Genomic DNA, 144,179 nt, shown 5'->3' with positions numbered 1-144,179 from the left:
GCACTTAGACCAAGAGCGTTTGAGAACTGCAGGTGCCCATTCGATTCTAACAGGTGAAAGGTTGTCAGTGGGGATGAGGCGACGAGATAGCACTTTGTGCGAGTTTGTGTTGCTATTAATTTAAACAGCGATCTTGGGCAGATTGATGGTCTGAAATCTCGGAGGGAAACAAAACCAACTCAGTCTGAGAGGAAAAAAGGAGGAAGAGAAAGAAATGGTTTTGGTATCTTTTCTTGTCCACCTTACCCTTCGTTCAGCCTGGTCCGATAGGGATACCGTCGGCCTCTTTGTCTTAATAACTGCATACGGGAGAATGAGGAATCAGAAATTTCACCAAAGCCTAGCTTCATTATTAACGTTCAAGATTTGTCAAATGAGGAAATAAGCTGTCGACAACAAAGCCGCCAGCCTCATAAATTCAAGTGTTCAAGAGTCTTTTTGAGTGTACGTGGAAAATGAATCAAATTTTGAAGATAACTTTAGCTTCCTCTTGGTTCGTGAGTTTTCTGAAGCTTGTAGGATTGAAAATCTGGCATCATCATTATACTCCAGCCTCTATAGTTTTAATAGTCAACATATTTGTTTTTGATTCCCTATTGGCGCTGCTGTGGGCTAAATTTTGAAAGGATTGTGACCAAAACAGTTGGTGACAAAGATAGACTCAAGATAGAAAACAGGGAAACTGCTTCTGGCCACGTGTCCTATATACTTGCTCTAACTAGTGTTTAATAAGACTACTCACATTTTTTTTTTCCTCACATGATAAGAACATTCAGTTTAGACTGTTCTCTTTGGTTTATTAGTAATGGAACCTGTTCTAGGTAATTTAAACAAAGATTAGAAGGTTAAAGCAGATGAAATTATTATTATTTTTTTACAAAATGCATTTGCTTTCCAAATTCTACTCTTGATCTGAAGATTTGGTAAGATCAGGAGTCCCAAATGATTGAGCTTTGACTGCTCTAGGAAGGTATTTGCCTATTTCAGACAGGATTCCACCTCACATTTCCAGTCCCTTCTGATTTTTCAGGAACAGGCAGAGGACTAGGTTTAGGGGTGCTGGTAGGAGGAGAGGGATCCCAAAATTGGACACGAGGTTCAAGTGAAACTGTGATTACGTTTTCCCAGAGGATGCATAAGCCTAGAAAAAATGTACTCTGAAGAGGGGTTAAGTTTGGGATTCATAAGATTTAGAAAAAGGATGTATTTTGCCTAAATCTAGAATTTGTGTGCCAAACATTTAAGTTACAATGAAGACATGAATGCAGCTTAAAAAGTGGTTGGCAGGATGGTTCCAAGGTAAAGGTTATTGGAACATTTCAACCGCTGGCCTGATGAAGAGATATATTTTTCCCCTTGGGAGCAGTTTCTGTGTCTTATGATGGTGTCGACTTTCTGGTTCAGGGTTGTAAGAGGTACGTGCTAGTCAAACAACCACCTGCTTGGAGTAATTGCTTCAAAGAACAAATGGAAAAAGGACTTTCAAGAAGGGCAATGCAGGAATGACTTGAGTTGTGAGGTAGGAGGCCTTTCGATTCTCCAGAAAAGAACTGTTGTGGGAATGACAATAAGTAATTGTTCAGTTACCACCTCAGGTTGCTGGAAACCTCTCAGGCTAGAGGCATTGAGGGGGAAATGGCACCTTGCCACCTTTTGCGTGTGGTCTCTGAATCGTCTTGTCAGGAAAACTCTCCTGAGGTGGTCTGCATTGGATTTCTGATGGTTTCTTCTCTTGTAGTTGCTTCTCCTTCATTTCTGTCAGCATCTGTATGGGGGAGAGGAGACAGAGGGACAAGGTATTCTCTCCCCTAGCAGTCGCATGCCCCTTCTTTTTAGGACCTTTTATATTTTGTCCTGAAAAATGGGTGAGGGAGGAATTTTCCAGTAAAAGTAGAAGGGGGGAGAGTATCTGGAGGATCACATGGCCGAGAAACAGGTGAGTTCCAAATACTGTTAGTAATGTGGAATGCACTGGAAAGCTCCCGTGGAGATTTATTAATGCCCTCAAATTGTTGCGGGTGAACTGGCAACTGTAGGATTTAGAGGCTCACCCCCCCACCTTTTGTAATTCAAATGCCTCTAGTACACTGCAATAGATGGCTAATATGAACGGGTTCAAGGTATCATCCCTTGGTAGGACCATAAGGAAACTGATTACAAAAGGCAGACTCTCAACTGCGTTATTGCCTTCCATTCTGCCTTTTCTCTACTTTGTGCCACGGTTTAAGAACACCTGAAAAAAAAAAATCCCACCTCAGTTTATGTAGCTTCTGTGTATGATACGAGCATTCTGTTTCATGGTTGTGAATATTCCGTTGTTGTCATCACGGGAACTTCATTAGTGAAAAAACGATTTGTAGGTATGTTTAGACGTATGCTCATATGTTTGTACAATATAAAACCTAAGTAAACTGATACTCTACCAGAATTGACAGTAGTTTATGGTTGCTCTTTGGATAAACCCTATCAAGTTTTAAGAGGAGTCATTTTAGAAATCAGAAGTATAATCTCTACCTTTCTGAAGGCCATTTAAGAGATATGACATCGGAGAGGACAAAGGGCTGGTGTAACCCTGAAAACCCTTTGTGATTTGGGAAAATGTCAGTCCTTTGGTCTCAGCAGATTCCTGGTAGGGCAAAATATATATTTTACTTAGAAGTTATATCTATTCACATTAATCAAGAAAACCATCTCCAGTCTCCTCAATTAAAGCTATTTGTCTTTGAGGGTACTGTACTTTTGTGGTTCTTAGGAACATGATGGCCCAGTACCAGGACCATGGGAGGTACCCAGTGTGTATGTGTTGAATGAAAGGAGAGTTGCTGATAGTTCTAGCTTCCTGATTGTGCTTTGCTTTGGCTAATAGTTTTGCTCCTATTCGTCCACCAACTGAGGAGAAAGTGTGATCCCAGAAACTGTGGATAATTGGATAATCCATACGTGGGTGAGCAAGAGTTAACTATATGTGCCAATGAACAGTGGTTGGGGTACAATGAATGTGGGGCATTGTGCACCGAAACAGGAACAGGATGTCTCTCTACCTGACCAAGGAAATGCCAACCTGTAAAAATTAGAATAAAAATATTTACCTTTCGGAGCACTGAGACCCGGCTCAATCATTTTTGTAAAGCATTTCACATCGTGCCAAAAGAAAAAGAAAAGTATTTAATAAAATGAAGAAGATTCTTTTTTTTTCAGGTGCTTCTTCTCTGAGATCAATTTGATTGCCATTCTGAAAATGTTTATTTGAGCCTTTCACGCTCGGGTCAAATAGTCATGTTTCTAAAAGTAGGGATCCACGTGCGTGATGATAATAGCACTGTAGCTCTTGAAAAGACAGCTTAACTAATATTTCTGTTTGTTATTTATTTTTAAAAATAATAACATGGTCCTTGGTACACCAAGCTCTTGCCAAGGTTAGGCGCATCTTCTCAGTAGGCTTCCCAAGACAAAGTTGCCTTTGTGTAATTAACTGGGAGGATTTGGTGGCACAGGAAACTCAATGGGGCGCTGCAACTTATTATTAACAGGAAATTCAATGGCCTGATGTGTGTATACTGTACCCGCTGATATCTATGATATATTTCTCCATGCAGATGATCTCATTATTGTAGACTTTCCCAGGGAGGAATGTGGGGGTTGGGAATTTTCCTTGGAGTTCAGTTAGATTCTAAAAGACAAAAGCTGCAGCATACTGACGCGGAGAACTCACCTCTGCGGACTAGTTTGTTCTGAGGGTAATCAGCAAAATTTGGTCACACGGGGAAAGAAAGAAAAGGTGGCTAGCCAGAGTGAAAATGACAGTTTGGGGAAAAGGGATAACAGTTGCGCTAAATTCAAACTCCTTGGCAGAGTGGCTCAGAGTATGGACTGCCTTGATTCACATCCTGGCCATGCCATTTAGGAGCCAGGGGACTTTAGGCAGTTACCTAAAAAACAAAACAAAAACAAAACCAGAAAAACTCTCTCCGTGACTCAGTTTTCCCAGCTGTAAAATGCCCACCTTACAGGGCTGTTGCAAGGAATAACTAGATTACTGTGTGAGCAGAGATTGGCATGGCGCTGGGCATGAAGTCAGTATAATATGGCACATAGTCAAGGTGATGGGCACATGTACCATGTTTTGATGTATTTCTGTGTTTGAGTTCTTACCTCACCACCCTCCTTCATATAAGAGTTTTCTTTCACGACCTCTTCTGCTGGTTGGAATCCAGGACTCTTTTCTTAACTTCACTATTTGGCTTTGACCAAGTGGCCGTTGCCATTGCACACAGGCACTATTTTGCTGAGTTACTTTTGGTTTTTGTATCTTAGTTGTATGGAGAAAAATGTTACTTGGAATCACCAAGGTACACTTTTTTCCTCTCTCTAGGTAAACAAAAGATGTTGATTAGAGACAAAAGGAATGATAACTGTTGTATCTGTTGGTGAGACACCGCCAAGTGGCCTGCTGAAGACTTGAGTATAGATTGTCAGAATTGGTGGGGTGCCTGACTGGCTCAGTTGGTAGAGCATATGACCCTCCATCTTGGGGTTGGAGGTTCAAGTCCCCACACTGGGTGTACAGGTTACCTAAAAAAATTAAACCTCTAAAAAAAAATTCCCAGGAAGGGCTAACACAAAATGGAAATATTCTGTGAAAAGAACCCTAAATACATCAAACTTAAATAGTTCCTATTATGACTTTTGTTGGTTAGTATTAGCTAGTCATAATCATAATGTATAATATATGGACCTTTCTTAGAACTGCCACAGTGCCTTACCTGTGTATTTCTTTTTTTTTTTTTTAAAGATTTTTATTTATTTGACAGAGAGAGACACAGCGAGAGAGGGAACACAAGCAGGAGGTGTGGGAGGGGGAGAAGCAGGCTCCTGCAGAGCAGGGAGCCCGATGCGGGGCTCGATCCCAGGACCCTGGGAACATGACCTGAGCTGAAAGCAGCCGCTTAACCGACTGAGCCACCCAGGCACCCCGTACCTGTGTATTTCTCATGGCATTTTATATCACTTCTTACTTTTGTACATTCACTGTTTTCCCTACCGAACACAAACTAAGTTCTTTGGAGATAGGATTTGTATCTGAATAATACTTGTATTCCTCAGTGTCTCTAGTTTATAGTTGAGTGCCTGATAAATAAGAATTTCTTAGCCCAGGAACGCCGGGTGACTCAGTCGGTTAAGCACCTGCCTTGGGCTCAGGTCATGATCCCAGGGTCCTGGGTTCGATCCCAGCATCGGGCTCCCTGTTCGGTGGGGAGTCTGCTTCTCCCGCTCCCACTGCTTCCTGCTCCCCCTGCTTCTGCGCTCTCTCTGACAAATACAATCTTAAAAAAAAAAAAAAAAAAAAGAATGTCTTAGCCCAGATACATTGCCATCTAAAATCATGGCATTTTGCATTCCATGGGTATGTATACTTTTTTTTTTTATTTTTTAAGTAAGCTCTACCCCCAACGTGGGGCTTGAACTCAGGACCTTGAGATCAAGAGTTACACACTCTACGGACCGAGCCAGCCAGTCACCCTGATTACACATTTTTATTTGCATGACTTCTTTTTCTCCCCACAAGCATTTTACCCCAAATTGTTAAGTAGGGGAAATATGATGGAGCTGCAGCAAACTCAGGCAGGGCTGAGCCAGAACAGAAGCCCTATCCACAGTCCAGCCTCTGAAAGCAGGGCAGGGCGGGGGAGGCCAGGGTAGAGAGGGGGTGAAATTTTACGGTGTACCCATTGCATTGTCTAAAAGTTTATTCCTCTTTTTTCTGCTCTTTAATATCCTTTAAAAAGCTCAGACCTGTTACTAGGTAACTATGAGAAGGTGAAGAAATGCATTTTCTCAAGATTAGGAGGATTTATTAGATAATTTATTAGGAAAAAGAACATTTTCCCAAAATTAGGGGACATGAACAGAGAGATCCAAGAGAGGAAATAATGTCAGGTGAACACATAGATCGGTGAGCCGCAGTGGTGTGGTTTTGTCCGTGGGCTGGCGCTGTACTCTTGGCCAAGGAAAAGTGTTGAGGAAGGAGGACAGATGATCAAGAAGTGTTGAGAGAATTGCTTCTAGTGAAATCCTATTTGCAGAGCAAAGGGAATCCAGTAACAAGTTAGCTCTTCCCACTTGCTGCAAACAATAGTTTGGCTCAGGCACCTCCTCTGCTCTTTGCCCTTCATTGTGGGTTCCAGGATCCACCTCAGATTATATGTAGATTTGCCAGTGAGTAAACAGAATCTACCAGCTCGGATTTGTGCTCTGTTTTTGCAATCGCTCCGCTGTCCACAGAGACAGCACTCCCAGCCTGGGAAGGCAGGGATCTTGGAATATCCTCCCAGCACCCTTCCCAGAGTGGAACCTAGGAGGAGTCACTCCCCAGTAGTATCTGTAGGAGGCACACAGACCCTGAAATTAGTGGTAACACCCATGTTCTCACATGTCCTAGTAATTTGTCTCGGGTCTTGCCCTTTCTCCACTGACTAGAGATAGTCCATGAACTAGTCACTAGAACTGCAGAAACTGCTTTTCTGTTCTTGCTTTCGCCTTTGCCCTCACCCCTACACTGCTTTTGACACGGTATCTAGAAGGATTATATATTTTTTTAAGATTTTATTTATTTGAGAGACAGCGAGAGTGTGCATGCCCGTGAGTGCAGGGGGAGGAGCAGAGGGAGAGGGAGAGAGAGAATCTCAAGTCGACTCTGTGCTGAGTGCAGATCCCACTGCAGGACTCGATCTTACGACCCTGAGATCATGACCAAAATCAAGAGACAGCGCCTAACTGACCGAGCCACCCAGGCGCCCCTAGAAGGATTATTTTATTTTATTCTTATTATTTTTTAAGATTTTATTTATTAGAGAGCGTGAGAGAGAGAGATCACGAGCAGGGGGATGGGGTGGAGGGAGAAGCAGACAACCTGCTGAGCAGAGATCCCGATGTGGACTCCATCCCAGGACCCTGAGATCATGCCCTGAGCCGAATTAACCGATTGAGCCACCCAGGCGCCCTAGAAGGGTTATTTTAAAACAGAAGTCAGATCATGTCAGTCCCCTGCTGAGATGCCCTTCTCCATCACACTTAAAGCCAGTGAGGCACTATATTTCTAGTCCCATTACCTCTTTAACTTCACCTCCTTTCACTTGTTCCCTTACTCACTCTGCTGTAGCCACTGTTTCATGCCTCAGGGCTTTTGCATGAGCTGTTCCCTCTCTTTGAACCATTTTCCCCAAATACCTGCATGGCTCACCTTTTCACCTCTTTCAAGTCTTTGTTCTTCCTCCCTTTATCAAAAACAGTACTTCCTCCTTCCTGTTGGCACTCTCTATCTTCCTTCCTTGCTCTGTTTTTCTTTTTGGTACTTAGCATGCTGTGTAATGATGTAGTTCATTGTCTCTTCCCACTAGAGTGTATGCTTCATTTATTGATGTATCCCAAATACCTTAGGGTGGAGTCTGCCACAAAGTAGGTACTCAGTAAATATTTGTTGAATAAATGAATAAAACACACAGGCTTTTACACAGTACAAGTATGATTGAAAGTGTAGTATAATTTGAGTGTCCTACTCAAAATACAACCACAGACACATCTTTCTGAATAAGCATGATTTTTCTCCCAGACCTCCCCTGTGAAGCTGCCATATTTTCTCTGGTTTCTCTGGTTTCCTTATTTTCTGTGCCACCGGGAGCGCTTGATGGAGGCTGATGACTAAGTAAAGAGCAAGGCAGGGCTGAGTGTCGGGGATGGCGCAATCATTTCAGCACTGTGCTATTTCCAAATCAAAGCCTCGTCTTTGGCAATCTTTTTGTGATTTCCATCTAATTCTTACAGCCCTGATTTGAACCAGTCTTGTGAATTGCATGCCCTACAGATAATTACACTTGTCTAACTCATGTTACTCTACGGTTTATTACTTTTTCTATTGTCATTTAATTATAATTAATGATTGTTCTGAAAGTAACTGTCAAGTGTGTTTTGTTTTTTTTAAAGTATCTCTTTTGAGCTTTGAGATTTTGCCAAATGCCTATTGCTGTTACAGTACTCCATCTCAATTTTTCTTGATTGTAGAGCTCACTGAGGTATTTTGCCTTGACATGGCATGTGATGAGAGTGGTAGTGTCATTGTCCGTGTCTTTAATATTTCCCCATCATGTTTGCGCAAAACCTCTGTCTTACCTTGTACTGAGTGGCATAACAACTCCCCGATACGTTGTTCCTCATTGTCTCCCTTTGCACAGTTAACGTGGTTTGGCAAAACTACATTTCGTGGGCCTTGGTGGCACACCTCTCTGTGTGTCCACCTGTCTTTTTTTAGAGCCATAACACGGCACCGGAAGGAGCTTTTCCAATGGCTGGTAGAATCCTGTGGCTCCTAAGCTTGGAAACACTAGAACTGGTCTTTGAGGTGGGTATATACTCCATCAGCAAGGTTCTTTGCATTAAAAAACAACAACAACAACAGGCGATAGTACATAAATTCTGCTGCAGGTACGTGAAGATCCTGGATTTAATTATGTCTGACTTTTGTTGATTGTGGCTTGTGGCCGAGTTAGAATTACTTGGATTTTTTTCACTTCCAAGTTGATTTGGAAGCTGTCATCACAACTGATAGTCACTGGAAAGTTTGCTGAGGAATTAAATTAAATATTACCTAATAAACAGCTAATAATGATAGTACTTCCTGCAAATCATTTTATTACTATATGTACAGAATGGGACATTAAAAATGAACAGCACATAAATGTTAAATTAGACTTATCTTTAATGATATAATGTAGATGATGCTGATGTCATTATTTATGAGTTAGAAAAATTTATCAAAATACTGACCTAGTCAATAGGTACACTTGAAGAAAAAGATGAATATGAACTAAACTGGTTTAAACCAGACATTGAAAGACCTATTTTTCTTAGGTAGACACAGACTCAGCTGTTACTTATCAAGTCGCTGCTGTGTGCCAGTCACTGGGTACCACGTATGCAGGGGAGGAATAAAGTTCTCTGCCTCATGGGGCTTTCTTTGGGTGTGGACGTGGGATTCAGTACTACGAAGGAACCACTGGGAACTAGATGATAGTAGGTGGGACTCTCCTAGCTGGGTGGTCCAAGAAGGCTCCTCCAGGGAGGTGGATGCTGAGGTTTCTGATGGATAGGAGGATCCTTGGATGGATTTATGAAGGTACTGAGGCTGGGAAAAGCTTGACACATTGGGGGTCATAAAAGGCTGATGTTGCTGCAGGGCTGGAGTGAAGGGCAGAAGAGGGCTGTGAGGTAGGATTTGGGGGTTACTGAGACCTAGAGTATGTAGGCTTTTCAAGACCGTGGGAAAGAGTTTGCATTTTGTTTCTCTTGAGCCTAACGGAAAGCCATGAAAGGGGGTTTGCTAGTTACAATCTAAGTGACAGCTGGGTGGAGACTGGATTGGAGGGAGGTTGTCCCGTCCGACAAGGCAAGAAAGGCTGGCAGTAGAGATGGACAGAAGCGGGTTGACTGCATGAGATTCTTCTGCGTCTCCTCCTGCCTTTTTTACAATGTCTGTTCAGCAATGGCAGGAGTTTTACCAGCTGGAGGACATAGCAAGATTTGGTGATGGCCTGGATGTAGGGGTGAGGGAGGGAGTGAGGATTCTGGCTTGAGTTACCGGGTGCTGTGGGGGAGACTGAAGGAGAGCAAGTTTTAAGGGGGGCAGAGGGAATCAAACACTCTGGTTTGGGCATGTTTACTGAGATTCCTGTTAAACTTGCCAGGGAGATGTTTAGTTTCCCTTCGTATCCAGCGCCATCGGCAAAACAGGAGGCACCTCTTCTAGCTCTTTTGTATTTTAGTATTTCTCTCTTTCTCACTATGGCCAGATTTGCAGATACAGGTTAGGTATGTGACCTTTATTTATATATCTCAAATGACAAAGTAATATTCTAACACTAAGTATCTACTGTGAATGGGAAACTGATGGTGGTGTTGGTGGGTTAACATTAAAAAATCTTGGGACTCCTGGCTGGCTCAGTGGGTAGAGCAGGTGACTCTTGATCTCAGGGATGTGAGTTCGAGCCCCATGTTGGGTGTAGAGATTACTTTAAAATCTTAAAAAAAAATTCGGAAATCTTAAGTATAGTTTCAGCCATCAAAGATCTCTTCTAATTCAAATTAATCCTGTTTATATTTAGTATTTCGATATTGAATGTTTGACATTTACATTATACAGTTAATATATGTTAATGTTTGATAAATATATATGCCAAGATAATTGAATATTTAATATAGAAAACTTCTTTAATTCACATTATGTCCCAATCATTATTAAATAACATTTAATATTGAAAACTAAGTGTAAATCGTGGATGAACAAAGATTCATCCCATATTACAAAAGATAAAAATATTACAGGATGAAACTGGATTTCCTTGTGAGTTACAATCACCTTAGGGGCATGGAAATTCATGCTGTAAATGTTGACACTTAAAAATGGATTCATTAAAAAAAATAGATCCATTTAGAACATGCACATATATTTCTTGTCTCTTCCTTACCTAACGTTACAAAGTGCAAATATGCACTTCTCCATATTATGTGAGTGGAAACTGGAAGCCAGTGTAGACACACTGAAGATCAAGGTGGGGGGGAAGGGAGTTGAATTAGAAGAGCAGTCATTCTGGCATTGAATCACAGGAGGAAAACTGCTAGGTTAGATGGCTTGCCCACATGTTGCAAAGTTCTTACAGACTTGATTCTTGGTTCCTAAATCCCATTTGGGATAGAGAATATTGCTGGCATATAGGGTGGTTCGAGACCAGTTCTTCTCTGCTGGGGAAGACTGTCCTCCAGGGGACTTTTGGCAGTGTCTGGATACATTATTGGTTGCCACCATTGGGGAGGGGTGGGGTGCTACCAGCATTTATGGGCAGAGGCCGGGGATGCTGCTAAACAACTTGCAATGCACAGGACAGTGCCTCACAACAAACAATTACTGGTCCCCAAATGTCAATAGTGCCAAGGTTGGGAAATGCTATCCTAGACAAGTCTTTGCTCGCCACAACCACTGTAGTCCCATACAACTTGAACAGAGTGTTTTTTCCTTTAGTTAGTTTGTTTGTTTTGAGAGAGAACACCTGCAAACAGATCGGGGTGGGGCAGAGGGAGATGGAGAGAATATTAAGCAGGCTCCATGCCCAGCGGGACTCAATTTCAGACCCTGAGATGATCTGAGCGGAAATCAAGAGTTGGCCACTTAACCGACTGAGCCACCCAGGCGCCCCTGTTTCTTCCTTCAGTTTTTAACACCCATCCCCTTTCTGAAGATTCAGGGTCAGGGAAGGGATTTGCGGGGAGAAGGTCAGGACAAAGTTGAACTGAACTCTGTTCTTAGGATGCAAGTGTTTGCCAGCACCCTAATTAACACTTTGGAAAAATCCCCAATTAATGGTTTTTCTCTTTGCTATGGGTTCAGTGCTTAATGTTAGTCACTGCAGTCCTTTCCCAGGTTCTGAGAATTTTTCCTTAGGTCCTACTAATGTCACTAAAATACCTACTTTTGTTAGGGGTTTTTTTTTTTAATTTAAAAAAAAATTTTTTTTTTTTTAGAGGTGTGTTGGCATTTATAAATTTCTAACAGAGCCAGGCTTTGAGAAAGTTTGTTAGAATCTTTTCAGACCTAAAGATGCTTTCAGTTGAAAGCTCTAGGTTAAGTAGAATGAAAGTGTCCTATGTTGTTATCAAGTCTGGATCTTAAATTCATTTAAAATGGAAAATCCTTATACAATGCTTTTAAACTCCATGGAGAGAGAAGATCTCTGTTAACACGTGCTGGTATATAGGCACACTGTCAACAGCTTTGGAAAGACAACAAACATTAAAAGATGGCTAGAAATGAACTCCATGTACTAGGCTGACATTTTCCTGTGAAGAAACATTTTTGTCAATAGATGATGCCCTGTAGATTTGGGGAAGAAAGATAAATGCGTTTATGTTTGCAGTTGTTCCTAACTGAGGGAAACTTCGTTCACCTAGATACCATGAGAAATTAATTACAATCGTGGAACACCCTTTGTATTATGCCAGGTCAGGTCATTTAGGGCAATTCCTGGAATTTCTAGTTAACAGCTCTTTGAATGTCAGTTAGATACAAGACCCTAGATACCATTATCTCTACACACCCATACATTATTGGTCCACATGAGTGAATTCATTCAAATTCTGGGGAACTTCTTTAGGAACAGCTGGTTTTACAATTTACTACCCTCAGGCTTCTAGATGTAGGTAATTTAACTGCGCCCCAGCCCTCTTGTCCCTTCATACTTTGGACGTTTGAGTTCTTTTTTTTTGTTGTTAAGTATGCTCCATGTCCAATGTGGGGCTCAAACTCATGACCCTGAGATCGAGAGTCACATGCTCTACTGACGGAGCCAGCCAGGTGTCCCTTGAGTTCTGTTTTTTCTCAGTCTTCATCTTTCTGTTTTGGAGAGGCATATGGAACGCTAATACCCAATGCTTGATTAGTTTAGTTGCTCCTCATGATATTTTATATATACATGTATATGTATATTATATATACATATTATGTACACATATTACATATACATACATTGTATATACATATATGTATATACGTATATATATATACATGCGTATACATGTATATACATATGTATGATATATGTATATATAAAAGTCATACTATCTTTATGTTGGACAATTTAATCTAAGATGCTCTGTGGCTTTTCCCAAGTCTTGAATAATGCTTTTCAGTTTGCTTACAAAACTATTCTTGAAAATTCAATGTGTTTTGTTGGCCTTTTTGGTGGTAACAACTCCAGCCATTTATTCACCCGAGTGCATGTAGGTTTTATACTAGGCATTGGAGATGAGAAATGGGTAAGAAATATTCTGAATTCTTAAGGAGCTCACAGACAAGGTGAGACATATAAACCAACAAAAAAGTTCTTTTGTTCTTTCTAGAATAGAGAGGTGCTTATTTCTCCATTGATTTGCTGAAAACTATTTTGTGCCTACATTTATCTTCTAGAAATAAGAAAAGATCTGTTTTCAAGGAGCTTATGGTCTGGTACAGACAGTTGGACACTTTAAAAGTGAAATATTCTAGATATTACTGGAATCAATAGCATTGGTTTCACCTGAAGAGGCATAGCGGGGAAAGGGAGATGTTTAGGGAGCTCCTCATAAAAATAAGACCTTTAATATATTTAACATTTACATATGATGTCTTAAGTGCCTGGTCCTATTCTAAGCACTTTACAGAGGAACTCATTTAATCTGCATAAAAACACTATGAGGTACATACACTTATTATCCCCATTTCACAGAGCAGAACACTGAAGTACACGGAGGTTATGTGACTTACCTAAGGTTACATAGCTTAGTAAAGACAGAGCCAGAGTTTGAAACCTGGCAGCTTGGCTCCAGAATTAGAGGTCATTCTTGAATGAGTCTTGATAGAGACTCAGAGATATGGGAACAGGTAGGCAGTTGCCATTTAGGGGGAGTCCCTGAGCCCAGAGAGAGAGATGAGGCAGAGTGGGAAGAAACCAGGTTACAAGGACTTTGTGTCATGGGCAAAACATGTACTTTACTGTATAGAAAGGGAAAACAAAAAAACAGAAACTTTAAAAAAGGAAGAAAGGAAGAAAAATCACCTGAGTGCTTCAATTTATCTGTTTTTCTTTAAGTTCTTTTGTAATGCGTTTGCCTTTTTCCACATAGTTGTCTTAGACCAGCCCACAGTTCTGTATACGACGGTCCCTCACTTTAACTCAATTAACCCCCACACCATCGCTGTGGTACTCACAGTCCCCGTTTTACAGAGCTGGCACCGAGGCTCCTTGAAGAAACTGCTGAGTTCACGTGGAAGCCACAGTTTAATCCAGGCATTGTAAATTAACATTCTCAACTGCTTTCTCGTTTCACACCTGCCTCCCCAGACAAAGTGGAACATGAAAAAGAAAAGGATGGACGTGTATCCAAACAGTGCAGATAGCTCACATGTTTTGTGTCATCTTGTTTTTCCAAATCAGCGGTGACAGCAGGATTAGCAGACTGACCCTAAGGAATGTTCATATACGACACTCGCCTTCACTCAACGGTGCCATGTTTGTGGGATTTCTGCTCTGTATATTGACTTCAGGACATGTGCGCGCCCGAGTGTGGCTTCCGAGCCAGGGTCTTGGATTGTACCCGTCTTGCTAACAATGGCTTTGGCGGGTCAGTGATTATCAGAGCAGAAATTGTTACTGCTCCAACAATCTCTAAATTCAGGATTTGCATGTTTGCCCGGCACAAACAAGCCTGGTTGACAGGAGAGAAAAAGAAATCCAAGTCTAAGCTTGTTTCAGTCTCAATGGCAAAAGAAAGAGCTTTTTATACTGTTTCGTACACAATCTTAATACTCACCAGGGTTGGGCCCCTGTGCAGGGGCATGCGATCTTTTGCTACTGGTTTGGAACTTCAGAGCCTGCACGCTTCAGGAAATAAATTACTCTCCAAATCTGCTCTTCCCTTAAGTGGTAATGTCCTGCTTGTTACATGACAAGCATTTACTGGAGCAGCTACGAGGAACTGGTCATTCTGCTAAATTCTGGGGCGCTGTAGATGGACAGGACACTCTTCGTTCCCTCAAGCTGCTCACACTCCGGTGGGGATAACTGACCTGTACCAACTTACTGTCCTATAACAAGGCACATGATCTGCACAGGGAGCCTGGAGGAAGGGGCGATCAGAGAGGAGAGCCGGTCTTTTAGCTGGAATTTTTGTTGTTGTTGTTTGGAGATAATTCACTTACCACGAATTTCTCCATTTTGAAGTGTAAAATTCGGTGGTTTTTAGTATATTCACAAAGTTGTGCAACCATTACCACTGTCTTAATTCCAGAACATTTTCATTACCCCAAAAAGAAACCCCATGTCTGTTAAGCAGTTCCTCCCCATTTCCCTCTCCCATACCCTCTGGCAACCACTAACCCACTTTCTGTCTCTATGGATTTGTTTATTCTGGACATTTCTTATAAACAGACTCATACAATATGTGGCCTTTGTATCTGGCTTTCACTTAGCATATATGTTGTCAAGGTTTATCCATGTTGTAGTATATATCTGCTCTGCATTCCTGTTTATGGCTGGGCGCCTGGGTGGCTCAGATGGTTAGGCGTCTGCCTTCGGCTCAGGTCATGATCCCAGGGTCCTGGGATCGAGTCCGGCATCAGGCTCCCTGCTCCTTGGGAGCCTGCTTCTCCCTCTGCTTCTCTCTCTCTCTCTCCCTCTCTCTCTCCCTCTGTCTCTCATGAATAAATAAATAAAATCTAAAAAAAAAATATATTGTATGGCCATACCACATTTTATTTATATGTTCATCAGTTGGTGGACATTTGGTTTCAGCTGAATTTTGAATAAATAGAAAGGTTTTTTCGAAGCATGGAAGGGAGGGTGGATTTTTGGGTGGATAAAACCCATCATTTTAATGAATGCATATATATGTAGTACAGTACTTGCTGAATGCTGGGCACCTTTTGAGCCCTTTACAAATATTAACTTTTTGAGTTCTTGTTACAACCCAGTGAGGTGGCATATGAGAAACAAAGATGCACAATTTACCTGTTACCAGCCAGTCAGTGGAGATCCAAATCCAGGCATTCTGGCTCCAGAGTTCGTCGCTCAACCACCACCCAACTTGCCACAAAGGCGGGGTCATGGGGCCAGGCAAGCCCAGTCTGTGGAACTGTCTGGGTGGCGTTAAAGAGCAAGGGGGTGCGGGGGAGAGTGTTAGATGAGGCCAGAGACTGGGCATCCTCCGTTCAGCAGTTGTCCTTGTGAAACACTCATCTGACCTGTCATTCTCCAGTTTAAAAACTGCTCCTCATTCTCCCTGTTTTTTTTTTTTTTAAGACTTTATTTTTTTGAGTGGGGGAGAGGGAGAGAGAGAAGCAGACTCCACTGAGTGAGGAGCTCCCATGTGGGGCTCAGTCTCACGACCCTGAGATCATGACCTGAGTCAGAACCAAGAGTCAGACACTTAATCAGTTGAGCCACCCAGGTGGCCCTCCTTCTCCGTCTTTCTATGTTAGTTTCCTAATACCAACCGTTTCCTACTACCCTTCCAATTTTTCTCATATCCATATTTCACCTATATCATCCCATACCCATATTCACCTATATCATCATTTAATTAGTTAATATTTTTCTTTAAGTCAGCTCACTTTTGTTTTGCTTAAATACATTTATTTATTATTTTTTAAAAAAGCTTTATTTGAGAAGGAGAGGTGCAAGACAGCACAAGCTGGGGGCTACCGTGGGGGAAGGGGCAGAGGAGAGGGACAGGCAGACTCCTTGCTGAGTAGGGAGCCTGATGCAATGCAGGGCTCTATCCCAGGACCCCGGGATCATGACCTGAGCCGAAGGCAGATGCTTAACCCACTGAGCCACCCAGGCATCCTGAATACCTTTATTTAAAGTGGAACTTTATCTCACTACCTTAAGAGAAAACCCAGTACTTTTCTAATGTGCATTCAAGTAAACCAAACTATTAAAATGAAATGCCTGTACTCATTAGCATCCAAAGTAACTTACACACTAGCATGTGTGTCATATTTATTGAGATATTGGGGTTTGCAGGATGAGGTTCAAACGTACTGGACCTTCGAAACTCCGTTTCAGTCTACACTCCAGTTCCATATCTAGCATTGGTACCCCCTGTGGCTGTCACATCAAACATGCTTCCCTCCTGCCTGGACTCATCATGCTTTTTCATTATAATATGTTGTTCCTGGGGCACCTGGCTGGCACAGTCGGTGAAGCAAGCAGTGCTTTTTTGACATGTGAGTTATATCCGTTGTTATTTTGCTTCTTTCCTGCTTAAATAATTAGGGGTCTTAAGTACAAATTAAATGACCTCAAGTTAACAAAAAGAGAATGCCATTGACTTGATTGAGTTGTAATTGAAAATGGTTTTGGCTGCTTTTATTTAGCTTTCAGCAAACACAAACTTTTCCATGAGTGGTCATGGAATCATCTAGCATGTTTTCAGTTGGACAGGACCACAGGGGCTTTCTGGTTCAACATTCCATCCAATGCAGAAATACTTCTGCAGCATTAGTGATAATCATGATCTGATAAATATGAGCATCCAGAGCTTCCCATGGGCCAGACACTCATTACAGTTCTCTGAGGTTGCTGTTATTAATATCTCTGTTTGGCAGGTGAGCAAATTGATTGAGAGAGGTTAAGCAACTTGCTGTAAAACACACAGGTAATTATAGCAAAACAGATCTAGACACAGTCTTCTTGACTCCAAACTTGGAGGGTTTTGTTGCTGTGTTACTTCACTGCTTCCATCTTGGCCTTGAATTCCTACAATGATCATTGCATCATCATTTCCATGAGACACTCCAGGCTGGGAATGGAAAACCCTACTGAGAAGTTCTTTCTTATATTTAGGTGGAATCTTCTTTCTCTTAACTTTCATCTATGGGACCTGGTTTTACTCTCAAGAGTAATACCACCTAAGATCCCCCTTTCCAGTGAAAGCCATATATCCAGAAATGAAAGGTGAGGGGTTACATTAGTTCCAGAATGAAGCAAGGGATCTGATGATCTCTTGGTATACAACATACTACCCCATATCTTAGTAAGTCAAATAACCACCAACGAGTACCTGTCATCTCTCATGATTGGGCATGATTTGGGCAGGGCTCAGCTGGAAGATTCTTCTGATATACATGCATCAACAGGGATCTGTTGGTAGTATTCAATTTGTGTCTAGTGTGGTCCTAGAATCCAAGATGGCTTCACTCATGCCTGGCATCTTGGCAGGCACAGTCTCAAGCCTCTCTATCAGGTCTCTCCTACAAGGTAGTTGGACTTTTTTTACATGTCAGCTAAGCATATCCAGGATGAGTGTTCAAGAGAGGATATCACAGCTGCCAGTCTCTTCAGGCCTGAGCTTGGAAGCTGGAACAATTGTCACTTTCAGGTCAGAGCAGGCACAGAGCCCACCCAAGTTCAAGTGGAAGGACAAAAACCTCACCTCTCAATGGGAGGAGTGTGTCAAAGTTTCAGAGCCATTTTTAATTGGCCATACTGAGGATCAGCTGAACTTAATCCTCATTTTCCTGGGTTGGAGGTGGTACTGCCTATTTAGGTTTGAAAGTCCCCCTCCTGAAGTTACTGTTTTGTCTCTTTTGGGGCATTTGAACTTTAGGGACTTCTTTTTCTTTCTTTCTTTACTTTTTTGTTGTTGTTGTTAAAAGATTATTTATTTATTTATTTGCGCGAAAGAGGGAGAGAGAGGGAACAAGCAGGCAGGGGGGAGGAGAGGGAGGAACAGAGGGAGAGGGAAAAACAGACTCCCTACTGAGCAGGGAGCCCGATGCAGGGCTTGATCCCAGGACCCTGTGATCATGACCTCAGCCGAAGGCAGCAGCTCAACCAGCTGAGCCACCTGGGTGCCCCAGGGACTTCTTTTTCTAATAATTACTTTAGTTATAGAGCACAGTCTTTATCAGTACTAATTGCTGAACTTAAAAGATGGTGAGCCCATTGGTACTACATTTCTATAAAGATAGATCCTCCTTCAGGCCATCAGACAAAGGACTTTCTGATATAATTCATTTGCAGTTTAAACACCTGTGAGTAGAGAACAGAAGGATGCTGGAGATTGGGTAGAAAAAGAATGAAGGAACCCTAAATCAAAAGAGTTTTTACAAATAGCTTAATTTATACTCTTATCCTATTACATCATTTTCTGTTTTTCATTCCTGCAGAGCATTTGTGATGTTTTGATTCTTTAAAACAACATTTTAAAGTTTTATGATTTTTGGTCAATGATATGTATATTTTGTTTTCTGTTGGAAACTGAGGAAAAATTAAATGGTTATAGCTCTACCTATACTAGCAGAAGGAATTAATTGAAATTATTTCTAATCTTTTGATCCTTGTCACACTACTCTGCTATGCAATAATACACTAAAGAATTTTCAGAAAGCAACTGTTGGGGACCTAGCATAACTCTCTGCCTTAAAAATACACCGTTTTTTTAGAGTTATGCTAGCAGCTGGTATGCTAAATTGATCAAAAGGTGCTGTTACAGAAAACAGAAAAATGCTCTATGCAGAAGTAAAACCAAGATACTTTGGATGAGGGATGTGAATTCATTGTTGCTAGGTGCCTTGTTCTTTATTGCTTGAGATCCTGAGGAAAATTTCGTATGGGGATTCAAAAGCTGAAATAACAGGTTTTTCCTGGACAAATGCTGTTTAATTTATTTTTTACTGACATAGTCATGACTGCAAAAATAGAAATGAACTTGAGCACACATGTTCGATGAGTCTTTACTTTGTTTTATTGAAGTATTTCAGACCTACTGAAAATTGCAGGGAGTGGTACACCAAACACCCCTGTGTCCACGTCTAACATAAGGAAGACACAGTAGAGAGACACCTGAAGCCCCGTGTGAACTTCACCTCAACCGTCTTCCTCTCTTCACACCTGTGGAGTCTACTCTAAATGCAGGATGACCATTTCCTGGCATGACTTCTTGTCTTTGCTATATATGATATATACATGTAAATAATACTTAGGCTTTTACATTCTTTTTTTTTTTTAAGATTTTATTTATTTATTTGACAGAGAGACAGCGAGAGAGAGGGAACACAAGCAGGGGGAGTGGGAGAGGGAGAAGCAGGCTTCCTGCTGAGCAGGGAGCCCAATGTGGAGCTCGATCCCAGGACCCTGGGATCATGACCCGAGCCTCATGACCCAAGCCGAAGTCAGATGCTTAATGACTGAGCCACCCAGGCGCCCCTTAGGCTTTTACATTCTTAATGGTTGGGAAAAAAAGATCAAAAGAAGACAGTCTTTTGTGACACTTGAAAATTATAGGAAATTCAAATTTTGGTGTCCATAAATAAAGTTTTATTGGCAAACAGCGTAAAGATGTATTGTCCATGGTTACTTTTGTGCAAAGTGGCAGATTTGAGTAGCTGGAACTGAAACTGTATGGCCTAGCATGGCTAAAATATTTACTATTTGGCCCTTTACAAAAAAAAAAAAATGTTTGCTGACCCCTCATCTACCATATTCACATACACAAACAGAGTAAATAATCTGGCTGGGGAAAGATTGGTATGTAGGTATAGGTGCCTTGGCCAGGAGCAGGCTCAAATGAACAAGAGGCTTTTTTTTTTTTTTTTAATAACCTAGAAATTTTTTCCTTTTATCTCAGGAGACCAGCAATGATTGACCTTTCCCCTCATCTCCCATCCCTGAAATATATATTACATATATATATATATATATATTTAATTATGTTCAGTTAGCCAGCATATCATTAGTTTTTGAATGATTATATCTTACTCCTCTGCTTTAAGATTTTCCCCTTGCTCTCACTTTTCCCACCCTCATGCATACAAAACCATCAAATTCCATTTGTCCTGTGACAGAAAGAACAGCCCCAAGGTTCGTCACCTCCCCCCTCCTGCAAGTTCTCAGCTTAGCAGTATGCTTTGCCTGTGTCTCTCATTAGGCACATTGCATTCTGTTGCACTTGTCTTCTGTCTCTTAGAATTCTGGCTTAGGCACACCAAGAGATCATGTCTACACTGGCTACAGATAGGCGAAAGTCATCAAAGAGGGAGGAAACAAATGCTCTTTTAAACAAACTATATAAAGAGTTGATGAGAATATTTCAGTTTCTTTTGCAGAAAGAGAAACGATAGTAATGGTACCTCTTCCTTGTTTATCTTTAATGATGGATCTTCCCCTTTCCCAAGTCAGAATTATGCAGATAATTGTCCCAACTGATTATTTCCTCTTCCAGTAACAGCTGAATAGTGCTCGATAGTGTAGTGGTGAGTTTCTGGGCTTTGAAGTGCAGTCTGTCTATTAGCTGAGAGGCCTTGGAGTTCTCTTAGCAATGGATTGGGGAATAGCCATCTGTGGTGAGTGTCAAAGATAGAATACAAAGAGTAATGATACTTCACTCTCAAGGTGCTTCTAAGTGAGTCAGTGAAATAAAAAATGAGTGATAGAAAATGAAAAATACTACAGGGTAAAAAAATCAAACTAGAGTGTCATGCAGGCTATTGGAGAGGTACAGAAAAGGTATTGGAAGGGAAAGGCAGGAGAGGTGATTTCCCTCTGGGGACAGTCTGAAGGGCTTCTCGAAGGAGGTGGCAGGAAAAGACAAGGATTTGGATCAGTGGAATTGAGAGCAAGAACATTCGAGGCCACTGGGACACGTGAGCAAAGGCACTGAGACAGAGATAATCAGGTGAAAAACAGAGAAGAGGAAATAGTTGAGTTTGCCCATGTATGAAGAGACATAAGGGAGAGATGAGAATGGAGAGGAGTATTAAGGTCTGGCTAGGCAAGGCCTTGAATGCCAAGGTGAGGAGTTTAGTTGCAATGACAGTGGGTACACTCCTTCCAGTAATACGTGTACCCATGTAATGATGGCTTTTGCGTCTGAGCTCTGTCCTCAGCTCTAGAAGACTGCCGTCCCACAAGGCCTTGACTTTTCCTATCTCGGTCCAATGTCACTCCCTGCAGATTTGCTATCTCAGTACAAAAAATGTGAAAGACTCTGGAACTTGCTGTTTTACAAAACATCTCCGAAAAGAACCAATCCGAGAAGCGTTGCGCAACGGCCCCCATCTCTCTGTTATCACTCTCAAATCAGGAGAAATATCTCTGACTATAGCAGAATAGGCTGTCTCTTGTGTTCCTTACTCTGCAACAGTTTTGGCTGAGAAAAGAGGCCAGAGTGGAAAGTTTCATATTTGAAGTGGGCGGACAGGGGAGGAGAGATTTTAAAAAATGATTTTCTAAAGTATTCCCTTAGATCAGTAGGGATATACATTTATCAGGGTTTCGGGCACATCTGAAGTGGCCTTCCATGGGTCCCTTTCCTGTAGTCAGGTACTATTTAAGGCTCTCATTTATGAAGATGGATCATTGAATAAAAAGATTATTTAATGCTTGTGTAATAAAGTGTGTCTCAAATTGTTCTCATTGAAGTTAAATTGAATAGGGAGGTTAGTAAACCAAACCGAAGTTCAGAATGCCATTTCATATTGACATGAAGCGGGGGCACCTGGGTGGCTCAGTCGGTTAAGCGTCTGACTCTTGATTTCAGCTCAGGTCATGATCTCAGGGTCCTGGGATTAACCCCGCATTGGGTTCTGTGCTCAGTGGAGAGTCTATCTGAGGTTCTCTCTCTCCCTCTGCCCCTCCCCTTGCTTGCACATGCGTGCACACGCACACCTGCGCTCGCTCGCTCTCTCTCTCTCTCAAATAAATAAACCTTAAAAAATGTATTGACATGAAGGGGCAGGGATTGTCTCGAGTGTGTGCAGTCTGAGTCCTACATCAGAGTCACTCTGGGTGTGAGCCTGGGGATCTGCATTTGGGCCACCATCTGAACTGAAAGATGATTTTTAAAAAATTTGTTATTGTAAAATAGACATCATGTAAAACTTACCATTTTCACTATCCATCTCTCCATCTATAACTTTTTCATTTTCACAAACTGAAACTCATTAACCCATAACTCCCCATTCTTCCTCCAGCGCCTGACAACCACCATTTTACTTTCTGTGTTTGTGAATTTTTTTTTTAAGATTTTATTTATTCATTCATGAGAGAGAGAGAGAGGCAGAGGGAGAAGCAGGCTCCCAAGGAGCAGGGAGCCCTACGCGGGACTCGATCCCAGGACCCTGGGATCATGACCTGAGCCACCCAGACGCCCTCTGTGTTTGTGAATTTGACTAGTGTAGATACTTCATAAAAATGGAATTGTATGGTATTTGTCTTTTTGTGACTGGTTTACTTCACTTTGCATGATGTCCTCAAGGTTCATTCATGTCGTAGCATGTGTCAGAATTTCATTCCTTTTTAGGACTGAATAATACTCTGTTGTAGGTATATACCACATTTAACTTATCTCCTTATCAGGGGATGTACACTTGGCTTGAGGAACTTTCTGGCTATTGTGATTAACACTGCTATGAATATTCGTGTGCAAATAACTCTTGAGTTCCTGCTTTCAGTTCCTTTGGGGTATATACCTAGGACTGGAATTGCTAGGTTATATAGTAATTCTTTATTTTATTTTATTTTTTATCTGACAGAGACACAGCGAGAGAGGGAACACAAGCAGGGGGAGTGGGAGAGGGAGAAGCAGGCTTCCCGTTGAGCAGGGAGCCCAATGTGGGGCTCGATCCCAGGACTCTGGGATCATGACCTGAGCCGAAGGCAGACGCTTAACGACTGAGCCACCCAGGCGCCCCGAGACGATTCTTTTATGTACCAAGTTTGGTAAGAAAATGTTAATTCACAAAGTTGTAAAAATTACCTCACGAATGCCAATGAACAGTCAGAAAAACTTGAAGGACACAATCCAGCTGTGCATTTTCAAGTAGTTATTTAAAAGTAAGTGTGATCCAGGTGGTGTAAGAGGAAAATAAACTCCTGATTGTGAAATGATCCCTCCCCTGTATTCCACATTGATGCTAGGTTTTGCAGACTCCCTACAATGGAAATCTCAGTCCAGGGAAGAGCCAAGAAAAAAGAGATTTTTCTGAACTATTCCCTTGGGCCAGTAGGGATACACATTTATCCTATGTATAGGGGAAAAAAGAGATGAAGTACTTGAGGAAAAACTGGACTTTTAAAGCAAAGGGCAACGATTCTGCATTTGAAATCTGAGTGGGAAATGGTGAAGTGAGGAGACATTATTAAGAACAAGTGTAGTACCACTTGGTTTATGAACAGGCACTTTTTTTGAGTTATAAAATGTATTTTTGGAAGTGATTCTCTCTGGGATTACCATAGCAAATCTCTCCTAGACATCCAATATATATATAAACTTTGAGAGATTCAGTTTCCATACACATTTACCTTATACCGAATTCCTGACAGTCCACGAACATTGTGTGCTCTTTCTGCCATATGTCTTCCAATGCAATGTGTCTCCTACCTAGAGAACCCCTCCGATGTCTCTCCTGGTGTCACAGGTAGAACCCATCACAGCTGAGATAATTGTGATATTGCCCCCACACATCTGCCACTCCTTGATTTTCTTGCCCAGATGCAATCGCCTTTTTTTTAAAATAGAGATGATAGTCATGTAATATAAAATTAACTATTTTAATGTGTACAATTCAGTGGCATTTTTCACAGTGTTAGGCAACCATCACTTCTATCTAGTTCCAAAACATTTTCATCACCCCAAAGGACCCCCATATCCATTTAAGAATTCACCACCATTCTAGCTTCCTCTTGCCCCGGCAACCACTAATCTGCCTTCTGCCTTTTTGGATTTAACCTATTCTGGATATTTCATATAAATGAAATATACAATCAGTGGTCTTTCGTGTCTTTTTTTCAGGTAGCATGATGTATTTGAGGGCTATCCATGTTATAACATGGATCGGTACTTCATGCCTTTTAAGGCTGAATAATATTCCATGGTATGGTTATACCACATTTTGTTTATCCATTTTTCCACTGATGGACATTTGGGTTGTTTCTACCCTCTGGGTTGTTGCTTTTTAAGGTAATCACAACTAAGCTCAATGGTAATTAACAAGTGAGGCAGTTCTTCAGTCTGGAAAACCAGGGCCCTTGTTCAGGAAAGAGGGACCTCTACTAGGACTCTTTAGTGACCCTAGATGAGAGGTAGCAAATGGGCAGTTCTCAGGCAAAGTGAGGGCTCCACGATGTTTTTGATTTTACATGTACTGTTGTCCTGCTCCGTCTTTAAAACTTGATTTTTTTTTTAATTGAGTAGGCGCCACCCCCAACATGGGACTTGAATTCACAACCCTGAGATCAAGAGTCACATGCGTTATTGACTGAGTCAGCCAGGCGACCCCTGTTTGTTTTGTTTTGTTTTTTAATTATCAATCTTTAAAACTTGAATCAGTAGTCCACATTTAAATGTAAAAGATTTCCCCTGCCTCCCTTTCCCTTCCTCTTTCTCTCTCTGTCTCTTCTCACACACACACCTGAATATTTGTCTTTATATATATATATATTTATTTATATATATTTATATTTATATATATTTATATTTATAAATATAAATATATATAAATAAATAAATATATATATATATAAGTAATCTCTACACCCAATGTGGGGTGCAGACTCACAACCCCAGATCAAGAGTTGCACGCTGAGCCAGCGAGCGCCCCCAAATGTGTCTTGTTACAAAACACAAAAACAAAACAAAGCTTTGTCGGTACCTGAGCTGTATCCACCTAGCAACCTCCAGCTAGAGTCAGATGCGGGCTTGTACTGGGAACGTCCTCTCTAATTTGTCACAGCCCTGGCCCTTCCTGAGGCCAACGGTCAGGACGTTTGAGTTACTGTGTTTTTCTAATAATGAAGTTAGAGGAATGTGAAAGATGGGCTCAGTCTCTATCAAAAAAATGAAATTCAGTTGAAAAGTAATGCAGGTGGCTGCTCCCCCCCCCCCGCCCCCTGCTTCTTGGCCCTGCAGGCACTTAGGATCATGTGTTCATCACCTTCCTAGGACCAGGATTTTTTTTTTTTTTTAAGATTTTATTTATTTATTTGACAGAGAGAGAGAACGAACAGAGGGAATGGCAGGCAGAGGGAGAAGCAGGCTCCCCACTGAGCAAGGAGCCCGATGCCGGGCTTGATCCCAGGACCCTGGGATCATGATGTGAGCCACAGGCAAACGCTTAACTGACTGAGCCACCCAGGCGTCCCCCTAGCACCAGGATTTTTAAAACCGATTTTATTGAGATATAATTCACGTTCCATACAATTCACACATTTGAAGTGTGCATTTCAGTGATTTTTAGCATATCACTTAAAACCACCACCGCGGTCACTTTATAACATTTAAACAAAATAGTCATTTAACATTAGTCATTTTATCACAATCAATTTAGAAACTTTTCATCATCCCCAAAAGAAACCCTTTGGCTATTACTCCTCTATCCCCCTTCCCCTTAGACCTAAGCAACCACAAATCAAATATCAGAATTTTTGATGGCATACCAAGAAGGGATTGGAAGGGAATACAACACCAAACACGTCAGCCAAAATTCCAACCCAGCTGCTATTGGAGTATGACAGTTGTTGGGAGTATGGCAATGTCCCTCTTCCATTGCCAACGAGGGGGGGGGGGGGAGAGAGAGAAAGAGAGAGAAAAAAGAGAAAGAGGGAGAGAGGGAGAGGGAGGGAGAGATTGAGATTATAGTGCTTTATTATTGCTTCTTCTTACTCCCCTGGAAGCCCTGGTTTCTGCCCTGCCCACTCTTTTTTATAAATTAATGATGCAATCTCCTCCCCTGGGCCAGTGCATACAGGATCTTTGTCTGGAGTCTTAATTGTAGCACAATAATTTATACCTGTAAGCAGCTCATCACTGTATTTTAAGACCAACGCAAGCCGCTGCCTCTGACCGACAGCCGAGAGAATAGACATGGTTGGAACAAAAATAATTTTGTCTTTTTGATCACAGTCTAACTACTGTCACACCTAAGAAGCTTCTAGGCTCTCATCACAGTCAGTGAATTTCAGGAACAAAATCATGTCCAAGGCTCCTAGTCTTTGTTCTGCTCCTCCCTTTGCCCCTTTCCCGCTGCTTGTCTCTCAATGCCCGAATCCTCCTCAGTCCCGGTTGAAGCCCCGCCTCCTCCACGAAGCCCTTTCCAACCCCCGCAGCGCAGGGAGAACCCTCCATTCGCAGTTCTTCAAGGACTTGGTGTATATCACACTTAGAATGGTAGTTCATGTCAGAGTAGAATTTCCCTTTGGTCCTATTCAGTCCAGACCCCTCATTTTATGGATGAGGACACTGATGCCCAAGGAAGTGGTGATATGTCCAAGATCACACCTTTATCTAAAATACTTGTTCGTTGCCTGTGCACAGCCATTCTGAAAGCACCCGCCCCCATCATCATGTATGGACCAGCAGCAGGCGTGTATGCACTGTATTCTGTAAGGAAACCCACAGAGCCCCCTTCAAAGGGACCTCAGATCTTCCAAGTTGGCAACGGAGAGGGTCACCAGTGAAGAGGTGTGCCTGGTCCTCCTTGCTGTGACTTTCATTTCCAAGGACCCCCTTCTTCTTGGCTCATCAATTACATTACCCCCACCTGGCTATTCTCAGGAGCACCCTTCTGACTTTAACACTTGAGTCTAGGCTGGATATAGGATGCTTGAGGGGGTAGAATGAACGCAGAAAGTTACCTGCAACTAGATATTCTGGTTAATAAGATAAGGCTTTTCCACTGTTGCTGGGAGTTGGGCCTCTGCTTCCCGTCTCCTTCCCTCTCATTTCCATGAAATAGGGGTTGCCATTAGTCCGGTTACCCAGGAGCACCCTCCCAGAGTCTGATTCTACACCCAAGAGAACACTCTCAATAGCAGTTTCTGTTCTTGGTGGTCAAAGTCTCATCTTCCAGATTCTTTTCTGATTTGAGGAGCCTCTTATGTTTCCGGGTGTGTAACATTAGGGATAATCACAGACTTTAGGGAAGATGCCCACCACCGCCACCACTCAACAAGATTCTTTACCCCAGACCTCAATAGGACAAACCTGTCAGATTACAACGTGGTTATCTCCACGTTCAGCATGTTCTGCAGAGGAGTGGGAAGTGGGGGATGGGCATTTATGACATCTCTGTAACATGTTAATTCTCTGAGTTGTGTACCCTCTCTTCTCTCTCTCTTTTTTTTTTTTAAAGATTTTATTTATTTATTTGACAGAGAGAGAGACACAGTGAGAGAGGGAACACAAGCAGGGGGAGTGGGAGAGGGAGACGCAGGCTCCCCACTGAGCAGGGAGCCCGATGTGGGCCTCGATCCCAAGACCCTGGGATCATGACCTGAGCCGAAGGCAGACGCTTAACGACTGAGCCACCCAGGCACCCCACCCTCTCTTCTCTTTCTTTCGGTTTTCTGTCCTGTGGCGTTTAGCACAGTGCTGGGCATTTTAGTGAACCCTTGTTGAACTGGGTGGATTTGACACATCAAGTATACTTTAGGGAAGGAGCTTGGGTTGGGGGGGCCAGGGATGTGAGTCGTGCGGGAAGAGATAAAGGGTGCCATCTTGCTTACCACCTTCCAGACTACCAAAGAATGCCTACTCCACTTTTGTTCCCCAGCATGTATTCATCTACTCATTCAGTAAATATTTCTAGAGTGCCCACTGTTTGTTATATTTGGTGCTGGGCGTCAGCAATGAATAAAAATAGCCTTGGTGTCTGCCCTAAAGAGCCATATTTTTTGCATAGTGGTTGATGGATGACCTGTCACGATCTCATTAGTAACAGTGGGAGCGTGCTTAATAAACCATGCTTGGTCATGTGCTGAGACACCTCTGTCTTCTGGAGATGCTTGGATTTGCTTTGATTTTGTTGGGAAGTATGGATGCGAAGATGGGTTTTGCCCCAGAAACCCCACCAATGTGTTTCCTCCTGTTAACCAAGACTGTCAGCATGAGGCAAGGAAATAATAGGCAGTTGTGTAATGTATGCACTTTTTCTTTACCCAAGACCTTTAAAGATCAGTTTATTAGAGCCTGATGAAACACTTAGATATATATATGGGGTAGTTTAGTTCCATCTTTACTTCTGCAATAAAAGTTGCAGTTCTTGATGATTGCAGACTTGCTCTGGAGCTCCGAAATGAAAAGGAAATGTAAGAATTAGGCTCCAAGGAACTTGATCTTATTTTCCCCTTTTCATTTTTATTTGGCACAAGAATTTCATTCCATACAATTTTTTTTCCTGTGCACAGTAAAGTTTTAAAATAAACGGCAGCAACTCTGTTTTCCTAGTTTAGCTAACATGGAAACACCTAATCCTCTTAGTTTTCTTGATTTTGCAAACAAGGATTTGTTGGGCTCAAATCTTTAAGTAGTCCGGTCACATGGACTAGGTATTCATTTAATGACCCCAAGTACAACCTGTTAGAAAAGCAAAGTCATGAATTAATAATGTTCCTCACAGTTATTTTCTCTGCCTTGTTTTTCAACCACAGGTTGTACAACTTGAAGGGAAGTAGTGAGTGCAAAGGTATTCACTTCATAAGTGGGGAATAGTCACTTCACAGGTAGCCAGCACTCCTTCCAGCTTTCTGACCTTTCCATTTTGAGCAGGCAGAAAACAAAACAAAACCAAACCCTACCAACCCCATGATCTATACCTGTGCTGTCCAACACAACAGCCACTGGCTCCTGGTGGCTACTGAAATGTGGCTAGTGTGACCAAGCTGAATTTTTTAATTAATTTAAATCTAAAAACAGAAGCAGTGTATTTTTTTTATTATTATTATTTGAGAGAGAGAAAGCGCGCGCATGCACTTAGTTATTTGAGAGAGAGATGCTTAATCGACTCAGTCACCCAGGCACTCCAGTGTCAAATATTTTTTTATTAAATGCAACTTTATTGGGAAGCTTGTGTATGTTTGGAGCAGCTTGGGTGTGTGAATCTACTTTTTTCAACTGTAAATTTTATGTAATAGAGATTATTTCTCATGATAATTTTGCATTCAAATTGGGATGTGCTATCCATGTAAAGTACACACCCAGATTTTGAAGACTTTGTTAAGAATGAATGTGAAATATCTCATTTAGTAATTAATAGCTATATTTTAAAGATTTTTTTTACTATTAAGTAATCTTTACACCCAAAGTGGGGCTTGAACTCACAACTCTGAGATCAAGAGTTGCATGCTCTACGGACTGAGCCAGCCAGTCTCCCCTTAATGATTTTTTATATTGATTACATGTTGAAATAATAATGTCTTGGATATGTTGGGTTAAAGAAAATATATTAAAATTAATGTTGCCTGGTTTTTGTACTTTTTAAATGTGGCTACCACAAAATTTAAAACATGTAAGTGTCTTGTACGATATTAATACAGAACAGCACTGGTCTGTTGGATTGGAACAAAAGGTTCCTTGCCATGGTCCACAGAGTTCTCACCTGTTTACTTTGTGAGAACATCACAATGAGCTCCATTAAAAACATGAACAACAAATTCTATGCCATAGCAAATCACAAAATATATTTAAAAGTTCAGTTTTTTTTTTTTTTTAAGCTTGCCAAACCCAGGTGGTCTTACTTTTTGATTGCAAAACTACACCACATATTTAATTCCACTTACCCCTGGGGGAAATCTCATCATCTAAACTTTGAAATTTTAAACAACGCAACAAGTTAAGAGAGCCATTCAACGGTATGGTTTAATCAGTCTCGTTATAGATAACTTTACAAAGCATTTAAATAATATGCTATAAGCACCATAGCAATTGTGGTTAAAAGCTCAGGTTTTGGAGTCAGGCAGATCTAAGCTTGAATTCTAGATCTGCATTATCTAGTTGTGTGACCTTGAACTAGTATTTTAAACGTTCTAAGCCTTGGTTTCCTCATCGATAAAATGGGACAGTAATGGTCCCTACATGATAGCGTTCAAGGTGCTTACCAAATGGTCAAGTTTATAAATCAGGATAGTGTTGTAAGTTTATGAGTTTATAAATCAGGAAAATAAATGTCACAGGTGTCCCAATGGAAGTTGGCAGAGAGTCTTGTGTGGCCGGGGCGGGAACGAGATGGTATCTGCTACCAGGGTGATGACTAGAAAAGACTGAAGTGACAAGTGATTTCTTGATAAATGAGCAGGTATTGAGAGTGGGGCATCCTGTTGGAGAAGAAACAGCTAGAGGGCCTGGGATAGACACACGAAACAGCCTGCAGCCAGAACAGTGTGTTCTGGAGATGTCAGCAGCTTATGCGGAATAGCTGGGTCACCTTACGGAAAGATAAAGTGGAGACGGGACATCAGTCTGGAGAAGGGACGGAGAACTGGTCCTGGACGACTCGGTGTGCTTTGCTGACTAGTTGGTATTAAGTGATTTAACCGGGTCCCAGTTTTGGCAAGATCACTGTGGCAACGAGGACTAGAGTTAGGGACGGAATCCTGTAAGGAAGTGACAGCGAGAGTCTGACTGAAGAACCTGAAGCAAGAGGTTGGCTTCGGGACAGAGAGGAAGGGCCAGATCTGGGAAGTCAGGGTCACTCTGCAGCGGAAGTTAACCAGACTTCTCGTGGTGATCATTTTGCCATATATACAAATATCAAATCATTATGCTGTACACCTTAAACTAATGTAGTGTTAAATGTCAACTAAATCTCAATTTAAAAACATTAGTAAGTTTCTTAAAAAAAAAAAAGGAAGAAGAAGAAGACATCGACAACGACACCGTGTCCGGGAGGGGCATGGGCTCAGAAGCCTTGGTGGTTGACTGGGAGAAGGCAGGAAGGGAACAGATGGTAAATGCCAGCCAGGATTCCTGCATGGTGACTTGGGGCAGGGGGGGCAGTGGTGATCCCCTTGCTAAAGTGGGCCCGGGGGAGGGGAAGCAGGCCTGGGGGATAGAGAGCGAGGTCCGAGTCGGCTGTGGTGAGGACAGTTGCTCTGTGGCCTGGGATTGGGGAGTGAGGCCAGGCCTGGGGCTTGGGCAGGACTGCAGTTTGCTTCCTTTTGTGCTTCTCCCTCTTGCAGGACTGTTGCCATTGATGCCACCACCAGCATCAGTGTCTGATGTGACCTGGACACGCGCAGAATGCTTTCAGGGTTCTCCTTTAAAGGACTTTCTGTCGGGGGTGCGGTGGGGCGCGCCTGGCTGGCTCAGTCAGTAGAGCATGTGACTCTTGATCTTAGGGTCGTGAGTTCAAGCCCCACATTCGGCATGGAACCTACAAATAAAAATAAATAAGGCACTTTCTGTCGGGGTTACGGGCTCTCTTCTGACAAGGGACAACTTAATCTCACTGTACACCTCCCCCATCATCTCACAAGCAGATAGTACCAACCAGGGGGAAGTCTTCCTCCAAGACACGAACAAACCAGCTCTGTGTGATGCTTTCTAAGTCTTCGTCTTCCCAAATGCCCCTCTGCAAAGCTAAACACTCTCCAGTGGCATCTTCTTGTATGTAGAATAAAACCCAAACTCATTACCATAGCCCCTAACCCCTCTGCCGTGGGACCCCTGGCCACCTCCCCAACCTCGGCTGCCTCAGCTCTGCCTCCATCACCAGATTCCAGCCACAGGCTCCTGTTTCTGGAATTACAAACAAAACAAAACAAACAAACAAATGTCCTTGTTGCTGCTACAGGACCTGTGCACTTATTTGTGCCTAGAATGTTCTTCCCTCAGATCTCCACTAGGCTCACCCCTTTTCTCTCTCCTTTTCTTCATTCAATTCTCAGGGCCACTAACTCGGAGTGGCCTTCTCGGACTCCTCCTCTCTGTCCAGTGACCTGCTCTATGGACTTCATGGCACTTCCGCTGCCCGAAGTGATCTTATTTGATTACTTACGTGACGTCATCTCTCCCCGGGAGTGTGGAAGTTCTTGGTTCCCGAGTGTCCCCGACGCCTAGCACCATGCTTTCACATAGCAGGCATTCATTAGATACTCCTTCTAAGAGCTTGAAATCTTGGCCAAACATCCCTGAGTTAAGGTGTTCCTCCTCCCCCTCCCCCCTTTTCAGCTAAGTTGTTTTGAAACAAACTCCAGGTTCTAGAGTGACTTTATCTTTTGTGGGAGGAAGGGGAGGCAGCTAACCCCCATCAGATTCCCAATAGGAAACAGATGGACACTCAACAGGATAACTGAGAAATTAATAAAGGGATTATCAGGGTTTAGGGAAACTGACAAGAGAAGTACTGCCAAGAGCCCAGAGGAAATAGTTCAGTGGACGAGGCCCTGCCCGTCAGGAGCCTTGGTAAGGGCCGTAGCCACCCTTTCGTCACCCACAAGGGAGAGAACTTAGAGGATAAATACTCTGACCTTGCTCTGCTCCCTCCCATCTTCTGCCTGGGCCTCCATTGGCTTAATTCAGTGGGGTTGCCGAGGGGAAGGGGGACTAGTCCACATGGATCAGCCTCCAGGGGTACAAAATGGCGGTTGGAAAAGGGTGCCAAGTATATGTGGAGGGGCAAGAACAGAAAATCATATAATGTCCATGCCATTTACTTTGTCCCTTAATCAAACACTATTTTATACCTTTACTTAATTATTTTATATACTTCCGCGATGCCACTGAGAGATAGGTATCGATTGGAGAACAGGGAACATGCTTACAACTCCTTCTAAGAACCTAGAGTGATGTGATGGGGATTATTCCTCAGTATGTGTGAACTTTGAGCGTAATTGAACGGTAGGTGAAAACGTGCTAAGTGAGTATGGTCTGAAACCCGAATATTTTGGGTAAATCTTAGGAACGACAACAGTTTAATCCTCCGGAACAGCGTTTCCATTGTACCCCACTGCTTGGTGCGCAAGAATGCTATGTGGTCATTTTTGTGTGTTGGTTTGCCTGTTTTAGTGCATCATTTATGGCTACAATCATACGACTCCGTTTGTTTCCCAGGTCAGAAAATTCTCTGTAGGGAAGGGGACAATTGATGAGTCTTCCAGAGCACTTCTTTATCTCAGCTTATTCTACTCTGGACTGATAATATTACTAAAGGGATAGTGATGCCATGTTGTCCTGCCAAGCAATATATTTTAGAAGCAAAAAAAAAAAAAAAAAGTTGTGTTGAAAAGGTAAAGTGAAGTTCTAACATAATCTATACCTTACCGTTTGTTGAGAGCTCATGATATAGACCACGAGTCCCAAAATAACACCAAAAAATAGTAGCAGCTACCTCTTTTGGGCACCTACTTCACATCAGGCCCTGGACTACTTGACATGACGTCCAACAGTCTCATGTAGTTGGTATAATTAATGCAGTTTTACATTTGAGATGGACTTAAAGTCATCAGCAAGAAAGGGAGATTCAGGAAGCCGAAGGCCGGGTACTTGCCTCATGCATAGACGCCCTCAGACTAAGACTGCTGGGATTGCCATTTAAAGCCTGTCGTGGAGTAAGGGTGGGACTGCAGAGCTGGTCAAAGGAGGACAGGACCGAGGGTGGTCATGAATCATTCTGCTTGGCCAGGCCATGGGAAGTAAGCCACTACAGGGAAGCATGAGAGAGAGACATGGCAGAGGCAAGCACAAGGCAGCTGACACCAGCAGGGAATGCCAGTAATGCAGCCCCCAGTTGGGAAGTCACTGGGGGATGCTCACAACCATGACTTCAAGTCCCTTCTCCATCCAACTTGGAGACCACCTGTCACTGTGCTTCTGGTCCTAAGGCTTCTACCATGTGACTGAGGTTCCTCATTTGGTATCCAAGAGGTTACCCTCTACTGTTCTGAGGAATTCTTGGAACCCTGAAACCAGGAACAGGATGTAGAGTTTAGGTTCCAAATGAGGAACCTCAGCTCATTTAATGTTGTGCAGTTTGATTACCTTTCACAACTAACAGAATGCATTAGGAACTTGGAGAAGGAAAATGAGGAAGGGAAAAGGACTCAGGCACCCAGATAAGTCACCTGGATCCTAAGATCTTTTCTTTTTAAGTGAAAGTAAACAAATTCAGAAAATATCCATGAAATGGAATTATTTGATTTTTACTACTAAATTAAGTTTAGTTGGAGAAAGATTTCCTAGTAGAGAGAGGCCTGTGATATTTGGTATGTTGGAGTTTAGACAGAATTTGCTAGTACTCCAAAAGTATTTCTGGCTTCAAAAAAAACATTATTTGATTTTGCATAAGATTTTCTGTATAGTGACGGTCAGTGTGAGAGAAAATGCTTTGTATTTCTGCTGGTCAGTAATTACCCAAAAGTCCACTTTCCCAACATAGGAACTCCAAGATCACTGCAGAATATGGCTCAAAGAAGGATCCCCAGGGGAAAAAAATGCTTCACAGGGTTTCCCCAGAGCTGCTCGTTAACGTGGATCTACCTACATGTGTGACGAACTGCTCTGATTGAAGAGCCTCCACAAAACGGGCCCAGTGAATTATTGAGTTCTTCCTGAAGTCAGATCTTAGTTTTCCTAATTACTTTTAAGTCATAAGCAGAATTTTACCTACATAGACAATCTCAACTAGCAGGAAAAAAAAAAAAGGAGGGTTTTTGTTCATTGATGGAGCTGCCTACTGTGTACCAGGCATTGTGCCAAGTACTTTGTGAACCTTCCCTCCCTCAATCCTCACGGCAAGTAGTGTCCTAGCACTGTGTCCAGATGGAGGAACTGAAGCTCAGAGAAGTTAAGATTCTTGTCCTCTTGATAGCCTAAGTAATATGGTAATTCTAGACCTGAAGGTGGAAGAGAAAATTCTAGAAAAGGCTAACAAAGCTAAGCTTTCAAGTATAAGAACAATGAAATTTAAGTAAGCACTAACACTAGGTGAGGCTATAGAAAGATAAAGCTCAGAAAACTGAAAATGGATAAAAGTAGGAAATGGAATCAGAGAGAGATCATTTATTCAACTATCTGTTCAGTGCCAGGGAGAAACTGAGTGTGTGTGTGTTGGTTTCTTTACCAGGGAATAACACAAAGGCACTACATCTGTCTCATCATGAGATTTCTGCAGAAGCAGGAGGAAACCCTCGAGTTTGAAAGTGTCTGTGATAAGGCAGAGATTTGGGGCTTTTGGTTTCTTGTCTGGCTGCATTCCTGTCTCTTTGTAACTATCAGGTTATCCCAGACATCTTGTTTGGAAGCGTGAGACACCATAGAGAGGACCAGGGAAGGGAACGCAGGATTTTTTTTTTTTTTTTTTAATTGGGACACCGGAGGAGAGAATAAATGGCAGAAGGGAACATCTTTATTTTTTCAAGGAATCTGACCCAGGTGCCTATTATACTGTCTGCATTTGTTTGGACTGATGCATGAGCTGTTTCTAGAACTATTTTTGTGTCACTATTAACTCAGTGATCTCTCTGAGGCTGTCGGCATGGTGGTTAGTCTGCAAAACTGCTGTTGGCCAAGGACCCTGGTGAGCAGGCGTTTCCCAGCTTGAGGAAGTCCCTGTGGCCAGTGTGAGACTGAGGTCACTAGCACGCGGAGGGTTGGAGTGGGGACTCAGAGATTGGCTAGCTGGAATTTAGCCTTTTTCCCAGAACTGAAACTGGTCCCAATCCATTTGTTGGCTCAGCACTCGAGGAAGGCTATTTCAGGAAGCAGAGCTAGAAGGAACTAAGAACACAGTCATGTGTGCATGAGTGACTCACTTAGGGTTTCTACTGCAGCATGTGACCTTCAGGCCACCGAATGTGTGGAGTGGGCTGAAAGTTAGTGATTCGTTGTGGGAGGGGTTAAGTCCTTTATCTGAGCAACTCCCTTCCATCTCCTGGAATGGCTTGAGTGACAGGTAGCATCCAGGATGAACTTGGGAGCCAGCCTGCCAGAGTCAGCTCTCTCAGTGCCACCAGCTCTGTGACCCTGAGAAAGTTATTTCATAGCATCCTTCCTCAGTGTTTTCATCTGTGAAATGGACATCATCATAATAAGACTTCACAGGATTGTGAATATCAGGTAAGGTAGCACATGCACAGTGCTTAGCACAGTGCCTGCCACATAGCAATTATAAGGGTTTAGCAAGAAAGAGAAACACAACCATCCATTGCTAACCTCAAACACAAATGGTTTCTCATGATGATGTTAATGTTACATTTATTTTGTATTGTACAGTTTGTGAAATGCTTTCATATATATTATGTCCATTGATCAGAGAGGATAGATCAGAGGATAGTAAAAATGTTTCACATTTATAAGTAATAGGCTGATGAGAGTATAATCTAGGAAAGATAAGGAGAAAGGAATGCATTCCACTGCCCGGTTCCACCCCAGGAGGAGTTTAGGAAAGATGGCCCCGCTGATGCTAAATGCAAGCTCTCTGGGCCTCCAAGGTAGGAGTTGGTTCCCCAAGGACCCTATCTAGAGGAGAACCTGGACCGCTGACCTGGGTGGGGGTCAAATGAGATGAACTACTGACAAACAGGCTCCAAGAAGCTCTACCCTTCCCACAGGGCCTGTTTGCCAAGAGGCGGCCACTAGGCACAGAGAGCATCTGAGAGGTCAAACCCTTTCCTTCCTGGAGCCAGGCCATGGAAGCTTGTTATGTGTGAGAAAAGGCACAGAGAAAACCATGAAGAAACCAGATTTTTCTCTTCGAGAGAGAAATTACACATGACCAAATGGCACCGTGCTCTTGGTCAGCAGAATAGCTTGACTCGTCCCCTCAGCGCTAAAACCAGGACAATCCCAGGCAAACCCGCAGGGGTTGGTCACCCTCGGCACACAGTAGGCCTGGATCAAAGTGGCCCCAGGGGAATTAAGGACAAAGCCATTACGCAAATTTCAGAGCCGGATACCTTGGTGAAACTTCTTTGTAGATAGCTCCTCAGGGGATACTTCCTTGTAGGTAGCTATGGTAATATTGTCCCTTTGGGAACGATAGTGTGTGTTGAGTGTTTCTGTGGGGCGAGTAACCTCCCCCCCGCTCCCCGCCCCAGGTCAGGGTTTCTCAACTCTTGGCACAGTTGATATTTGGGATTGTTGTGGGATGTTGTCCCTGTGTGTTGTAGGATGTTTAGCAGCATCCCTGGCCTCTACCCAGCACCTGCCACCAAAAGTGTCTTCAGGCTTTGCCAAATAACTTCTGGGGTGAGGACAGAATGGCTCCAGCTGAGAGCCATTGCTCCAAGGTCCATAACAGCTCCCGTGTACTAGGAAAACAACCACCTGATCGTCTTTGTAACCTGTCTCTTCATTTTTTGTTCTTTCCCTGCAGTTTTGCCCCTCCTAATATTTTGATAGCTGCCTCACTCTACTCGCCTCCTGTCGTCCACGATCATGGGTCATTCATAAGTTTATGAAACTCTAAAACATACCTACAGAACACAAGTTTGTCTAGCAGTCTGGAAGAAGTAATCTCGCTGAGACTTTTAGAATCTGTGGAAATTCTTTCTTGCCCTAACTTCATTTGTCTCAGTAGGGGGTCCTCCGAGGTTCACTGGAATCAAGCAAATGAAAGTCTTCAAGGCTTCTTAGAAAAACCATAATTCAATGCGTAATTCAATTCAACCATAATTCAAGCTCTCTTACTGGAGAGCTTGTTTCCTCTCACGATACTAGCTTTGCTCAGGCTGCTTCTGAAATAATGAAATTGTAATCTGCATAAAAACTCTAGAGGAGCTCCTTACTTTCTTGGAGAAGATTTTGAATTTTAAAAAGTCTAATGACCCCGAACACCTGCAGAGAGGCTGTGGAACCGAAGACCGTTTGTACCACCTAGATTCTTCCACCTGCTCAGTCAGCCCCTGTCCTTCTAACTACTTAGATGAAAAAATATTCTGAGCGTTGCTCTACAGTGGCTATATTACCTTTGTGGGAAAGGTCATCTGATCCACCTTTTGGCCTTTACAAGTGAATATTTAAATCAAAGATGTCTAATACTATTTATAAAGTTTTGCAGAAATGGAAATTTCAATTACCTTTATTAGTAAACTGTTCCAGTTTTTACTTACCCTCAAAGGCAAAGTTTCTTCCTTACCCATTGAAAACAGTTCCTCTTTATAATATTTATTTTATGAGAACAAAACAATCTAATTACAAAAACAACACGGGCCACTAGAGGAGAAGAACACAAAGGTGAAAATAAGAATCATTGGTAAACCCACAGCCCAGAGATAATGCAGATCATGTTTCTGGCATTAAGCATCTTTAAAAAATGCGTATAATGTGTGCTTATCGGATTAGCTTTTCTCCTTTTCAGTTCTCACTAGGGATAGAAAACACTTCCACAATTTTGTGGTGAATTTTAATATACTGTACTTTTAAATGCATAAATGAGTTTCATAGGAGAATTAAACTGACAAAGAATGCATTATGATGAAGACAGAACTTTTTCATTAGTAAGTTTTATTCAAGTAAATTAAACGTGAATATCAACTGCTCGTAGTTTCTTATCTGTCCTTCAGGAATTTATTCTATGCAAGTATGTACCATTTGTAGCTTCTACTCCCCTCTTTTTCCACAAAAAGTAGATTCTTGGGTGAATTGTTTTGAACTGTTTTTCTTCACTTGGCAATACATTTTGGAGACCTCTCAATCTCAGTGCATTGAGGGCTTCCACATTGATTAAAAAAAAAAAAATGGCCACATTGGGGGTACCTGGGTGGCTCGGTTGGGCGTCTGCCTTCGGCTCAGGTCATGATCCCAGGGTCCTGGGATTGAGCCCCCACATCGGGCTCCTTGCTCAGCGGGGATCTCCTTCTCCCTCTGCCTGCTGCTCCCCCTGCTTGTGCTCTCTCTCTCGATCACTCTCTCTCTCTCTCTCTCGAATAAATTAAAATATCTTAAAAAAAAGAGTATAAAAAAATAGCCACATTGTATTCCACTGTATGGACTTAACCTAATTTATTTAGCTAGTCTCCTGTTGATGAATATTTGGTTGTTTTCCAGTCTTTTGCTATTAAAAATGCTGAAATAAATTACCAGGTACACGTGTCATTTCATAAGCAAAAAATACATCTGTAGGTTAAATTCTCTGAAGTAGAATTGCTAGATTAATGAGTATATGCAATAGTGATTATAATAGATATAATGGATGTATAATAGATATAGTAATTATAATAGATATAGAATATAGGTAAGTGTCCTCTTTGGGGGTTGTACCAAGGTATACTCCTATTGGAAATGTGTGAGAATATCAGTTTCCCCACAGCCTTCCAATATATTATGTTAAAATGTTACTATCAAACTTTTGGATTTTTGCCAGTCTGATAGATGAGAAATACTTCAGTGTACCCTCAGTTTGCATTTTTTTCACAAAGTAAAGATTATTTGTACTCTGCCAACTATCTGATCATCTCCTCTGCCCATTTTTCTATTGCTTTATTGATCATTTTTTTCATTGATTTGTATGAGCATTTCACATATTACCAAAATGAGCTCTTTGTGCTGTGAGTTGTGGATATTTTCCTTTATCTTTTGATGTTGTTTGTGGTTTAAAAAATTTTTGTGTATAGTTGAATTTATCAGTCTTTCATGAAGGCTTTTGGTTTATGAGTCATAATAGATCTTTCTCATTTAAAGGTTATGAAAGATTTTCCCCATATTTCCTTGTAGAATTTTTGTGGTTTAGCTTTTCACATTTATATATTTGAGCCATTTGAAATTTATCCTGCTAAGAGATAGGAGGTAGAGATCCAACTTTGTTTTCTCTAAATGAAAATCTAGATGTCCCAGCAATATTTATTGAATAGTCCCAGTCACTATTGGCAGGAGATTCCTCTTTCACTGTCTCCTAAATTCTCGTATGTTCTTGGATATATATCTGGATTTTCTGTTCCATTCTGTTGCTCTGACTACATATGTGCCAGTATTTGAATTTTTATACAGGTCTCTGTTTTATCATTCTGTTTATCCCTCTATTAATTGGGAATTCTGTTTTTAAAGAAATAGTTTTAGCATTTACTCTTATTTGTGACTAGCCTGCCTTTAATTAAGGCCATTACCCACTCTCTGGCTTTTGCTACTCTCGTCATGTATTTTAATTCTCTTTATAGTGTTTAAAATTTATTAAATATTTGTTTATATTAAAACCCTTAAGACATGATTGTTTTATATGAATGATGTTTTTTAAAATTTACCATTTTTCTTGCTCGTCATTCTAGCCCGTATTCTCCGACTTTCCATCTTGGACCACTTTCCTTCTGTTAAAGGGCATCCTTTAGTGGCAGTCTCCTTGCGACGGACTCTATTCATTTGGCTGAATATGTCATTATTCATTTTTGAAAGATATTTTCAATGAAAATAGCATTCTTAATTTGTAGTTTTGGTTTGTTTTCCAGCACACTAAAGATTAACATTCTACTGTTTTCTGGCTTCCATTGTTGGTGCTAACAAGGCAGTTGTCAGTCTCAACTATTAACTCTTTGAAGGTAACTGCATTTTGTATAATAAGCATAGTTTACATTCTGTCTAATAACTTTCTTCTGAGTTTAGTTTTGTTTCCTGTATTTATGCGGGTTCTCACTCATGTTGTCTTGATGCACCTGTTTCTCTTTGATTGGATGCTGGATCTTATATTTGAAACTGTTGTTGTAGAAATAATTTGAGGTCCAGCATTTAGTTATGTTCCTTTTAGATCACACTCTTTATTAAGGCTTTATATTATGTTTCAATTTCTGATAGTGCTATTTACCCTTCTGTCAGAATTTTCCTGGTTATGAGCCTTAGGACCAACTTTTATCAACTCAGTTCCAAACCTCCCCTCCTTAAAAGAAACACTCTGTTAGGTGCACCCAGGTGGCTCAGTTGGTTAAGCATCCTACTCTTGCTCCCTCTGACCTACTCGGTTCAGGTCATGATCTCAGGGCTGTGAGATTGAGACCCGTGTTGGGCTCCTCGCTGGGTGTCGATCCTGCTTAAGAGTCTCTCTCCGCCCCTCCCCCTGCTTGCGTGTGCATGCCCACTCTCTCTCTCTCTCTCTCTCTCAAAAAAAAAAAAAAAAAAAAAAAAAAAGCCGCAACAGTCCATTATTATTTTCCTAAAGGGGAACATGCTAAGTGTATATACATCGATTCAAAATGGCATTTTCCAATGTTGCATATTCTCACCTAAGAATATGGTAGAGACAACACTTAAAACAATGTTGGCATTCTTGGGTATTTTATTCATGGACTTTAGAACGATTCTTTGAGATCATAACAGAAGTCAGTATAAAGGTTATGTTTTAATATATAAATAATCATTTTAGATTGCCTCATTTATAAAGCATGATAACTTCATAAATGATACTGTGATATTAGACTTGTGGCCTCTTGATTCTCTAGCATTAGCTTTTATTTTTTGTACCTCTCTTGTCCCGTACTGAGTTATGTGGGGCAACCAAAAACTTTGACCTTTGTCTTAATTCTGTTAGGCTAGCCTGCATTTCTTTGGTTTTGTTGGACACTGGATTGCAGTCCTTTCTTCAGATGTTTTTGCTGTGCTGTTCACAGTTGTATGTGTTACCCAACAAGCATGCTTACAGGCTTGGAGGCAGAGACCATGGAACACAGTGCTTAGGACAGCAGGATTTGGTGTCTCACGGAACTGGCCTCAAGTCGTGGCTGGGCCTCTTTATGAATTTGGGCTACATACTTAAGCTTTCAAAGACATAGTTTTCTCCTCTAGGAAATAGACACAATTTCATCAGAGAAATGGGGCGCCTGGGTGGCTCAGTCGGTTGGGCGGCTGCCTTCGGCTCAGGTCATGATCCCAGAGTCCTGGGATCGAGCCCCGCATCGGGCTCCATGCTCCGCGGGAGGCCTGCTTCTCCCTCTCCCACTCCCCCTACTCTCTCTCTCTGTCAAATAAATGGATAAAATCTTTAAAAAAGAAAAGAAATTGAATCTTCATCAAAGTATTGTGATCCTTAAATGAGAGAACTTACAGAACGGACAGTAACATATTCGGTGCTCGCTAAAGGTCAGCTCTGTTGCAACATTGTACAGATTGATTCTCCCAGAAGCGGCAGAGCTTTTTGTCTCTTTTCATGGTGCCACCAGTGAATAATAGAATAACTAAGCTGTATGGCCCTTACCAGGTAGGCACCATTCTTAGCGCTTTACCTCTGGGGTTTTTTTAAATTTGTTTGTTTGTTTGTTTTGGTTTTGGTTGTTGTTTGCCCTTTACCTCTGTTAACTCAGTTAATCCTTACAAGTCAGAAGGTGGATACTATGATTATCTCCATTGTGCAAGTGAAGAAACTGAGTTACAGAGAGGTTAAATGATTTACATACACTAGTAATTACGGCTAGGATTTGAACCAGGGCAGCCAAAGACTCTTAATGACGTTGGCCTCAGAACAGGCTTCATAGTGCAATTTCTGCCACGACGCAGAGCAAGAGCACCTAGTGGGTACCATTCCGAGGGTGAGCCCACAGTGAACCCGAAGGTCTAAGTGAATGGGTAGCAGCCTCTCCAGGTTCCTGTTTGCCCTTTCTTCCCCTTCCCTTCTCTCTCCTTCAGTGCTGTCCTTTTCATTCTACGTCTGTGTCATTTATCATCTATTTTTCCTTCCTCTTAACCCTGTGCCGTGGGCTTGCTCTGCAGACGGTGTGAGCTGGGGAGGGGGTTTAGGGGACCTAGCGCCTACTAAATCTCAGGCATTACATTGGGTGCCCTCATCTCCATGTTCTCACCCTCATTTTGCAGTTGAGAAAACTAAGGCTCAGAGAGTGTAAGTGGTAAGTTACCCACATTCACATCATTGGATTGTACCAGAATTCCTGTTTGAGCCCAGGTCTGTTTCTAGAACTTGTTCTCTTCACCAGGGCTGATAAATAGCTGTATGCACTGGTACAGCCATGCTGGTTGTTAAAATACTGAAATCTCTCTGTACCTCCTGGTGGACAGATGCTCTTCCAAGCCTCCCGCGTGAACTCCTACCCCCTCTCCCCGCAGCCTGGCCTCCCTGGACCTGCCCATAAGCCAGCAAGTAAGAGGTTAATGCCCACTCGAGCAGGGGCATCAGAGCCATGCTGCACCACCAAGCTGGTTGGTAGATGTGTGTGCCAGTGCCCTTGAGGTAGTCCTGCTCTGAACCACACTGCCGTGTAGTATCGGGTATCATGCTGAGTACTACTTAGCATCACTGGGGCAGCTCAGGATGAATGAGAAAATAACTTCACAGCTCATTAATGAAACTGCTATTTGGTATCCAATCAGAAATGCTGTGGAGGCTTAGCTGAATTCATTGCCTCCTTTGACAAAGTACAGAATGAGGAATGTTACGTCTGTGGACAGACAGATTTTGTGTTCTCACCAAGACTGAGGTTGCTAGAGGAAGTGTTTCCAGCCCCGTCTCCACTCCCAGTACCCAACCTACACAAGTCACTCATGCCAGGGCCAGCCTTCCTTCTAGGCATTCAGCCCCTGGGCCCCTTGCTTAGAAGCTCTTCTCTCCCGTATTCCCCAGCCTCTTTTGCCAGCTGAGAGGATCCTCAGGCCTCAGAGGCCCACAAGCCTGGTGTTACTCTTAGAATCATTTCCATTGCACTTGGGCAAAAAAGATTTTTTGGTTGAACTTTTGAACATCATTCCTAACCTTCTTTCTTTGGAAAAGGCGTTCTGTGTCTCAAAAAGCAACTTATAAATGAACTTTTCTGAAAAATAAGATAGGGATTTTTCTAGTATTCTAGAAGGAAACTAAGTATGGTAGATTTTACTCTTCCCCAAATGCTGTTGATTCCTTCTTGTTGTGTTGTGGTTGGTGATAAATCCACAGATATGTTACCTGTGCTGTTTATTTCTCCTGCTTTGAAGCCACACTTTTCCCAATCTTAAGAGATTCCCTGTATACTTGTTTGGAGAGTCTAAGTAGCAATAACATGTAGATCCCAAAATATCAGTGGCTTACTCAATAGAAGAACATTTCTTGTAGCCCTGGTGGTATGTGGGTTGGCAGGGTGGCTTACTTCCATGAACTCTTTGGAGATCCAGACCGAGAGTGGCTTTGCCTTTTCCAACACATGATGTCTAGAGTTGCTTGGGCCTTGTTATCCCTGCCTGCTAGAGGAGGAAGGAGCCTAGAAGAGAGTGTGTGGTCGATTTTAGGACCAGGCATCATGGTACACACAAATCATTTCCTCTCTATCCATTGGCTCGAGTCAAGTCAAATGGTCACACCCATCTGCAGTGTGAGAACCGTGGTCTGCTGTGGTCCATAGAAGGCAACAACCTCTATGCCTTGTACTTTTCACTTCCAAAGACATCAGGTAGTTCCAGTTGTAAATGTGCCCTCCAGAAGGATGTGCTTAGGGGACGTATCCCTGCGATGCCATCTCTCTTTTGTCAAATTTCAAGAAGTAGCCTTGGGATGGAGCTAGAGGTATAATGCTGAGTGAAGTAAGTCAGTGAGAGAAAGACAAATACCATATGGTGTCCCTCATTTGTGGAGTTTAAGAAACAAAACAGATGGACAAAGGAAAAAAGAGAGAAAGAGACAAACCAAGAAACAGACTGTAAACTCTAGAGAACAAACTGATGGTCACCCGAGGGGAGCTGGGTGGGGGGATGGGTGAAACAGGGGATGGGGGTTAAGGAGGGCCCTTGTCATGATGAGCACAGGGTAACGTATGGAATTGTTGAATCATTGTATTGTACACCTGAAACTAATACAATACTGTATGTTAACTCTACTGGAATTAAAATAAAAATACAAGTTTTAAAAAAAAGAAAAAAGAAGGAGACTTGCTAACAGAGCCATGATGGGAGGAGTGTTTGTTACCTCTCTGGATTAGGCAAGTTCAAAGAGTGGACCGGGGGGAAGGTTAGCATGGTGCTGAGTCCACCCAGGTTCTGCCTGCTGGATACCACCTTCTCTGGGTACCATCATGCGTGCCCTGGGAAGAGAGGCCTCTCTCTGGGCCCAGCTGAACACTGCCTGGCCATGTGACCTTGGGCAGGTCACCTGCCCAAATCTCAGTTTTCTTATCTGGATCAACTAGTAGATAGCTGGGGTATTTCACTGGTTTAAGATGGCATGATTCTAAGAATTTGGCCTCTGGAGATCCTACGGGATAATTACAGCAAGCCACAAAGTTTAGAGAGCATTTTACAGCTGGTATAGTCATTTAATCTTTAGAGAAAAAAAAAAAGGAAAACTCTGCAGATCATCAGAGTGTTCATTGTTTAAACGCTGTTTATGAAGCAAAAGGATTTAGAGTCAGCCTCATTGGGTGGTGAACAGCTCAGAGGTCAGCAACCACATAAAAATGAACTTTCGATTTTTAGGAAGGGCTAAAGAGGGGGGGCTCCGTGGGGCTCTGTGCTCAGCAGGGAGTCTGCTTGCGAATTCTCTCTCCCTCTCCCTCGGCCCCTCCCTGCTGCTTGCGTGCTCTCTCTCTCTCCCTCTCTCTTTCTCTCTCTCTCTCGCTAAAATAATAAATAAATAAATCTTTTTTTTTTTAGAAACAGGGAAGGGCTAAAGAATATAACACATGGACCCATTCACTCTGGATAATTTAAAACTGCCTGCTTATGCTGCCTTATCGTTGAACTTCACCTTCTTTGGAATATGGCATTTGGATCTTCACATGCACCAAATACGATTCTTATTCCTTGCAATGAATTCTTCATCAATCTTGCCTTGTCTAAGAATAATATTGCTTCTGAGCAGTCCTATATATTGAGCCAATACTATTCCATATGGAGAAACTATATCTGTGAAACCGGTTTTAGTTTCTAGGGAGTAGTCATAAGTAGAAAGGAGTTATTTTGTTGGCAAGTTATGTATCTGTGTATATGTTATCCAGTATATTGTAAGGAGCACTGTATTGTGCACGTAAAAACTTTATAGGCTTTGGCCTGGAAAGGGCCATGCCTGGCTGTTGAAAAAAATAAGAGCTCATTTGCTCAAAGCAATGGTCTAAGCATTGTGTTAGCATTCAGAATATTACCATTAGCTGATCTTCTGAATGTTATGCCATGTGGGATTTCATTGGCACAGGATGTAAGCTTCTGGGACTACACTTGGTAGGATTTGGGGCAAAGGAATGAAGAAAAAAGGGCCTTGGTTATAATAAAAGCTCTTGTACTATTACTTATCAAGATTTTTTTAAAAACTCTGAATCCCCAGTGTATCACATTGAATACATTGCCTCTTACACAATAGGCTAAATGAATTGCTGGAGAACTGGGTCAACAAACCTGCCCAATGAGGAGAATTGCTGGAACACTGTTTAAAATGAGAGATGTCCAGACCCTTCCTTTGGTGGTGCTGACACAGAAGGTCCAAAGCAAGGCCCAGGAATCTGGTTTGGACAAGCTCTCCAGGTGATGGGCAAGCTTGAGAAACTAGTGCAGTGGTCCCCAACCTTTCAGAAGAGGGCTCTATGAGGGGTACCATGGGGATAAGAAGTTCTCCCCGTATAAGACCCTGGGGCAGAAGAACTGGCTGAACACCTAACACAGTAATGGGTTGTAACAGGCCCTCCATCGATACGTGTTATCAATTGAAAATAAAGTTACTTTTGGGGAATGAGTATGTTCTCTCTCAACCTGAGGTGTACAGGGAGAGGCAAACCATGCTCAGAAGACTGCTGGGTAATGTGGAATTAGAGCTGGAGGAGAGGGATCTCAAATTTTATGGCACCCACCTCCCTGACCTGGGGCAGCCTCAGTCTGTTTCACAGTAGGCTCATGTTACCTTTCGAACTGGGAAGCTTCTGAAGTCCGGTGACTTTGGAAGTTCCTCTCTTGGGGCACCTGGGTGGCTCACTCGGTTAAGCATCTGCCTTCAGCTCAGGTTATGATCCCAGGGTCCTGGGATCGAGCCCTGCATCGGGCTCCCTGCTCAGCGAGGAGCCTGCTCCTCCCTCTCCCACTCCCCCTGCTTGTGCTCTCTCACACTGTCTAATAAATAAATAAATAAACTCTTTAAAAAACAAACAAAAAAGAAGTTCCTCTCTTGACCTGTGCTCCACTGGAGCAACTTTTATCTGTCCAGCGTTTTCTGGGCTTCCAACGGGGAACCACCCCTCCCTTTGATAGTCACAATTTTTCTTTAATTATATGAATCTTACAATCATGGAGCCAAGCAGACCAAGTGGTCTCCTTCTAGTTGACTGTGCATATCTTTCAATCTAGTGGGTTTTGAAGATTGTCTCTCAGGGGGCTTGTTCCTTTCATTGTAATCTGACGGTAGATTGTAAGACATAAAATTGATTTAATAATAGCTTTTAAAGTGAGAAAATAGGTACACTGGCTAGTTGAGAGATGCTAAAATGTAAAATTTGGTGTATTGTAGAATGGGAGAAAGGGGTTTCAAGCTATTGAGTGGACCATGCATTGTAGACCACTAATAAATGTTATTGACCCAATGGATGAATGGCAGAGATTTCCGGTCTCCTAGTGGAAGGATCTCTCATTGTAAGACAAAGGAATAATGCCAGAAAGACCAAGCTTTAAGTCTCAGCCTACCTCTGAGGAGACTTTTTTAAACAAGAGAATCTCTCTGAGCCTTTCCTGGTTAATTAAATCCTCAGACTGGTAAAAACAAAAAACAAACAAACAAAAACCCCTCTGTTTCCTTCACTGAAGTGGGCTTCACAGTTTCCACCTCACCTGGTTGTTGGGAGGATTAAAACCAGACATGTGGTCTGCTTTTTTTTTTTTTTTTAAGATTTTTATTTTTTTAACTAATCGCTACACCCAACATGGGGTTCAAACTGGGGTTCAAACCTACAACTCCGAGATCAAGGGTCTCGCTCTATTGACGGAGCCAGCCAGGCGCCCCAGACTTAATGCAGCGTCCAGCACATAGCCAGTGTTAAAAATATGGCAAGTGATGAAAGGGAACGGCATCAATTTTTGATTTGTTATGGTGGTCAGCAAAGAGGACATAGATCATTACAAGGCACAAAATATATTCAAACTTGAGATGGGCGAGGTGGGGGAGGGGTTGCCTGGACCACCCCGAGGCTACACTGGGAGCCGGGAGACCCAGGGCACCCAGGGCATGTGTCATTCCATCTGAGGAATTGCTCATATCATGAGCTCTGATTAGTTCTAAAAATTCAACCCAGCAAGTACACTTTGAGCTCTGTTGGTCAAACGAGGGTGGGAAGAGAGCTCAGGGCCACGTGAAATCTCACGCCTCTGGGACATTTGTGCCCTGGGAAAACGGAGACAGCCGTTTTCCACAGAATTTCCATGCCCTTTCATTTTAAAGTCTGACCTGAGTGAGCGCTTCATGCATTTTAGGGGTTTTCTGCACTTTTCGTGGAGGGGATTCAGAGTCTGCAGGTGATGTAGGTGAAACCTTCCACTGTCAGTGACTCTGGCCATGTTAGGAAATTCCTGGCAACTCTGAAAATTCTCAGTGGTTGGGTTGTGTTTTGACAACATCGTTTCAGCTGACTGGTCTGGTTTTTAACTGTTGTGCCTCTATGAGAGCCGGGGTAGAAAATGAGAACAGGGTACTGCCAAAGTTGAGTGCCTGGCCATGGGTGAGTGATTCACAGACCTACTTGCTAGTCCATCTAACATCTATCATAAATGTGTATGTGCTGCCGAAGCGAGGACCATCTATCATAAATGTGACCAGAAAGAAAGTAAACATTAAAAACTGCTTGAAGTAGGGGCGCCTGGGTGGCTCAGTCGGTTAAGTGTCTGCCTTCGGCTCAGGTCATGGTCCCAGGGTCCTGGGATCGAGCCCCGCATCGGGCTCCCTGCTCCGCGGGAAGCCTGCTTCTCCCTCTCCCGCTCCCCCTGCTTGTGTTCCCTCTCTCGCTGTGTCTCTCTCTGTCAAGTAAATAAATAAAATCTTAAAAAAACAAAAAAAACAACTGCTTGAAATACAGTTGGCCCTTGAACAAACGGGTTTGAACTGCATGGGTCCACTTATATGTTAATTTTTCCCCATAATAGTACAGTACTGTAAATTTCTCTAGCTTACTTGATTATAGGAATGTAATATACATAACATACAAAATATGTGTTAATTGACTCTATGTTATCGGTGAGTTTCAGTTCAACAGTAGGCTGTTAATAGTTAAGTTTGGGGGGATCAAAAGTTATACGTGGATTGTTGGCCTTGTAGGGGGTCAGCATCTCTAACTCTCTAACTCCCACATTGTTCGAGGGTCGTCTGTATATAGATTGAAGAAACACTGTGTTATCTATTTCATTTGTGGTTTGGTGTGCTTGAGAATTGGAGCTAGGGCATATTTTGTGCTGCTAGCAGGAATGAGGAATTGAGAAATCAGGACCAAGTGTTCTTTCTACCCAGTAATAAAGGGCCTGACTTAGCAAAACAAGAGAAATCCTGCTTTTGTGCCACCAAGAGTTTTCCTGATTTGGGTGGGACCTGAAGGATGGCAGAGAGGAGATTTCATGAAACCAAAAAAGAACTTTGCTGAATTAAGATTTTCTCTGCTCTTGTATTGGTCGCTTGCATGAGCAGAGTTAGAACCTATATTTTATATTTAAACAACTCCGTCTTCCTGGGCACTCTTGACACATTAAAAAAATTTTTTTTTAGATAAAATTTTCACTGTTCACTTCAGATTTTCTCACTTGACACTCTCCTACGCTTTGGGGCTTCAGTTTAACCTTTTCAACAGGTTAAAAGTTACATAAGAATAATAAAGTGAGGCAACAACTCAAAACTATAGAAAGAACATTGTCACAGGGCGGTATATGATGAACTGCCAAATAGACCTTTCCGGGCAGTAAGGTATTCGCAATTCGCAGGTGACAGAAGATCTTGTTTGTGTCTGCAGGTGAAGTGCTGGCCAACTTCTGGTTTTCTGTTGTGAAATTCTAGACTCATTCATTCATTCAGCAAATACACATTGAGCTACTAGGATGTCTCAGGTGCCGTGCTACATGCTAGGGATACAGAAGTGAGCAAACAGGGGTGCCTGGGTAGCTCAGTCTGTTGAGCGTCTGACTCTTGGTCTCTGCTCAGGTCGCGGGATCGAGCCCCAAGCCAGGCTCTGTCCTCAGTGGGAGTCTGCTTGAGGAGTGTCTCTCTCTGCCCCTCCTCCACTGCGCGTGAGCGTATGCGCACTCTCTCTCTGTCTCTCAAATAAATACATAAATCTTAAAAAAAAAAAAAAAAAAACGAACAGGCAAGGGTCCTGCCCTCATGGAGATTACATTCTGGTTGGAGACAGCCAGACAGTGAATAAATAAACCCATTTGTGGGTTTACTAATTTACTAATTTATGGGTTTATTTACTAATTTATGTAAATAAATTAGTATTTAATTGCAGATCATGATGAGCCCTAGGAGAGAAAGCTTACATCAGGAAGTAAGAGAGAATGGGGGGAGAGGGGAACAGTCAGTTTGGCGTGTTAGAAAAGGCTCCCCTGAGGAAGAAGCATTTGAACTGAGTTTACCCCAAGTAGGCAGTGGCAAGAATGGAGTTTACCCCAAGTACTTGTTGAAGTAAGACTACCGCTGGCCTGCATTAAGCAGCATCCTTTTATTTCCATAAATAATTAGTTTGGAGGATAGAGATAAAAGCTAAAACGCAGTTTATACTTGTTTTGCCTTCTGGACGTTAGGAAAAAGTCCATTTGTAATGAACATATGCTTCCGTGCACGCACAAACACACACACATTCTCCTGCTCACACCCCACCCACAGCTCTCCCATCCCACTTCATAGAGTAATTTTACAAAAGAATGTAGGAAAATCATCCCAGATCCCTAGCAGGTCTGCCTCAACGTTTCCCAGAAGCTCCTGGGGAGGCTTTCAGAGAGGTGAAACTTTTCTTTGAATGCTCTCTTCCTCAGTGTGACCATGACTTCCTGAGAAGTCCACTCTGCTCAGGTGACTGTCCCTGAGCTCTCATTAGCTGGAGTCTTCGCTAGTCCAAGTCGGACTTCATGCGTGACATCACAAGTTCACCCCGGCCCTTCGCCTTGCTGAACGCTGTTTCCTGGAGCTATATCAGGAAATAGTTGAGGTAATAATTACTTTTCAGCTCACACTGACATCACCGATTAGAGACAGGGTAATATGTGGCCTCAAGCAGGACCTGCACAATTAGACTGCCTGGGTTGGAGTCCCGGCTTTGCTGCTGCCTACCTATGTGGCCATGGACAGCTCACTTCTCTGCGGGAGTCTGAGACATTGCGCCTGACAACCTGCCGGGTCAGATGTGTTTTTGGAATCTGGAATATTTCAGATTTTAGAAAGATAATATGTTGCAGGTACTCTGCTTAATGCTACTAACCGGGTCTGGGGCAACATCCTATCATCAAACACATCACTGTTTCTCCAGCAAAGCCCGTGGATACTCAGACATATTGGAAGAAAGGAAGTCTATAGAGTCTTGGTTCGAGTCTGGAGAGTCTAGATTTGGCTGCTAGATGACTTCTAAAACATACTTGGTTTTCAGGGCTGTAGTGTCTTCCTTAACAGGTGATGTGTATGTCTTGGGAGGATTCAGTGGAAAGACATACGTGAAGTGCTGAGACCCCAGGCACTGAGCAGGTGTGGACTGTTACTATAAAGCCCACTTATTTGTGATTATAAAGCCATTGTAGACTGAGTAGAAATTCGACCTACATGTCATTTTCTTCTCTTCTCCCTCCCAACCAATGGGCCTTGACTGTGTGCGAGGCACAGTGCTAGGTGCCGCAGGAAGACAGGTGGCGAGCAGACAGGACCCCTGCCTTGCACTTCAGTCATGGCACCTGCGGCCACACACACTGCCTGCTCTTTGTCCTTTTTTTTTAATGATTGCTTTGTATATCCTACTTTTTCCTAGGTATTTTCCATGCTGGGCTATTTGAATTTTGTTAGAATCAAACCATCCCCCAGATATACTATTGTGCTTGGTACGTTGTCAAACTGCATTGTAAAAGGAGAGGGGACAGGAAATCATGACACGTGACCCATATAACTGGAAATGGTTCTCGGGCAGGAAATTAGAGTTGAGACAGTCACGAGAGGAAGTATAGTTCTGTTGAATGAGCACTGATGGCAGGACTGAGGGCAGTTGTTACTCAAGCACACTCCTGCTGAGCGTATTCCATGTGCCAGGCACTGTGCTGGGGCCTGAGATTATAGAAATGAATGTGGCAGGCTCTGTGAGTGCTTTAAGTGAGGTGTTGGCTGATGTTCACAGTTTCTGTGTGAGCCTGGAGAAACCAGCCAACCTCTCTGAGCCTATGTACTTACCTTCAGAACAAAGGCCAGAGGGGCACCTGGCTGGCTCAGTCGGTAGAGCGTGTGACTCTTGATCTTGGGGTTGTAAGTTCGAACCCCACATTGGGTTTAGAGATTACCTAAAAATAAGATCTTTAAAAAAAAAAAAAAAGGCTGGAGTAGGTTATAAGTTTTTTTAAAGGCCCATTTTACCTTCAGAAGTCTGTGGTCCTAAAGAATTACTGAACTGTCTTGCTGGTCAACCACTGTCTACCACTCTGGGATTCAAGTAAAGGCTAGGGACTTTTGTTGCAATAAGAGAGGCTTCATATTCAGGTAGACCTTAAGAAGGATTTGGTGTGTTGGAACATGTTTCATTCGGGTTTATTATCTCTGCAAGCAGGGATATTTCATTTCTCAAATAATGAGTATTGACTAGTTTTAGACTCTGTTTGAGGAGAGAAAGCCCTTTTTGTGGAGCTTATATTTCATTAGGGCACAGAGATAATAAAAAGTGATAAAAATGAATACATAATGTAATTTCAGATAATTATAAGTACAAAGAAAAAAATAAAGATAGAAAAAGAAGAGAGAGTGCAGGGTTGGTGCTTGGAGGGCTGTTTTCAAAGAGTAGTCAAGGAGGACTTCTTGGAGGAGGTGATATTAGAGCAGATGCCTGAATCTAGTCAGAGAGAAAGCCAGACACGGAAGGCTGGGAAAGGAAATTCCAGGCGGGGTTGACTATGAGTGCTAAGGCGGAGAGGCGAGAAAGAGTTGGCAAGTTGAAGGAACAGCCAGGAGGCTGGTGGTGTGCCTAGAGGGAGAAAGGGAGTGGGAAAGGGGCAGAAGGGAAATACACAGAGCCATGGAGGCTCCTGGAGGGGAGCCCTGGGAAGGACTTTGGATTTTATTCCAAGTGTAAGGTGAAGCCATTGGAAGGTTTTGAGAAGGGAAGTGACATGCAAGATTGCTCTACTAGAATATGGATTCAGCAGTCATTTATCAGGGGTTGGTGTAACCCTGGTGTAAGTTCATTTAGTCCAACCTGATATTACTACTGTATGTGGACTCAAATTTTTAACAGTTGAGGTAATAGCATCTGCATCCGTATCTTTTCTCTCTATATTCCTTTTACAAAAGGTCTTGTGTGAAGATGGATTGCTTTCTAAAGGAAAAACGTTGCCATTTTTGAGTTGATGCTTGTACTTTTATCTTTTATTATTTTTATTTTTTTTTTGAGAGAGAGAAAGTGGGGGAGGAGGGCCGGAAGGAGAGGGAGAGAGAATCTTAAGCAGGCTCCACTCTTCAGCGTGGAGCCTGGTGCAGGGCTCCATCTCCCAACCCTGAGATCATGACCTGAGCTGAAATCAAGAGTCAGACGCTTAGCTGACAGAGCCACCCAGGCGCCCCATCTTTTATCTTTTTCAGTGCAACTTTTGAAAAGTTAGGCTCTTCAGTTCTCCTTCCCTTCCTTCTTTCTTCCCTCCCTTCTTTCTTAGAAACAGATGCTTTAATATTTTCTAACACATCTAGATTCCCCGCATGCCCGTGTTAATAGAAGCCCGTGTTTGGGTAGGGCGGCTCGGCGGCGGTGTGGTTTTCTTTCGTTGTACAAAGATACCTCGGGAATATTGTACAAAGGTGGTGGAACTGAAATTTTTAGTTCTGTTTTCTTGACACCCATCTTGTTTTGGCTTCTGGTACACGGATTCCGTGTTGCAAAAGTGAAAGTATGTACTAGAGTATGTTAAAAGTTAAGCAACAATTTCAACTGCGACAAACCGTCTTTTGAACTTGGCAGCCTCAAACCATACGTATTTTGTGGTAACCTTGTTTTCTTCGGTATTTAACACTCGGCTGTGACGCAGGCCCGTGATGCCCCGTGGACACTCTGATGGTGGAAGCGGCCTCAAGTTCCCTTGAGAAATATCTGTGGCAGGCTGGGATTTGCTACCTAAGTTAGTAACTGTCCAGTTTGTGCTGAGATATATGTCAAAGCCACAAGAGGGCAGCTTGTGCAGTGAATCTGGGGGTAAAAAGTGCTGCTCTTCAGACAGGGCATAGCGAGGGGGAAGACTTCTGAATTGTTCAAAATGTTTCTTGCATAAGGAAGCTTTTTTTACATTATTCGCCACCTTTGTCCATTCAAAGAGGCGATGTTTTTGGAAGTTAAAAGATTGAAGGCAAGTTCTTTCACACAAATCTATTTTCTCCTCTTTGCACTAGGGCTCTGTTTCCCTTTAAATGCCCCTTTTTCCCAGGCTTCCAGCCCTCTGTCTTTACTGAAATATAATTTACATGTAATAAAATGCATGCATTTTTAGTGATACGTGGAACACATACAGCTGTGGATCCACTGCCCCAATTAAGATAAAGAAATGTCCATCTCTCTAGAAAGTTCCCTTGTGCCCCTTTGCAGTTAGTCTCCTTTTGCAGGTCCCACATCTCCTTGAGTCCTTAATCTTTGAAAAATGTTTACCTGAGACAAAGTGTTTTTATAAATTTAAAGTAATGGAGATGCACAAATATTCGGACTTATCTAAGAGGTTGTGTGAGAGTTCTTGGGAGACCAAGGGAATCAGGCAGCTCCTTTCCAAGGCAATTATATAAGTTTTTACTCTGCGGTTGTGGTGGTGGTTTTAACCTGGCTCATATTCACTGAGAGGGAGCACTGTCCTTAATTGCCCAGGCATTAATTATCCATTTGTTCTTTAAAGCTTATTTAGGCTTTCATAATAGCTAACATTTATTGCTCAAGAAATCCTACCTCTAAGGGAAGTACCATTATCACCCGTATTTACAGATGGGGAGACTGAGGTACAGTCACACCTCGCTTTGATGGCAAAAAAGAATGAGTGGAGTTAGTTTCCTGATGTGAAATTCAAAGTTTCTTAAGAAATGCATGATCTCATTGATCAAAGTAGTTCCTGGCTTAAAAAAAAAAAAAAACACCAAAAAAACCCCAGCAAAACCCAAAACAGCGCTTCTCTTTACAAACATAATGTCCCTGGGCAGTGTCACCAATGGCCACGGTTGAACACCATGATGATTCCAATTCTGCCTCCCTGACCTTGACCACCAAGTATCCCTGTGTCTGTTTTGCTGGTTCCTGCCCTGATGGGTCACCTTGCCTGAGCCTCTTCTGCATTGTGGTCAGAGTGATCTTTCCAACATGCAGTTCCAGTAATGTCACCTTCCTGATTAAAATTCTCCACTGGTTTACTGGGCAATAAAATGTGAGCTCTGGTTCCTGGCCCTGTTAGCTCTACGCCCTGCCACTCTCTGTGGTCCACCTTCAGTCCAACTAGTTGTCATTCTCCAACAATGCTGTGCTCTCCTGTCCCCACAACCCAGGGACTGGCTGTTCCTTCTGTCTGGAAAATGCCCTCTCCTCCTTCTCCATTATTCCTGTCTGCCATACCCTCAGAACTTGGCTCTTACCTTCCTCAATTAACCTTGACAGAGTTGGAATTGTCTTCTTCCCACTGACATACTGGGGGTCAAGACTGCAAATGAATTTGGGTGGGGGGCGGGGAGGACACTTCGTAACAGGCAGAAACACAAACTCTCAACCACTGTGGTCTCTCCTGGGTGTCTGATGCGCGTTTTGTAACAAGTTACTGAAGGCGAAGGCAGGAACCATCAGAGAGCACTTTGCTCACCAAGGCAGAATCGGGACGGACACATCGTGCACCTGCTCAGACACCTGATCTCCGCTACGATCACTTTGATCTTGGGACCATATTCGTGTTTCTTAAAACAACTGAACTTCAGTTAAAACACCAAGTAGAATTTAGGTGCTTTTCTGTTTGGAAATATATATCCTTTCATTCTGTGCACTCCCAAAACCGACATCTGGGCTGCAACCCTTTTCTTCACTCTGGGTTCAGTGGATGGTAGAGGTAAAAGCCACGTAATGACCTGGCACCGCCTCCGTTTGCTGTGAGCAAACAGCCGGGCCCTTTATTACCCTTGAAACCGGCACTCGTGATACAGATTGGACTCAGAGAGGCAAGTCAAACGCCAAGTTTCTGTGGGTCAAAGTTCCTTCAAACACTGTATGTTAATCAAAAGCTCAACCTTAGTTAATTAGGCCATTTTGTTGGGAAGAACTTTGGAACAAACAATTACTGAGTTGGACGGCAGGAGTTAGCAGAGCTCAGTCTTTCGTTTCTCGGCACACGGTTGTGGCCTCGTGGTCTTTCTTGGAGGGTGCGGGAGTGAGACTCCTGGTGGGTATTCTTCCTTCTTGGTGGAGTGGCGGCCTAAGAAATCGGCTCTACAGAGCCTAGCCAATCAAATGTATTACTTAAAGATGAAGCTGAATAGTTATAGAATATTCTAGGGCTTTCAAAGGTAAAGGGACATTTATTTATTTATTTATTTATTTTTAAAGATTTTGTTTATTTATTTGACAGAGAGAGACACAGCGAGAGAGGGAACACAAGCAGGGGGAGTGGGAGAGGGAGAGGCAGGCTTCCCGCCGAGCAGGGAGCCTGATGTGGGGCTCGATCCTAGGACCCTGGGATCATGACCTGAGCCGAAGGCAGACGCTTAAACGACTGAGCCGCCCAGGCGCCACCAGTAAAGGAACATTTAAAACACCAACAGCTCACAACACTTCCAAATTTTTTGAGTGTTTGGTGATGTACCCTAAAAGACCACAAGTGAATGTGCCTCTGCCGAAGGAAATTTCGATGACCGTCATGATTGTAGCTGTCCTTTCACCGAGTTTTCTCTTGTACGGGGCCCTAAAGACTTCCTATCTGTCATCTGTTGTCACAATGTCCTTAATAGGTGGGTAATATTAGGCCCATATTAGATGAGAAAAAGAAGGCTCAGAGAGGGTGAGTAAAATGCCTGGGCTCACCCAGCTAGCGGGCAGTAGATCTAAGTTTTGAGCACGTGGGCAAACCTTGGAGCTTCCCTTTCCTGTTACACCACCTCTACCAACATTTCCCCTTACTCATCAGAGTCAGATTTTCTTCCTTGAATGTCCTTTTAGTTAATAGGAACCTGAATAGCCCTGCAGAATTGGCAAAAGTACGAGTCCTTTTTTTCTCTGTGTATTTGGGCCGGTGGAAATTTCCTATATGGCCCGGTTGTGTGGCTTTCCTTGTACCATGCGCACACAAAGGGTGCATGATGGTAATTAAACCCCACATTTCTTCTTACCCCCCCTCCTCCATTACGCTTAGCAGCTGCTGGTTGCATACTCCTCGTTAGCTGTCTCTGGGTCAATAATGTTATCATTTCCATTTCCCAGCTCAGGTAACAGGCACTTGGGGAACACCTTGCATCAGGTCACCCAAAAGAGATCAGCCCTTCTGGGCTCACTGAGGAGGTTTGGTAAATCAGGCTGGCTTCATTTTTACCATGGCTCAACTGAACATAATCCAGGGGTGGAAACAAGTAGGTGAATATTACATAGTGACATTCAAATGCTAATCCTTTATTATTACTATTATTTTTTATTTTTATTTATTTATTTTTTTTAAAGATTTTATTTATTAATTTGACAGAGAGAGAGAGCGAGAGCAGGAACACAAGCAGGGGGAGTGGGAGAGGGAGAAGCAGGCCTCCCGCTGAGCAGGGAGCCCGAAGTGGGGCTTGATCCCAGGACCCTGGGACCATGACCTGAGCCGAAGGCAGACGCTTAACGACTGAGCCACCCAGGCGCCCTACTATTATTTTTTTAAACCAGCACATACTGTTTCTGCTTCTGGGTGTTTGCTTAGTGTAACTAGGCCAGAGTACTCTCTGAGGACTTCCACAATCACAAAGAATGACAGGAGCTACATTTGAATGACTGCTTAAACTCTTTTAATACTGATTTCTTCCTATAGTTTTTACTGCATTTCATCAACTCTAGAATGCATTTGTCCTCCACCATTTAACATGTCTGAAATTGGGATGCATCTTATGGAGACTTAGATTCAGTGACATACAGCACTCCTCTGAATAATCCCTGAACGACCAACATTATGTGTTCTCTACCTCCTATTTTTCACAGAATACAAGTTTTTTGTTTTCTGGTTTGCTTTTTTTTTGAGCTAGGGAATGAATATTTTCTTTCTTCCTTCCTTTCTTTATTTCTTTTGAGGATCTTATTTATTTATTTGAGAGACGGCACAAGTGGGGCGAGGGGCAGAGGGAGAAGCAGGCTCCCTGCTGAGCAGGGAGCCCAGTGTGGGACTCTATCCAGGGATTCCAGGATCATGACCTGAGCTGAAGGCAGACGCTTAACCTTAACCGACTAAGCCACCCAGGTGCCCCAGGAATGACTGTTTTCATGTTAAAGAGCAAATCATTAAGAACTTTGTATGTCTCAAAGAATTTATGATTCTAACCCTGAAAGAAGAACTAATTGCTTTGGTGACTTCATACAATGGTTTTGAGATTCATAGCCCTGGGACCTCATAAGCAGTGGTGCTGGACCTCAGGACAGCCCGTGTGAGATCCCGGAGCAGCATCCCAGGCAGCCAGTCCCCAAATCAGACATTCTTATCCAAAGCCAGGTTCCCCTCCAGCAATCAACATTGTAAGATTTGCAACTGATAACTTCTTGCTGTGCCCCCAGAATGATTTGTCAGCATCCATTTATCTGTGAATGAATCCAAATCCACGTTTGTGTCAAATGCATGGGAAAATACATCTTTCTAGAGTCAGTATCCTAGAAAGTGCAGGATTCCTTCAGCCACATGGATCTGGTTTATATAAGCTTTTTAAGATTTGCATAACCTCCATATTGTAGGGCCCCAGGAGTATGGATGGATCCAGGAAAATAGGAAAATAGGTTAATAAACATTTTCTGAGCACCTACTATGTGCCAGGGTCTGTGCTAGGTATTGGGTAATTAAGAGATTAAGACAGATTAGATTTCTCCTCCCAGGAAGCTGGTCTAGTAGTCAAGACAAACATTAAGTAAAAAAAGAGTAGGGGCGCCTGGGTGGCTCAGTTGGTTGAACATCCAACTCTTGATTTCGGCTCAGTTTGTGATCTCAGGGTTGTGGGGTCGAGCTCCTCGTCAGTCTCACACTCTGTGGGGAGTCTGCTTGGGATTCTCGCTCTCCCTCTGCCCCCAACCCCCCAATAAATAAATCAATCTTTTTTTTTCTTTTTTGTCATGAGTGGGCTGAAGAATTGTAAGGAGTTCAGGGAGTTTAAAACCAGAGGACCTAACTTAAGTAGAAGGTGTGACCACCAGGGAAGGTTCCTTGGAATCCAAGTGGTGTTTTGAGTCCCAAAGAAGAAAGAATGGCTTGCTAGGCAGAGGGAGCTTGGGGGCAGGTGGTAGTGACTGTACCAAATGAGAAACAACCTTTGTGAGGGTCTCAACTTAGGAGAGTGTCAGCTTCAAGGAGTAAGCGTGAACCTAACTGGGCAAGAGGGAGAGGGAGAGAAGGTTTCAGAGGAATAGATAGAAGGACTCAGTCAAGTTTGTGGAAGGATCTTTAAAGCTCCTTAGAGATTGATTTCAAACTGATCAGATTTTTTGTTTTTGTGGTTCAGACAAATTCTTCCTTCTCTGTCAGCATTATTTCCTAGAGCTGGATCCCATTTTCTTGCGAAGCCTTTGAATTCTCTCCAAATCCATGTTCTTAATTTCCCTTACCACCCTCCCACAGGAAGGTAATCAGGGAAGGGGGAACATAGGCATTGTATATGATTCCACCCACCCAAATGCCAGATTAAAACAAAAAAAAAGATAGCTTAAATAGAACAGAGTCCAGCATATTTGACCCTGCTTCCATTTTTGGACCATTATGAGATTCTCAGGTTTCAAGTCTTAGCGTTCTATGTTGACATTTCTATCACGAGTACTGCCGGGCAGAGGAACTTTAGTCAGTAAACTAAACTGGCAGGTTCAGAAATTCATACATGTACATGTGCAAACACACATGCATTCACACACAGAACCCCAGTTCCATTGAATTAGCCGTGTCAGGCTTGCTCATTTCTTAATCATGGGTGAATTTGATGTCATTTTTCGAGAGTTCTGTTTAGTGCAGGGGGTGACCAGAGCTAGACAGATCTTTTTTAACAGGCTTATAATCTTATTTGGAGATTTTTTTTTTTTTAACCTCAGTGTGAGATAAAATTGGTCTCTTTTCTCCATACAGAACTGGCCATGATTGATAATAAAGAAATCTGTGGGGCGCCTGGGTGGCTCAGTCGTTAGGCGTCTGCCTTCAGCTCAGGTCATGATCCCAGGGTCCTGGGATCGAGCCCCGCATCGGGCTCCCTGCTCAGCGGGAAGCCTGCTTCTCCCTCTGCCACTCCCCCTGCTTGTGTTCCCTCTCTTGCTGTGTCTCTCTCTGTCAAATAAATAAATAAAATCTTAAAAAAAAAATTGAACTTTTGGTGACTCTTTGGCCAGTCCTCTTAAAAAGCTAGCATCTAGATTATTACCTGATTTTTCTCAAGCCACAGGAAGTCTGTGCTCCCCCATCAAGATACGGGCATCAGAGGTTAGATGGTGGAGATCCCCAGGAAAGACAAAGGAGAAAAATATTATGGAGTTGCTGATGGAAACTTGACATGAAATAGTAAGATGTTTTGAGTACCGACCCTTTCCTACACATTGTAGCCTAGCGTCCCCTTCCAAGTAAGTTAATAAATTAAGAAGTGGATATTGTTTAACCTGCAAACCCCCCCCCCAAAAAAAAACCCCTGCAACTTGGAAAAGCAAGTTGCTTTTGAAAAGGAGAAGGTGGGTTGCGAAACACATTCTTTTCTGTGGTAACATGCTGTTCATGTTTCTGAATTGTAGCTCTCAGTCAGTAACAGATTTCTTAGCAACAGTTCTTCCAAAATCCCTGGAAATGATCTTTCCGTTATTATTATCATTTCCCAAGAAGGCAGACTGTAATTTCAATAGAACCTAGGTCATCCCCTAACTGTTGCACAGTTCATGTGGTCCATATGAAGGAAATTTGCTGGAAAACATACACACAAAGGTCAAGCAAAATGAGTTGGAAGAGATTATCGTTTGTTTAATCAGGTACTAATAGGCACCTGTCACAAAATGACCCCACACTGCTCAAGGCAGTCTCCAAAGGCAGGTTCTAAACACAACTTTTCTGCTTCCTCACCTGAAAATAGAAGGGTTGTTTTCCTCTTACATAATACTTCTTAATATTTGCTTTGTGCCATATAATTTACTACTACACAGAGAGGGGGAGAAAGGCCTGGAATTTAATTTGATTCAAATTGATAAACCTACAAAGTCCCCACCCCCCCCAGGAAAGATACTGGGGCAGGTGCATGAGGGATACACAGTTGCTCAGACGTGATCCTTGCTCCAGAAGAGCTTAAGAATGAAAGTTTAGAGGCACCTGGCTGGCTCAGAGGGTAGAACTTGCGACTCTAGTTCTCAGGGTCGTGAGTTCAAGCCCCGTATTGTGCGTGTAGAGCTTTCCCGGGGGAGGGGAGGGAATGAAAGTTTAATCGTTTAGTTAAGAAATATTAACAATAAAACGAGTGCATTAGAACAAGCAACATCATAACTCAGATATTTAATGGCATTTTTGAAAATGCAGTAGAAATTAGTGGATCTGTTTTCTCACCTATATCCAGATGTACCAGAGAGTAAACTCATCGCCCTTTCACAGGATCTCTTATTCTCCTTTTCTTTTGTTTGATCTCTGACCCAGCTCAACGTCAGTGCTAATTCAGGTACGAGGCCCGCTGGTGTTGAGAACTTATGCAGAAGTAATCCTGAAGTCCTTTCCAGTTTATAATTATCAATGTGTAATTACCATGATGATATAAACTGAAGAACTTTCCAAGACTTGGCATCAGAGTATTTGGGCCCAACTCAGACTTAGCCTCTTGTAGATACAGTCAGTCTGGGACTAACCAAGAAATACTGAGATTGGTTTCCTGAACCCAAACGAACATATGTTTGGAAAAACTGGTTTCCACAGGGAGTTTGTGATTAATCCCAAACTGGACGATTTCCCCTTTTAAAATTATTTCATTCATATGGACAAAAGTTTCATAGAGCCAGTGTTCCTTTGGCAACCTGCTCCTTGATGACTTGCTATTTGCAAAACAAGGTGACCCGTTTTCAAAACTGAAAAGGTAGAAAGGGGTTGTGGGCTGTGACTCAGGTTTGCCGACAAACGGAGGACTGTCTTCCTAAGGGGAAGATGTTTGTTCCCACCATGGACAAGGAAAAAGAAAACTGTGGGCATCAACAAGATGTGTGTGTCTTTTGGCAGAATAACAGGTCGATGGTGGCCTTACATTTTGTGGGAGGGCATTTGGTGCTCCGGAAAGCAAAGAGAAGGTCATGAGGCTGACATCTGTGGCCAATGACAGCATTGAACCCTTAGGCAAATTTCAAGGGCGACAAGGAAATATCAGCCCTGAAGTTTCCAAGAACGAGGTCTTCAGACCGGTCATTAGACATGCATCACAGTTATGTTGAGCTGGAGCATCATCGGGGGCTGTGTGTTGGTTCAGACAGGTTTCCCCCAGCTGTGTGCATAGCTGCCATGGCAAGGGCAGGTGAGAATGGAATATCTAATGGTCACTTCAGCCATACTGGGGGGGGCAGGGTGTGCCTGGGCCACCAAAAGATAACAGTAACGAAACAACTACATTGCTTTCATCAAGAATGGCAAAAATCCAGTGTCTGCAAAATAAGCGCGGTCCTTTTGAAACTAAGACCAAGATCAGCAAAATACAAGGGGCATCTCAAGCAAAGGATGGAGTGGTGGTTGAGAAGTCAGGCTGGCACGAAAGGGGGCTGGACACAGACCGGGTCTTCACATCTAGGGGTGTCAGTGGTACCTACTGATTTTTGTTCGTTTCCACATGTGCAGTCACCAAGGGATTCTTAAGGTCATAAGACATTGTACTTAGAAGGAACCCTAGAGGTGATGATGGGAATCATGATGACAGTGAACATTTCTTGAGTGCGCTTACATGTGCTCTAGGCATGAAAGAAGTCTTTTACTTAACTTGTCTCTTACTCGGATGGCCTCATTTCATTTCCATGAAAATCCCGTAAAGAAAGTGTTAGGATACCAGTTTGGCAAATGAGGAAACGGAGGTATGAAAGAGAATATGTAACTTGCACAAGATCACACAGGCATAGGGCTAAGCTGGCTCCCACACCGAGGTGGGGCTCGTGGCTCCTCAGAGGGCCGAGGGATCCTCAGAAAAAGGCAGGCTCGTTGCCCAGAGTTCATTGACTGGCCGGAGCCTGTAGGAGTTCGCTAACACATGCTTAAGTAGAAATGACAAGGGGATGCATTGAAAATGACAGATCCTACAGTTTGAAGTAGAAACTATGTAGAGTTTGCTATGCAAATGATAAAGTGTTCAGGTGGGTACTGTGCTGGCCTCCACTTACCCCTCACTAAGGAATTGGCTCCAACTCTTAACCAGTCAGTCAGATCTGGATCCCAGACTCTTTCCTGTGCCCCTTGAACTGTTTTTGCTCTGGGACATCTGCTGGTACTTCAGGTTTCAGTCATTTTGAGAACTTAAAAAAAAAAAAAAAAAAAAAAACCCACACCAACGACAGGGTGCCGTTCCCTGAGACTCTGATTCAGTTGGTTTGAGGAGGAGCCCAGCTATTATTTTTGAAAAATTTGCCATTGGCTCTCGTGTCTCTCCATTGCGGACGGAAACTGGTTTAGACGTTGCTTCTTAACCTGGCGAATGGTGGTATATTTCTTTTTTGGGAGAAAATATTCTGTGTCCTCCAGCGGCTGTTTTTGTTTTTGCTTTCGCTGTGGTCTGTGAAGATGGATGGGGCCTTAGGAATCCTTTGGTTCCTAGGAAGACTGCTGTCACTACGTGGTGCAGTCCTCGCTGAGAATGGATCCCCTTGTCCACACCACCCCGTTATGAGTCCTGTGGACCATGCCCGTACTTCCTCCCTACAACACTGCTCAGAGCATATGGCTTAACTTTACACCTAAAATCTTACAGACTGCAGCAGGCTTGATGCTGTTCATACCGTTTCAAGAGCAAGGGAACATTTTTGTCTTATGACAACTCTAGCCATCTCTAGGTGATAGTCATTTAAAATACATACCAACATACATATATACATATTTTAGTTCCATTTTATGTCTGGGGGAGATTCTCAAAAATCTCATCTGACCCTTAATGAGACACCAATAAGAATAGATTAAGAAGCTGGTCTGACTAGTACCTTGATTCTTTTTTTAAGAGAGAGGGAGAGTGCGCACGTGGGCATGCAAGTGGGGGTGGGAGGGTATGGGGCAAGGGAGAGAGAGAATCTTAGGCAGACTCCACGCCCAGTGTGGAGCCCAATGCAAGGCTCAATCCCACGACCCTGAGAGCATGACCTGAGTCGAAATCAATAGTCAGACACTTAACCCACTGAGCCACCCAGGCGCCCCAAGACCAGTACCTTGATTATAAAGTGAGGAAATCAAGTCTGGAGTTTGAGAGGAGGCCCATGGAAATAGCCAGGCCTAGAACTCAGGTCCCTTGATGCGAATGCTCTTTCCCCTGCATCCTGCTGCCTCACTTAAAACTTTCTTCTGTGGCCTTTCCTTTTCATTCCTCCTACCCCCTTTCTAGTTCTAGTCATAACTGTATTCCTGAACTACTGCAATAGCCAGGGAAGGATAAAAACCAACCTGGAGGGGCGCCTGGGGGGCTCAGTCGGTTAAGCGACTGCCTTCGGCTCAGGTCATGATCCTGGAGTCCCGGGATCGAGTCCCACCCACATAGGGCTCCCTGCTCAGCAGGGAGTCTGCTTCTCCCTCTGACCCTTCTCCCTATCATGTCATGTGCTCTCTCTCTCTTTCTCATTCTCGCTCTCGCAAATAAATAAATAAATAAAAAGACTTAAAAGGAAGAAATAAAATATCCAATATTAAAAAAAAAAAAAAACAACCTGGAAGAAACTGTAGCAAAATGCCAACCGTGGTTGAGTTTGGACAGTAGAGGTCTGATTTTCATTTTATACCTGCTTTTCTGTGCTTTATGCATTTTCTCTGATAAAAAGTATGACTTTCCTAAAGGAAACTCAAAACCATTAAGAGGAATAGCCTTCTTTCTGGTCTCTGAATGTATATATATATTCATCAGGCAACCCATTCTCTGGCGTGCTATTAGATTTGCCTTCCTAAGACATGTTTTTTTTTTTTTTTTTCCCTAGTCATTATCCTGCTTAAAGCTTCAGGGGCACCTATTGAGAAAAGTCCAAACTCCTGGAATCCAAAGGTCCCCTTGTCTAGCCCCACCCTCTACCTGTCCCCTTATCTCCCACCACACCCAACCCAATCCTCCCTTCCTGCCGGGTAGCATCCTCCCTGTCCGAGAGCCAGGAGAACTCTGTCCAGTTCCTCTACTCCGCTCTTCTGCTCCTGGAGCTCACACTCTGTCCTTTCCTGTTTACCTGTCCAAATCTATCTTTCTAGGCTCAGCTCTAAGTCCTTCCTCCTGAGCTCACCTTTGTCACCCTATCTGTATCAGGAGGGCACACAGATGTCATTATATATGACCAGGTGCAGGCTGTTGAAAATAGCCCGAGAGCCCATGTGTGCTCAGAGGGGAAGAGTTCTATGATCAGTTGTGGTTCCAGTCAGTGACACAAGAGGGGCAAGTGACAGAATGTATGTTACATAGTTTCCATCCAGACCTAGAACCTTTCTTTTAGATCTGTGATGTCCAGCAGAGTAGCCACTAGCCACACGTGGCTATTTAAATGTCGATTAATTAAAATGAAATAACAATTACAAGTTCACTTTCTTAGTCACATGACCCACATTTCAAGGGCTCAATAGCCACATGTGGCTACTGGCTGTCATAGTGAGCAGAGTTACGGAACAACGTAAGATGGAATATATGTGTTTGGTGTGTGCTTTGTTTTCTCAGTGAGGCCAGAAGCCTTTTATGGGCAGGATTCCTCTCTTTTTTGCATCCCTAGAGCACCTAGCCGGTGCTGGGCACATTGGAAGTATGTTGTAAGTATTTGTCGACTTGAATTTTTAGTACTGATTTGGCAATGTGCTGTAAAGTAGAACAGTAAAAAGAGAACTAATTTGGAAACCAGGAGTCTGTGGCCCCAGTTCCTCTGCCAATTAGTATGTGACTTGGAATATCTCATTTAACTGAAGTAGGTCCATGTCCTCAAGCGTAAACAGTTAAAGTGTAAGCTATACCAGCGGATTTTTCCAGGTTTGCAGTTTTGTGATACGTATGGAGTGTTCACTTTTATTTTTAAAAATTTTTTAAAAAGATTTATTTATTTCTTTGAGAGAGCAGGAGAGAGAGCACATGCGTGTGTGTGCACACATGTGTGCATGCGTGCAAGTCAGGGGATGTGCACAGGAAGAGAATCTTCATGCAGAACCCCCCCGCCCCGAGTTTGGAAAGTTGATGAGTCCCAGTTTCTGGCTGTGTCCTCCTTGACATTCAGCAGTTACGAGAATGAATTCTGGAGGCCCCTTGAAGGGGAGAGCTTCGAGAATCCTCCACCTCCTAAGCTTATCTAAGGAGAGAGGCCAGGCTTGCCTCTCAGTTTGTTCTGTTTCTCTTGCCCCTTGCCCTTTCAGCGAGCACTTGGGGGATCTAGATTGAGCAGATAAAGGGGCAAGCAAGGCTGGGCCAGGGTCTGAACTCAGGGAACAGCCCTGCCAGGTGGACCTGAGGCAAACTACAAAGCAGAGAGTATTAAAAGTAAAACAAGGACCCTTTTCCTTTGGATGTCCCTTGGGTTTCCCAAAACCTTCTTTCCACCTAGGCCTGTCCTCCTTGAGGTCTTCACCAAGTCTTGGTTTCTAAAATATACCTCTTCTTAATTATCCAGCACCCAGATTTGGGCATTTTTCCTTTCCTGATCTACCCATTTTTTTCTCCTCCCCTCTCCCATTCTCTCTTCTAGGCTCATTTTCAGAGTTCTTTCACCCTTCACAACTGTCCCCAGTATAATCCAGTTTACCTCACATCTAATAAAAATCCAAATTTACAAAACAAAAAAAGATTTGAAACGTAAATCTTCCCTTTGTTAAAGAAATTCCCCCCCATATGAAAGACTGGCATCTGTCTCCCTCCCTTTCTGTTTACCACTTTCTACATGACATTATAGCCTTTGGTGATAGGGACAGGGCCTCTAGTTGGCTGCAGGCAAATCCATTTTTTGTATTTGCAGATCCTGTGGCACCGTGAGTGCAAACCCTTGCCCCCATGCTGGATCATAAAAAAATTTACTTTCCCTCATTTGTTTACTGTTGAGCCTGAGCTCATTAAATATATGCAGTGGCCTGGGTCATGATCATACAAAAAAACAGGACCTTGGCTTGCTTACAACAATGGTTGCGTTTGCTTCGGTTGGTGCAGATTCATTTGGAGAAATTCCCAGTTTATACTCAAGGGTGAGTCTAGCTCAGCACCAAATCCCAGTGGCTTCCAATTAATAGTGATGAGCAGTGCCTGTGCACCATTGCTCCATTCTAGAATTCCAAGCCTGGAACAGTGCCGCTATCATGCCCAGGGGAGCGTCCATTAGAGAAGTTGGCTCTGGGCCAAAATGCTGATGGCCAGTTCTGGATAGAACTCCCTGCCACACAGCCTTGGGTTTCACCATTGCTCAGATAGCCGAACACACAACTGTGTGAGAGCTGAGAGAGAGGCGGTGGGGGTGGGGGTGGGGTGGGGGGGGAAGAAGCATCAGAGATTGAATTGTGAATATGCAGAAAAACCATCATCTTTGGGAATCTCCCCTAATTCAGAGTTCAGTCTAAGCCTCATAGTTACAAGCTGAGATTTTGGCAACGGAGGGGGTGGGTTCCAGTCCTGCCTTCCACCAGTAATTAGCTTTACTTGACTTTGGGTTTTTGTTTCCTCGTTGTAAAATAGGGATCGTAAGATAAACCTGCCACATAGGACTGGGGGGAGACTGAAGAGGTAGTACATGTTAAGAAGTTAGCACTGGGTCTTGTATACAGTGGATGCCTAATAAATGTTGGTATTAGTGTTTCAGCAGAGATGTGAAGGGTGTGGTCTCGTGCAGTGTTAATCAAACTTCTGGAGCTCAGTACATCTTAATAGGCAAAGAAAAATTTTTTTTTAAAGATTTTATTTATTTATTAGAGAGAGAGAATGAGAGATAGAGAGCACAAGAGGGAAGAGGGTCAGAGGGAGAAGCAGACTCCCCGCCAAGCAGGGAGCCCGATGTGGGACTCGATCCCGGGACTCCAGGATCATGACCTGAGCCGAAGGCAGTCGCTTAACCAACTGAGCCACCCAGGCACCCAATAGGCAAAGAAAATTTAAAAAAGTTCAATTAACTTCAGATAAGCTTCAGGTAAGCAATAAGTAATTTTTTAAGTATAAGTATGTCCCAAATGTTTCACGGGTACTTTTACCGGTGAAATAAGAAATTATCATTTCTTATTTATCTGAAACTCAAACTTAACTGGGTGTCCTTCATTTTTATTTGCTAAATCGGGGACAACCCTATCTTTGCATTTTTAAAAGTTACCGGGGGACCCAAAGTGCTATTGTTTATGTGGGTTGTACCTGTTGCTGTTGACCACGTTAGGAATTCAAACTGAGAAATTAAAAAAATATTCACTTAATTCCTTCAAAAATAACAATAGTGAACTTTTGTATTAAGAACATAAATAACACTTTTATGAAAAAACTGTACTTCCAAAAACAAGTAAATGGTAAGAAGAGTGCATTGTTGATGTTTTTGCAAATATCTCTCATGACTGGCTTGATAGAAATGAGCTATTTTTTTATATTTGATATATAACTTTTCACACTCTATAACATTAAAATCCACCCATTTATCTTGTACTTTGAATGGCTCTTTTACCCATGCATGATTTTGTAACATTGTGAATTGGTCATTTGGAAAATACTGGTTTACTGAGTTGTGAAGATCTTCTAAATATTGACACGTTTCGTTATATGATATTTTTAAAAAATCATCACATTTGTTAACATCACAACTAATCTCAGCTGAGAAGCCTTTAATTATTGGCACACTGTCCAGTGCGTGACAATTGCAGGTTCTCTGTAATTTTAACTTTTGACTTGAGAGTTTGAGGTTTATCACTGGAAACAGGTGCTGTCAGTTATGTTCTTTGAAGTAAGTGACAGGCACACTTCATTCCTTTTCCAGAAAATGTCTGCCAAATATCCGACTCTGAATAACCATGGTTTTGTCTATCAGTCATTCATTCAGGTAAAAATGGTGCTCTATGACAAAAACAGCTACAGTTCACTTTGTACCCCACAAAAGTGATTTTCCTTGACACTGTCATCATAATTCGGCGTGCAGCAAGAGAGCTTTATGCCTACTTCCCATTTCATCACACAGAAGATGACAGAGATACATACTTAGCAGTTAGGGTATAATAAAATCAATATTTTCTTGCATCATCAAGTATGTTCTTGAGGAAAATGGGCTCTAAAAGAAAACAAAACAAAGCAAAACAAAACAAACTTTTGAGTGCCTGGTAGTGAAAAAGGTACCTCTGCCTTATTCTATGCTGCTATGCCTACCACAGCCTTTACATCATTAGTGCACATGTCAACTCTGTGAAAAAGACAGAAATATTAGAATTATTATGAAAATAGTTATGACCTTATAGACTTCTTTATTTATTTATTTTAAGATTTGTTTCTTTTGTGTGTGGTGGGGAATGATCGGAGGGGCAGAGGGAGAGAGAATCCCAAGCAGACTCTGCACTGAGCACAGAGCCCTATGCGGGGCTCGATCCCACAACCCCGAGACCATGACCTGAGCCGAAACCAAGAGTTGGGCGTTCAACTTACTGCACCACCCAGGCGCCCCTGACCTTACAGATCTCTGCAAGAATCTTAGGGTCCTTCAGAGTGTCCGCGGACCTCAGTTTGAGAACTGCTAATCTAGTCCCAGTGAAAGACCGTGTTGGACAGAGAAGATTAATCATGTGTTCTTCTCACCTGTTCCAGCTCTTCTTTGGGCAACTTGGGAAAACATCAAGGGCTGTTGGGACACCTTGCTTGGGGTCTGAGTTTAGGCTGGGGTGGGTGATGAGCTGTTTCTGAGGCCACACTTGTAAGGTTCTTTGAAGCCCCCTTCTAGAGAACTGAAGAGGCATGGCTGATTCAGGGGGAGTGCCAAGGCCTTTGGCAACTTCTGGGAGTCTTGGCAGCTCCAAATACAATCTTCACCTTCTGCTGCTTCCTCCTCTGCTATCCCCTAGTGTCCAAGGGAACTCAAAATCCTTTCTAGAATCTGGAACCATCCTGCAGGACAAATACATGCTAGACTCAAGGATATCTAAGCTGGAAGGGGGCCTTTTGAACTGACAGATGCTTTGGAACAGTCCCAGGGTAATAGAGTAACACTTGCTAGCATTTGATTATTCTGCCCTATTGGAACTTTGCAGTTAAAAATTTCAGGGGTAGGGGCGCCTGGGTGGCTCAGTTGGTTAAGCGACTGCCTTCGGCTCGGGTCATGATCCTGGAGTCCCGGGATCGAGTCCCACATCGGGCTCCCTGCTCAGCGGGGAGTCTGCTTCTCCCTCTGACCCTCTTCCCTCTTGTGCTCTCTATCTCTCATTCTCTCTCTCTCAAATAAATAAATAAAATCTTAAAAAAAAAAAATTTCAGGGGTATACCTGCACACCGGCATAAACAATAGAGCACAAACTTGACTTAGAAGTATGTGGCTGGAAATGGGGAAATGCTATTATGAAGCATTTATATTGTGGAGAAGGCATGGTTCTTTCTCAGGAACACAGAATTTGGTTTCTGAGCAGCATGAAGTATAATATTTAAATACAGTGGTGCACCAAGTACTGTATCTATCCCACAGGGAATTTTAACCCAGCCTGCAGTGTCTAAAGTCAAATATCAAATTTGCAGCCACAGAAGAAATGAATATAAAAGGCCTCCTGAAGTGGGACAACCCGTACTGTCTATGTGGTTAAGTTGTGTGGTCAAATGACGGCCCCTATATTAGAGTTTGCCAATAGATTGCAAAGTGGACAGGACAGCCTGTCTTTGGCATAAGAAGAAAAGGTGGAGGGAGGAGGGTGGGGAGGCCAAGGCGGAGTAGAATAGAAGAACAGGGTCAAGCAGGTTCTGAACACAGAGTGGCAGAAAACACCAGCAAGATGGCCCTTGACTGGGGCAATAGTCACGTCCTTGGAGTGGGCAGGCTGCGGTGTGTTTGTGGCACTGGGACCGCCCAGGCTAGGAGTGAGGGTGGAGACCTGCTCTGATGTTCAGTTCCGTCATTAGCAGCTGCCTGCCCAGGGGCAATCTCTGAACCCGCCTCTTCCTGCCTGATGGCAGTAAATGAAGTGACATATATGTCAAGCTCCTGGTCACTGCAGACATTTAGTAAATGATGCTGGTCTCACAGCACAATTTGATGGTTAGCTTATATGTTATCTTGTCTCTATAACCCACTTTTCTTATCCTTATTTGGATACAGAAGAAAAATGTGCAAAGCAAGGACATGAAAACTCAGGTCTCTGCTTCTACCTGAAGTGTACCCCATTGAGGCCCTGCTTTAGATTCAGATACTATGTCTTCACATTTTTTTTCCCATCAAAATTCTAATGTGTTCCTTAACACTAAGCCCTGGACTCCATGCCTGGGCACAGAGGTGGGTGCTCTGGTGGTACAGAAAGCAGTTGACGTACACACACAGAGTGGGGTGCAGGGTGGCATGGGGTACGTGACCCAAAAGGAGCCCTACCTAGTAAGGAAGGTCTCCTAGGAAGTGAATAATTATTCCCCAGACTTACAGGTTTATCACTTTGGAGATTTGCCTGTTAACGTTTGCCTAAAGGAAGGCACGCAGGGATAGCAGTGGTCAGAAGTGGCTTATAGGGGTTCGATGAGATAGACCCTCAAAACAGAATAAGAGGTTGACCAGCCAAGAGGGAAGAAGGAAGGAGACGAGGAGATGAGGGATCCAAGGGGGAAGTGGGCAAGATGGGCAGGGAGAACCGGCCAGACCAGGTGGGGGCTCTGGGGCACTGAGGGGCATCTGCGGCTGGGGGTCGGCCCCATACCCGAGCAGTAGTAGGGAAACCTAGCCCTGTGAGGAAAGCCGAGCTGCGGGGTGCCGTCAGCAGTTGGCCTGAGACCAGCTGAATCTCTGCATCTCAGGGCTCTTGTCAGTAGAATCTGGATGATAAGAACATTTGACTTTCCTCCCTTGCTTGATGTGACACATAAAATAATGGAAGAAATCGGATGCGGAGAGTAATTGCTCTCCACCACATGCCCATCCTCTCTCTCAGAGGGGCAAGGCAGGGAGGGAAGGAGGGAGAAAAAGAAAGACAATGAGAACATAGCGAGAGAGAAGGAAAGGGAAGCTGAGGCCAGGATGCGACTTTACAAGGCAGGTAGCTGGTTGCGTTCAAGGGCAGGTGGATTCACGAAGAGGGGAAATGTGAAAACAAAAGGAGAGGACAGCTCAGGCTGAGGGCTGGGAGGCCCCTCAAGGTCGCCCCTGGGAGGCAGATAAACCACCATTTGGGACACCCACCCGAGGTAGCTTAGCCAGTTAGACCGAAGAGAAGTCGATTGCCCTTAGTCATGGTGCTAACCTGGGGCATCTGTAACATGAGGAAACTGAAAATAAAATGGGACCTATATACATAAGGTAGGGGGACCAAATAAATTGCAACAACCCTTATGATTGGAAAACCTTAAGTTTTGAAAATGTAAAGAACTGCTCTTTGCCATTGTCTAGGCTCTCAGATTGGGAGAGCTCTCAACTCTTAGGGATACATTTCCTGGTTCTAAATTTTCTTTTTTTATTAGCTGGATGAAGAAACAGGGTCAGAGAGGTTAAATGATTTGCTCAAGGTCACACAGCTGGTGTGTAGAAAAGCCACGATCTCAGGTCTGTGTTTGGTTTTTTTTCCTACCCCACTAGACATCCTAAAGGTATGAAATGCAAAACTTGGGAGTATTCCTAGAGACTGGGGTAGAGGGTAGGGATAAGAGAATGGCTTTTCTTATTTGCCTAACTTAGCTGTGTGTGATTTCAGAGCCAAAGTCAATTCTTTCTTCTCTAGACAGCCTTGGTCTCCTTTAAGCGAGCAGGCTTGACAGTTGCTAAATAATTCTACTTTCTCATTTCTCAGACTGTCCTACTCAGAGCTCCAAGAGCAGGTAGGTGTGTGCCGCCCACATGGGCTCCAGACTCCAGCAATCTCCGTATGTAGTTTTGGTAAAACCAGGCAGACGGTCCCCGAGCACCCTCTCTTTATCATGTTAACCCTGGTGGTACCAAGAGGCACCTGACATTCTGGGTATGCTAATAATTCAGTGCCAGCAAGTTTCTGTTATCCTCCAGTTGTAATTGTTAACTTGAATGGAATGCAAAACTTCTGGTTTGGAGCAGAGTTGGTTGTTAACTGTGAATTACTTGAGGAATATAGAAAACGGGGCGTACGTTTTGCTTATTGTGCAAGATGGTTTAGGAAAGCTTTTCCAAGTTGCATTTTCTCTAATAAATAGAAATAGGTGGTAAATGTGTAGTTGCTACTGTGTCTGTCTACAAGCTCAATGGTGAACTCTACCCTTTATTAGCTCTTGCCTTTGACACTTTTTCAGCTTAGCAAGCCAAGGCTTGCTTGGGGATTAGAACAATGACTTATCATAATGCTGCTTTAACACACACACACACACACACACACACACACACACACACACACACACACACACACACACACACACACACACACACCTTGTAATGCTTCTGGTGTCAAGGTTTATTTCTCAAATCCTGCTAGCTTTACCCCCCCACAAGTTAGGAATTTTTTTTCCCCCTTAAGGGGAAGTGTAGAAATAGAGCCTGCCTGTTCATTTGCATTATTGTACATCACACGGTATCTTTGCAACCATTATATTGTGTTCTCTCAATGGTGTTTGCTCTGAGGGTGGGACACAAGGCTGTTTAGTGTCTCGTAAAACATTTACCAAAAGCACTGAGCCATGGTTTTGAAGGGCATTCCGTTGCCAGAGTGTGGGAGGAGAGAAGCAGGGGAAAGAGAGCTCCAGGTGTTTGGCAGGTACTTGTTTCGTACTTTCATATTTAAAAATATTTAAAATTTCAGATTACACACATTTTGGGTCGCCTTTGGCCAAAGGGGCAGGAATGGGGAGGGGAGGAGAAGGGGGTAAAAATCATGTCTTTGCAAACTATTTTTCAGTGGCTCAGGGTCCCCGGATCATTGTAAGATTTACTTTCGGTCAAACATTGTTTTCAGTTTTGCTCCAGGGACTTGGGTGTCATGGAGAGCCAGGTGAAATCTTCCGGGGCTTGAGGTTTTCCAGTGCTCTGAATCAGATATTAGAATAGCATTTGCTTTAGCAAAGAATTGGGAACCAGGTGTGGTGTTTCTAGGAGGCGACCTGTAACCTTGTGACTTGCACTTTGGTGTGCCCTGTGACTCATGGCATTAACAGCTTTTGCTAAATGGTGGTTCTGGTTTCATGAAAATACTTTTAAGCTTTCTTTCCTCCCCAGCTTTTCTGTTGAATTTTGACAAGATACCAAAGTAAAGGTCAGCTTTAAAGACTGCTTCTTTTCCTCAAATCTGTGTTTTTAGAACACGGTCCCTAGGTATGACTATATTACTGTTTGTAGATCATTTTTGGAAAACTAATGACTAAATACTTCTTGGAAATCCTAAGTATTGATATGCTAGCTTTTTTTTTTTTGATAAAAAAAAAAAAGCGAGTACATATGATAAAACTAGAGCCTTAACCGAATATTTAACATTTGATCAGTTGTAATAATGGTTTCCTGGATACAGGTAACTGCATCCATGTTATTAGTGACTAAAACCCAAACAATAAATAGGAAAGATCTAGAAAAAGGTTAGCTCTGAAAGATCTCTGTAATGCCCAGTTCTTGAGGAAAGGAATCGCAGCATAATATATGCGATATAACAAACATGGGATCTTTGGCCCATTTACTCATGTAGTGGGAGACATTAAGTATGAAGACAGTGCTAAAGTGAAGAGCCCATTGATTATGAAAAAAAAATGTTTTTTTTTTTTTTGGACATTTTACACTGGCGGTAAGAAGCCGGCAGTCTTTCTTCAGACAAGTTCCCAGTCATTGCAAAATGGCTGGAAGAAATGATTGTTTCAAAATTAGAGGGAACTTCCTTCATGGGGAAAACTTCACTGTGGCTTTGTGTATTTAGGCAAATAGGACTAAATCTAACAGCCGTGGAGGTCACCCAAGGGATAGCAGATTTGATTATTTGTGTACATGTATCAGAAAATCGGGTTTAGTGGCGGGTTGTTTCACTGCCCTAATGGCTGAATGTTTATGTAACTTTTGGCAAGTGGTTTAACTTTTTCTTACCACTCTTAAGATTCTGAAACAGAGGGAAGAATATTCGCTCTCTACTTGTCTGCCCCATAGTTGTACTTAGATGCTTAAGAGTCTGTGAAACTTTCGACCGTCTGTGATGCCAGAAAAATCCAAATGGACCCTTACCAGTGAAGGAGCTCATCCATTAATTCCACTGTGTCTAAACTAGATTGGTGAAGTTTTATGTTTGAAATCTTATCAGATGAACCAAAAGACTCTGGGAAAAAGTCTAAAAATGTACCATTGCCAGATGCTTGTCATTCCTCATTTCCCTTTATTTCATTGGGAAAAAATCCGTTTTGGTGTAGTTCCTTTGTTTATTAGCTTTCTCAGGTTTTGAGTCCCAAAGACCTACATGGAACTCTTAAGAAACTGTGATCACCAAAGGCTACATTTGTGCCTCTTGCTAGGAGTTCTTATAGTTACATGATAGTTTGTTGATGGGTCAACTCATACATCAGATTAAGCCCTGAATAAATTGGCTCATATCTCTGTCATTATAAACTTGGCTGCTGTTATATGTAACATGATAATAGTGTTTCTGGATCAGGTTGGCTTTAAAAGGTATATCATTATGTTATCTCTCCACAAAGGGTGTTGTCATGCCGCCCTTCTATCCCTTGGCATGCAAGTTCTTGATTTGTGATATGTCGTGAAGGTGAACTCTTCAGGGACATTAACAGGCCCCAGATGAGGTGGCAGTTCGCAACCCTTAATAAAGCCCTAGGAGCCGGGGCTGTTTTGGCTTGCTTGGAGTTTCCATGTCACATGGAACTGTGCATGGGTGGCAACTACCTTTCCAGGTGATTTTGGGTGACTATACCAGAAAAGTCACATTCGTAGGAGTTGGGGGTCAGTCAGAACCAGGCAGGCAAGCTAGAGGAATCATCATAAAGATTTGAGCTATTTTGGGCTGGTTTTGTTTTGGTAACATGAAATGAAAACTAAATACGTATAGGTTAGTTGAGCAATGAGTAAAAATTCTTCACTTGTCCAGTAATTCAGTGTCTTTAAGCAAAAAACAGTCCCCACAGCGTTAAATTCATCAGGGCCTCACTCAGTGCCTGTTGACTCTTGATTTAGGCATCTTTTGATAAAATTCCTAGTTTCTCAGTGCACAGTAGTTCAGAACTCCAGCTTCTCTGTTGGCTAATGGTCATTCAGGCCTACATTCATTCATTCAGCTAATACTAAGGTCTTACTCTGGGCTTGTTTTTCATCTCTCAGTTTCTAAATGTCACTCCAGACCTCCTAAATTAGGTCCTATACTTCCCCTTTAAGAGAGTCATCACATTTATTTTATACTTGACTCCTCTGCTAAAATACAAGTCCCCTTAGGTCATGGATCATGAATGTCTTATTCACTACAGTTAGCTGCGGTGCTTAGTACATACTAGGCATTCAAGAAAATAGGTACCAACTGTACGAATAAATGCATGAAAGGAAGCAAATGAGAAGGATCGGGATCCTCAGAGACAGGCAGGTGACAGTAAGAAATAGCCCCAGATAACAGGGAAGGGACAAACACTACTGTCATCAGTACAGAAGCCATGGCTCCTGAAGTTATTACTCAGTCTCAGCCCACCTTGACCATGTAAGTTTCGAAGGATAACCTTGGTTCACCAAGAGGAATGTGCTCAGTTCGTGTCTGTTTAAAACGATAGCGAGGACTACAAATCATTTTATAAAGATTTTCATCCAAGAAAGTACTAGTTTTCTTGCTTAAGTGGATAAATTCAATTATTTGTAAAATTTCCTGTATGAGTAATTCCTTATTTCTACCATTACGAGGTACCAATGAATACATTTATCACCCACGTAAATGTAAAAAGAGCCTGGAAGAATGCACAACAGAGAAACTTCCCTGTGATAAGCTTAAATCCAATAAATGCTTTGAAAAAATATTATCTTAGGGGCACCTGGCTGGCTCGGTCAGTGGAGCATGCAACTCTTGATCTCGAAGTTATAGGTTTGAGCCCCATGTTGGGTGTAGAGATTACCTAAAAAAAAATAAAATCTTTGAGGCGTCTGCGTGGCTCAGTTGGTTAAGTGACCGCGTACGGCTCAGGTCTTGATCCCGGAGTCCCAGGATTGAGTCCCTCATTGGGCTCCCTGCTCAGCAGGGAGTCTGTTTCCTCCCTCTGATCCTACCCCCTCTTGTGCTCTTTCTCTCTCTCAAATAAATCTTTAAAAAAAATCTTTAAAAAATATTAGTTTAAACATTAATTATTGAGGTATAACAAAGGCAGTAAAATGCACAACGCTTACAGCTTGATGAGTTTTTACATATATATATGCACCTGTGTAGCCACCGTTCTGTTCAAGGTATGGAACATTTTCAGCGTCCCAGAAGGCTCCTTTGTGCTTCTCCTCGGTCAACCCCCGTGGCTCAAGATCACCATTATTTTAACTTATTTTACTGTAGATTAGCTTTGGCTGTTCCTGAACTTCATAAAAATGGGATCATATGTGCTCTTTTGTATCTGTCATCTTCCATTCAATATTATGCCTGGGGCATTCGTCCACATTGTTTCGCACAGCTGGGCTTTATTTCCTCATTGCTGCATAGTCTTCCGTCGTAAGAACGGACCACCATTTAATGCATTTGGGGGGAATTAAGAACGTGGCTATCTGGGCTGAAAATCATTCCGTGTGCCGGTGCTTTCCAGTGAAGGGATCTCAGAAAGGGTGGGGTGGAAACGTTATCACCTGAAAGGGGTGGAGAGAGAAAAGTCTGTTTCTGGGCACCTGGGTGGCTCATTCATTAACCATCTGCCTTCAGCTCAGGTCATGATCCCAGGGTCCTGGGATCGAGTCCCGCATCGGGTACCCTGCTCCGAGGGAAGCCTGCTTCTCCCTCTCCCACTCCCCCTGCTTGTGTTCCTGCTCTTGCTATCTCTCTCTCTGTCAAGTAAATAAATAAAATCTTAAAAAAAAAAAAAAAAAGTCTGTTTCCGGGAGTCTATTTACCAAGTCCTCTGCATGGGCTGTTTACCTAACTGACTCCATCACCCTGTTAGGCGACTGCCACTTTTGTACAGATGAGGAAACTGAGCTTGAGAAAAGTTTCATGACTTCACAGCTGGTCTGAATGAAATATGCACATTGTTGTTTACATCAGGGGGCAACCCTGTCCTGGCAGAGACCACACCAGATGTGCCACCTCGTTACTGACAACTCAGCTTTTATGCAATATCTCCTGTTGGAAAACTGGCCAGTGACCTGACTTCTCTTAGGTCATTTTCTCTCTTTCCCCCTCAAAGTTTGTTTCGTTTTGAAAAAAGACTCTTTGGGGTATTTTTCATTCTCACCTTTATTTATGAATACATTTTTTTGCTTATGAATGGTTTTTATCTTCAGATGCACATGGTGCATTCTAAAATCTGTATATACCAACTTTTGAGAGTTTTTTTTTTTAAGATTGGGTTTTAATATTTAGGCATAAAGAAATGTTCAATCACCGTAAGAAAGGTAGGTGAGCTTTAAGTCAGACTTGCTGAGAAATTTCCCGGGAGACAAAGTTCATGTCTTTCAAAATGGGGTTAGAAGTGTTTTACATTCTAACTCACACAGGGCTCCGCGTGCTGATCCCATGGGTGTCAAAAAGTCTCTGACTCAACTGAATATCTTGGAGATTATTTGAATAAAGTTTCTAAATTTCCTTCCTCCGTTTCCTATCCTACAAATATATGCATTCACAGGTACTCCATTCTTACTTTAAAAGTTACAGGGGACTTGCTCAGAATGTCCTTCACTTAGAATAGCAAAAGGAGGCAATATGCCCTTTACATTTTTTTTTTAGTTGTGGTTGAGAGCAGTTATGTTTTTAACTTCGCATTAATATGATAGGTGCTTCAGTGCAGTCAGGTAATCATTTTGGCAAGGCACCCTTGCCCAGGGGAAGACAAAGAAACACCCTGATAGTGTCTCAGTCAGAATTCTAAGTCACTTCTAGAAAGAGCAGTAGATGCCCAGATTCTTTGCTTTATTATTCTCACAGTTAATATATGGGATGCTTGAGAGCAGTCATCAGAGATTTGACTTGATTCTTTTTAGCTTTATGGACAGCCACAGGAAGAATATCTTCTACTTCTTAAAATACTTTCTCCATTTTTTTGGTTTACCTTTTTAAAAAAAATTCTGAGAGGTAAAATATACCCATTTTGTATGCGAGAAAGCTGCAGGAGAGAAGCTAAGGTCACACACCTGGTTAGTGAAAGAGCTGACATCCAGATTTTCTGTCTCCACTGTGTCTAGCTCTTGCCACCGGCCCACACTGCCAGTCACACAGCGTTTGGTGAGCTGTGTCAGCCATTAAAAAATGGCACTCCTTCCACAACACTCTGGTCTGTGATAGCTACTCAGATCATACCATCTGGCTGTGCACTTACTATGTGTCAAACATTGTACCAAGTACTTTATCTATATAAGCCCCAATCTTACAACAGCTCTGCTAGCTCAGAATCATTAACCCCTTTTACAGAGGGGGAAACTGAGGCACGGATGGCTCAAGGGCCTTGAACAAAGACACGTCATTTAGTAAATGCTGGAGTCTGCCTTCACACTCAGATCAGTTTGACCCCAAAGCACATTCAGTTTCTGCATGCCATCCTGCCTCCCTTCAGAACAAAAAGTCTTTGAATTATCTTCTGTTATAATTGAGGTGCAGGAGCCCTAAAACAAATTGTTGACGAGTCTTAACTCAACATATCCTCCTGACAAGTGGGCATTTTCTTCCTTTTTAAAAAAAAAACACTTTTTTTTTTTTAAAGATTTATTCATTTATTTGAGAGAGAGAGAGAGAGAGAGAACAGGGGGAGGGGCAGAGGGAGAAGTTGAGAGACTCTCAAGCAGACTGCATGCAGATCACAGAGCCCCAGTGCAGGGCTCCAGAGGGCTCGATCTCATGACCCTGAGATCATGATCTGAGCCAAAACCAAGAGCCACCCAGGCGCCCCTGGCATTTTCTTTAGAACTGAACAAAAACATGTCCTGGGTTGGACTCAGTTTAAAAGTTATTATTATTATTATTATTTTAACTCTTGGAGCTGTAGGAAAACCAGATTGCCATGGGGTCAAGTCGTGTGTGCAGAGGGTCCTATCCATCAGTGAGATTGTGGGACCTTTGAAGGGGGTGCTGGAGAAAGGGCGGCTATCTGGAACAGAGATGAGCCCAGGTCGGGTAGCCTTTCCCCGAGTTTTGCACTGCCATCCTCCCTGCTTATTTATAAATTCATTCAACAAATATTTATTGAGTACCTACTGTTAGCATAAGGTATAAGATGGTAATGTCATAGAGAAATATAAACCTCCTGAATCAGACTTATCTGAAGCTAATTGCAATATCCCTCCCCAGTTTGTAAAAAAGTACCAAATCAAAGTCACATTCATACATTGTGTTAGAAATGAAAACCTATGTGTGTGTGTGTGTGTGTGTGTGTGTGTGCGCGCGCGCCTTGTTTTTGAGCAGTTAGAAGCTATCATATCATATTGCCTATCAAACTTAACAATTTTAATAGAATGTTGCACTATAGTTTGCTTTCCAATAATCCCTAAGGGAGAATTTCCAGATTTACCAGTAATTAGGAAAGGGAATTTAAAGGAGCATCGATGTTTGATAATGGGTGTCCTGGTGCCTTGTTAATAAAAGATTCACCACTGATTATATGGCCCAAACCAATTGTATATTTACCAAACCGGGCAAAACTAGCTTGCTCAATGAAGTAAGTTCAAATTGCAGATGCACATTAGTGTTTTGAAGGTAGGCTGGTAACAGCAGTAACGTAAAGCTCTTCACGTTTGTCTCTGCTTTCTAGAATTGGCGATTTTTTTTTTTTTAATAACAAGCATTTACGGTTCATAATATAAAATGAAGGAAGCTTATTTTGAATTTATAAGTATTTCTCTGAGTCTCACTAGTTTTTAAATGGCATATTTGCATATGTGGTTGGATGTTAGGAGGCTATCACCTGTGGATTATGTCAAAAGCAAAAAAAAAAAAAAAGAGAGAGAGAGAAGAAAAAGCCAGGAGCAGGGGCCGTCTTTATAGTGGAGAGAGGGCAAGCTTGGATTCAGATCTCTCTGTACCACTGACTCGCTGTGCAGTCTTGGGTAAATTCCTTCCCCTCTCCACAGCTCTATTTCTTGTGCTAAAAATGGGAATGGTACCATTTTCCAGGGTAGTTGTAAAGATTAGAGATGATGTATGGAAGGTGCTTAGTACAGGCTACTCCTCAGTAAAGACTTCGTAAGTGACAGCTTAATCATCTGCTTGTGGAGAAGAAAGGAGGAGAACACCCTAGGCTTTGTTAGTAGCCATTTTGGTTATAGCCCAAACCACCTAGAACAATTGCAATGGTTGGAAAGAGTTTGTTGGGAGATCTGTGGTTTTTGACCTTGGCTACATACTAGAATCAGCTGGAGGAACTTTAAAAAAAAACTACCAAGGCTCAGGACCTTCCAAAAATGCTAGTTTGTGGTAGTGGTATTTTTGTTTTTGTTTTTAATGTGTTTTAGTTCTCCAACCAAGGTTGGTATATAATAGTTCAGACTGACTGATGATGGTTTGGAAGCCGTCCTTCCTGCTGGTAGTCTTGCTTTGCACTGTGCACACCAGATTTATGGGCAAGCCACTGCTTAGCCCTCACAGCTGCTGATCCAGTTCAACCCTCGTCAAAAATTCTCTTAATGCATTTTCCATGGTTTCCTGTCAAAGTTGCCTCCCCATAGGTTTTGTTCTTTATTCTCATTTACACTCTGTCTTTTTCTAAGAGGGAAGCAGAAGGCAGATAAAATAAAAGGAAAGAGGTGAGGATGATCAGTTGTTTCTGAGTGCTTTGAGCGAATCCCAGTTAACACTGCACAGGACAGCAGAGAGACCTGGGATAGACGGGCCTTTTAGGGGCTGCATGTCAGTGGCATTCGGCTGTAATCATTGCAAAAAGGCTCTCTCCGTGAACATGAGAATTTTCTGTAAGATTCTACTACAGAGAGAGAGAAAGAGATCTGACCACTTTTCAGAAGTTAAAAATAAGGAATTTCTAGGAGGAGCCCTCTTTTATCAGAATGTCCTTTGTCGTTTTTCTGTTTGAATTCTAGCACTCCTCTTCAAAGATACGTGAGATTAACACCATTCCTCCATTAGACCCAAAATGATGAAATGCCTTCTTCAATAAGGGTGAAGAGGCATAGACTAAAATTTTACTGAAGGAATTGGGGAGGGAAAACGGCAGCTTTCTCTGGCACCTGGGGAGTACGTTTGGCTGAACTGGAGAAAGGCGTGGAAAGAGTGGATCGGTCAGGTGGGATTATGGTGTCACCTTTTTGGTTACATAATAAGATACACCGAGGACAACCCTTTGTTAATTGGGACTCTTTTGGCTGCAAGTGACAGAATTCCAATCCCCAACAGCTTCAGGAATCAATCAACAAACTAATATCTCAAACTAAATTCTATAGGGGAAGTTCCATGTAGACATACAGATTTACTTAACTAGAAATTCCAAAGGGTGGGCGCGTGACAGGATCAAAGGATTCAAAATAGGCCATCAGGATTGTTTTTCTCTCTCCACCTCCCCTTCTGTTGTCTTCTGCTTTGGTTTCATTTTTTTTGTCAATTTCAGGCTTCCGGTGTTCTCCCATTTGGGCAGGACAGAGGCGGCATCGGCTGTGTTTCACTGATCTCCGATTTAGGCATCCCCACATCTTCTGCCACAAACTCCAAAGCTGAGTTACACCCTGTTCCTTGTACTACCGTAGATTTACTGATGCTCAAGGTTGTTTATCTGCACAGCTAAGCCTTTTGATAACCAGTGGAGGTTTTATCATTTCAGCAAGACTTTGCTCAGAGAACACTGAGTACTTGACTTGTCTCTTTTGAGAAACTAGCATGTCTTTTTTCACCCAGGGGAAGCCCATTTGTAAATATCTAGTTCTCGAAATTAGAATAGAACTACAGGTCTGATCAGGAAAAACCCATTATTGTCAGCATGATTTCCCTGCTTTGTTTCAAGAGCAAGGAAACCTCCTGAGCAAGTATTGTGGGGGAATATGTTGTTCTACCCTATATTACAATTGTTAAGGACTTGTTTTATCTTTCCCAGTCATTTGTAAGCTTGTTGTGAATTCAATTTTATGTCTCTGTTGTCTGTTGCCACAAAATAGGGGGTCATTAAATATGCATCTGATGATTGAAGGAAGAGTCAAGAATTTTTTTTGAGGGGCGCCTGGGTGGCTCAGTCGTTAGGCGTCTGCCTTCGGCTCAGGTCATGGTCCCGGGGTCCTGGGATCGAGCCCCGCATCGGGCTCCCTGCTCGGCGGGAAGCCTGCTTCTCCTTCTCCCACTCCCCCTGCTTGTGTTCCTGCTCTCGCTGTCTGTCAAATAAACAAATAAAAATCTTAAGAATTTTTTTTGAACATTTTATTGGATGTTCTAATTTGGCAAAGTTAGAATTACAGGTTAAAATACACAGTATTCACCCCAGGACATCTGCATTTATTTGTTATACTATAAATGTATTATAATTGATATCTTTTTAGGTATTATATTTATGGGCAGGAAGAAATAAAAACGTGAGGCCCAGCTTTCCTTAGTTGAATTAGCCCTTGATAATACCCTGGCCAGAGCAGTAACAGTCCTGTCCAGTTTCTTACCTCTCTCAACAAAATTTATTTTTTTCTTCTAAATTCCTAGGGCCCTTAGTGGGGAAAGAACTTCACACTCTCTGAGCACCTGCTATGTGCCAAGGATTCTGTGGACACATTGTCTTGCTGAAGTCTCTCAGCCACACCATAAAGGCTTCTTCCTCCTTTTCTACCCTTAAGAGAATTAATCACTCCCTCCTTCATGATATTATCATGGCATTTATCACACTGCCTTGTAATAATTCTTTGTCTATATTTCTGTGTCTCCTACTAGACCATGAATTTTCCGGCTACAGAGTTTGTGTCTTACTCAGGTCTGTATTCTCAGTACCCAGCTCATAGTGGAAAACTAGAAAAAAGAATTTTTTTTTTTTTTTTTAACGTAGGCTCCACACCTGTGTGGGGCTTGAACTCACCACCCTGAGATCAAGACCTGAGCTGAGACCCAAGAGTTGGATGCTTAATGGACTGAGACACACTGGCACCCCTACAAATATTTTTTAACAATTTGGATTCTGTGTGATCTTCGTTTTACACATTTGGCATCTGAGGCTTGCCTAAGGTTACTAAGTGGAAAGTGATAAGGTTAGTTTTTGCCCTTTTGTCTACCAGACTCCAAAGCTTGTTTTCTTTCTTCTAAACCATTCTGGGATATTGGAAAGCAAGGTTGGCTGGAATGATGAGGATGATCCAGGAGGAAGATATAAGGGGACGGAAAATCATTGTTTCCTGGGGCTGGGAAGGGAGGTTAATTATACATTGCTCAGTTTAGCAGTGCTCTGACCCCCAGACTCCCATCTCCAACAAAGCACACACCCACGTGGTTGGAATGGGAGAAATCTGGGGTGAGCTTTTGAAATACATCCTTCTGAAGTGGGCGTAGTGAGTGGCAGCATTTGCCATACTCTCGCTGTGACACGCTTGGTCTTTCCTCCCTCCCTCCCTCCCTCCCTCCCTCCCTCCTTCCTTCCTTCCTTCCTTTTTGTAACAGCTTTATTTGGGATAAAATTCACATACCATATAATTCACCTATTTAAAGTGTACAATTCACCTGGTTTTAGTGTATTCAGAGTCGTGTAATCATCATTATAATCAATTTTAGAACATTTCATCCCCTCCCTAACAAATCCCCTGTACCCATCACCAGTCATTTCCCCACCCCCTCTACCTCCTGCCCTCCACACCAGCCTTATACAACCACGAACCTACTTTCTGTCTTTATAAATTTGCCTGTTATGAACCTTTCCTATAAATGGATTCAATACAATATGTGGTCTCTGTGACTGACTTCCTTGACTTAATTTAATGTGTTCAAGGTTCATCCATGTTGTAGAAAGTAGCAATACTTCATTCCTTTTCAGAGCTGAATAGTATTCTGTTGTGACTACATCACATTTTATTTATCTCTTTATTCATCAGTTGATGGACATCTGTGTTGTCTCTACTTTGGGGCTATTATGCTGCTATGATTATTCATGTACAAATTTTTGTGTGGTCACAAGTGTTCATTTCTCTTCGGTATATATTAGGGGAAGAACTGCTGGGTCATATGGTAACTCTGTGTTCAACCTGAGGAACTCCCAGACAGTTTTCTAAAGTGGCTGCACCATTTTACATTCCCACCAGCAGTATATGAGGGTTCCAATTTTTTCTCCATCCATGCCAACCCTTGTTATCTGCCCCCCTTTTTAAGCCGTCCTAGTGGCTGTGAAGTGGTATCTCACTGGGGTTTTAATTGGCATTTCCCTGATGGCTAATTATGTTGAACATTTTTCATGTGATTTTTGGCCATTTGTATACCTTCTTTGAAGCAATGTTTAATTCAGATCCTTTGCCTATCATTTAATTGGGTTATTTGTCTTTTTATTGAGTTGTAGAAGTTCTGTCAACACCATTTTTCCAACAGCATTTGCTCACTTAATGTCTCTTTGTGTCACATTTTGGTAATTCTTGCAATATTTCAAACTTCCTCCTTATATTTGTTATGGTGATCTGTGACCAGTGATCTTTGATGTTACTATTGTAATTGTTTTGGGGCACCATGAGCCACACCCATATAAGATGGCAAACTTAGTCGATAAATGTGTGTGTTCTGTCTGCTTCACTGACTGGCTGTTCCCCATCTGTCTCCCTCTCCTTGGCCTCCCTATTTCCTGAGACACAATATTGAAGTTAGGCCAGTAAATAACACTGCAGTGGCCTCTGAGTGTTCAAATGAAAGGAAGAGTGCACTGATGTGGCAAACTTCATTGTCTTATTTTAAGAAATTGCCACAGCCTCCCCAACCTTCAGCAACCACCACCCTGATCAGTCAGCAGCCATCAACATGGAGGCAAGACCTCCGCTAGCAAAAAGATTATGACTCAATGAAAACTCGGATAATGGTTAGCATGTTCTAGCAATATTTTTAAATTAAGGTACATACATTGTTTTCTTAGACATATTGCTATTGCACACTTAATAGACTACAGTATAGTGTAAACATAATTTTTATATGCACTGGGAAACCAAAAAATTCATTTGACTCACTTCATTGAGATACTCACTTTACTGTAGTAATCACGAACTGAACCCGCACGTATCTCCAAGGTATGTCTGTAGTGATGTCTCCTCCTTTTTTTTTTTTTTAAGATTTTATTTATTTATTTGACAGAGAGAGAGAGACACAGCAAGAGAGGGAACACAAGCAGGGGGAGTGGGAGAGGGAGAAGCAGGCTTCCCGCCGAGCAGGGAGCCCGATGCGGGGCTCGATCCCAGGACCCTGGGACCGTGACCTGAGCCGAAGGCAGACGCTTAATGACTGAGCCACCCAGGCACCCGATGTCTCCTCTTTTATTTCTGAGTTTGTTGAGTTTTTTATTTTCTTGGCCATTCTAACTAAAAGTTTGGCAATGTTGTTGATCTTTTCAAAAGAACCACCTTTTGGTTTCATTGATTTTCTTTATTCTTTTTCTATTCTCCATTTCCTTCACTTCCATTTGAATCCTTATTGATTTACATTCTTCCCTTACACTGTTTCAGATTTAGTTGGCTCTTCTTTTTTAAAGTGGGAAGGTTAGGTTGCTTGCTGCCTTTTACTCATTCTTCATCTCACAAGACAATTTCTATGTGTGAATGACCAGTGCTGAAGCTGAGTCAGTGCATGTCTGACTTTCCCTTTGGGGACAGAGTGACAAGGCAACTGAATCCATGAGGCGAGGACACAGAAGAGTTGATGAAGCAGTGATTTCTCACTGGCCGAGTCTGTGTGGCACTGTGGTTCGGGGCTCAAAGCACGGGCTCTGGAGTCTGGCTGCCTGGTTGTGAATTCTGTCTCTGCCACTTCGTGGCTGTGAGATTTGGGACAACTTTATTTATGTTCCGTAAACTTCAGTTTCCACATGTGTAAAATAAGCATAAAGATGGCTACTACTTCATACAGTTGTTGCCAGGATGCCAGGATGTGAAGTACTTAAGAGTTGGTACGTGGCCGATGCACAATAAGGGTTAGCTGTTCTCACTTGATGTTGCTGTTAGGTCAGATGGGCCTAGGCTGGGCCAACACCATGTAAAGTAGCTACAGAGCCTGGAATTGTGTTTCCATTCGCTTGTACTTCTTTGCCAATCATCCGTGACCTCACCCACAGAGGCTACCAGGATGAACCTCACCTGCGTTTGCTACCAGGTGCTGAGACACATTTCCTCCTGGAGCGTGGCAGCTCGGGATGTTACTTCCAAACAGATTTTTGCTTCTCAGAAAGATTGCAGACTTTACTTATTTGAGCATCCACGCATATCATAATGATGATATAAGAACAAAGGCAGGAAATGTATTTTCCTGAACAAATTGGAAACAAGCTCAGGATGGGAGTACCATAAATTATGAAAATGGTATCACTAAAAAATTCTAATTCAAGTTTGCTGGTACCTTAAGTTCTCCTCTTGAGGTGGGGATAGACATGCCCTTCTCTAAGCTCCCCAGAGGAGCTTAAAATTAAGTCCTGTTATCTGAGGCTCCATGGGGGTAGTATGTTCTCATTGCAGCTTCAAGGCATGTACTGTGACTGAAGATTTTATTTATATATTTGTTAGAGAGAGAGAGAGAGAGCACAAGCAGGGGGAGCGGCAGGCAGAGGGAGAAGCAGGCTCCCTGCTGAGCAAGGAGCCCAGTGATGTGGGGCTTGATCCCAGGACCCTGGGATTGTGACCTGAGCCGAAGGCAGATGCTTAACCGACTGAGCCACCCAGGCTCCCCCCCACCTTTTTTTTTTTAAAGATTTTATTTATTTATTTGACAGAGACACAGCGAGAGAGGGAACACAAACAGGGGGAGTGGGAGAGGGAGAAAGGCTTCCCACAGAGCCTGGAGCCCAGTGGGGGCTCAATCCCAGCACCCTGGGATCATGACCTGAGCAGAAATCAAGAGTCAGATGCTTAACCAACTGAGCCACCCAGGCAACCCCTGTTTATGTGTCTCACAAGCATTTTTCAGGGATTAAAAAAAAAAATACATACATTGTTAGTCTAATTTTTCAGCCAAAGAATGGCCATTAATTTTACTAGAAGAAAAAAGGTATGGATCAGTCCTCACTATGAAACTTTCAGTTAGCATCCTGGAAAATGAAAATATAACCAACCTCTAGTTATTTATGAATAGTATTAGCTAAGATTATCCTAAAACCTTCAAGAAAAGTAATATTTTTTTTAGTTTTTATTTTTTTTTAAGATTTTATTTATTTATTTGACAGAGAGACGCAGCGAGAGAAGGAACACAAGCAGGGGGAATGGGAGAGGGAGAAGCAGGCTTCCCGCCTACCAGGGAGCCCGATGCGGGGCTCGATCCCAGGACCCTGAGACCATGACCTGAGCCGAAGGCAGACACTTAACGACTGAGCCACCCAGGCACCCCAAGAAAAGTAATATTTTAACACAAATATTTTATTAACTATAGCTAGATAATAGTTTTAGGTTGTTAATCATTTGAATATGTGTTAATATTTAATATTAAAACAATAGACAAGCATTATTTTAATAATATATATTCTTTTCCTGAAAATGCAGAACATTTTCATTCATACTCTTTATTTTTCCCCTCAACATCTCTGAGATTGTTATGGAGAAATAATTATTTCCATTTTACCCATAGGAAGAAGAAATAAAATGTTCTAAAGGGATTTTTCCTAAGATCTAATAAGTAGAATCAGTACAACCAGTATTCAATTACTCAATACTCTCCCTCCCTCCCTCTCTCTCCCTTTCTTTCTGTCTTTTCCCATTAAACCTTTTTATCAGGAGCGTCACTAAGTAGTAGAAAGGATGTGGATTCCCCTTTTCTCTGTCCCTGTAGGTGCAGAAAAATTAGAAAATACTAGGCTATACATTGAGAAAAAGTGGAAAAAATAAACTCATGAGCCTACAAATTGATAATCAGCTTTCCAAACTGATATATATATATATATATATATATATATATATCTCAAGAAGATAAATTTTATCCAAGGACAGATTAAAGTAGATAATTCTTTTGGAAGACTGAATTTATTATAAATACAAGGAGCTTGTGTAGCTTGTTCTTTGTGTAGCCATGCTTACAAAGAATTATACAAGGACATGAAAGATGCGGTACATGGGGTGCTCAGGAGACTGGCTGACTATGGTTTCTAAATTAGACAATTAGAGTGGCCTGGAATCAGTAGCACAAATACCTCTCTAGGGTTTGGCTTTTTTTTTTTTTTTTTTTAATAACTACAACACTTTTTATTTAGAGAGACAGCAAGTGAGCATGAGCCGGAGGCGGGAGTGGGGGTTGTTGCGGGGAGGAGGGGCAGAGGAAGAGGGAGAGAGAGAATCCCAGGCAGGCTCCATGCTCAGCACAGAGCCCCATGAGGGGCTCAGTCGCATGACCCTGAGATCATGACCTGAACTGAAATCAAGAGTCGGACACAACAGACTGAGCCACCCCAGCGCCCCTCCAGGTTTGGGCTTCTTAAACACTTAAATATACAAGAGAAGCTTCTATGATCTGCTGAGAATATAGTGTTGAGAGTTGTCAGGTTAAATGCATTTTGTAACTCTAAATTATCAGTCAGTAAATTTTATTGGCTGTCTACTATTTTCCAAAACTTTCAGGACAACAGAGACCACTAGCACATTAAATAATTTTCAGAGTGCCAAGACATCAAGGTAAGATGCACACACTGAGGCAGGTGTAAAGGTGTTTGTGTGTGTCTGCGTGTGTGTGTGTGTGTGTGTGTGTGTGTGTGTGCGTGCGTGTGTGAGTATATTATATATAAAATGTAGACGCTGGATTTTGGATAGGAAGGAAATAGATAATATAGAGGTGAAATCCCTAACATCATCAGATGGTAGAGACCATAAGGAACATCTCAGTTCTTAAGACACTGATTTACTGTTTTCTTTTTTTATATCATTCAATTCCATATGCCAATCCTTAATAAAAGTTCCACTATGGTATAAAAGAGCTAACAAATGAGGCTTGACCATCCTAAGGTTGCTCATGGTATATTTCCCTCTTGGTGGTGGGGAGCAGATGGCTCTTAAAATCTTAAGACCCTTCCACTCCAGTGAGTTCTTAAAGAAGACCTGGCATTAATTTCTGGGATGCAAAATGGACCCAAATCCCTGTTCGTTGTTTAGATTTCCATTTATTTAATGGAACAAAGTTCAGTTTGAATAAAGTTGAACATACTTTTATTGGCCATAGAATTTTTTTTTTCCTGTAAGCTGCCTGTTCATATCTTTGCTCATATTTATTGGGTTATATTTTCTTATATGACTTCCTGCATATGAAGGAAATTGATTCTTCATTATATATGTTGTAACCCACTCCATTTGTAGTCTGTCTCTGATTTCATCTTACTAAATATTTCTAAATTCCATTTAATATTCAGTTCTTGGTAGAAAGAAAAGTAATGAGGCCAGTTTTTAGTTCCATTTGAAACTCTATTTATTTATTTACTTAAAGATTTTATTTAATTTATTTGAGAGAGAGAGTGAGAGAGAGCATGAGAGGGGAGAGGGTTAGAGGGAGAAGCAGACCCCCCGCTGAGCAGGGAGCCCGATGCGGAACTCGATCCCGGGACTCCGGGATCATGATCCCTGAGCTGAAGGCAGTCGCTTAACCAACTGAGCCACCTAGGCACCCTCCATTTGAAATTTAGATAAATTATTAGTTTAAACCTGAGCTATTATGTTTAGCTGTTTAATCCTCCAACCCAAGGTCAATTATTAACTGATTTGACTTCTGGCACATATGTATGTGCACACAAGGAGTCTAGTATGGAGATTTCTTATATCATAATTTTTCCTTGTTCATTTCTGAAAGAGAACTGAGCACCCTTAACGGTATTCCATTTGTTCACTTAATCATTATTATCCTTTTATAGTTTTACTTCCAAGAAATGCATTAGTTGACAGCCATTCATAAGAAATGTAATAAGCTGTGACTATAAATCATGTGTTTGTATGTTTGAGGGATGTGTCTACTTCCTCTTCGCAACAGTAGGTTTCCACAGTAATGTGTTTTCTCAATTAAAAAATTCGTCCATTTGAGTGACTACCAGGAGTCATGACTGACACTGTCATTTTTATTAACACTTCAGATCAAAATGATTCTCACACAGTTCTTACCGTGGCTTCACTTGGAACTCAGGAACGGGTAATTTCAGCCTTGGCATGCCTGAAAACATGCTGTGTTAAGCTGCTCCGTGGCCATTTCTTTGGTTTCCTTGTTTGTAAAACAGAGCTTGGAGAAATGAGGTGTTTGTCAAAGCACTAAGGTGTCAGGGACTCAGATGGATTGCGCATCGGAAGCCTGAAGCAAATATGGTAGGAGGACTGAGGAGGCAGCCACGTGCACGTTTTTAGATTCAGAGACGACAACTGTGCAGGCGCCTTTCCTTCTTCCTGTTTCCCTAGTTATTCACCAGACAGCTAAAGAGATTGAGCTGTGAGGGCTGTCTTTCGCAATGATCCTTTAATAAACAAAGTTTTCCATGTTGTCAGTCAAAAGTATTTTACCAATAATTTGGAATTCTTGTGAAGAATGATTATTGAGCCCTCAAGTTTGCGAATTTCTGCGTGTCTGCCCTGGGCAGGGGATGGAGATTGAAAGCAAACGCCTTAGATATACTTTATAAGGAACTACCATCTGGTCAGGCAAGCAGACGACAGCTATGGAAGCAAACAAAAAATCTGACTCCTGGTGTATCTCATTTTTTATAAGAGATGATCTTAATTTTGTATAAGTTTTTAATTTTCAAAAGTGGAATTATAGTTTATGTACACTAGGAGCATTTGCTATCTAGGCAATGTTGTGATAAAACAAGAATTTCTTTCCATTTTGCAAGTCTGATTGCAAATGACAAACACAATTGCTAACTGTGTATGTATAAAAAAGGGACGCTGAAACCATGTGGCAGTAAATTCTTTGGAAAACAGTAGGTACCTGGATGAGAAGCCTTTCTAGAGGATTCTAGAGAAGAGTTAGGAAAGAAAACAAGGATATATTGGAGAAGGTAGAAAAGTAGTCTCGGGGATTTTGCGTGTGGGTGTGTGTCTGTGGAGGTTGAGAGGAACAAGGGGAAATTATGCAGTGGGTTGTAGTCAGAAGTTAACCAAAGATTGGCAGTTCATGATCAAAAGCTTGGAATGTTATGGATGACCAAGGATCATATCAAATTCCCTCATAGGGGTAACATGATCCCAGTCATACTTAAGGTAGTTCTTATTTCTGCTCTCAGGACGGTTAGCAGGGAAAGTGATTATCAGGGAGGGAAACAAAGGGGTGGAGGTGGGAGGTTGTGAATCGTTAGTGCTGAGCAAAATCAGTGAGAAAGGAAAGGAAAAAAAAACTGGCAGAACTTAATGGTGGGCTGAAGAGGAGAGAATGGGCTAGAACAAAGATTTGTTTGATCAAATCATTTAAATTTTTCTGATGATCAGAATTATATATGTCAAAGATATATAACGTAAATGTATGTGTGTATAATGTTAAAATACAGAAGTACATAAAAAGAAAATTTAAAATCATCATATTCAGTACTCTTACAAGCCAGAGATAAATCACTGTCAATATTTTGTTATATGTGTCTAGCTTTCCTTCCCCTAGTTTCAGCCGAGAGCATGCTATACATAGTTATCCATACCATTTCCTTAATTTCACATGTCATAAACCTTTAGTCGTGATGGTAAAATTCTTCATAAATATATTTTTTAGTGACTGCACAATTAATATAATAATTTTTTTATTTCATCACTTCCTCAAGGTCAAACATTGGGTAGTTTCTAAATTTATTACAAAGAATTCTGAGATAAACATCTTTGTGTGTAAACTTCATTTTTTATTATTTCTTTAGGATAAATTCTTAATAACATTGCTAAGTGAAGAGAATGACCATTTTCAAGGCTTTTCATGTAGATTATAAACTATTATTTTTAAAGAGAAGTTTTGATCAGTTGATACTTGTTTTACTAAAGAGCGACATGTTAGCACTAGTCACTAAAAATATCTGCTGATTTTATTGGTTAAAAGTGATGTTGTTTATATATTTTTCCTTAATTCACATTTATTTGCTTACCAATGAGGTTGAACATTTTGTCAGGTTTGAAGTCATTTTAGTTTATAGAAGTGAGAGATTAAAAAAATAACGTATCTTGCATATATGACATATAAGTTAATTGGCATACTTTATGTTGTCAGCCAAACAGGACATCTGAATAGGTTGTAGCATTTTCTTTTTAAATGGAAGATGGAAAGTGAGGGCCAAGTGATAATGTTTGTGAGGAGGGGATGTAGAAGGACGAGGGAAGAAGATGGGAGGTCACAGTCAGTGTTGGCGGACAGAGGGAAGGGAAGTCAGTCGTGGAAAATCTACAAAAGCAGATGATAGTCATGAATGGAGCTCTGGAAGAACAGGGTCATGAAGCCCAAGAGTATGGACTAGGCAGAGGGCAGACCACTAAGTGGGCGGAGCCGGGTGGAGTTGACGGCCAGATGGTGGGCACAGGGGACAGAGGCCTTGGAAGTTGGAGAATGAGGGGGGCGCCCGCTCATTAGTCCCCCCAGCTCCACCTTCCATGAGGCCTTGGGTGCTTCCCGGGAGTCTTCTAGGCTGGTGCTTGTTTACGCGAGTCTTTGTTTCCCCTGAAGATTGGCAGGGTTTACAAAGTAGGGACCTTTTGTATACCCCATTTCGCCACCCACCTACCCAGTGTGTTTCTTGAACGTGTGGTTTATTGCTTTAATAACGGAGGTCCCTGAGATCGTTTTGTGTATTTTTTTGTTTCTTGGCCCTGAGGTCCGTTTTCCATAGTGCCTACATTCTTTTGAATTAAAGGACCATAAAAGTGCCAGAGCAAACTAGAAACAGAGAGGACTGCAGAGTTCATGCCCAATATAGTGAGCAGTGAAGTGAAGGACTGAGGGTGTTGGTTGGCTAAAACCTGGATTTTTAAAAATAATATTCCGATATGCTGCCTGATGATTCACAGCACTCGCTATATATTTGTGTTTTTATTGCTTATGACTGAAGGCCGTGCCATAAAAAAGGTTTGGCCCCATGTTACTGAGATGGTAGTATGGCACCACCCTTTTCTTGATTGCTCAGGCTGAAAAAGGTTGGTCATCCTGGACCCTGCCATGGGCCAGGTCATCCATTAGCCAGTTCTGTGCGCTCTGCCTTTAGGCTGTGACTCAAGGTCAGCTTCTCTTCTTACCACGGCAGGCTTACCACTCTAGTGTGAACCACCGTCACCCCATCCCTGGAGGACCAGAATAGTCACCAACTTGTCCTTCTGCTTCCTCCTTGGCTCACCTGTGATCTCTTCTCCACACCAGAGTGATATTAAGGAAAGAAAAATGAGATCATGTTGCTTGTCTGCTTAGAATCCTCCATTCGGTCCAGTAGAACCCAGAGTCCTTGCCTTTATAAGGCCCTCACGTGACCGTTGCCTGCTTCACTTGCCCTATGTTGTCAGCCATGTTGCCCCTTTCTTGTTCTTCTTCAGATACCCCAAGCCTGTTACCTTTTGTAGCCCTTCCTTCCTTCTTCTGGAATGCTTTCTCTCTTCACGCTGTTTGTTCCTTCCTCCATCCGGTCTCTGCCCAAGAGAGAAAGGACTTCCCTGACCACCCTAAGCAACAGCCCCTCGTCATTCTTCCTAACGCTGCTTTCTTCTCCCTCATTGCATTTATCGATGCCCCCTCCCCTAACATACATATATATGTGATATACAAAAGATGGTTTGGCCTCTGTTTGGTCTCTAGTTAATAGAGACCACATCAGGGTCCGGGTCCTTGACTGCGGTCCTCCCCCACCCCCCCGCCCCCCACCCCTGTTCTTGAGCACATCTTGGAGTTTTGTTGAAAGTGCTCACGAAATACCTGTTGAAATGGAAAAGCGTAGTACTCGCTAAATCCAGAATGGTAGGGGATTTCTGCGGTAATTTGGAGGAAATTATTAAAACTCCAGTAATTATTAAAGAGCAAAACTCACATAATACTTGGCAAAACCACACGCTTCCTGAGGACTTGTTAACCTGACTGCACATTCTAAACGGGAGGAAATCTACTTTTTACATCATGACTTAATAGAGCTGGCTTTTCTCTAGCAAAAGGTAAACACAGGGCTTGGATTTTACACATTATTTATGACTTTGTAATAGGTATCTCCTTTCCACCCGCATTCAATATTTATTCTGAACTTCCTCTTTTAAAAAGAAAAAGTCTGTGAACATGACCACAGGTTATATAGGAAATTTCTTAGCTTATGAGATGCCACAGCTTGGTATGTCAGGGGGCCAGGAAGGCACCACTGTAAAATCTAATAGGTTTCTATGGATTAATGAAGGATGCTGCCTAGGCCAGAGGAAGAGTTTAGGGAGAAAATGCAAAGAGAATTGTCTTTAGATTTAAATGAGATTCTGTGGCTTTTATAAGTTGCAGTTTCGCTCACCAAGTATTAAAGCTCTCCCCCTGGCTTCAGAGATACTGTCTCCAAAGTTCCAAAGCGTTTCCTGTAAGTACAGAAATGCCCGTCACTGGCAGGGTCAGAGCAGCAAGGGGAAGGATGTGTGGGGCGAGAGAGAGAGGCAGGTGATTAGGAAGAAGGAAAGAAAAGAGGGAGGGAGGGAGGACTACTATCTACTTAACCAGAGGTGGAAAAAAGTGCGATCTCCGCAAGCCAGAATGCCTGGGTTCACATCCTCACTCTGCTGTTGCCAACTTGTTTGTCTTGGGCAAGTTACTTCATTTCTTGTGCCTTAGTTTGCTCACCTGCACAATGGGGATAATACTAGTCTCTAACCTCTAAATATATTTATGAGGCCTAGATGTGTTGATGTATGTGAAACCCTTAGGACAGTGCCTGGTATATGACAAGGGTCATAGAGAGGAGGTAGCTACCGCTATCAGAGAAGGAGGTGATGAATTTCAGTGAAAATTAGACAGGAGAAGGGTGATGATTCCATCTTGTTGTAGCTCTTCATTGGCTGCCTCCCCAGATGTCCTATTGCCTGTAATAAAACACAGGTGCTTGAAGCCTCTGGCCTCTTCACTGACTGCCCACTCAGGAAAGCAGAGAGCACAAGAGGGGCTGTGCTTTTGTGACACATTTAAATTTGAAAGTAACAAACTTGCTTGAGTAAAGCTTCAGAGGGAAGGAGTTGGTTGGATATGGGCTGGGGTTATTTGACTGAATTTATTGGCTCCTCCTCTCATTTGAGTTGCCTGAGAAGTCACAGAGAGGCTCTACGGTAGGCATAGTAACGTGTGATGTGACAAGGCTCTTGGGGGAACTCAATCACTAGTGGACGCTGGAACCCGAGAGTCAAGAAAAGTGAGTAGTCCCGATCTTCTGTCTTCTTCCTCTCTCTGAGTGGTGTCCCTGTCATGGGGGACATTTCTAAGGGACGGGCTCAGTCAAGCACATCCACAAGAGGGGGGCTGGGAATGAGCCAGAGTGAGGGTGTGTGGAGATCTCTGAGCAGCCCAGCCTGGTCTGTTTAAATCCTTGGAAGTTCCTGCTAAGCTGAGAAAGTGGTGCAAAATTAGTTTTACCTCAAAACAATCATGCAAAAACATTACGTTCCCTCTTGGAGTTCTTTCCAAAGCACCATGTACCTGGCACCTAACCACGGCATTTAAGATGTCTGCTGTCTTGCCTGTGTCCACATTAAAGAGCTACTACTATGTAAACAGGAAGTACTTGACATAGGATTTAAATGAGTTTAGCTATATGCTTAGGTTAAAAGTGTATCCCACTAGAAATAGAATGGATTCACCTGCTTAAATTTTATAATAAGTAATAAATAGTAAATATATTTGTAAGTCAGAGACCAGGAGGGACACTGGCCCCCCTCCCCCCATGCTCCTTCCCTCCTGGTTTTTCTCCTTAGCTCTTTCACAATCTAACATACGGTATATTTTACTGATTTACTCATTAAATGTCTTTTCCCTCATAGGATTCGAGGGCTCATGAGGGCAAGGATTTTTGTCTTATTTTGTTTACCGCTAAAGCCTTAGTAACCTAGAACAGTGCCTGACACTTAGAAGGTACTCGATAAATATTGAGTGAATGAAATAGACATATTAGTTACTATTATCATTTTATTCTTTAGAGCAGTTGTACTGAGAGGATACCATACATTTAAAGCCCTTTCCTAATGTCTGCCTAAGATAATGGACTCCAGTATGGCGATGTCCATTATTTAATTCTTCCTGTTGATACCACAACAGGCTATTTGCCCAATTAACCAGAAGGGAATCCTATGGTGCTTTTGAACATACAGGTTTGTGGATACTGGTCTAGAAAAGCAGAGGAACACTTTTTGGTCCATGGTGGCAGTAGAAGGGGGCAGGTAAAGGGATTTCAGCAATGCCTCACTGAGGCCAAGCCCTTGTATGTGTTGTGTGCGTGTGAAACCAAAAGCTGTCTCGAAGGAATGAATCCTTGCTATCATATTGCCATTCTTAGAGTAGTTCTGTGTGTTGCATGCATTCTTTAGAAGGACTCTCATGTATATCCATGCATGCCCTTAACCTCTCTGAGCTCGCTTGTCCACTGCCGGTTTGTTAGCTTCACGGCCGGCACCACTGAGGCCATGACATGGCTTCTGTGCACTTGTTCATACCCTTTCACCTGGAAGCTAGTACTTTACTCTGTGCATGTGTATGGGAACAATGTCTTCTTTGTCTGCCTTAATTATGCATTAATACAGCAAAGATTTTGAAATTCTAATTGGGGTAATTCTAAGTAGTGTAAAATTTTCTGGAAAACTCTCTACTACTATGTCATACGAAGCAAATACACATTCACTTGATCTCTACATTGGCTATATCTTAGCCTTTAGTTTAAAAAAATTTTTTTTATTAAAGATTTTATTTACTTGTCAGAGAGAGCGAGCACGAACGGGGAGGGCGGCCAGCAGAGGGAGAAGCAGACTCCCCACTGAGCAGGGAGCCTGACGCGGGACTCGATCCCAGGACCCTGAGCGGAAGGCAGACGCTCAACCGACTGAGCCACCCAGGCGCCCCTATCTTGGTCGTTAGATAAATTAAAATAAAAGATAATGCTCTCTGGTAGCATGTAAAAATGACCTTAATAGGTATTACCTATATTTAAAATAGCCCCACAGAAGAGTTTCCTGGCTTCATATCATGTCTTCACCTGAGCTCCACTTCTTGCTCTCCCAGACCTGAGACCTTGTTTCTTGTTCCTTTTTCCGAATTACCTTAGAGCTGGTCTTTGTCTCAAGCTTCTAGTTTGCCTGTGTCCCTTTTTCCCCTCTTCCCTGCAATCTCGGACCTCAGATCTGCTTGATCTCACTCCACTCTGAAAACCAAGGCATTTTGTTGAAACAGAGGTCCCTCCTCCCGGGATGACTTGAGCTTGTTGCAAGCCTGACATACCAGCAGTTAACACAGCGAAGGTAGCACGACATGCCTGCCATCATGGCTTGACTTAGGGTTTTAGACGTTTGCCTCCATCGAGCGCTCCGTAGTAGCAGTCCATGCCAATGGCAGTGGGAGAAGGCTGGCTTTTCCTTTTTCTGTGTACTTTTCTATATTGTTTGAATGTGTTATAACTAGCGTGCATTGTTTTTACAAAGACCGTAAATATCCGTGTGCGTGTTTGCCTGTATTTTTAAAAATTAACTTTGTTCAAAGCAAAAGCAGGAACATACTGCTTATTTTTTTTTTTGTTTAGGGCAGGCTGTAATTCTGCTTCTTACTTTCGGGTACTCAGTGAAAAGCTGCCCTTTTCATTTTGCCCAACAAAATGCCTTTTAAAACGTATCTTCTTGAGATGGTTTGTTTCCTGAGTCTTTGCCTTCTTGATACTGTTCGGTATAACAGTGCATGCCAACATACGTGCATACACACGGGCATGCACACACCCACTCATACACCAAAAACACTCTCTTTCTAATGCTTAAAGCATGCCACACACCCAGAATTTGTAAAAATTCTTGTATAAAATACTCAGTTGCTCATATAAAAGGCAGGTTTCCTGGGTCCCATTTGTAGTCAAGAAGAATTTGGTCTAAAATCAGTTTTCTGGAAACACTGCCTCCTTGTTGTATAGAGATTGCTTCAATTTTTCTCCATTCGGAACCTATCAATTTAGTTTTATATAATACTTAACATGATGATAATCTTAGACTTGTTCTGGATTTGGGTCCTTTACTAACCTGTGGGTGTTTTCTAGTCTCTATTGCTAGTTTTAGGTTATTTTATTTAGGAGTAGTAACACTGTTTCTATTTTAAAGGTAGATAAATGGCCAGTTACCTGGAACTTTCTTGTCACTCTCGAATTTTTACTTCAAATCATTAAGTTCTTCTGGAATTTAGTAAGATTAACAATTACAGAATAACCACTAAGGGAAAACTGCAGACCACAATTTTGAAATCACAGATTTGTTTCTCTCTTTATATGCTGTGGAGCTTATTTTAATCCTTGTTCAGGAGACTTTGGGTCCCAGATGTCACGTCACTTTCAGGACGCCTGCCCCCCCCCAAGTCCTGTTTCTGTTCTCTGTTCCCCCTAATCTCCCAAGGGCCGGAACTGATAAGCCCAACCTCTGGAGGGACTGTCGATGAGGTTCCATCTCTTAACTGCTTGAAAAGGAGTATATTTACTCTGCTTGGGTGCTTCAGGTCCTCCTGATCCGTTGTTATGTACGAACTGTCTCCATTACCATGAATTATGTTTTACCACTCCCGTCTTTGTCTATGGCCCTTCTCTCTCTCTCTCTTCGCTTCTTACCAGAAAATCCGTTTCCAGCTCCACATTAGAAGTAAAGTCAAGTCAAATGAGGGTTTAATTCCTGTGTAATTTTTGCTTGTATCTAAGCACTTACCGTGTATTCACTCATTTAATTCCCGCAACAACCTGGCTGGGGTAGCAATTACTGTTTGTCTTGTCTGCATCAAGCAGTACAAGATAATGGGTACCTGTCTTATTCTAGGAAGGTGGATTTAAAAGATTGTTTACTTTTAGTCAGTAGTGGCGTTTGAATAGAAGATTTCAGTTAAATGTCTTTCTCTATGAAATGCGGGAGCTTTTGTCTTCTCTGGCCTTCCCCAAATCTGTTTGTTACAGTAGGTTTTCATTCAGTTTTCAGGCTGCTGTTGAGCATTCTGTATCTGGCAATTTTAACACCTCCCTTGGTTCTGCACCACCCACTCAAAGCTCATTCCATGTGCCCTTAGCAAATGACTCCCAAGGCATTTAAATGGCCGAAGCCCATTGACCAATGAGGAGACGTGTGCCATGTAAAGCAGAGTTACGCAGTTCCCTAGATCAGGAGCTAAGGTTGCTTAAGCAAGGCTTTTGTTACTATTAGCCTGTAGCATCCAGATTTCAAGACTGGAAAGGTAGGGGACACCCTTATTTGTTTTAATTGCAAGAGAGGATGAGATGGTTGTGTTTGGTTAGAGTGATTTTAGATCAGGTTGGCTAAGCAAATGATCCCTTTTTTAATTGAAGGCAAAAAAGGAAAATTAGAGCTTGGTAATAGTTTAAAATACTGCAGTTTGCCTTACCAGCAACAAAACCAAAATTCTGAAGTTACGAACATTTTGTTTTTGTTTTTGTTTTTAAATCAGTTCTTCCAGAAGCTCTTCACTTTGCGTACTTGAGAAAGCTAGGCCTTCACAGACTAAGGTCATTTTTTCACAGATCGCTGCTATTTTAACCATGGGATAAGAAGCAGGAATTTATCAGTAATGTCCACCTTTGTTTTCCAAAGTCATTTCAGTCAGTCTTTAGAGAAGAATTTTGTGATTTTTAAGAAATGTGATAATGAAAGATAAGAAAAATAAGCAGAACTAGCATTATGATAATTACTACATATATTTAACAATAATGACATCTCCTCTCTGAAAAAAGGTCTCGTATAAGAAGACTTGTAGCACCATTTTTTCAAACCAGTAGTAAAGTTTATGAAGTAGAATTAGTTAAGTGTAGGTTGTATGCTTTAAAGACTACAAGTAAGTTTCACTTTCATTATAAAGAACAGTTCAGTTATGTTTTATGCGCTATTTGTTGTAATAGTAACTCAAAGAAACCAGAGAAATACATTATTCGCTCCTTTCTACCTAGAAACAGAGCCACTTGAATAGCATTTGAATTCTCAAAAGAAAACCTTCCTCATTATGAATAAAATATGATGACTCAGTGTTATGACAAAATGTATACATAAGAAATGTATATGATAATACTTATTCATTCCTCCTCATTTAATGCTTAGTGTCAGAAGCTAAGTTTGCGTTCAGGGAAAGGTCTAACTGATTTCCCACTGTTGCTTTTCCCCAGAGATGGCTTAACAGGGGTTTGTATTTTATCCTAGAACCTAGAAATTAGATAATATATTTGTTTAAAATTTTAACATATGAGAGATGGCACTATTTGGTAAAAGTTTTTTAAGTATTAAAACTCTTTATGCCCAACTTGTAAGGAGAATTTTTTTTTTTTTTTAGTGTACATACCACTAGGTATAAATGCCCAGTAATTCAAGTTATCTCAGATTCCCCCTTTCTTTTCATTTTTACGTATTTATTTATAAATTTGCATCCTGAAACTTTCCACGTTTATTAGATTTATTAAAATGCCATTTTATGAGAAGTAGACTCAAGGGGAGGTGGATGTGGGTCCACCAGCAGTCACAGAGTTAACTGTTCGCAGCAAAGAATACCTGCTAGCCGCCTTCTGCAGTACAAGTCAACGCTGCTTCTCACTTCCAAGCAGAGTTTCAAAGGTTTAGCCTAACTTCACAGATCAGAGGTCAGGCACAAATTGCTGCAATTTGTAGTTCAATTCTGCCGATAGGACAGAATTTCACAGCGATGATGATTGCTTTTTTTCTACTTCTGCACACAGGCTGGACCTGGCAGTTAACAGTGTCATTTGTACAAGTCAGCCCTTGGCACCCAAGTTTAATGAGTAACTAGCTGGTGCCTTAGATTTCACTGGTACAAGGTGCACCTTATAAAAAGGGTCAAATGTCCATGCACCAAGACGGAGGGGAGTGGGGAGTGACATCGCAGTAACCGCCACCTCTGAATCTTATGTCAAGAATTAGTAATTTGTGTTTATTTAAAAAATCAGACTTCTATGGTGTGAATGTTAGTGTGTTCATTTTCTTTGCTACTAAAAGAGGTAGATTATTTTTTTTAAGTGTTAGCAAGAGAGAACAGTCAGATCAGAGATTGTTGACTGAGCAGTAGAAAGTGAAATTGCAGGCTGTTGACTCCTTTCGTGGAGTCTGATTTCTCAAAAACCTTCCAAAGTGTTACGCTTTCTTTCTTTCTTTAAGATTTTATTTATTTATTTCAGAGAGAGAGAGAGAGAGATTGAGAGAGTGAGTGCGAGGAGGGGCAGAGGGAGAAGCAGGCTTCACGCTGAGTAGGCAGCCCAATGCGGGACTCGATCCCAGGACCCTGGGATCATGACCTGAGCCAAAGGCAGACACTTAACCGACTGAGCCACCCAGGCACCCCAAGTGTTACGTTTTCAAAAAGCATAACAGCCTTTCAAGAATCTAGGGAGCACGTTGGATAACCAGGTTGTTTTGTTTTTTTTTTTAAGATTTTATTTATTTGACAGAGAGAGACAGAGAGAGAGAGGGAACACAAGCAGGGGGAGCGGGAGAGGGAGAAGCAGGCTTCCCGCCGAGCAGGGAGCCGGATGCGGGGCTTGATCCCAGGACCCTGGGATCATGACCTGAGCCGAAGGCAGACGCTTAACGACGACTGAGCCACCCAGGCGCCCCGGAAAGCCAGGTTTGCTAAGCCTGTGATATTTATGAGTATCTGACATTGTCTACTCTTCATCCAAAAAGTTACACTTCTATCCTTATTTCTAACCCAGGTTGAAAATATCTTTTACTGTTTAAAGCTGAATATTGGAACTCCAAAAAATTCTTAGACAGTTATCTTTGACAAATCATGGGTTTGCCATTCACAGGTTTGACTCATAAATGACTCCGAAGTGGCAGTATAAATACAGAGTAATTTGTCATTTTCCTTATAGCACAAATTTTAATTTTCTACTCTTCCAGTCTGGGATGCAGTTGGAAGCAATAGGATTTTGCCATGGAGCAGAATTAATTAAGAGTGCAGATTCTGGTCTCAGGCCTCTTGGGTTTGAATTCCAGCTTCATCACTTACAGCTGAAGGGACCTTAGCCAATGGGCAATCTCAGGATGAGTATTACCAGAGAATTCACTTCATGGGGTTGCAGTAATGATTAAATAAGACAATGTACACAAAATGCTTAGCACAGTACCTGGTGCGTTACAAGCACTCAATGAATGTTAGCTGTTACTAACATTATTAATTTTATTAAGTTACATCCCTTGTGAATAAGCCTAGCCTACCCTGTACGTCAGCCAACCTTGGTCTAGACTTGGTTTTTGCTCTGTTCATTTCATAAGGGACGTAAGCCATGCTATAGTTGGATGAGGTGATCTGGGAACATGGTAGGATGCATTCATTTTGAATATCATAGGGAAGTGTATTTTTTTTTTTAAGATTTTCTTTATTTATTTGAGAGAGAATGAGAGATAGAGAGCACGAGAGGGAAGAGGGTCAGAGGGAGAAGCAGACTCCCCGCTGAGCAGGGAGCCCGATGCGGGACTCGATCCCGGGACTCCAGGATCATGACCTGAGCCGAAAGCAGTCGCTTAACCAACTGAGCCACCCAGGCGCCCCTGGGAAGTGTATTTTAAAATTCCTCAGTTTCAAGTCTAGCACTCTTGTAGATGCTCTCCTTTTCCCCCTAGCTGATTTGCTATTGCGTGGCAAAAGCTGTAAAAAGAAATAAATGCAAATCATCTGGTTTCCTTTGAGAATTGTTTTCATTCTGCCCTCTGGTGAGAAACAGTTGAGTGAAAAAACACAAATCCATGAATGAGACCACACTAGTGGGCTAAATTCTATCCCTGATGGGTTATATTACATTTACTAGAATCTGTGTTTTCCTAAAATGCCAGGCATGACAATCTTAAAAAAAATAATTTTTTTCATTCCATTTCTTCATTTTATTCCTATAGAAGGTAGAAGTAGCATTTGAAAAAAAGCGTGGCTTTTCCTACCAGTGACAATATATGAACGATGTGCTTAGCATTAAAAAGGTAGTGACAACATCTCACACTAATTAAACAGGTAAGCACCTACTGTGTGCTAGGATTAGTTGTAGTGCACTGGGATTGTAGTAGTAGATTCTGCCCCGCTAAAGTTTACAACTGACTAGGGAAGACCATTATTATACCAGTAACAGCTGTAAGGCTGAACCATATAAATTTGCCAATATTGTACTGTTTTTGTCCTTCAAAATGGCAATCTCATATAGCTCAATTTAGTGTTATGAGGGAGTACAAGGAGAGATTATATGGTGTTGTTGGAACATATTTCAGGGGATCCAGATTTGGCTTCTGAGGAGTGACATTTAAGGATGAGAACAAGCTGGCTGGACAAGGGGGCTGGCGAGGGTTTGAAGCATTGGGAACAGCATGTGTAAGGAGGAAAGTGACACAAGGTGAGGTTGTCCTAAGGATATTGACTTTATTCTAAGGGCATATTGTAAGAAAGGGTGGAGGTTAAGCAGGAGGGTGTTAAGACCTGCTCAAATTGTGGTTGTGGTTTTGTTTTGTTTTGTTTTTAAAAAGATCACTTGGCCTGCCATGAGAGCTAGATTGTTTGCAACGGGCAAGAGTGGATAAAACAAGAGTCAGTTGGGAGGCTAATGCAATCGTCCAGGTAGAAGCTGATGGATGACAGTTTACACGATGCTTTCAAATGTAGTATCTTGTCTTATAATAGCTCTCACGTGAGGTGTTAACATCGGCTTCCGTACACCAGGGAGGATGCTGAGACCCAGAAAATTAAGTGGCATGCCCATGGTCAAATGTTGCTGGTGGCTGAATAAGGATTCTGTTATCTGAACTCTTATCTGACTCTTGCCCCGGTGGTCTCCTGGTAGCTTTAGGCCCATGTACTAGCATCCCTGGGTGTGGGCAATTGGCCTTCAGAAAGGATGAGAAAGTTATTTTTAGCCTAGGTTTATGATGGAGTCGAGAAGCAGAACATGACATGGAACTTGATATTAGACTGGGGTGTCCTTTTGGAAAAAAATACATGAATTTCATGTATTTATCATTGCAAAAATGAATTTGGAACAGCTTTCAAAACTACATATGGTATGACAAGATTAAGAAGAAAGGGTAAAAATCAGGGTGGGCAAACAGATGGTGCCACAGGCGTCATAAATCCGGTGAACATTCGCCCTCAGACCCGCCATTTATTGAAGAGGGAGAAGCAACTCTAAGAGTCACGGGCCCCCCAAAATTAAAACAAACCAAGCGTTCTGCTCAGAAGAGCTTTTCCTTCTTCCATAATCTAGGAAGATTTCCTGATGAGGTCTTCATAAAGACTCCGTGATATAGTAAGCACTATCCATAGTTCTTCCACAGAATGGGGGGGGTGAGGAGATTGAAGTGAATTAATCAACCCCATTAATGCCTGGAAGCCATTTCTTTTCTCTAGGAACTGCCCTGCAAATCTTACTAATACACAGAATCATGTGACCCTCAGTAAGACAGTCCCCTCCACACTAAAATCCAGGAATTGTACTAGAGACGGGTTTTTCAAACTGGATGCCCTGGGGTACCCAGTGTTGCGTCAGGAGGAATGTGAAGCCACAGGACAAAAGTGGCATATGGGTTTTGCTTGAAGATTTTTGCAAAACAATATTAAAATTTCAGTGAAATGGGTCGAGTTTGGAGTCAGTCTGGAAAATCAGATTTTTTTTCTGGAAATGAACAGTTAAGCCCGAGTATTTTATTGGGGGGAAATTTTCTGTTATTTGAATACATGAGATGCACATCAGTAATCCTGCTTTTGTTCATTAAGATACAGCACAAAACTATATAAAGCCTATAATTCCATTTCTAGGTTAATAATTTGCTTTCAGTTCATAGAGCTTACATGTCCTTTACCATGATATTATTTTTTAAGGGGGAAATTTTGCCATTATAGAAAGAAACCATTATAGAAAAAGTTCTGCACAACTGATGTGTGCCAGGAATAGTACTTTATATTCTTTATTCTCCATGCAGTCCTTCCTCTGCTCTCATACAATCTCTGTTCTCCATAAAATCTCCACTTTATGGATAAGGAAACTAAGGCTCAGAAAAGTTGAATAAATTTGTCTGGATTCGCTTAGCTAGTAAATGAACAGGGCAGGAATCTATATTGTATTCTTTTCGGCAGAATTAATTTCACATTTGCACATTTATTTTTATTTATCAAATACTGTAATGTTGATCATTAGGTATTATCCAGGATAACAGCATTTAGGAAGTTGTCCTCACAGATTTGGGTAAGGATTATATGCTTCAAGAACTAGTTTAATAACTATTACTCTATGATTTATTTGAGGGTGTAGCTGTTTTTCCTTCCTTCCTCCCTCCTCTTCTTTCTTCTTCCTCTTCTCTCTCTCTTTTTCTTTCTTTTGTAGATCATTGATAATAAGAATGAAAACCAGCTCATGGCTTAGTTTTACTGCCTGTATTCCCATAAGGTTATGGATCGCATTGAAAGCTTTTGCCACTCTTGGCAATATGCAATATAGTCAAGGCAAAATAATTTGGAACTGTAACTGACTTTAGAGGCTGTTTAATTGGCAGGTTCCAAATTGTGCCCTCTGTAGTCCTACAGGTCCTATAGGCTCCCCACCTGCCCCAGTGGACAATGGAGCAGAATGGATGGGGATGCCTCCCTTGCCTGCACTTCAGCCAGCTTCCTGCTTTATCACTTCTGTTTTTGCACCCGGGTAAATTTTTGGTGGAAGAAAGGTGCTACATCTTAGAACAACAACAACAAAACAAAATGCCCCCCAAAACAAAAAACAAGCAATATAAAACAAAAAAAATTAAAAACCAGTTTGAAAACTGGTTCTCCAACTCCTTTAATTTTCTGTTATATTTCCAGATGTAAAATAAAGGTAAAAGTTTTGTGCTTAGTATATATTTTAATGTCTCATCTGAAATACCCTCATCTTGAACTTAACTCTCTTCAATTTGAATGTTTTCTGTATTGTGACTTTAAAGATGATCCTAGGGTCCCAGATCCTGTTTTTTGTAGGACTCCGTGTAAAGAATATTCTGAGAGGAGTCTTAACTACACATTTTTGGGCAGAATAGGAAGTTGCCTTCATAGCAGCTCTCATCAGTTGGTGATGGATGGCTACAGTTCTTGTTTCAATGGGTTTTGAGACCCTGTCTGGATTCAGCAGGAGACAGTGTCATGATCCATTAGTGGTGTGTAGCATAAGCCCCTAAATGGGAAGACGCATCTCTGTAAAGGGCACCAACCTCTTCTTTTTAAGAGCCTATAAGCATAAAATATTGGCTATTTCTTCCTAGACATTGTGTTGTTCATCTTGAAATCATGGATGCTCTAAAGAAGGCAGAAGGAAAAACACAAAAGATGGAAGAAGCTAGAAAGTTTCTTCTTACTGTTCCCTGCTTCAAGAACAGGGGAAAGAACAAATGGTTACATTTCTTCGTTTGTAGAGAACATGATATAGTAACAGTAGTCCATTTTTTGAAGATAATGGCCCCCAATTTTTAACACACTTACGAAAATGGTAATGAAATCGAAAACATTCCTAGCACTTTTTTTTTTAATCCTTCAGGATTTGGCTCAAAGGGCATGCGAAAAATTCAACTGAAAAATCCCAAGCAAGCTGCCTGAATTTCCCTGTATATTCTTGTTCTACGTCCTATAAAGGACCACGCAAACCAAATTAGTGGGTTTTTGGTGAGTACACTCCCAGTGTTCTTTTCTTCTTTGCTTAAAGAAAACCTTAAATATCCATTCCTATCAACCAGGATATCTGCTGCTTAGACAATATGTATCCGGTGTATGTTTATATGACAATCTTGGTGGTTTATATGACATGATGGGTCATCTTAAACCCACAATAGAAATGCTTATTTCTTTGTTCAGTTTATATCTTTGTGGCCGGAGAGGAAAAATTTCTACCACTTTCTGTATGTGTGAGCATCTTTGGAGTTAAAAGACAAGGAATAATTATGAATTGCTTATAAATTGCCTCTTAACACCACCCAAAAAGAAGTCAAGGTTATTTCCATCGAGTGGTCTTTCAGAAGTGTTGGGCACAAGGAAGGGTCCTTTGCACAAGCTAGAAGAGACGCTCGTCTGTTCTTGAACAGTCCTCATGACATTGTCTAATTTCTGTTTCCTCACCTTCATATAAGGTAAAAATAACTGTCATGTCAGACTCTTCCAGACCTTGGCAATCCAGTGAATTACAACCCATGTAAATGCACTCTGCCAAGGACATAATTCTCTACAGATAGAAGGTACTAGTATTGTGGGTGACAGTCCTGCCTGTGTGGGGAGCATGAAAGAAAGAGGCTGAACCTTGGACGGACGGTCCTCCCCAGCCCCAGCCACAGCTACAGCCCTCACTAACCTCCAAAAGGTAGAGACAGTAAATCCTTGAATGTCAGGGAGGTGGTGCTAGGGTGACAGTGACCTACCCAACAACTTACCTCCCTGCGCTACCCCCGACCCCCAAGTTCCTTATTTTCTTGTCCTCTAGGTTGGGTTCTGGACTTAATCTACTGAATTCAGGGACTCTGAGAACTTTTTTTTTTTTTTTTTAAAGCATATTCATTAAAGAAAACCTGGAAATTGAAAGTATGAAATTGCTTATAGGGGCGCCTGGGTGGCTCAGTCAATTAAGTGTCTGCCTTCAGCTCAGGTTATGATCTCAGGGTCCTGGGGATTGAGCCCGGCATCGGGCTCCCTGCTCAGCAGGGAGTCTGCTTCTCCCTCTCCCGCTCCCCCCTGCTTGTGCTCTCTCTCTTTCAAATAAATAAATAAAATCTTTTAAAAAGAGAAAAAGAAATTGATTATAATCTCACAATCCAAAGATAACCACAGTTAACATTATGGTATATTTATTCCTTTTCTGTTTTTTAAAATATTTCACATATATTCTAAAATATCACTTAACAAGTTTAACGTAGTTGAGAACATGAGATAGATATTTTAGCCTACAACTATGCCATAATTTATTTAGCCATTTCTGTACTGTTGTACATTATGTTTGTTGCATTCACATATAAATTGTACTATTATGTTCATTACATTATAAATATCACTATAGTGAACATAACTTGACTGTGAGTTTTATTTGTGTCTGATTATTTTCTTGAGGTAAATTTCTGTCCATGGAATCATTGGGCTAATGAAAATGAACTATTTTTAATGAACATTGTGAAGCTCTTAATATTGTCAAACTGTCATCCAGAAACATCTCAAATTATACTTGCCCTCCCATTTCTCTTCACCCATTGTATATGACAATGTTCATTTCATGCATACTTGTAAAGATTGAGTTCTGTCGCTTTAAGGTTTAACATCATAAATATTTCTACAGAAGCTCAGGAAATAAAAACCTCTTTCCTCCCCCCTATCCCTACCCCAGTCCAGTCCTAACCAATATCAGGTTCCTAAAGTAGAAGATAATGCCATCCAATTGCCACTGTGCCCCCACCTCCATCTCTCGGATCTGCTTATGGGGAAAAGCATATATGAGGCTTGCATTCATTCCCTTGGTAGTTGTTGTCACCACTTTTGTTCGTTTCTGTAGTGTGCTTCAGGAGAACAAGAGAAGATCTTTTCATTGTCTACGAGAAGCCTAATTCAGTTGATGAGTCCAAACAAACGGCAAACTAAAAAATATTTAAACTTGGACAGGTTACTTAACTTCTCAAGGCCTGTTTCGTCTTCTTTAAAGTGAGAGGCTCAATATATCTGTATCTAACGAGTGTCTGAGGTGGTTTTTAGTAAACATATGTGAATATGCAAGGTGGTGGAAACAACAAGGAAGAAGATGACGTAGATAACCTAAACTTAACTGAACAACATGATGTGTTGTATAACTTCCATTATCCAGCAATGAAAGCACATCTGTTCTTTAAGAAAGAAAAGTTTCCCTGCATTTTAAATACTAGGAAAAGTTTTCAAGTTAAGGGAAACTCCTTCAAGATGGCCTCTACAGTTTCTTTTAGCTCTAATATCTATAATTCATGAGAAATGAATAAAATACCAAAAGCTGAGGACTCCTAAAGCGAAAGAATGGTCAATGGACCTCACAGAGAGCTTTGTAGAATCATGACTAGAATTTTATTTATTTTCTAAGTGATTTTTGAAAAGATTTTATGTATTTATTTGAGAGAGAGAGAGTACAAGCAGGGAGAGTGGGAGCAGGGAGCTTGATGCGGGGCTCGATCCCAGGACCCTGGGATCATGACCTGAGCCAAAGGCAGACACTTAACCTACTGAGCCACCCAGCTGCCCCATGACTAGAATTTTAAAGTAATAGAATCTACAGATCAGTTCTGTCTAATCTTCATCCTCACCCTGGCACCAGTTGCCCCCAAACACACACCCAAAGGGAAAGTCTACACTTGTACCGTTAATGGATTTTAATCAGATTTTCAAACTCTGGAACACACCAAAAGGTTTCAGGAATAACTGAGTTTATGAATATTTGGCTATCCTTCGGCATTACCAGAAATGTTAATATTGTATGACTCAACTACTGAGCTATACTGAGCAATTTCAGGAGACCGAGCCAAAGTTTGGCAAGAAAGTCTGCCACTGGCTAATTGATCTTGCTCTCTGATGTAGATTGTCCTTTGCATATTAACACAGAGTAGTATTTGTTGGATATTTCATAAATATTTGTTGGAGTCCTCTCTACTCAAATTTTGTGCCACTTTAATACTGTTTGTTTTGTGCTTAAAAAAATTATTTTTACATAATGTTGGAACAAACGTCCGAAATCTAAAAGCATGAAGAGATCATAATACTTCCTCAGACTAGCTCTAATCTTTTTTTTTCTTTTAAAGATTTTATTTATTTGAGAGAGTGAGAATGAGAGAGAGAGAGAGAGAGAGAGAGTACATGAGAGGGGGGAGGGTCAGAGGGAGAAGCAGGCTCCCCGTGGAGCAGGGAGCCCGATGCGGGACTAGATCCCGGGACTCTGGGATCATGACCTGAGCCGAAAGCAGTCGCTTAACCAACTGAGCCACCCAGGCGCCCAGACTAGCTCTAATCTTAACCTTGGAATAAGGACACTCTTTGACTACTAGATTGCACAGAGTTAAAAAGTCTCATTAGGTAAAAAGCTAATAGATTGGTCGTTTGTCTCTCTTTGCAATTTGAATTGTGGACATGAGAAAAAAGAAGCTGTGTAACCTTAGAATATCATTTTTCTAATTTTTTCTTAAAAGCTGCATTCCTTCCTCCTTTTTATTCCATATATTAACCCTGCTGGTTTTCTGTGACCTTTTTTTACTGTGGTAAAATATGCACGATAACCATTTTTAGGTGTGCAGTTCAGAAGCACTAAATACATTCACATTATTGTACAAATTGTACACACCATCCATCTCCAGAACTTTCTCATCTTCCCAAACTGAAACTTTGTACCCCTTAAACAATAACTCCCATTTCTCCCTCTCCACCAGCTCTTGTCAACCACCATTTTACTTTCTGTCTGTAAGAATTTGACTATTCCAGGTACCTCGTGTAAGTTATTATATATTATTTGTCCTTTGGGCCTGGCTTATTTCAGTTAGCATAATGCCTTTATGGTTCATCCATGTGATAGCATGTGTTGTAATTTCCTTCCTTTTAAAGGCTCATGATATTCCATTGTCTATATATGCCACATTTTGCTTATTCATTCATGCATCAAAGAACATTTGGGTTATTTCCATCTTTTGGCTATGTGAATAATACTGCCATGATCATGGGTGTACCTTTAGTTGTTTGAATTCCTGCTTTCAATTCTTTAGGGTATAAACCTCATAGTGAATTGGTCAATCATATGCTAATTCTATATGTAAGCTTTTGCAGAACCCCCATACCGTTTGCCACAGCAGCTACACAATTTTACATTCCCACCAGCAACATTCCCAATCCACGTCCGTGCCAACATGTATTTTCTCTGTGTGTGTGTGTGTTTTTTTTTTATAATAGCCATGCTATGAGTAGTATGTCATGGTGGTTTTGATTTGGATTTCCCTAATGATTACTGATGAGCATCTTTTCATAAGCCTGTTGACTATTTTTTGTTTGTTGTTGTTGCATTGTAGGAGTTCTTTATAGCCTCTGGGTATCAATTCCTTAATATTTTAAGGGATTGTTTTCCCCCATTCCATGGGTTGCCTTTTCACTCAGCTAATAGTGTCCTTGAATTCATAAAAGTTTTCCATTTTGATGGAGTCCGATTTATCTATTTTCCTTTTGCCACCTGTGCTTTTGGTGTCTTATCCAAGAAATTAATGCTAAAATAAGGTCTTGATTTTCTATATTTTACAGAAATATAAAACTAGATTATATATATTTTTCTTCTAAGAGTTTAATAGTTCTAGCTCTTACATTTAGGTCTTTGATCCATTTGGAGTCAGTTTTTGTATCTGGTGTATGGTAAGGACCAGGGTTCCCTTTAAAGAGGTACTTTTCAGTCCCATCCAGTCTCAGTAGATGTGTGTCAGCCCGTTAAGCAAATGGTACACATATTCTCACCTAATGCTCATCCTCACTTACTTTTCTTCCTAGTGTAGGCTTAGGTGGTTTCCCAACAGACAGGTGAGAGAAAGCTGAAGCAATTAGGGACCGAACAGCTCAGCTGGCTCAGCTCTGGTAACTAGGAGACAGCTGTGAGGCGGCGGCTGGGATCAGCAAGTGTGTGGATGTAAACATGCTTGATGAAATCCCCGGCAAAGGAACAGCAGAGCTCGATAGCATTTTAGGCTAAGAAGAAAAAAGGATGTGTGTGTGCACGCGCACACGCACCTGTGTGTTTTGCACGTGTATATATTTGGCAGCACAGGGAAAGAGAGGGGACACTCCACACTGAATCTGGCTGTGAATTGTGAGCTACAGTAAACATTTATTTATTTTTCTACACAAATAGATTTCTGTCTGTGTTGCTTTAGATGAAACCAAACTAGATTAGCCACAGTTACATGGGCAAACCGTGTTTCCAGTTATCCTGGTTCTGTTTTATTGTGGACAGAACCTAGGTGTGCTTACAGTAGGAAATGTGAAGGTCTGCTTGGCCTTCACTGGCAGAATCTTGAGAAGTAAGAAGAAAATCTCAGTCTGGGTAAGCTGCCTCACCTAGTATCACCAAGACCAAAGGTCTGTGGTGGACTGGCGGCTCTCACAGGGGCTTGGAGATAAGCACGCCACACTAAGCCGCACTAACGTAACTCACGGTGGCAGGATCCTCCACATGCATTCGATTCTTAGCCTTAGAACACAGTATTTGGCAGTTGGGTGTCCAAATTGCCAATACATTCTTGTTAAATCTACTAAGGCTCTGGCTTCAGAAACTATGAGAAACAAACTGTGACCCAGTCTGCCCTCTCTCTCGGATTTCATGGGGGACTGATTTATGAGGGATAAACTGTTTGCTGTCGTAGGGCCTCATTTTCTCTTTGCCATAAAAGGGGATTTGGAGAAAAAGGAAATAAGCTAATTAAATTTTCTGATCTGGAGTGGGATAAGATTAGCCATGCTTTCTAAAAACAGTTTGCAAGACTGGTATACTATATTTCCCTTGGAGCATTAAAGTCATTTCACACCTTATTAACTCAAAGAATATCCACTATTTCTCTGTGAGACTGGGAATACATGGCTAGCTCAAATTGGGCATTTTTACCAGTATGTTCATTTTTCAATTGAAATTTTAACTCCAAGGGCACACAGTGAAATTACAGAGTATGTGAGACATGAATGGCAATTATGTCTACAAAAATGATCCCAGGGAGTTTAATACACCTGGAAAATCATAAGCTTCCTCACACTTGAAAATTTCATTCTAAATGCTCTAGGCCCAGTAAAACCCTATATATTTTCTGTTCATTTCTATTCTTAAAATCTAAGTCTATATTTTATGAATTTCTTTAACTAATATGGTTGTGCTTCTGTGGAACTTTTATAGCCTATGGAACTTTTATGTAAATTTCCAACTAACTTTAACTGCCTAGTTAAATTATAGACATTGGGAAAACTGGTTCTCCTTCCCCTCGCTCTCTCTTGTCTTCCTTCTTTTAATAAATATCTTTCCTCAGAGTAGAGCAACATTGTATCTTTCCAAATATCTACAAATTCTACCTCGAAAAATTATAAATATAGCATTTAAATAATTTATAATCGACAATCTCTCTTCCCTACCCTAGTTTTAAACCATATCTTCCTATATTTTGTTCAAATGGTGACTACTCATTAAAAAGTAGGGTGTGTGTGTGTGTGTGTGTGTGTGTTACTTAAACAAGGATTAAAGCAAATAGCTAATCACACAGTAGCACTGCTGTATCCCTGTATGTTACTCCAGGGTATTTATTAACCGAGGTGATTACATTTTGAAAACCAGGGCTATTAAATGAAAATTTGAGATGAGAGGAAAATAATTTTAAAAAATGGTGAGGGAACTATGAAAGAGGAGGAACAGTGGCAGGCAGTAGTGAATTTTTTCTCCCCCACTGAAACTAGAGGTCCCTGTGCTGCTTCCCCACTTTTGTCTGTCTGCGGTAAGAAGTGTCCCTGCGTGGCACACTCTCGTGGAAAGGAGAAAGACAGATAGGGGAGTGACATTATTGGATTGCGAGCCTTGGATTTCACATATAAACATTTGTGAACTTCTGTGTTATATTCAATATCAGATGAATTTGTGATCCATTTTCCAATTCATCAAGACGCCCTACTAATATGGCAGAGAACTGCCCCAGAGCAGAGCAGTACCAGGGAGAAAAGGACTGTCCCCCAGCCAGTGTTCGTGAGCTCAAGCGCTGTAACACCCAGCCTCTCGAAATACCTGCACGTCAAGGAGTGTTTGGAAACTGCCCTCACGGTCAGGCATGGTCTACGCCTAGGCATAGACATCTCTACCAGATCCCTGAAACAATATAGTAGAAGCTAAGCATATCGGCTAATGCAGAAAAAAAGGAGGGTCGTTTAAGTTCTACAACTATCTGACCAGTGCCTACTTTACCAAGAAGTTTCTTTTTTTTTTTCTTTTTTTAAAGATTTTATTTATTTAAAAAAATTTTTTATTTATTTGTCAGAGAGAACACAAGCAGGGGGAGCTGCAGGTGAAAGGAGAAGCAGGCTCCCTGCTGAGCAAGGAACCCCATGTGGGACTCAATCCCAGGACCCGAGATCATGACCTGAGCCCAAGGCAGGCACTTAACTGACTGAGCCACCCAGGCATTGCTACCAGGAAGTTTCTAAGGAGGTTAACATTTGCATCTAGTGTCGTCCATCAATGGGTTCCATGTAGCTTGGCCACTTGATGCTACTGTTGTCTAAGCTGCGTATCAGTAATGCCGGCCCCTGTCCCAAAGCTGGCTTATCCATTCCTTAATGGGCTCCTTTTGGTCACATGGACTGCCGCACAACACTTGGTATGGCTATTTGTACACAGTTCTGGATATAGGTAAACCACAGAAGTTAAATGTAAATAGCTAAATGGAAAAAATGTCCAAAGCAATTTGCTGGTACTTATATATGATAGTGAAATTCTCTTTGTAGCTTTATCTTACCATGTTTCTTACAAAAGACAGTGCTCATGTGCTCATTCATTGGTTTTTTTCATTCATTCATGCCTTTATTGGAACATCCCTCCATTCAGTGCTAGGTGCCGAGGATACCGAAATAAGCCTCCCTTTGGAAAGCTTCAATTACAGCTAATGAAATAAACCATATTGTTTTGATTTTTCTAATACATTTCAAACGGTATAGATTAAAGTAGAAATAGCCTAAAATATCTAAAATCCCTCCATAATAGAAAGTGAATTTTACTTTTTCTGTTATTAAAGGACCTCTCTCTCAGACGGTTCCTTTTCTTACTAAGTCTTTTTGAAAACTGAAAACCAAATGAAGTTGATAAAACATACCACAGTATTCACAAATACCCACCCAGAATGACTCAGATTCCTTCACACCAATGAACTCATGGTTCTTCCTTTCTTTTTCAAGTTTGTATAGTAAAGAATTAATCTATTGGGCATTAGGGTTTGACTTTAGCCATCCATTTGCTAGAAGGACCTGTTCAATAAACTATCATTTTTGTTTCCCACTGAAATGCAAAATAATAACATATGATAATAATAATGATAAACCCAACCATCACCAGAGGGAAAATGAAGCTAGAAAGCTGCGTAAAGGGAAAAGAACATTAAACATTTAATGGATAAAAAGAAAAAATGTTTTGATTAAAGATGCATTTTAATGCAAGCTGTCTTTGTCTCCCACTAGGAAGTTCACTTCTTTTTACATTTTTTTCTCACAAAGAGCCTATTACAGTCATATTGTCAAGAAACAGAAATACCCCACGTTCAACTTAAACATTGAGGAGATAGTAATCCATGTCTTACTCGATGTTGAGAGTATTCCTGGCCAAATGCGAGTTCACTGCAACTATTGCCTTGAGTACTGGTCCGTGAACTACAAGGACATCCACGTTAAACAGGATCTGGTTTTTTTTTTTTTTTTTTCCTGTGGGAGCAGATAATGTTTCATAGTCACCACCGAAATGACTAATGTTAACCAAATAAATCAGAAGGTCACACCTAACGCTGAAGCTAATGTTTGACTGTGTCACTCTATTTCAGAGTCTTTGTTCCAAGACAGGCAGTATGCTTGTGACTTTTCTTACAAAGAGACCTAGGATATTCGTGTATAGTATATCTGGTATACCACCAGGAGGTAATAAAAGAACACATCCTGTAGAGCATGTACTCTGGTATAACATGACATAGCAATAATAGACCATACTATTACTCTATAACTACTACTTGCAAACCACTAATACCATTTTCAGTTGGTGGGGAAAGAAAAGCATTTACACATCATTATAAAGACTGTGTCAGCTTATTTTTGAGAAAGTTTACTTTCTAAATCTGTTTTGAGATAAATTCAAGAAACTGAAGGAATGAAAAATACCCTTCGCACACAAATTTTAGAATTTTTTAAAAGCCCATCCATACATCTGGAACTCTGCTGTATTTGACTGCCTGGGTTTGGTTTCGTTTTGAATATAAACAGACTAGCATCAAATAGAAGTTAAACTAGAGACTATCACCCCAAAGATAAAGGCTTCTCTATTAAATTATAATCCTGAATTTACCACTAATTGTGATTTTGAGCTTAAGCACATGATCACCCTTCTTCTCAGTCTCTCCATCAGGAAAATGGGGACTGATCCTTTTACACGGTATTGTAGGTATATATGGATACATAGGGAAGGTCATATGTAGGGAGAAATCTGTCTTTCAGTAACTTCAATCATATTCTAAAAGACATAGAGGACTTCCTTTCTAAAGGAACTCTAGGATTAATCCCTTTGTGAATTAAAGAATATTTTTATAATAAAAATGACCATCCCTTAAATTACCAGTTCTTAAATTCAAATGGTGGCACATAAGAGTTTTTCTGAGACTATTGTGCTCAGGTTACTTTCTTAAGCTTGTGTTAGTAATTTTAATATCTGATAGTTAGCAAACAATATTAAGGCCTATTACATTCAATGAGTAGGCACAAAGCATTAGTGTAGGTATACTTAGTAGTAATAAAAAATATAATACACGTAATTGGACAAATATCAAAAAGAACATGTTCACTTTTTGCATTATCATTAGCTTTAAAATGCATCGTTACAACCACATATTTCACATGTAGTGTCTCTTGTTTTTAAGATTTTATTTATTTGAGAGAGAGAGAACGTGCACATGAGCGAAGGGGAAGAGCAGAGGGAGAGGGAGAAGCAGGCTTCCTGCTGAGCAGGGAGCCTGACACGGGGCTTGATTCCAGGACCCTGAGATCATGACCTGAGTCGGAGGCAGACGCTCAACCAACTGAGCCACCCAGGCGCCCCTCGCGTGTAATGTCTTAAAGCACTTTCCCATATGGAGAAGGCAGTATCTACATTAAGTTCCCTTCCAATTTGTCCATGCAAATTTGGGAGCAGTGTCCCTCAAACTCTTTCGCTTTTAAAATTATATTATCAAGCAGAAAATGTGTGACTCTGAACTGTGGCTATATAGTTCTCTACAAAGAGAACATTCTTGAAACACATCTGCTTTGCCCAACTGAAACAACATAATGATGATGGGATTTGAGCATTTACCTCAGCTAGGTACCTTCTAGGTGCTTCATATGTATTATCTCATTTAATTCTGACAGCATCAGGAGGTCTATTTTCACCCTTTCGTAGGTGCTGAGACTGAGGCTCGGGGAGACAAAGTGACTTGTGTGATGGCACTTATTTCTCAAGTTGGTGGAGCCAGGATTTGAAGCCGGGCAGTCTGGCTCCAGAGCCTGGCGGTGTCACCACCATTCCTGTGGGAGCCTCACCGCAGTCCCATCTTCTTACTGATGCATCTGGATTATGTGAATTCTAGTCCTTAGACACGTTTCCACCTAAGAACTGAATTCGATAGATTTTTTTAAATCTAGAGATAACAATTTGAACGTGTTCACTACTTTGCAAAGGGCCAGAAACAGGCTATGGAGCTGACTGGAACTCTGAAAGCGCAGGGAAGGGGTGGGGAGGGTGGGGAGGTGCGCTGAGGCATACGGTGGAAGGGGTCTGGGCTTGGGCCTCCTTGAACCAATGTCCATTTTGCACTGATCATGGGTTTACTCTGGTAAGAACTGATTATCGCTAACCCTGCTATCACTAAGGAAATCTCAAAAACATACAGAGTAATAAAGTACCACGGTAGGAGGAGCTTGGGTTTGTCGTCAGCTAAGTTTCAATTCTGAGTGATCTTAGGTGAGCTATTTGATCTGAACTTCAAGCGCCTGGTCTTTAAAAGGGGGCAGTAACAGCTAACAGTTAGATGACTTACTGTCATAGAGCTCCACAGGTAAAGAGCTGGGGCTCAAACCCAGGAAATCTGACCCTAGAGCAGGGGGCTTTTGCTGTGAAGGGCCAGATAGTAAATATTTTAGGTTTTGCAGGCCATGCTGCCTCTGCGGCAGCAACTCAACTCTGCCATTGTAGCATGAAGCTAAGAACAGCCACCCGGTTGACTTGGGCCCATGGGCTGTGCCTTGCCTATCCTCCCTGCTGTAGAGCCCACATTGTAAACTTCAACTCATAGGAATGGCACAAAACATCAATTATCTTCCTAAAGGCATATGATACACATAATAGGTGCTCAAAAATGGCAGCTATTGTTAACTCAGGGGTCTTTAAACGTTACGGAAACTCATCGAGATACTATTTCTAGTCCATCTCTTTCCCTCTAGAGAGGGCTTGCATCTAAGTCCTGTTTCTCTCTCAGTGCTGCTCTCTTCTTGGCATGTAAGTGAAGCACACTCTACCACCACTTTTCTGGAAATACTAGACATGCTGGGGAGTGGTGTCCAGCTCCGAAATCCCCACTGTACTGAGGGACCACAGTCAACAGAGGGTGTGTGTCACAAAGATGCTCAATAAAATGGATTTTGGTTTTTATGATTTTAATGAATTCATTGGATTACAACATCATTATGTATATATTAGATTTGTACTAAGGTGATATATGCTAATATATTAGTTCTAAGTATAGGAGCATAAGAAGAGCTTCAGTCTTGCAGAATTTCCAACAGTGTCATATTGTAAAGCAGATACGTGTAGATTTTCAGTCCTTGTTATGGCCGGGCGACTGCCTGGGTGATGTTTTGATCCATGGTCTTTGTTGCTGGTACACTTGATTAAGCCATTGTCATAGCTTTGGCACTGAATAAAATGTTGAAAGGACATATGTGACCTCCTACGGTTCATTCATCTTATGTGGCCACCCATCTTTGCTCTTGGTTTCACTCAGTGCTCTTTCCTTCTTCGTCTACCCTTGGTAGACTAGGAACCCCAAGGACTGTGCAGTAGTCACCACCATATCGCCAAGACCTGGCACAGCCTGACACACAGCCACGTGTCGGTCATCGTTTGAATGAATGAGTGAATGAATGAATGCATACATAAATATTGCTGAATCATCTATTCCATCAGATCATTGCCTCTTGCCTAAGGGGTATAGATGTTGCTAGTAGTACCAGTGAATTTGCTGTTCCAGAAGAGTATTTTTAGTGACTGTTCATAGTATGTCTTTTAAAAAAACAAAACTCTGAATCTTAACTAAGGCTTTCTACATTATTAAAGAAACCAGCAGTGACATTTGAGAAGGGTCTGGGTCTTAAAAACCAGATGCCAACAGCAGTTTTCCCCACGCCCGTGTAGCAGAGAGGTCTGAGTTTAAATGAGGCACTTCTATAGCTTGGCAGATCCTTAGGCTGATTTCAGAAGTAGTGTTTGTGGGACCCACGCCTGTCGGCCTGACTGTGAGGACAAATCAGTTTGACAAGAGAATCCATCTGATAGGGCTGTATGGTGGTAGTTGCTTGGTTTGAAGAATTAAACAATTAAATGAGTAGTTTGGTGTCAGAGATACACTGGACTTTGAAGGATGTTGCGCATTTCTCAGTCTCGACAGCTTAGACAGTAAGAGCCAGATGAAGAAGCCAAGTCCATGCCGGGAGTGGCAAGTATAATACAACAACGATTCCCCTCTTACTATTTAATTAATACCTGCCATGTGCAAGTACATAATCTGGTTATCACTCCAGGATAGTCAGACTCGGGGCACCTGGGTGGCTCTGTCGGTTAAGCGTCTGTCTTTGGCTCAGGTCATGATCCCAGGGTCCTGGGATCGAGTCCTACACTGGGCTCCTTGCTCAGCGGGGAGCCTGCTTTCCCGGCCCATCCCCCCACCACTCTTTCTCTCTCAAATGAATAAATTAAGATCTCTGGGGGGAAAAAAAGATAGACTTGATCTGGAATTCTCAACAGGGAGCAATTTTACCTGCCCCCCAGGGAACATTTTGGGTGGTCACACGTGGGAGGGGCGCGGGCATCAAGTTGGTGGGGGTTGGGGACGCTAGGACATGGTATAGTGCACTGGACAGCACCCCGCAACAAAAAATCATCACATTCCAAATGTCAACAGGGAACAAGGTTGAGAAACTTTGGATTAAAGGATACCAGAGGTCCCTTTGCAACTCAGATTCTGGGATTTTATGAAATTAGATGGATCTATGTGAACGAATATTACAAATTGGAGAACACAACATTCTGTTATATGATAAAACGCACTGCTGCTTCTCCTTTGTACTTTTCCTCTGTCTCTGCTAGTCGGCCTTTCTGTTCCTTGCCAAATCCCTCAAAGATCTGGGTCAAAGGAGCCAAGATAAGGGGTGAGACTAGAAGTCCCTTCTGCTGCTTGTTTACAGTTTGGGAAAACATTAATCCAGGAGAAGGATGTGTGCCAACTTTGTGGGATTCATTTTTTTCGGCATGACCCCATCAACCTGTTGAGAAAAAACATACGAGTGTGTAATGTCTATTTAAAGGGAACCTGATAACAGATTCTTAACAGGTATTTGTGAGCTGCCAAACACGCGTAGAAAACTCACTCCCACCACAAAAGCGGGTGGCTTTTCCCCCTCTCGTGGTGTACAGCCAGCTCCCCTGGGAACCCACAGCAAAATGCCTCATTTTTGGCGATGTGTTGATAGAAATGCCTGGGAAAAGTGAGTCTCTTAGCTTTTGTTTCTGTTTATCAAACACAGTCATTCATTGAATGGTGTGCTTTGCCATCACAAAATCTGTACAAGCATCAACATAGTTTAAGACCCTTTGAGAATCAAGTCATCTCAGCTGGGAGCTGACAGAGGTATGGCCCAGAATATTCTACCATTCTACTGCCTCTTTATCCTTTCGGGATTTTACCTAAATAAAAGAGAGTCGTGGAAGGATTTTTTTTTTAAGATTTTATTTATTTATGTGACAGAGAGAGACACAGCGAGAGAGGGAACACAAGCAGGGGGAGTGGGAGAGGGAGAAGAAGGCTTCCCGTGGAGCAGGGAGCCCGATGTGGGACTCGATCCCAGGACCCTGTGATCATGACCTGAGCCGAAGGCAGACGCTTAACGACTGAGCCACCCAGGTGCCCGTCATGGAAGGATTTTTATGTGTCGCAAGGGCCATGTCTTCAAATAGCATGAGGTTGCTGGTGGGGATGGGGTGGGGGGAGCCTGTGCTAGCATCGTCAACTTATTATTTGGGCCTCCAGGTAAATTCCAAGTATTCTGCCTCCATTTTGAGTGGAACTCCTTTAGCGCTTTCCAAACTCTGAGGTAACAGAAATGTCCCAGTGCCAGAGGCCTGCCTGGTGGTGGGAGTGTTCTCTGTTATTTATTCTAATGGGTGGTGGTAACATGGGCCCAGGGCAGTACAATAACCACTCGGGGTGAGGCCAAACCTTGGAAGCTTTGTGCAGAAGCCTGGCTTTCGATATTTTCCCCTCTTGATTTGTGGTATTAAATATTACTTAATCCCGGAACCAATCCTCTGAAATGGGTGCTTTTACTAGAACCATCCTGGACCTATGGGCATGGAGCTGAGGTAAATTGCCTCATATGACAGTGGTACAGTCATGATTTGAACTCCTATTTCTTTGACTCCAAAGTCTTCACTCTTCCAGAATCTTCCAGTATGTTATGTATTTTATTACATTGTACAGTTTATTTTGCCTGTCTGCTAAGCTATGCCTAAGAAGTGACTATTAGTAAAGATAAGATTTTATGGTATAAATAAGGGACATCAAAATAGAAATCTAACCACAGAGATAGAATTACCTCTTGGATAAATACATTCTAAAACCTTCCACTGAACTAAGTTCCATCTGGTGCTGGAAGACACTGCTTACCACTGGATATGATCTTCAAATTGCAATGTGTCCATTCGTCAGCAAATAAAACTCTCCCGTGATTTCCAAATTGTACATTAATCTCAAGTACATGATGTACGTGCATGCACACACACACACACGCATCTCTACAGCTGTGAACCAGAGGTAACTAGTAGTTTAGATAATTCTAGAGTATACTCATGCTGTTTTTAATCCTAGGTAAAGACTGGCTGGCAAACATTGGAAATACTTTCCCTGTACAGTGGTATTCCTTGCCCTCTAAAATGACCCAGTTCAAAGTTAAAATCTTACCAAAAGATACTCTGAACCACTACTAAGAAGAGAATTTAAATCCTTGATTTACGTCTGCTTTAAGTCTGAGTTAGCCCTGAAATTTTATTTTACTCTGACAAGTTCAAACTTGGCCTAAAACAAAGACAACACAAACTCTAGCTAATACTTCAGAATAATGGCTGGATTTGAAAACATATTTTTCACTGTTTTATACGCCAAGCTGTGAATAAATGTTTCACATATATTGCCACGTTTGTAAGCCAGCAGCCTTCAATGAAGACAGATGCATTTTTAGTGTGTCCAAGGATGGTGTTGTGTTGGGAGGGTCCTGCCTCAGGGGACCTGGCATTCATGCGGATGACTGGACCTTTTGCATCCAGCGCAAGTCTCTTCAGGTTCCTTCTGGAAAAGCCTCTGCAAACTGCTGTAGCCAAAGTTTAGGTGAAAAACAGGCTTACACTTGGATGCCTGCGCCACATTGCCAGGGGAGAATTACACTGCCAGACAGCTTACCTGCTAGGAATGGAATCTGGGAGACTCTGGTACACCAGTCCACGCCAGAACGCGCAGGCTAGGCTTCCCATACTGCCTGGCTTGAAGCTGGCTGGGATAACCACTCGTTTCTTGTACATACAAGAATCCTACATAGGAGCAAGATTCTCACCACAAGTTCAAATATCTTTTTTTTTTTTTTTTTTAAGTTTAAATTTCTTCTGCTAACAGTGTTTGAGCCCTTAGTGTGAGGTTCTGCGCTAGGAGCTTTATGTGGATCATTTCATTTACCCCTCGCCACGTCCCTGCCATCAGAATCACGTAGGGGCAGCCGTGCTGCAGACTCTAAGCCAGACGGGTCAGCACTCAAATATCAGCTCTGTGGCTCATGAACTGAGAATCTGCCTAAACTCTCTGTGCCTCAGTTTCCTTATCTGTAAGGTGGAGAACGTGATAGTATCCCACACAGACTTGGTGAGGATTGGAGCAAGTTAATGCATTTTATAAAGAGTTAAGCACACTGCCTGGCACATAATGGGCGTTCAATAAACATTACCTATTACTGTCACCATTTTAAAGATGAGAATATTGAGGCTTTAAGAGGTTAAGTGGCTTTTCCCAGGGTTCACAACTGGTAAGCAGAGGAGCCGAGTTTAGGCCCTAGGTCTCTGACTCCAGAGACTGTGCATTTATTCAGCATACTAGGCAGCCTAAATCAGACTATCCATTATCTGTTTTTAAAACTATCTTATATTGGGGCACCTGGATGGCTCAGTCGGTTAAACATCCGACTCTTGATTTCACCTCAGGTCATAATCTCAGGGTCATGAGACTGAGCCCCGCATCGGGCTCAGCGCAGAGCTGCTTGTTGAGATTCTTTACCTTTGCCCCCCCCACCCTCTCTCTCTAATAAATATATAAATGAAAGCTTAAAAAAAACCACTATCTTATTGATAATTCTGTGCCATTTATCCAAATTTTTGTTGTTGTTTTTCACTCACAGACAAGATTCAGCTTATGAAATGTACTTATTACTCATTGTGTCCACTACCTCTACTACAAGAAGAATCTTACCATTCAAAAGATAGTATTTCTCACTACTCAGACACCCCAACCCCAGATACACACATTCATATATACACTCCCACCCTTCCAAAGAAGGTATTCTAAACTTAATTTTTTAAAGCATAATAATGATGGTGGCTATGCTTTTTAATTTGGGAAACTATAGCCTTATTAGAAACAAATTGTTAATAATATTGAGGTACAACTCTTGAAGCAGTCTCTGGTCATTGAGTACAAATACAAGATGCCTTAATTCTTAGCTTTTTTATGATTTGAAGCATAATTCTTCTAAGTTCCATTAACTCCAAGGTAGGCTCCATGAGGATGAGGTCTACTGATATCTGGCACATAGTAGGTGCTCAATAAATATTTGCAGAATGAATGAATATAAATGATGAACACAAACCCTTCTGTGTTTGTGTCTCTTTAGAAATTATTTGAGGCGCCTGGGTAGTTCAGTCAGTTAAGTGTCTGCCTTCTGCTCAGGTTATGATCCCGGGGTCCTGGGATTGAGCCCCACGTTGGGCTCCCTGCTCAAGGAGTCTGCTTCTCCCTCTGCTTCTGCCCCTCCGCCTGCTTGTGCTCTCTCACTCTCTCAAATAAATAAATGAAATCTTTGAAAAAAAAATTATTGTGCACGTGTAAGTGTTGGAAGCTAAGCCAACCACCTTCACCAGATACCTCTTCTTCCAGGTCTCATAAATTTGACTGCACACTTAAATGGCAAACAACTTCGACTGAGGGGGGGAAAAGGCAGATCAAGAAGACTGTCTTTAAAATATGCTAGAACTTAAAAGTTGGTCCTGAAATAAAGTCGCTCAGCATAGGAACCGAGGAAAAAGTGACCATAATACTTAGCAGTAGCAATCTGTGCTCCTTAGTCCTGGTGATGTTCTCTGTGCACCTCCTAGAGCAGAGGTCAGCAAACTTGGTCTATACCTAGCCAGACAGCAAATATTTTAGGCTTTGTGGGCCATATCATCTCTGAGCTATTTGACTCTGCCATTGTCCTACAAAAGCAACCGTAGATAATATATATATTTTTAAGGGTATGGCTGTGTTCTGATAAAACTTTTATTTATAAAAACAAATGGCAGGCTGTATTTGGCCCATGGCCGTAGTTGCCAGGCCCTTGGTCGAAATCTTGTCTAATTGTGATAAGTTAGGTATTCTGTTACATCTCAGAGAGAAGGGTCATATTAGATGTATTGTGCCCTTTTTTAAGGCATTAAACAAATCATATATCTCTTTTATATATCTAAGCATTTGGCCTTAAAAATTCATTGAGCAGCACACCATATAATTTGTTTAACTGTGGTAGTTAGACATAAAGATCAGAAGAATGGAGTTTGTAGATTTTCTTTCATTCAAGATTTTCTTGAATGTGTTAAACCTCCTCATTGTGCCATTTTTTTAATGGCCTCTAACAAAATCCTAATTTTATGGGATTTGATTTTTGTTCCTTTTGCATCTCTGAGCTTTCTCATTTTCTTTTTAAGTTTTTTTTAATTGTAAAATATATATAACAAAATTAACCATTTTAACTTTTTTTTTTTTAAAGATTTTGTTTATTTATTTGACAGAGAGAGCACAAGCAGGCAGAGCTGCAGAGAGAGGGAGAAGCAGGCTCCCCGCTGAGCAGGGAGCCCGATGTGGGGCTTGTTCCCAGGACCCTGGGATCATGACCTGAGCTGAAGGCAGCCGCCCAACCAACTGAGCCACCCAGGCGCCCCGACCATTTTAACTCTTTTTAAACTATTTTTAAGTATACAGTTCAGTGACATAAGTACATTCACATGGTTGTGTAACCATCACCACCGTCCAACTCTAGAACTTTCTCATCATCCCTAATTGAAACTCCATAAACATTAATGCTCCCTTCTCCCCTCCCTCACCTCCAGGCAACCGTGATTCTACTTTCTATCTCTATGAATTTGTCTATTCTAGGTACTTCATATAAGTGGAATCATACAATATTTGTCCTTTTGTGTCTGGGTTATTTCACTTAGCATAATGTCTTCATGGTGCATCCAAGTTGTAACGTGTTATAATTCCCTTCCTTTTTAAGGCTGAATTATAGTCCACTGAGTATACATACCACATTTTGTTTGTCCTTCCATGCATCAATGGATATTTGGGTTGTTTCCACTTTTTGACTGCTGTGAATAATAGGACCATTGGTGTACAAATATCTGTTTGAGTCCTTGTTTTCAGTTCTTTTGGGTATATGACCAATAGTGGAATTGTTGGATCATATGATAATTCTAGGTTTAAGCTTTTGAGGAACCACCACATTGTTTTCCACAGTAGCTGAACCATTTTACATTCCTACTAGCAATGTGAAAGGGTTCCAGTTTTCTTCACATTCTTGCTAATGCTTATTTTGTGTTTTGTTTTTATAATAGCCATGCTAATAAGCATGAAGTGGTTCTCATTTATTTTTATGTCAATGTTTTTAGTGTAAAAGACAGTTCATTTAGACACTACATTCATCAATGTCTGGTACAAATTAGGGTGTGTGGTGTGTAGATGCTTTTATTCCTCTCCTAGTTCCAAAATTATATGAGATGACTTCCAGGAACACATGAACAATAAGATACTTAAAATTTTAAGTAATTTTTTTTTAAAGATTTTACTTACTTATTTGACAGAGAGAGAGGGAGAAGCAGGCTTCCCACAGAACAGGGAGCCCAATGTGGGGCTGGATCTCAGGACCCTGGGATCATGACCTGAGCGGAAGGCAGACGCTTAACTGACTGAACCACCCAGGCACCCTGACAATTACTAAAACTGAAGTGGCAAATTTAATACTGAAAGAATTAGGCCAAAGAAAAAGGGAAAAGAGGGCCAGATTCATTTATTCCAGATGATGAAAGCTCAGGAAAAAAGATTATTCTTGGCTTATAGATGTAAGAAATAAACTATAACAATTTTAAAAGACGTGATTAAAAAAAAAGAAGAAATGATTATATTAGTGCCCCCAGCAGATTTCAGACTGAAAGCAAACAAAAATTTTGATGGCACCCCATAGCCTGCCTGACCATTATAAGACTTCTCTCAGTGTAAAATGGTGATTTCAGAGTAAAATTAGGAAAACACAAAGTCATCTCTGCTCATCTCAGCAAAGCAATAAGGTGTCTTCCTTTGGACTTCAGTTAATGTTTTATGTAGCACAACGTGCAAGATCTTGAATTGCCTCATACATGTTTATATATGTCCTGGCATTTCCTTTCTAGGTCACAGATTACAAACATATACATGTTTGTACAAATAGTCTTCTTCTTAAGAGTATATCCTTATCTCCCTTTTGGAAAGAAGGGAAGAGCTTCATGTTCAAATTTGATATTGAAGTTTCTGTTTCAGTGTGAAACTACAGGAGCAAATGTATCATTTTCAAATTTGTAATAGGAAAAAAAGACTTCATGATAAGCAGATATGTTGTCAAATCAGTCTCAAGCACTTAAAGAACAAAAGAAATAAAAAATAAGAATAGAAGCCATATGAAACAGATGTTTTTAAAGAACTGAGAAAGTGTCAAAATTACCCTAACATTGAAAGACTTGGTCTGAAGTTTTACCCAGAAGTTTGGATTAAAGGCAGTAATAAACGACGGAGGTTTCTTGAACATTTACAATGTTCTAGGCACAATTCAGAGTGCTTTGTATGTATTAACTCACTTGTTCCTCTACACTTAATACTGTTATCATCATTCCCATTTTATAGAGAGGGAAACTGAGGCATGGAGCAGCTAAGTATCCTTGCTGTAGTTCATCCAACTGGGATTCACACATAACCATGCAGTCTGGCTCCAGTGGCCACTCACTTCCCCATGAAATCATACTGCCCCTTGATGTTATGGCAAATGAACCAAGGAAGTACTGGTTTAGCTAGCTGGCGAATAAACATCTCAGATTTCTGTTGTGTCCCTACAATTTCTTTGTGTGTGTGTGTGTGTGTGTTTCTTTAGAAGATCAAACTTACCCTAATTATTCTTGAAATTTCTCTTAATATTCTATACAATTCCTTTTGGTAAATTTTTATTTTTTATTTATTTATTTTTATATTTTATTTATTTATTCATGAGAGAGAGAGGGAGAGAGAGAGAGAGAGAGAAGCAGAGGGAGAAGCAGGCTCCCAAGGAGCAGGGAGCCCGATGCGGGACTTGATCCCAGGACCCTGGGATCATGACCTGAGCCGAAGGCAGACGCTTAACCATCTGAGCCACCCAGGCGCCCTTTTTTGGTAAATTTTTACAAATCATGCTCCAGATTCCAGTTGAATGATAAAACTTTATGCCATTAAAAATAATGTTTTTACAGAGTTTTTAAGAATGTGGAGGAGTGCTTATAAAATGAAGCAAAGCAGCAAGATGTAAATTTGTTGGAAGCCAAGTTCCACCCCTCACCCTCCAAAAAATTCTACTTAAAAAAAAAAAGATGGGAACGTTTAATTGTGGTTATCATTAGGTAGGAATAATAGGAATGATTTCTGTTCCTGCTTTTCTTAATTTCCGTAAAATTTACCTGAATACCTTTATAGCCCCCAAAAATGAAATAAACTTCGTTTTTTTAAAGGACCTTTTTATAAAAGCACAGTACAAAGCTCCTAATGATAACCTTAATTGTATATTTAAAATCATCTCCACAGAGCCCTGTACTATATGAGTGAAGGTGACATGGTTTAGACTTGCACAGTTCTATATGGACTTTTTCTTAAGATTGATTGATTTATTTTAGAGAGAGAGAGAGAGCGCGCGCCTATAGACAAATTAGGAGTTATAGTAATATCGCTTTCCATGTAAGGAGATTAAGAATATCGAATAAGATAATGCATGGGACAGTTCTCCAAAAACTGTACTGTGGCTCACCAGGTAGTAGCTACTTCACAAACCCCCCAGTTGAACTTAATCTAGCTCTTCGTGGACTGACTCTGAATCCATACTTGGTTCCTACCGAGACTTTTGCCTAAATGACACTGTAAAAATCAGACTTACCAGCTCTTACCACAGTTCCTAGGCCAAGTCCTTGGCAATATGGATGTTCCGTTTCTCTCTTGTAAAAAGCTTCAGCACACAGCTCCATCTATCTTGTAGAATAACACCTCCTCCAAGTTTTCCTTGACAACTTAAATACACTGCTATTTCCATTCCTAAATGGACAAGACTGTTTTTAAAAAGAAAGCAAAGAAAGAGGCTTTGTCTGCCCAAGAAATAAATGGGGTAAAATGCTGTAACTAAAAGGAAATCAATCTCAGTTAACAGTGCAGGAGTTGAGCAAAAGATGTTGCCATTTGCTGCAAGAATGTGAGGTTTTCACTAACGAATTACAACAGGTTTGCTGTGCCTAAAAGCTGTTGGTGTACTGATTAAGCGGAAGTACTTGCTCATTCTTGACTTTTTTTTTCCGAGTCACTTCTGGTTTTTCCTGCAAAACAACTTGACTAATTTAGACTCTGTTCGCGCTGCTGTATTTATTTCTCATCTAACCACCTGCTAGTTAAGCGTGAGTCTCGCATTGTCTTAAAAGAATGAAGTAGCCCAGTTGAGGCTCGCCGCGGTGCAGATTCCACGCTCACCTTTCCTTCTCACCCCCCCAGCCCCCCCCGCCCAGGTCTCCTCCAGCCGTGGATGCCTTTGACATTATGACCGCAGAGGATTCCACCGCAGCCATGAGCAGCGACTCAGCCGCCGCCGCGTCCTCGGCCAAGGTGCCAGAAGGCGTGGCCGGCGCGCCCAACGAGGCGGCGCTGCTGGCGCTGATGGAGCGCACCGGCTACAGCATGGTGCAGGAGAACGGGCAGCGCAAGTACGGTGGCCCGCCGCCGGGCTGGGAGGGCCCGCACCCGCAGCGGGGCTGCGAGGTCTTCGTGGGCAAGATCCCGCGCGACGTGTACGAGGACGAGCTGGTGCCCGTGTTCGAGGCTGTGGGCCGCATCTACGAGCTGCGCCTCATGATGGACTTCGACGGCAAAAACCGCGGCTACGCCTTCGTCATGTACTGCCACAAGAACGAGGCCAAGCGCGCCGTGCGCGAGCTCAACAACTACGAGATCCGCCCGGGCCGCCTGCTCGGCGTGTGCTGCAGCGTGGACAACTGCCGCCTCTTCATCGGCGGCATCCCCAAGATGAAGAAGCGCGAGGAGATCCTGGAGGAGATCGCCAAGGTCACCGAGGGCGTGCTGGACGTCATCGTCTACGCCAGCGCGGCCGACAAAATGAAGAACCGCGGCTTCGCCTTCGTCGAGTACGAGAGCCACCGTGCCGCCGCCATGGCACGCCGCAAGCTCATGCCCGGCCGCATCCAGCTCTGGGGCCACCAGATCGCCGTGGACTGGGCCGAGCCCGAGATCGACGTGGACGAGGACGTGATGGAGACCGTGAAGATCCTCTACGTGCGCAACCTCATGATCGAGACCACCGAGGACACCATCAAGAAGAGCTTCGGCCAGTTCAACCCGGGCTGTGTGGAGCGTGTCAAGAAGATTCGCGACTACGCCTTCGTGCACTTTGTCAGCCGCGAGGACGCCGTGCACGCCATGAACAACCTCAACGGCACCGAGCTGGAGGGCTCGTGCCTCGAGGTGACGCTGGCCAAGCCCGTGGACAAGGAGCAGTACTCCCGCTACCAGAAGGCGGCCAAGGGCGGCGGCGCGGCTGAGGTGGCGGTGCAGCAGCCCAGCTACGTGTACTCTTGCGACCCCTATACGCTGGCCTACTATGGCTACCCCTACAACGCGCTCATCGGACCCAATAGAGACTACTTCGTGAAAGGTTAGTGGGGGCTATTCTGCAAGGGGGGCCCCGAGAGCCGCGGGGCCCGGGCCGCGTCAGGGGTGTTGTGGCTGTAATTGGCCGAGCTGGTAGATGGGCTCCTCGCCCCACTCACCCACCCTCGCTTGGGTGTCAGTTGTGGGGTCTGTTCTTGGCTGCCACTTGGGGCATTCGCTTCCATAGCACTGAGGGAAATGCAGGCCATTCCTCCGTATGGGGTGAGCGGTGAAATCACGCGGGCATGCAAGCGTTTCTTGCATACTACCTTTGCAGGACCTACCCAGTGTGGGGCTAGTCCGCCAGTCTCTGGGTACTTAGGTTAAAACCTCCTTGTGAAATTAAATCTTAAGGATGTTGGAGGGTAGGAAGCAGGATGTTGTTGGCGTGGTGGTAGTGGTGAACTTATTGGCTAGGGTATAATGAAACCAGGCATTACACGGGGAAACCAGTACCTAGGTTCTGGGTCCTGTTGTCATCAGATTAACTGGCTCTGTGACTTTCATCAGTCCCTTTAACCTCCCTGGGCCAGTTTTCTCACACATAAGATGAGGAAGGCGAACCAACAGATCCCCTTCCAGATCTAACTTCTTTTACAGCTCGTGAATGATGTTCTTTATTGAACTTGTGGTCGCAGTCCTAGGAACTCACCATGCAAGTTCATCTCTTGCATTAAGCAGACATACTTAGGGTAGGAATCTAGGTGGGAATAGAATGTTGGAAGCATCTTCCCAGCTCATTGAAGAGCAGCCTACACATCACCTGCAACTTAGACTCAGGGCAAACACCTAAATGCCAAGAACCTTGAGTTAAGATCTGCCTCTTGCACAGTCACTGTTGGATGCTCATCATTGCGTGTGTTGTTATTATAAGCAGGCAGCGTAAGAGGCCGGGGTCGAGGTGCGGCCGGCAACAGAGCCCCAGGGCCCAGGGGTTCCTACCTCGGGGGATATTCAGCTGGCCGTGGTATATATAGCCGATATCATGAAGGGAAAGGAAAGCAGCAAGAAAAAGGATATGAACTCGTACCGAATTTGGAAATCTCTGCCGTCAATCCAGTTGCCATTAAACCTGGTACAGGTCAGTATAAACCAGAGATAGAATGCATCCATTCAGCCGAAACCCCAGTGCTCTCTTTGAAGTGGCCCCAAGATGTCCTCGGGCTCTTTCATTTGCATCTGTGTTCCTCTTCCAACGGGCAGCCGAAGGTTAGGCAAAGACTATGGCCTCCTGGGCCCTTTCCTAGAACTTGAGGGGATGGTCTAGCTCTGATCATGTTCAAGTCAAACTTTCCAGTAGTGGGTTTGATGTCACCAGTTGTTAGGCTGTTTCTCAAGCTGTGACCCAGTAGGCAGAGTCGGAGTGGTGGGGAGGGGCGGAGGAAGACAACGGAAGACTAGGAGGCTCTTCTGTACCTTCTTTGAGCTCAAGCTGTCTTCTCCCTCCTCGAGCCCTATTGCTATACCAGCAGTCAGTGGCCAGAGGGTACAGCTGATCGCCGGTTCTGACAGTTGGTGGAAAGGGTAGAAAATTCCCCTTCGGGAGCACAAAACACAAGTGTCCTTTGTCGTGGTGTTAGAACAAACCAGAACACCTGGGAACAAGGCAGCGGTGCAAGTTTTTGCAGCTGCTCATTTCCTGGATTCTGACTTCCAGCACTCCTCTCTGCCCCTCTCGCTGGATCACTAGATTGGGGGTAGGGACACTCAAGTAATTCAAGCCAGAGACCTTGAACGTTGCTTTCACCTCCAGGCCCCACAAACCAGTTTGCCAGTGTTAATAGTGCCCATTGGTCACCTAACACAAGTTGGGTCTTCTTTCTGATCCTAACTTGTGAGGAACTCCATGAAGAGAGCGTCGTGGCACCAGCTCCCTACTAGCACACATTGCACAGGCATCCAAACATGGGGAAAATTCCTTCGTGGACAGTCAGAGCGATCCTCCTCAGCCCTCTTCCTGGTTTCAGGGAGGGTAGATCGAAGAGCTCTTGGAGAGAATCCTCCCCTTGAAGCTCAGCTACTCTGATTTTCTTCTAGTTGAGGACTGTACACTCCCTCCCCTAGCTAAGAGATTCAAGGAATCTGCATTTGGGGCATAGGTTTGCATTGCCACATAGGGCTTAAAAAGCCTTTCCCAGTAGAGCTTCCTTTTGATAATCCAATGATAATCTTTTTTTCCTGTGAAAAAATGTTGTAAGTTCTCAGTCAGGTGACTCCTTACACTGGATTTCCTTATAAATGCCACTGACGCTATAAGCAATGTTAAACTGATCACGTATCTCGCTGTAATGCCATAAAACAGAGCCTGGATATGGGAGTTGTCACTTCTACCTTTTGGAAGAGGGACTCCTGTTGGCAAGTTGCAATAGTTTAAGATTTAACTAGAGAAAAGAACTCTTAAGCCATCTTTTAAGTGTATAGTCGTGTCCTGGGGCCTGACGTAGAAGTTCCTATGGACCGATAGCCGAAACAATCCAGAGGTACTCAGTACAACCCCAGTGTAGCTTAAACTCCTTATTGCCTCAGGTCCCCATCCCCTTGGCCTCTATTTCTAATTCATCCAAAAAATTAAAACTTCTAGTGAAGTATCTGGCCACAAGACCATATGATTGAAAAGGCAGGTGAAGGATTTTGTTAACGTTTTAGGTCCATTTTATTGAAAGGCCATACCATTGTTTAGCCTGCAATCATTTGTTTCTTTACCTCATATCAAGTCAGCTTGTAGTAGAGTAAATATACCTACAGTTGTAGGAAAAAACATGAATGAAAGCCCCCTCTGTGTATGCATTTTATAGTCTTGCTTAAACACGCCCACATACCACATACTCACAGACTCCCCCAAAACCAGGGCTAGAATTTTTTCCTTGTTACCTCTTTCTATATGTTGGCATTCATTAACTGCTGTCTGTTTGAGCCCCTGGTTAAAATAGAATCCCTTGAGTAATGTTTGAGCCCCTGGTTAAAGTGGAATCCCTTGGACTTTACTCATAGGAACACATCTTTGAGTTGGCAGGGCCCATCCTAAAACCAGTCACTCTGCTGCTTCGCTACTGAGTGGACATTAGAAAATGAGGGAATTTGCCACTTTTTATTAAGTATTTTTCCTTGAATCAGTAATGCTGAAATCTGAAACACAGAGTGGGGAAGGCATGCACAGACCTCTGAGTTCCCCAGAAGGAAACCCTCCCCAGCACCTGCTTCTTAAAACGTGAAAGCGAAAGGGTGGCGGGTCTGGTAATGAGCCAGGTGAGTGATGAGGGCCAGCAGGCTCACTCCTGCTCGCACCTAGTGGGCCTTGAGCCTCTGATCTCACTTCTCACTCTGAGCCTCCCCTCTCAGTCAGAAGGCCCTTTCCTGTGCTGTGGGATTCAAGATGAGATTTCTCTGTAGCAGCAGGAGGAAAAATGTTAGTGCAGACACCTAACTCTGGACATCTTTCTGTGAGCATCTGTTGGGAGACTCCTTCCGTACCCACGTGGTTCCTTTTGCGGGTCGAGCAGGGCTCGGGGGACGTACCTGCCAGCTCCCCTCTCCTTCCTGGGTAGCGCCTTGGTACCTGGACTGAGGGAGCATCAGTTAGCCGGGGAGGCCCGTGACCACCACACTTGGCTTTGAAAAATAGCAAGAAAGCTGGGGCACCTGGGTGGCTCAGTTGGTTAAGTGACTGCCTTCGGCTCAGGTCATGATCCCAGGGTCCTGGGATCGAGCCCCAAATCGGGCTCCCTGCTCGGCAGGAAGCCTGCTTCTCCCTCTCCCACTCCCCCTGCTTGTGTTCCCTCTCTCGCTGTCTCTCTCTCTCTGTCAAATAAATAAAATCTTTAAAAAAAGAGAAAAATAGCAAGAAAGCGGATCTTCCTCGGGGACTTTCAAGCGATGTGCATTTCCCTGTCCCTTCTCTTGCAGTGGCCATCCCTGCCATCGGGGCCCAGTATTCCATGTTTCAGGCAGCGCCAGCCCCTAAAATGATCGAAGACGGCAAAATCCACACAATGGAGCACATGATCAGCCCCATCGCCGTGCAGCCAGACCCAGCCGCCGCCGCCGCTGTCATTCCCGCTGTGTCAACGCCGCCCCCATTCCAGGTAGAGCGCTTGCTGGGGTCTTCGACATCCGACATCCGTGTGGGAGGCCTCCCTTTAGCATGGATTCATTTCCCTGTCGGCAGGAGAATTCGCGGTGTGCCTAGCTCTCTGATGAAGTGTGGGATGGGGCGACAGGAAAAATGGGTCCTGTAAATCATGCCAGGACAGAAAAGTTTCAAATAATAATTGTACTACCCTAATGTCATCACTGTACGAAAGATGGGAAGCCATATGCAAAAATGACACATGTAATTCTTCACGGTGTCATGATATTGTACATACGATTTTTTTTTTTTTATGACGCTGGATAATTTTTAACTCAATGTTCTTACTGTTAAGCGGCTGACTCCCAAAGTCCAGGGAGATCGCTCACATTTTCACATTCCAAATTGCAGTTCGAGGAAGATTTTTTTTTTTTTTTTTTAAGTTCTCTCAGGGCGCCTGGGGGGCTCAGTCGGGTAAGGTTCTGATTCTTGATTTCAGCTCAGGGTCGTGAGATTGCGCCCCACATCGGGCTCTGTGCTCAGAGCAGAGTCTGCTTGAGATTCTGTCTCCCTCTGCCCCTCCCCACCCCAAGATCTCTCTCACTCTCAAATAAATAAATGAATCTTTAAAAAAATAAATAAATGAAGTTCTCTCTCCCCCCACCTGTATTGAATATTTCAGTATGTATATCCATATAAAGGTATATAAGAGTGTGCGTGGAGAGAGAACTATCTGTAGAGATACAGCTGTATGAAGCTTCACAAAATCTGCCTTTAATCCTCTCCTCTAAGCAGACGCAGCCATTCCCACTCCTCCTCCTCCCAGTCCAGTCTTACCATGCCAGCCTCCTTCCCCACCTTTGCTCACAGCTTCTCTTCTGTGTGGTGTCTTCAGTCTTGTGACTTCTGTAGAATCTTTCCCATCCACCTGAGCCTTGGAAATCCTGTCTCCTGGATGTCTCTCTTGCCAATGAGATACTCGTTGTTTCAGTGTTGTAGGAGACGAGATAATACAGGGCTAAAAGTGCAGGCTCCAGAGTCACACATTTCATTGCTTAAAAGCTGTGTCACCTTGTGCAGGTCATTTAACACATCCAAACCGCTCCGTATAATCATAGTACCAGCTTCATTGGTGGTTGTGATGATTCCATAACGTCATACAAATAAGGCACTTAGAATAGTGCCTGGCAGACCACAGTCCCTCGGTTGTTGTTATCATTTAGTAGAATTACTATTTTGGTTACAGTGGAAAAATGGCTCTTAGATGGTGACTTCCTTTGAATGTAATTTTGTGACTCTCCTTTGCAAATTTTGTAAATGAATGATAACTAATTCCCTTACGAAAATCCAGGAAGAACTCATTTTTAAAAATCGAATTCTCCATTTCGTGTATCCTGAATTGTTTACTTTGACGCTGCATGAAGACATAGAGGCCATAACGACGTTTACTGCAGGGTATTCTGAGGAACATAAAGCACACTAGGTATTTTGTTAAGTGTGTGTTTTATTTTACCACAAATCCCCCTTTCCATAAAGCATCTCACAGAACTGGCTCCAGAGCAAACCCTTTGGGAAATACTGAACCCCAGGCTTCACTCTTTACACCTGTTTGCTTGGAAAACATAGCGTGTCAGGCTTTCAAGTAGAGAAGAGCAAGTGGCAGGGACTCTGATGGAGTCCGTGGTGGCATCTGCCGTGAGGCAGCTGTAGCGAGCTTGCCTTTCCCTACTTCCTTTTCCTGTGGAAACTCCTCCTCATCCTTCAAGATCCACCTCAAATGTCTCTGCTTCCACGATGCTTCCTCCAGCTTCCCAAGTGAGTTGGTTCCTTTTCTAAGCCTCTACACCCATCTGTACAGTTGACCCTTGAACAACACAAGGGTTAGGTGTGCCCCCCCCATGCAGTTGTAAATAAATCCCTATAAAACTTTTGACTCCGCCACAACTTAACTACTAACAGCCTACCGTTGTCCAGAAGGCTTACTGAGAACATAAACAGTCGATGAAACATAGATTGTGTATGTTATATGGATTATATACTGCATTCTTACAGGAGAGTAAACTAAAGAAAAGAAAATGGGTAAGAAAATCATAAGCTAGAGAAAGTACATACATAGCTGAACTTAGCGGAAAAAATCCACATAGAAGTGGACCCACTCAGTTCAAACCGTGTGGTTCAAGGGTCAACTGTATATATCGTGGGTGTCATACCTTAGGTGGGAGATGGTCGAAATCATCAATCACACTTACTGAAAATTGTCTGTGGTCACACGGTTTTTAGGTCACAGCTTAAAAAGCTGCGCCTACGGAGATCTCTACCCTGGGTTCTGTAACATTGTCCCTGTCTGTTGTCCCCTCCCGTTTTTGAAGCACCATGTTCCGTCAGTTAAATAAGAGTTGAGGCGGCTGGCGTGTATTTTAGGAACCATATTTTTAATTACAGTGAGATCAACTGAGCAAAGGGTAGATTCTCCACTCCCTTTTCTAGCTGGCTCTGGGGCATAGGCCGCTGGAAAGGAATGGCAAGATCGACGATTCCAGCGTATTTAAACTTTCCCTTCGCTTGGCAGTTCCGTCACTTTGACCAGTTGAACTCGGAGCCTTGAGGATGCAACTCCAACTTACCTTAATGGCCCTTATACCACCTTCCCTTACAACAATTATTTATTTTGCCCGTCTGCCTCCCCATCCTGAGAATGAAAAACCTTTGCCTTCACCTCTCCCTGTGTCACACACCGGGGAACGGGAAGAACGAATGGAGCCAGGGCCTGCATGGGCTGACTCCATGGGACGGGCACCACTGTGCGGTCAGTAAGGAGCCTTTCTGTCTCTCCCCCTCAGGGCCGCCCGATTACCCCAGTGTACACGGTGGCTCCGAACATTCAGAGAATTCCCACTGCTGGGATCTACGGGGCCAGTTACGTGCCGTTCGCTGCTCCAGCCACTGCCACAATCGCCACACTACAGAAGAATGCGGCCGCTGCCGTCTACGGAGGCTACGCGGGCTACATACCTCAGGCCTTCCCCGCCGCTGCTATTCAGGTGCCCATCCATGACATCTACCAGACATACTGACACTGGTGAGGAGAGTGGAGGCAGACCACAAACTACCCGTGAAGGAACACTTTACTATTTATGAAGAAAGAACGTGTGGGATTAGCACACTCACGAAACCTGAAAGTGAAGAATGTTATCCAATATCACCCTGAAAGATTTTATATTCATGAAGTTTCCACTAGTTGTGTTGTTTTTCTTTTTTTTTTTTTAAAGACTGTTTTCAACTTAGCCCTTGTTCATACATTTCTAAGAGACTTGTAACGGTTCATGCCTTAATACCATCTCTCAAAAATTTGTATGCCGTAGTACGTTTGTATAGAGGTTTTTTGTTTTTGTATTTTTAAGGATATATTTTCAGTATGAAGGTTATTTTCTTAACTTCTACACTCCAGAGATTTCTATTTTGTAGTACCTTCGATAATATATCAACTATATATTGAAAAGCACATTTGAGCAGCTAGGGAACTGTTTTGAAAAATAGATTCAATATTTAAAGATACAAACAGTAGTGCTTTAAAATACTACATAAAATGTTATTTTAAAAGTTATACTAGAAAGTGCAATTTTAAAGTGAGTAAAATCTCTATTTCAGCTGCATTAAGGGTTGATGGTGTTATCACGTGTTAAGAAGATGGTTCTACTATTTTTTTTTTTTTTTTAAAGAAAGTAAACACTCGATCTCTCTTTAAGCCCACGTTGAAAAGACTTGTCACACTTCTAAGTCCAAACACTGGAAAGCTCTCACCTGCCACCATTACCCTGTTTCCCCGCTCCTTCTCCATGTGTCTTGCCCTCCCCACCCCCCTACTCATTCCTTCCTTCCTATCCCCAGCCCCACCTCCAAGTTTGGCAAGTCTAGGGCAAATGAATTCCTCTGATAGAGAGAACTTTGATGGCTTTTATACTTCTTCCTGGGTTTTTGTGGGGGTTTTTTTGTTTTGTTGTGGGTTTTTCTTTTTGTCTTGGTTAGAGAGGTATTTTCAATAGAGTATGCATAAGCACAAGATTGTAATACTTTCCATAAGACATTTTTGCATAGCTATTTAATGTCTCATATAAAACCTTAGTTCCTTTTCTAATGCTTTTATTTTATTCGTTTTTGAAGTATGAGTTTGTAGAGACAGTGAATGTTGTTGTCGGCAAGGCCCCCGGAGACTCTTGTCGCAGAAAGTTATGCTTCTAGCTGCCTTATCATGTTTCAATGCAAATTGTCTGTGGTCGTCAAGGGTATTGGAAATATTATGTTTATTGAGCAGGGCTTTCCTCTGTTGCTGTGCACGCGGTAGGTGAGCCGACTTGGGGTGCGCACATCCAGGAGGAGGAGGAGAGACCTGTAGAAGTTAAAAGATAGCTTGTAAATAATCTAATGCTGGTTTTTAGTTGTTTAATGTTGCGGAAGTTCTTGGTATATAGTTTAATGCAGAGTGAAACCATTTTATTTCAATGTTATTAAAAAGTTTTGTTTATTATTAGGAAGTAAATGTATTGTTGCAGTGTTGTGCCTGTTTCAAGGCTTTTGTTTAGCAGAGTGAATGTAAAATACAGTAAAATGTTAAGATTGTCATCTGCTTTATAAAATACATCAACTTGGAACTTTTTTTTAAAGGCTCCATCAAGGAATTGAGGTGTGCAATAGGTAGCAAGGACACAGTTGTGTGTTTATGTCACATTAGAGATCTATAAAATCTTTCCACTCACTGAATTTTTGCTAATGGCTGAATTCTTATTTATGGATTAATAATAGGATCATGCCTTTAGCAAGTATTTTAGTTTTGTTTTAAATTTTAAATTAAGAGATTCCCAAATGCCTTTTCCCTCCCCCTCATCTTAGGGTGGGATGAATTTTTTATATATAAGCAATATTTATTTAACTATTCTGTAAAATTATTGAGTGCCTACAAAGGCCTTTAAACATTTCTAACATTTCTTTCCATCGTTCTTAAATGACATAAAATAATCGTGCAATGTTCCTGATGATGTACCCAGCAAGCTGCATCCAAACTCGAATCTGTTGGAATGAGTAATCCAACAAAATGCAATTTGGATCAGATCCTCATCCCTTGACTCGGTGTGAAAGAACTTCCAGTGAAGGATTGTCACAGAGTTCACTGGATGAGACTCTGACCTAGCAGTCTTACTGTATTTTACATATGCCTGTAAATTATTTGCAAAAAAATAATAATAATGAAAAGAAAAATTGATATCTTAACATGGCAACTACCAAACTACCTTAAAAACAGATATCGGTGAGCCTCCTTTCTATGGTCTGTTTCTGTTTCAAAACCATTTCACGTACACTACTGAGGTAAGTTTATAACTTGAAATGTGAACTTTTTTTTTTAAGGGTTAAGAACAAACTAAATGTTAAAAAAAAAAAAAACTTTAGTGTTCTCTGTTTTCAAACATTGCTAGTAGTTTAGTTATCTTTAGTTGCTTTGTATTTGAAAAGCTTTTAAGTTTATTTAGATCTTTCTCCATTTACAATACATTCTTAGGATGTATGTAGTAAATAAAGCTTTCTTTAAAGCAGTTTCGAGACCTTATTTTAAATTGTGTTTTCTTTATACTGATTTTTTTTTTCCCTAACAAAATTAGAGAAACCCTTACGGTATGGAAGGAAGCAACTAGTTCAGTATTTTCAGCCAGAGAAACCAGCAAGTTACTCTCATGTTTTTGGCTTGGAATTACATTGAAGATGGGTTATATAGTAAAAGTTGTGCATTATCAGTATCATCAAACTTGAGCTTAGGTGGTTGAAGGTTAAGCACCCAAATTCTACTCAACATCTGGACTGGAATAGGATGTGGCTAAGCCTGTCACTGCTGTCAGTCCCGATGGTTATGATCCCAAGAGCTCCACACTCAGACCTCTATAAATGGAAGCAGTTGATGTGACATTGAGTTTGTTTGGTGATCTTGTGAACATGCTGGGTGACCTGAAGGTCCGTCACTGCATTCAGAAACCAAAGCCTTGTGTTCCTCATTTTCACAGTGCACAGCAAGGTTAGCTGGATACTTCCTTCCCTTCTCTCTAGAGAGCATCACTAACTTCAAACATTGTCCATTAGCAAAGCCAATCAAATGGTTCAAGGGCAGGTGATAGGTTGTCAATAGAATTACTTCTAAAGCACTTGCCCCACATGGCTTTACCATTGATTAAGAATTTTATCTTTTAGTCTTGAGCGGTCTGGGTTACGGCCTTCCTTCTCACATTTCTGGGAATGGTAACTTCTTGCTTCCTCTTAAAAAGATAAAGCTCTTTTTTAGAGGCAGGAGGGACCAGCAAACATCCCAAGATGACAGATCATTAGGCAATATTTTCAAGGGCAACAAGATCTGCTGGTTTCTTTTTGTTCTAGGAGAAGAGTACAGATGCTCTTCAAATTGCAGAACCACAGAGTTTGATCTCATTAGAAAAAGAATAATCATATAAAATGTGTTATCACACTTCTACCAGGTGCCAGGGTTGGTTCTGTGTGCTTATAGCAACCACAGCATGAATAAGCCCACAAAATCGTGCACGAGTAGAGCTTACATTCCGGTGGGAGAACGCAGATTGAGCAGATAAACAGCATGGTGGGTAGGGACAAATGCTATGATGACGTGACTCATTGGGCTCTTTGGCTTCCATAATCTCATGTGGACCTCACAAAAACTCAATGAAGTAAGCAGTGTAACTGGCCAAGGTCACACAGCTGGTAAGGACCTGGACTGAAATCTGTGCTCAGATTCCAAGTCCCGGATTCTTGCCAACAGTACACTGACCCTGGAAGTGGATAAAACCAGTCATGCCAACAGCCCACCTCAGAGACCAGAGAAAGAAAAGCAAAGCTGCTCTACGAGTACAGTTTTCCATTGGGTTCTAGTATGGTTCCGTATGCGGCCTCTTTCCTTGGATGAGACCTGAAGGCCAAATGGCTGAGAATGCCTCTTCTCAGCCTGCAAGACCTCGCAGCTCTATGGAGAGCTGCTAAAAATGTCCACGCTGGGAGATTTAAGGAATTCTATCTACAAGGCTGTGCCAGAGGTGGTAGAGAAGGCTAAAGAACTGTCATAGGAAGTCAGCTATACCCTTCTGAATCTTCACTAGAATAGGTGCCCCACTTTTTTATTCCGAAAATATCTGTCATGACAATATACATAAGCAGTTACTTAGTTGAAAGTCAGAACAGTTAGAAAACAAAGCTCTGGTTTTATTTTCTAGTGAAGGATAATCCCATAACAGTCCAACATACACCAGATGCTGTTACATGGCACGCACTGTGTGTGGCGTGTTTTGTTAGCTATAATTGACCTTCCCGGCTTATTAAACTCTGTTTTAAGGATATTAGAGTGCTTGGCTATTGAACAGAAATATATATAGAATATTATCTCAATTATTACCTTACAAGTCTTCTGGGCACTCAGCTTCTACCAGAGTTGGGTTTTTGTTTTTTCTTTTTTAACATGAAATGTGACATTTTGGCATGGCTGTTTTGATGAAATGACATTTTGACACCATGACCCTTAAAAAAAAAAAACAAACACATCTTCAGCTTTTATAAAAATGACTGGGTAGGCTGATACA

At 42.2% G+C, this 144,179-nt stretch overlaps 1 protein-coding gene across 2 annotated transcripts; it reads left to right on the top strand.

Moving 5' to 3' along the window:
* Positions 1-74,504: 74,504 nt before the first annotated feature.
* RBM47 (RNA binding motif protein 47) lies at positions 74,505-142,151 on the top strand. Of its 2 annotated transcripts, none has more exons than XM_027598334.1 (6): positions 74,505-74,568; positions 108,725-108,849; positions 131,322-132,495; positions 133,369-133,572; positions 136,395-136,573; positions 139,398-142,151. In XM_027598334.1, the coding sequence occupies exons 3-6, from the start codon at positions 131,367-131,369 to the stop codon at positions 139,629-139,631; spliced, it is 1,746 nt and encodes a 581-aa protein (XP_027454135.1). In that variant the 5' UTR covers positions 74,505-74,568; positions 108,725-108,849; positions 131,322-131,366; the 3' UTR covers positions 139,632-142,151. The 2 variants fall into 2 exon arrangements, with proteins under 2 accessions (XP_027454135.1, XP_027454134.1); XM_027598333.1 differs by having other exon boundaries at positions 133,366-133,572.
* Positions 142,152-144,179: the final 2,028 nt, after the last annotated feature.

This window comes from Zalophus californianus, chromosome 2 (genome assembly GCF_009762305.2).
Source record: "Zalophus californianus isolate mZalCal1 chromosome 2, mZalCal1.pri.v2, whole genome shotgun sequence".
Lineage (NCBI taxonomy): Eukaryota > Metazoa > Chordata > Mammalia > Carnivora > Otariidae > Zalophus > Zalophus californianus.
Note: the sequence above shows the minus strand (reverse complement) of the source record. Positions and strands in the feature narration are given on the sequence as shown.

What these genes read in the sequence shown, in the direction of transcription:
- RBM47 (XM_027598333.1), top strand. Translation starts at nt 131,367, where the DNA reads ATGACCGCAGAGGATTCCACCGCAGCCATGAGCAGCGACTCAGCCGCC. An exon ending in TAGAGACTACTTCGTGAAAG is followed by an intron (nt 132,496 to 133,365) that starts GTTAGTGGGGGC and finishes TGTTATTATAAG; the next exon opens with CAGGCAGCGTAAGAGGCCGG. An exon ending in TGCCATTAAACCTGGTACAG is followed by an intron (nt 133,573 to 136,394) that starts GTCAGTATAAAC and finishes CTTCTCTTGCAG; the next exon opens with TGGCCATCCCTGCCATCGGG.